Source organism: Pyrgilauda ruficollis, unplaced genomic scaffold (assembly GCF_017590135.1).
Source record: "Pyrgilauda ruficollis isolate IOZ18807 unplaced genomic scaffold, ASM1759013v1 scaffold159, whole genome shotgun sequence".
Classification (NCBI taxonomy): domain Eukaryota; kingdom Metazoa; phylum Chordata; class Aves; order Passeriformes; family Passeridae; genus Pyrgilauda; species Pyrgilauda ruficollis.
In genome coordinates this window covers 708922-851126 of record NW_024514654.1, presented here as the reverse complement: position 1 = coordinate 851126, position 142205 = coordinate 708922, and the positions used below count along the sequence as shown (strand labels likewise).

At 49.7% G+C, this 142205-nt stretch overlaps 4 protein-coding genes across 8 annotated transcripts in view; 1 reads left to right on the top strand and 3 right to left on the bottom strand.

Annotated features, from left to right (window-relative positions):
• GOSR2 (golgi SNAP receptor complex member 2) overlaps positions 1 to 7299 on the bottom strand; it is a 15323-nt gene extending 8024 nt beyond the window's left edge. For 2 of the 3 annotated variants that reach the window (XM_041461998.1, XM_041462000.1), the window contains exons 1-4: positions 7224 to 7299; positions 5419 to 5483; positions 3313 to 3421; positions 1851 to 1983 (exon numbers count right to left, since the gene is read on the bottom strand). In XM_041461998.1, coding sequence (XP_041317932.1) covers positions 1851 to 1983; positions 3313 to 3421; positions 5419 to 5483; positions 7224 to 7252 — 336 coding nt within the window. In that variant the 5' untranslated portion in view covers positions 7253 to 7299. Of the gene's footprint in view, positions 1 to 1850; positions 1984 to 3312; positions 3422 to 5418; positions 5484 to 7076; positions 7097 to 7223 lie in introns of those variants that run through there. The other variant, XM_041461999.1, reaches the window with a different exon arrangement.
• A 38511-nt stretch (positions 7300 to 45810) lies between these two features.
• Positions 45811 to 65555, bottom strand: WNT9B (Wnt family member 9B). Its single transcript, XM_041462010.1, has 4 exons — positions 65479 to 65555; positions 54159 to 54415; positions 46617 to 46882; positions 45811 to 46287 (listed from the first exon to the last, which is right to left on the bottom strand). Exons 1-4 carry the CDS (start codon positions 65553 to 65555, stop codon positions 45811 to 45813), a joined length of 1077 nt encoding a protein of 358 aa, XP_041317944.1.
• A 25351-nt stretch (positions 65556 to 90906) lies between these two features.
• On the top strand, positions 90907 to 137315 carry WNT3 (Wnt family member 3). Its single transcript, XM_041461983.1, has 4 exons — positions 90907 to 90987; positions 125627 to 125868; positions 134030 to 134295; positions 136836 to 137315. Exons 1-4 carry the CDS (start codon positions 90908 to 90910, stop codon positions 137313 to 137315), a joined length of 1068 nt encoding a protein of 355 aa, XP_041317917.1. The 5' UTR covers position 90907.
• A 4400-nt stretch (positions 137316 to 141715) lies between these two features.
• NSF (N-ethylmaleimide sensitive factor, vesicle fusing ATPase) overlaps positions 141716 to 142205 on the bottom strand; it is a 76205-nt gene continuing 75715 nt past the window's right edge. For all 3 annotated transcript variants that reach the window (XR_005954681.1, XM_041461982.1, XM_041461981.1), the window contains one exon: positions 141716 to 142205. This exon is cut by the window's right edge. The gene's annotated coding sequence lies outside the window, so the exon portion shown is untranslated.

Sequence of the window (142205 nt, the reverse complement as noted above, 5' to 3'; positions counted from 1 at the left end):
CTCTGCTCACTGTGGAGAAGGAAGAAGCAGGGACAGAGCTCTCAGGGGTCCTGGATGAAGGGGCTGTGGCAGAACACACAAACCTGGGCCCCTGTGAACACAGCACCAAGGCTCACACAAGTGTCTGAGCAGAAGTACTTAGATTTCCATGTGAATGGCTCTTATTCCAGATACTTAACAATCTTCAAACCAGCAGATTTCATTTCTGTACAAGGTTTTTTTTATCCACTATAAGGCAGCAATAAAAACAGAGAAGTAGATTTGTGACCCCCCACAAGGAGATGGAATGGCACCAGAGATGGGATGGCACCAGAGCTCTGTTTTGCTGCCTGTGATTTTATCCAGGTACAAGGAAAGGCTTTAAAGATAAAGACCATTTTTAACTTTTGAATTAAGCAAACTGTTCAGAACACTGCTACAGCTAGGTTCCAAAAGGTGTTCTGGATGGAACTGGTGTTCCAGTGACTTACTCACACACTCAGCTGACATCTCTGATAGAATAGGGGAGCATATGAATAGGAACTATGGAAAACTAGCTATGTTCCAAAAGGTGTTCTGGATGTTCCAGTGACTTACACACTCAGCTGACATCTCTGATAGAATAGGGGAGCATATGAATAGGAACTGTGGAAAACTGTACCCAAGAGAGGCTGATAACTGATAAATAAATCATCATTTTCCTATTAAAGGATCATTTAAAAGCCACATTTTTGCAGCAAGCTAAAAAGAAATACGAAGTAATTGTGTATTTTTTTTTTCATCTACCATACCTTTCATCATCTGAAGGAGAAAATAACCCATTTGCTCTGTATTTTGTATCCGTAGGCCTGTTACTGCTTTTAAAAACTGTTCCACTCACATATCTTTTGTTTCTGAACAGCAAATTTTCCTGTAGGAAAACTTCCCACTGTGGTGGGAAACACCACAGTGTTTAAAAACAACAGCTTGCAGTGTTTTCTTCAAGCCTTGTTTATAATTTTGAAATAGCCAACAAAACACCAGACATTATCTTTATGTCAGGCTTTGAGAAATGCATCGAACTGCCCAAATCTCAGTTAATTAGGATTGCTGACATGGTTTCTTTCTTGTCCTGACAATGACTGACAAAATGTTAGGTGAGATGCCTTTAACAAAGAAAAGAAATAAAGAGGAAAGTCAAACAAAAATGTAAAAATAGTATTAAAAAGCCAAAAACAAACCAAAACAAAAAGCAAACAAACAAAATTTTAAAAAAAACCACCCCATAAAACCCAAGACTAACTTTTCAGTTGCAGAAAGCTGAAATCTGAAAGCACGCCTACATTATTCAGAGCAAAACTCCCCCAGCAATTTGCACTGAGGGGACTTCCCAATGGAGGAACTAACAAGAACAACTGGACCACATTCATGTTATTACAAACTTTTGACTCATTTCTAGGCAAAAAGCAAGGGCTTTGACGCAGCTGTGTGATTTGTGTTTGGCTACGCTGAAGTTTGCTGACACCTGCTGCCAGCAGGGTGTGTAACAGGCAGGCTTTTCCCAGATCTCAGGATCTGGCAGACATCTGACACAAATCCAAGTGAAATGTAACTTTGGTACCGACCTCACTGACCCTTTTACAACTGCTATGTAAATCCAGGAGCATTGCACTGCATAAAACAGGAAGAGCAGATTCTGGAGCCTTTTCCTGCTGCCTTAAGAGCCCAGCTTTTCCTCACGAGAGCTGTACTTTCTCCCCACATATTTTGATTCCTCTCTACCTTCACTCAAACTCCCAGCAGCTTCCAACAATCCTGTTTTCAGGCTGCCTGCCTCCCCCCTGCTGGATTTGAGCTGCTGGAGCACAGAAAGCCCCAGCAGGGATATTTACGTTGGTGGTGAAGGTGCGGGCTAGCAGCTCCTCGCGCTGCCGCTCCTGCTGCTCCCGCAGGTACCGGCGGTGCTGGAAGTTCCTCAGGGCTGTCTGCAGGTGCTGCACGTCGTATTTCAGCTGGTCCACTCGCCTGCAAAAGAGCAGCAGCACAAAAACACTCTGCTTTTCTGAAGACTCTGCTTTTCTGGTGCTTTTTGTACCAGCAGAGGAGCATCATTAATTAACAGCAATGAATAACAAGGAACAATGGGTTCTGCTTCTCTACAAGACGCAGGACATCCAATGCTAGGCTGAAATTCCACACCTACATCCTCACTGTCTCATTTTTCTACTACACAGGTGATTATTTCATGGGTGATTATTCATTTTAATCAATTATTTAGACTCCAGGCTAATGACAGAATGTGAAGCAGAACTCCTGATCTGTCTTGGACATCCCATCCCATGGATTGTCTCTTCAGGTGTTACAGAACTGTATCCATTTCTAATTTAACACAGATTTGGAAGATGGTAGGATTTGTACAGGTTCTATTTTATGACCCTCCCCCTTCACAAAAAAGACGATGCTTTCCAGTTTCTTTAATTAGCATCACGTTCTGAAGTTTGAGGTTTTATTAAAAGGAGCTCAAAAGTCAGTGGGTATTACAGGAGACATCTCAGACATCTCCACTGGGCTGAAACAAATCATGTCCAGAACTCCGCTGGCCCTGATTAAATGATTGATAAAATTTAATGTTTGATCACCAGACTACCCTGGTCTAGTGGAAGGTGTTCTGCCCATGGCAGGGGTTGGAACTGATCTTTAAGGCCCCTTCCAACCCAAACCATTCCAGGATTCTACAAAGAAATCAATGATTATTTCAGATACTGGCCTCTTTCTTTAATACAGGTGACATGAAATCTACTCCTACTATGTACAAGGGCTTTTCTAGACGAAACATTAATAATTCACAGAATAAGTCACAATAATAAGTCACAGAATTAATTAAGAACAGCAAGTCCTGATGTCTGTGGTCCAACCTCCTGTTCAAACCATTGCTCACTTTAAAACCTCTTTATTTCAGTCACCAACAGCCTGGAAAATGGCCCAGAGAAAATGACACCAAACGAAGGAATTTTACTCTCTACCTCCAAAATGCCATTAAAAGCAAGTGACAGAGAGAGCATCCAAGTGCATGTTCTGCTCATCTGAGAACAGAGCCATGAATCCAGATGCATCACCAGTCTGGACTTGATGATCTTTGAGGGCTTTTCCAGCTTCAATGATTCTCATGATCCTGGGGTTAAATGCAGGAAAGTGATTTTGCCTCTGTGCCTCAATTTTTCTACTGTAGAGCACAGAGATCAGTTAAGCAAAGTATAAAGATTTCACACAAATCAAAAGCAAAGGGCTTCAGTAATTTAATTAAAATAATTACAAAGACTACCCTGCACAATCACAGCAAAGCAGTGAACTCACAGTTTGGCACTCTGCCTCTTGTTGGGAGGTTCTTTGCTGGCCAGGATTTCCAGACGTTCCAAGTTGCTGAATATATTGTCTATTCTTGCCTGAATCTCATTTTCTACCACTGCAAGGAAATAAAAACAGGATTTGACTTGAATTAGACAACTGCAATCTGATGAAGGCAAATGCTCAAAAGCATTCAAAGCAATATGCAAAACCTCACAGATACAAATCTTTATGGATAAAAATAATCAGATAACTGAGAACTATAAATATAATGAATGTCAGTTCTTGAGCTCAGTAATTTGACACTCTCACCTTTTCCTCCTCCTCTGAGGAGGCAGCTAGGAAAGCCCCTGCTCATTCCAGACATCTGAGCTTCTTTCCCCATCAGCTCCCTGAATTAGGATTTCAAGCCCACACATTCCCCCTGCAGCCCCTTCCTGCTCCCTCAGCAGGATTTGCTGTCACAAGAACACAGAGAAGCATCATCACCCACCTGCCAACTACTCCACACACCAGAAGTGTGCCCAGAAAACCACTCAGCAGTACCCAGAGAAGCAAAGAGCACACACAACCTCATCTTTGGCCCTGGATCTCACACAGCCAAGGGCTGACTGCCTCACATCCAGAGACAAATCAATGAAATTGTTCTAATCCAGCTCTCCATCATTTACTGCAGCTGAATTCTACACAGGAGAGCTGACAGACAGTTACAGCAACTTTTGTCAGACCAAACTACACCACTGCACAATTTTCTGAGCAGGAAGGGACTATTTGCTCAAAGTTGGAAAAGGCAAACTGCAAGTTTAATGTCCTGGCCCCTATTCCTGCTCTTCAACCATGGATAACCCTGTTTTCCCTAAATTCTGAAATACACACTAGTAACTTTATAGACAGAGAAACAGATATATATATTTATTAATTTATTAACTATGCAAACTGGTGAACTGACTGTAAACTATGTAAACTACATAATCCTACCTCTTGAAATGGTCTCAAGCAATAGAAGCAAAATGGCAAATTATACTAATTTTGAGGACTTCCAAAATCACCCCCAGTGAACAACAGCATGGGAAGTCTGGCATTGCAGAAGGAGAAGTAAAACCACAACAAAAACCAAATTGCTATTTTTTGATAGGAAATTTATCACAGCCTTTCCTAGAGCCCAGTCATGTTTCACAAACATGTTTAACGTAAGAGAAGTCAGTGAACATGTGCAGAAATGCATCCAGCCAATGCAGTGTCCTTTCACCTCAGAAGTTCCTGATGAAACCCATCATTAGTGACTCATGCAGGAATTAAGAGTTCAAACACAGGTCCAAAATACATGTGCCAATTCTGCACTGGGGTAAAAAGTCCTGCCACACATATCAGAGCATCTTATTATTACAGTCATTTATGAGCACAGGGTTATAGTCCAAATTTACTGAGGCTATTTCAGACCCAATGGTTCTATACACTTCCCATAAGCAGGTGGAATTACAGGTTCTGACTCTGATGTAGCAGGAATGTCAGGAGCATCCTTCTGAAGTTCCTGCACACAAAATCACAGCATTTTTCCCAAAACTGCACTGAGCATCCTTAGGGGAAAGCTGCCGGTTGGTGGATGCTGAGGGAATAACACTCAGCAGGGCAGGCTCAGTCACATCTCTCAGCTTTCTGACAAACCAGAGATGCTCTCAATCTGCACTTCTGTCCACACCAAGGTGTTCAAAAACCTCCATGAGTGCTTCTGTGTGGGGGTTTTGATCTATTTGTTCTGAAGGCTGCACAGACACCCTGACCATGAGCTCCAAAATCTAACAGCATCAAAAATCTGGCACTCTACCATGAGATTAAAGAAGCATCCACAGCAAGCACTCTCTGTCAGTTAAAGGATTATAACAGGAAGATGAAGCAAATTCTTGTCCTGTGTTTTCTGCTCTGTCCTCATACAAAACAGCACCTTACTGAAGTTAAACAGCAACACAATTTCAATGCATTCTGAATTGGTGACGTGTCTCAGCAGCTCATCACAATGGCTCAAGAGCTAAATTTGTTCAAATAATGACTGTAAATTTAATGAGAAGGCATACAAGGTTAAAGATGCAAACTAAATCAACCTCACTCATCACTTACAGTGCACTGACTCTTTGTCTGAAGTCTCCAGGTGCCCCATGTAAGACTGGACCTCATGGACCTGCCTGTCAGGACATAAAGAGAAAATGAAAGGAAAAGTCAGCTAACAGACACAAAATCATTTCTCAGCACCTCACTTTTCAGCTTCTTTTACTGAAATGCACTTTTTAGAGGAGCACAGGAATCAGCAACACAGTGTCAGAGCAGACAGCCCATCCCTGACCACCAACCCAGGTCCTCAGCAGGAAGCAAGCTGTGCTCTCACCTCATATGCATCTACAAAGTAATTTTATTTAAAAAGAGAAATCAAGGTGAAGGTTATGAAAAATGCAGATCAGCTTTTCTACAAGAAACAGCTGTTCAGCTTGGTCTGGAGATGACAATGGGAATGATTTTCATGGTCTCACATGTGAATTCACAGGCATCAACTGAAATTAAAAGCTTGTAATTATAAGAAAAAACTACTGTGGCTGGACAAGCAGTGGCATTGGAAAACAAACAAAAAAAAATTGATGGTTGTTAAATTCTTCTGGTACTAGATGGGCTTTAAGGTCCCTTCCAACCTGAACCATTCAATGATCACAAAATAAGGCAGGACAAAAACAGGAACAGGACAACATCAGTGCCCATACCCATAACAGCTGCTGTGACATTCCTGTGTTTCCAGATCTCCAGCAGGATGTCCTGCTCCTCCCTACTGGGTTGCTCTGTATCATTATTCAGCGACACAGAAATGATAATTCAATACCAGATTCAATTCAAGTCTTTTACCATCCCTCCTCCCTTAACAGAGCCCCACAAAATACAAATTACCAGGGAAATTTGGAATACTGGCTCAAATGTGCCCTTTGGCCCCCTTCCCGTGAGTTATTTCACATGGATTACCAACAGAACCGCGAGACTTTCTGTCTTATTTTGCAATTCCCACACCACTCCTCCCTCTCCAGACCGGCATTATCTGTGCAATGTGGGATTTATCCTCAAGCACCCACACGCCTCCAGAGGTGGTTTAAACTGCGGCAGCCGGACCCCTCAAACCCAGCTGTAAAACTCCTTATAAAGGGGCGTACATTAAATAAACCGACAGCAATGAGCGGCAATCACCGTTCCCGGTGCCCCGGGCCGGCCGAGCCCTCGGGGCTGACGTGGCACACGCGGTTCTGCCCCCTCCGGGATGGGGTTTCACGGGAAAACGCTTTTCAAGGGCGCCGAGATCCGTGGGGTGTCGGCCCCGGGATCCCGCACACCCCCGGGCTCACAGCCCCTGTTTGCGGGTCTGCCCTCGATCCTCCAGGCAAATGCTGGGTTGGCGGGACAGCCCGCACACACCCCGAGCCCTCACACCCCTCAGTCCCGCACACACCCCGAGCCCTCACACCCCTCAGTCCCTCACACACCCCGAGCCCTCACACCCCTCAGTCCCTCACACCCCTCAGTCCCGCACACACCCCGAGCCCTCACACCCCTCAATTCTTCACACCCCCCTCAACCCCTCACACTCCTCAATCCCTCACACCTCTCAACCCCTCACACACCCCTGAGTCCCTGACACTCCTCAATCCCTCACACACCTCTCAATCTCTCACACACCCCTCAGTCCCTCAGGCACTCGCTGGTTTGCCGGTACAGCCCCTCACACCCCTCAGTCCCTCACGCACTTGTTGGTTTGCTGGTACAGCCCCTCACACCCCTCAGTCCCTCACGCACTCGTTGGTTTGCCGGTACAGCCCCTCACACCCCTCAGTCCCTCACGCACTTGTTGGTTTGCCGGTACAGCCCCTCACACCCCTCAGTCCCTCACGCACTTGTTGGTTTGCTGGTACAGCCCCTCCATCCCGCACCGGCTCTACTCCGCACACGTCGCCTCCCGGCACTTCCGGCCCCGCCGCCTCTCGCTACTTCCGCTTCCGCCTCCCCCCGGGTCGCGGTCCCGCCTCTGCGCCCCGCGTGAGCGCCAGGGGGCGCTGCAGGACCGGCGTGGCGCGCGCGGGGCGGGGCCGTGAGGGGCCGTGAGGGGCCGGGAGCGGGCGGTCGTTCCCTCACGAAGCTTTGGTTGCTGTCTCCGTCGCCAGTGTCGGAAACAGCGGCTGCAGCCTCCCAGCACGGTCACATAAAAGGGTGTCAGCTGCGAGAGCCGCCTGGGGTAGCGGAACTGCAACTCCCGCGCGGAGCATGGAAGGGATTCAGTGCCACTGTCCCCTGCCATGGCAGGGACACCTTCCACTGTCCCAGGTGGCACCAAGCCCTGTCCAGCCTGGCCTTGGGCACTGCCAGGGATCCAGGGCAGCCACAGCTGCTCTGGGCACCCTGTGCCAGGGCCTGCCCACCCTCACACGGAACAATTTCTCCCCAGTGTCTCATCGCACCCTGCCCTCTGATGGAGGCTTTGAATTCCCCCGATGCTGAGCTGATTCTGCCCTTGTTTGGGTTTGTGCTGCCTGTCCCACCTGTGATGTGAAGGAAAACCTGCTTTATGAACAAGAATTATGTCTTAAACTGGGTCCATCCAGATAAAATGCTCAAATACTATTGAATAAAATTCACTGATTTAAATCCTAAACTTCCTTCAGCACCCTCAGCCCTGTCTTGCACTTGACTTAGGCAAAACCAAAATAACTGTATAGCAAAAATTCAGGCTACAAAGATGACAAACGTTGGAGGAAAAGTGAGAAAATATTTTCAGAGGTGGGGAAGCTGAAGGCAGACACCTCCTGATGTGAGACTGGGCAAATTGGGAAACCTGGGGGCTGGAACAGTCTCCAAAGTGTTGGGTTCTTTCTGTTGTTGCTCATTTGCAGTTCAGGGTGAGAACCTGAAGAATGCAGCCTTGTCACAGGAGAACACATCCCTGAGCACCACACAGATATAAAAGAGGGAAACAACAACACATCTTTAATTAATGAGAGATTCTGTCCCTGTGGGTCCGTCTCTTGTGTCTCAGATGATGCATCAAACTTAGTCTGCCCTGCCCTGCCACGCAGCCAGCCAGGCCTCTGGCAAGAGATTATCCCCTGGATGTCAAACAGCAACCCAAGCCCCAGAAATCACATCAGCCCAAGGATAAACAGCATATCAACAAAACCATTAACTGCAGCAGTAACAAACACATTTGCTCCTGTCCTTTGCTCCCCCTTCCCTGAGCCATTAGACCCCATTTTCAAACACTTCTGGAAATAGGTTGAATGGAAATAGACTCTGCGATTCCCTCCTGACCAAGGCTGTGAGAGGTATCACAGGAGCCCTGATGAAATGGCAAGCACTGAGACACAAGAACAGATTTCTGTTCTTTTGTGAAGAAATTGATTTTTGCCAGAAAGAACATGCTGCAACCCAGCGTCTGTACTTGTTAGACTTCAAGTCCTTCCAGGAGGAGTTCTTCAGCAAATTGGCTCATTTAGACACAACAGCCAGGAGCATGGAGAGGAAAAAAAAGCGTTTTGTTCAAGGAAAGCCTCTGTATTGTAAACAGGATAAAAGGGGATGGAGAGAGTCACTTATCACTGTCTCTCATGTCCCCAGGTCATTCCTGTGTAGAATCTACTGGAGAGAAAGGATTTCATATTCCCTGCTCTCCCAGAACCCCAACTGGGGGATTTTCTCTATCGCACAATCTGCAGACCCCGTGTGCATTCAGCAGCAGCTTTCAAACCCATTGCTGTTCCCATTGCTCTCCTCTGCCTGTGAAGCCTGGCAGCACCCAAGGGAGATCCTCACAGGGCCTCCTTTGCTCTTCCTGCTCCAGCCCATGTCCCCCTCACAGCCATGGCACTTGGGGTTCTCCCCAAAACCACTGATGCTCTGTTTAATATCAGACCCCAACAATGCATCTCTCCCTGTTTCTCTGAGCGCGATCCCATCAGGCACAGAAACTCTCTGCCCCCCTCCCTCTTTCTCTTCCCCCTCCCTCTCGTTTTGGGACACTCTTTGCATGCTTTGCTGATACAAATAACTGTGACTTTCAAAACAAAGGAGTGCCGAACCCCAGGGCATTCCGCCCGGGAGAGACGTTTGGATGAGTGCTTGATGGAGACTGCTGTGAGTCCAGCTGCAGGCCATGGGCTGCATGTCCCAGCTCTGACAGGCTCCCGGACACAAGGCAGACCTCACAGCACGCCTCTCAGCACTTCCAGCCTGGGGAAGGGGCAAAACGAGAAGGGGAGACATGACAAGAATGTTGGAGACTCATCTATCAAATTTCTCGGGCTCTTGGGTGATGTGGTGGACCCAGGCCTCCCTGGGCAAGGAGCTTTTTTAAAGACACATTGCACCTTCCTGCTCATCTTCCCAAATTAAGAACATTTCTGCACGACTGTCACAATCAGTTTTGAGACTGATCTGTGGACACGAGAGTCACAAATGCTCAGACCATCATTCCCTTCTGCATAAATATCCCAGGGAAAGGGATATGGAAATGTTGGGGAAGGCCAGGCCAAGGGAAGAAGGAGTCAAGGAGCATCTCTGCTATTTCACTCCCTCCCTCCCTTCTGTAATGAGGCAGGGAAATATGGCAGGAATAGGAATAAAAACAAAATATACCCAGTGGTGAGGAACGCTGCAGCATCCCCCAGCCTGAGGGATCTTTGAGACACAAATGGCTTGGAGGTTTGGGGAATATCCTGGGCAAGTGTATTTTCCTCATGCTTTCATCCTTCCCTGGTGGCAGCCACACAGGGCTGCTGAGGTGAAATACTGACCTTGATAGATTTTTGGTGCAGGCTCTGCATGGCTCTGTTAGTAGCCCCACACCTCCACTGCACTATAAATGTTATATTATCATAATAATGATTAAACACAACTCAGTTCTCCATGTAGGACTGAGTTCCTCGAGCCTTTTCCCTGCTGATCCTGCCTATTTGACCTTATCAAGGAAATTCAGGAAACAGGAGCAAAGAGCCTCCTCCAACAGAGTCAAGGAGGCAGAAGGGGCAAGTAATTACATTGCCTTCCCCAGACAGAGCACAAAAGAAATTCCAATAATCCTGCCACTACACCTTCCTTTTGCCCAGCATCAGGAACCTGCTAGGAGCCTCAGCTGCCTTCAATTGAAATGCATCCCCCCCTCAATTCCAAATCCCTCAGAAATCTCTGAGTTTTGGCCTTAAAATCTCTGGCTTTCAAAATCTTCTGAATTTATTTACTGGACAACCCTGTTTAATAATAATACATAATAAATTTATTATGGCAAATTCTGTCTGGGCACTCTTAACCCTGTACTGGATGCATAATGTAACACTTACATAGGAAAATCTTAAAATCTGTGAGCAATACCATGTGCCATTATCCTGATTTTTCCAGGGGTCAGTTCCCTGACAGTCAGTCTCTCTGAAGTGTGTCAGGTTAAGAATTCCATTGAAATTAGACAACATCATCAGCTGCTTTGAGAAATTTTTGGGGCAGATCTTTTATGTTCTCTTGCCCACTGAATAAGCAGCCATTTCCTGGGTCTAATTTTGGCAAACCAATCCGGATAACTGCAGTTCATTAGCTTAATAGGTTAATGCTAAACTGTTTCCCAAGTCAAATCTGGATGTCAATCTGCCTCATATTCAGATTTTGTCAATATAGGGGACCTTAAAATGGAAAAAAAAAAAAAGTGAAAATTGTTTTCATCTGTGTTTCATCCACGGGGTAATCCAGGCATGCGGAGCTGGCCGTGCCGGGTCCCTCTCCCCGTGTCTCCCGGCTGGCTGGGATGCTGCAGGGGCTGTGCTCTGTTTGTTGTTAAAGCAGCCTGACACAAAGAGGCCCCAGGAGCTTCATGCACCCACAGGATGGATGTCTGCTCCTGTCAATCCAGCCCGAGTCCCCCAAGAGGGAAAATGGGATTGTCTGCAGCAGTGAGGGGGAGAGTTCTCTCAAGCATGTCATAGAGGAATTTTCCTAAAACCTTCCCCAGTAATTTGAACAAAACCTTCCCAAGGCTCTTGTGTTAATGGAGACCAGGAGAAAGTGTGGGAATGGGATGGAGGCATAAAAGGTGGAATGCACCATTCAGTTGTGCCTGGCAGCTCCTGTGCCAGAGTCACAGAATCATGGAATCCCAGGAGGGTTTAGGTGGGAGGGAAACTCAAAGCCCATCCAGTGCCACCCCCTGCCATGTGCAGGGACACCTTCCACTGTCCCTTGTTGCTCCAAGCCCTGTCCAATCTGGCCTTGGACACTTCCAGGGATGGGGCAGCCACAGCCTCTCTGGATAGCCACTGTGGGTCCATAGTAGCCAGCCTGGTGTTGCTCAGTGTAACCACAGTGGGGTGGTGCTTTCCAGGCATTTCCCAAGGCCCAGGTAAGTCAGGTGCTCTGTGACAGGGGTCCCAGGAGTTTCTGATAGCCCAGGAAGCTCTGTACTGTGGTGACACTCAGGAATGCACAGCACAGTTGGAGGCAGGAATCCCTTTGGAGTGGATCTCTTTACCAAGCTTGCACACAGTGCCCAACACACGCCACTGAAGAGAAGATCCTACACTAGCACTGACTCTCCTGATGCTCTTACAAACCTTCTCCTCAGGAATTTAATTTTGCCATCTTTTCACAAGATGGTTTTGGTAACTGTGGCTGACATAAATCGTATTTCCTTGGAGCTGGAAAACACCTGCCAAGGGATGGAGAGGCAGATTGTGTCTCATGAGCTTTTATATTCCATAGGATTGAGGCTTCCATCAGAGGCTGAGGTTGGCAGTGGTTTGGCTCAGCTTCCTTGGCAGCAGGGCTGCATTAGGCACTGCTGCCACAGCTGGAGCTGCACATGTCCCTGGGACATGAGGTCACTCCTTGATGTGGTGGCATTTCCCCACCTGCAGGGACAGGGATGGTGCCACAGTGGGGGCTGGGAGTCTGCCTGTGTTGCAGATCTTATCTCCAGTGATTAGCTGGCCCTACCATACTGCTCCTGCTATCCTGAGCCATCTGTCAATTTGCTGCTTCTATTTCAAATTCAGAGAAGGGCTTGTTTTCCGTACAGCTTATCTGCTTTTTCTGACCAGACTAAATGGTCTAATCACAAAAAAATCTACCTCCAGCAGCCAGCCTTGCACCTCTTACCTCACATTTCAGACTCCTCCCAGGTCCAGTTGCATTTCCCACTCCAGTTACTGATTCCACTGGCAGCAGGGTTTTATCTGCCCCACTAAAAGACAGGTGAGTTTAACATCATATGAAATCTACCACTCTTCCCTGTTTTAATGAAATTAATTTCCTTTATAGCTCCTTCAAGTTTGCCAACACCATCCCACTGCCCCAAGCATGATGATGCAGCAACTGGGAACATGAGAGGTGGAACAAGATTTATTGGTCTTTCCAAGTATTATGGGTTATCCCATAATCACTTTAGTCCCTGGTAAACCAATGTGTCCTGAGCCTACTCTTGTCATCTGAATTTTCCGAGATAAAGTTTTAACCCTTGCTGGACAGTTTGATGAATTATAAAAAATATGTAATATTATAAAATTATATGCTATAATGGTATTCCTGTAGAATATTATAAATGTGTGTTGGTAACAGGCACTCACAGTTTACCCCTACCTGTCCAGTCACAGATTTTTCTGAATTACTTCCCTGCAGCCTGCAAACCAAGTAAGTTCTTTGTTCACAGCAAGTGGTGCAAAATCAGCCCATCTTCACTGATGGCAAAAGACTTGGGTGCACTTCCATCTGCCAATACCCTTTTCCCAGTGTCCGTATCACGAGCTGTTGGGAGAGCCACTCTTGTTTCCCCAGTCACTTTACTTTTCTGCTACAGCTATTTTAAAACACTGAAATTTTGAGTGTTTCAGATGCTACAGCCTTCATTTGCATGACTATGAGCTAAAATTAGAACTATCACATATATTTTTGGGGAATTTTTATACTCAAAATAAAAATATCATTTGCATTGCAGGTTAATTGCTCTTGCCTGTGTCAGGTGAGGTGATGCCTCAAGGTTGTGTGATAAATGCCATTATCTGAGTTGTCAGGCTGAACACAAACTCCCCACTTTGAATCTCCAACCCTCTGTGCAGGGAGACAGAGGAACAGCAGAAAGAGATGAGCCACTCTTATGTAATTACCAAGCACATCACCCTCAGCAAGGAGAGCTGGGTTTGCCAAGACCACAACAACGATTGCACTGGCCCCGGGTGCTCGAGCTCAGCCTTGTGTGGATTTGCAATGTAAATCCCTGTCCCTGCTCCTGCCAGCACTGCCTCCCTGGGATCCACAGCAGCAGCAGCAGCAGCAGCAGCAGCAGCAGCAGCAGCAGCAGCAGCAGCAGCAGCAGCAGCAGGGCCATTCCTGCATTCTGGCAGCTCTGCCTTCCCTGTGCCCCAGCTGACACTGCTCCTGCCCACACTGCAGGGCTGGGCACAGCAAGCTCTCTCTGCCTGGGCTCTGCCATGGGCATGCAGGACATGGCTGGGGGTGATTCAGGGTGGGGTCCCCCACTGCCCAGCATGGAGTGGAGCTCACCTTGGGGTCCCCCTGTGGGGCAGAGCTCCCCCTGGGGACCCCCACTGCGCACGGACAAGGCCCAGGGAGGCTCACCATGGCACCATGGCTGGCTTGGCACCAGGAGGTCACATCTGCCTGCAGGACCATCCATGCCTCAAACTGGTGATGAGGGTGGCCAGGGACAGCACACCTTCCCTTCTCCTTCCTGTCTTGGGAAGTGGGGATGCTCTTGTCACCATGCAGCCCCAGGGTTGCTAGAGTGCAGGGCTGGAGGTGGATCTGGTCAGCAGGGTCCTGACCTGGCTGACACAGTCACCTTCTCCCCAGTGTCAGCCCTGGGAGTGCCTCAGCATGTAAGAAAGAGGGACAAACAGAGCAAGCACAAGGGCAAGGCGAAGCCTTTGGGAGGGGAAGCTGGGAGCATTAGTTCCATGAGCAACTGGAGACCAGTGGTGGGCTTGGGGCTGAGAGGTTCATTGCAGGTTTCCAGCTCTTCTTCAGCTGTTGACACCTCCTGAATGTTCCCAGCGAAAGGCAGAATCACAGAGTCATAGAATCTCTGAATTGCTTGGGTTGGAAGGGACCTTTAGACTCATCTACTTCCAATCCCCTGCCATGGGCAGGGACACGTTCCAGAAGAAAAAATCCAGATTGCTCCAAACCCCATCTAACCTGGCCTTGAACAGATGCAGGGGGGCACCCACAACTCCTCTGGGCTTAGTTTTGGACTGCTGATTAAGGCCTGCCTGTACTGGGTGGGAAGAACTCAGCAAAGGGAGGGAGATGGGATTTCACAAGCTGCCCAGAGCACAGGAACATCTCTGCAGTGTTCCCTCTGCCCGTTCCTGCTGTGCTCCTGCCACCAGTGTCCATGAATGGTCCTGTACAACCACACCTCCCCTCTTCTCATCATTACCCTGCCCACAGCCATTCAAGTGCTCTCCCACAGATAGCAAAGTTCTATCTGTTTCTTTCTTGGAGGTTTTGAGGCAGAAGGATGAGATCCCAGTTGCCCAATAGTAGATTTGAGGAAAGACTTGAGCACAACTCTCCTGGCCCTGCTGCTTTGGTCACTGATCCCCACTGGTGTCTCCTCCTCTCATCACTGAGGTGCTGAGTGTTCCTGCAGCCCTGACTGAGATGTTTTGCCCAGTTGCAGACTGGGGAGAGCAGCACTGCAGCTCCTCCCAGGGAGCTCAAGGAGCGGCAGTGCCTCGGGGCACTCGGTAAATGAATAAAAAAACAGTCAGAACTGATTAGGGAGCTCAGGTTTTGGCTCGGACTCTCTAGAGCCTTCAAGGCATTGCAGAGGCTCAGAACCTCATTACTCCTATAAAGTGGATTCAGTAATTAGCTCAGGTCAAAAGTTTACAGCTTGGAGGCTGCTGCTAGGGAATGGTTCCTCCTGGACATTAGAAGCCAAACTGCAGAAAGCAGGAACTGGCATCAAGGCAAAACACTTCATCAAGGATCCTTGGGATGGGATTGTCTTGCTGTATAGGCTGACTGGACAGTGATGTGCACTGGAGAAGCAGACAGGACATGGCCACGAATCCTTGTGAAGCTGGGAATTGCCTCCCTGTGTGTGTCCTGGGTTAGCTGAGCCAAAATCCTGCCATGGCCAGAGCAAGGTTTTTCAAGCAGGCTGCAGAAAGCTGCTGCAGGCTCTGTCCTGCCCTGTTCCCTCCACACAGCCCAGTTGAAGAGACCTAAAGCAAGAACTCATCCCAGTGGGACAGGGCTGGCATCAGTTTAAGTAGCCAATCATTGCTTAAATGTTTCTATGTACCTGATTTCAAATATTGCCCAAAGCAGCAATTCCACATCCTTGATTCATCTGGCATACAAAAGCCTTCCAGTGACTGACAATTTTTTATTTTCCAATTTCATGTAATGTCCCCCACTAATATGTTATGAGACAGGAAAGCCCAGCACCATTTGCTGTTCAATCGTTTTGGTTCTGTTTTAAATGATTCACCTGACTCACAGACAATTCATTTTCCTTGTAATGATCAGACCTCTGGGTCTCATCCCAGTCTTAGTGGCTTCTACACCTCTGCTACATCCCATGGGATGCCAAGTCCAAATTGCCAGCAACCAGAGCTGGGCTCTGGCATGGAACTGGGGGATTTTCCATCCCACCCTTCCCCAGGACTCCCACATCCTGCCCACCTGGAGAAATCAGTTTCAGGCCCAAATCCACCAGCTCTGAGAGACTGAGGATCTGAATAAGAAAACCATTTCACATCAGGTAGTGGGAATGCACAGCACCCTGGTTTCTCCAGAGGCAGCCAGAATCTGAGCATTCCTAAGTGTCAGGAAAAAAAAAAAAAATCCCTTTTCTACCATGTAAACACTCCTAAGGATATATTATGCTTTATTTTCAGGAAAATGCTGGTTGGTTATGGCAACATTTCAAGCCAAAATCACAAATACAAGCTGTCTCCAAAGTAGGAGCCATGAAATCAGAGGTGACCAGGGCTGCCAGCAAAGTGAAGCTCACAGGGCATCTGCCAGGAACATCTCTCAGACATTGAGGTAGGACAGAAGTGATTAAAGGAGGGAGAACTGGAGAATAGGGTAGAAAGGAAAGGAAGGGCAAAATGTAAGAAATCCCTTTTGTGAAGCAAAAGGGAGTAGTGTGTGTTTACACATGGGATTTAAAAAACAAAGCAAGGCTGAGAGCATGAGAGAGTGAACCAGGGCTGCTGCTTCTGCACTGTAAACTTTGGGGTTGGAGAAAAGGAGGAGGAACCCAGCACTGACATCCAAGGGTCATCTGAGAGTGTAGATGGAACAAGCTGTGACACTGTCCTCAGAAACATCTCCCCAGGTTTTGAGAAGAACGTCTCATCATTGCAGTTAAAATGTTGGAACTGGATCCAACTGTGTTAAATTCTTAATTCTGACTGTCCACAAGGTTTCTTTGTTTTTACAGGTTAGAGATTAGCATGTATTTTAATTAAACTGTGTTTCTATTTAGAATTAAATACAACAATAATCACAATAACATTAATAGCAACAAATTGTTGTTATTATTTTTATTGCTATTATACCTCTATTCAGGCCTAAAGTGAAGCCTCTGCTTTGTTGCCATATCCAATCCCATACAGTAAAAGGCTTTAATGGAGCCATAAGGCTAATCTTAAACATTTAACTCTGATACTGAGTCAGATCTTGAGCTTCTTGTTCAGTCTTGAGTGTGGCAAAGCCCTCCCTGAGCTCTGTGCAGCTTTGTCAGATCCTTTAGGATCTTTCTGCTAAGCATTTTCCTTTTCTCTCCTTCTCACTGCCAGACATAAAGCACCATCCTGATGTGCTTACCATCCACCAAGTTAAATTTAAATGACAAATCTGATAGACTCCACTGAAAAATCAAACTGACACTCCATGATTTCTTCTTTGATCACAATATATGATGGGCAAAATTCCAAATCTTTGAAAACCTGCCCCACAAAGGAAAGAAAACCCATTAAAAAACATTTCCTACTAAGCCCTGATCTCAAATGCATTTTGCTGTTTATTTTTGGAGGGAGAAGACCAGCAAACTTGACAGTGCCCACAAGGAATGTCCAGCTGCCAGCAAGCTGTTCACAGCTCTCAGGATGCTGGCGGAGTGATGGGAGGCAGAGTTCCACTCCTGGAATGCTGCTCCCCTGGGTTGGACAGGAGAGATCCCCAGGGAGGCAGAGAGCCCTGTGCATGGCCTGCAGCTATGCAGAGACTCAAAGCTCAAACATCCCATGGAAAGGTTAGCTTTTAATGGATGGTAAATGTTTGGGGAGACCTTTGACCAGCACTAATACTGCAGCTGACCTGGCAGGAGTGGGGAGTGAATGACCTGCATTAGGCTGGGCTGCTCACTTTAGTGAACAATAACTGTCAAACCTCCTTAACCCCCCTCCCCGGGCCCTCCTGCCCTCAGGTGCTCCCTGGACAGGTATGGACGGGGTGAGAGCTGGCTTTGGGTCACCCTTGTTCTGTACAACCATCAGACCAGCCCAGAGCACCTTTCTGAGTTGGAGAAGGTGCACTATACCACATTTGCACAATAGGAATACTTTCAGATGCTTCCAGAAATTCTTTTTAATTGATTTTTCAAGCATCCGAATTTGTTTCAGCCCTGGACATTGTCATCTCTTCTGGCAAAGATAAGAAAGCAGTGAGTGTGGAGGACTTGGTTCCTGACTGGGTCTTTCTGAGGAAGGCAGCAATGGAGACATTTTGCTTCCTGTGTCTCAGCATACGCCACTGGGCTCAAATTCCTCTGAGAATCTCACACTTTAGGGTGTTCAGCATTCCCTGAAAATATTCACAGTGTTCTCTACAGATATTCCCACAAGCATTTTTTTGGCAAACTGGAAACTCCTGGAGCCCCTAGGTAAGACATCACTCACAGTAGCACTCTTATGGTGCTCTCTTCACTACTTTTACATGTCAGACATTTCAATTTTTTCCTCTTTAAAAATTTAAACTCTTCCAAGAGACTTTCAGCTTGGCAAAAATAATTCTGATCATCTGAGGCAAAGCCATTGATGTAAAATAAGTGTCCTTGTCCCCACTGCTGAGCACTATCCACAGGGCAAGGAGGGCTCCAGTTGTGATCCTGTGGCTCTGAGCACTGACAGGACAGCAGCTTCCCTGTTTTTCTGCCCTTTCACAGAAAGGGAGTTGTGAATGGCTCATTAGGAATGAGTGGGAAAGAAGGCACCATATTACATGATGATGCATCATGGAGGAAATGTGATTAAAATGAGTGTGAAACAGCAGAAACAAGGCTTCAGGCCTTGGGCCAGTTCCTCAAGAGCCCCTTGAAGTAAATCGTGGATTTGTCCTCTCTCTGTGGTTATAATCATTGTGTGGGTTCATGATTCTATTGCCACTTTTCCTTGATCCTGTTACCTTGGGAACAGGAGAGAGTGGCCCTTCTGAAGGGCCACTGTGTGGCAAAAAGAAGCAAAAAGAAGAGGTTGGATTAGGGTCAGGGAATTCACCAAAACTCCCAGCAACTACACAAACTGTTGTTGAGTGTCTCTGGTTTGAGAACAAGGAAGGAAAATCATCTTGACTGATTTACAGAGACCCCCTGATGAATGCTACCATAACCTGACATTTTGCATGGAGCGAACAGAAACAATAAACTTGCGATTTTGCTACATTTCTTATTGTCAGGTGGTATTTTCCCTTGCAGGCCCCTGTATCAACCCTGCAGGTTCTGCCAACTGAATCCTTGTGACTTTTAAAATCCCAGTCACAGAAATAATCTCAATTCTCATGGGAATTGAAGTATTTACTGTCATGGCAGTGCTAGAACCAAAGCTATGCCCAGAAGTTTACTGGAGGGGAGAAAACAGGCTGAAGGTCACTCTGCAAGAGTCACTGCAATGAATGAACAGAGCTTTGTGTTGTTTGACTTTGTTTTCTGAGCCCAAGCCACATCTGACAGTAGGATGCACATGAGGTACTGGGGAGAGAGAGGATGATGGTCCTATGGAAATATCCCATATCAGGCTGCATCACAGTTAGAGGCCAATCTGAGTCAGATTCAAAGAGCTCTGAAATGCTTCACCTTTTCCAGAAGGGCTATAGGTTCACCTTACCATGGACTCATCATCACAGGTAGCTTCTTCCTTACTCCAGAGGTTCTCCACACAGACTGTGCATCCACTCTGGGACAGTGCATCCCTATCCCCAGGAGTCCAGTCACAGATCTTTAGCAAGAGAATGAAAGTGCTCACCAGAATCTTTGTAGCTTGGGAAATGAATCTTTCCTCCAGGTAGTCAACAGCTCCCTCGTCATGAGCTCCTTTGCTCCATTTCCAGCTGGGGTGGTAGCAGGTCCTATTTGGATGTCCCTGACATGAGTAAACCTCAGGTATGGGAAGGTCTGTACCTGGCCTGGAGCTTGGACCTGTGCTTGCAGGGTGAGTTCTGGGATGGATCCCTGGTGGGACACAGATGTCTCTACACACCCTGATGCCTCTGCTGCTCAGGGAACCCCAGGGCTGGATGCCATGGCCCTGGTCCAAACTAACCATGGCATGGTGAAGAGATGACCAGGATAAGAATATGTCCTGTCCCAGGAATCCCGTGGGCATTGCTGCTGGACATTTCACAGCAGGTGTGGGGTTTTTTTCAGAGAAAAGAAGGATCCAGGGAGACCTTAGAGCCCCTTCCAGTGCCTAAAAGGGCTCCAAGAGAGCTGGAGGGGGACACTGGACAGGGACTGGATAAAGAGGAATGATTTCCCACTGCCAGAGGGCAGGGTTAGATGGCATATGAGGAAGGAATTCTTCCCTGTGAGGGTGGAAAGGCCCTGGTACAGGGTAACCAGAGGAGCTGTGTGGGAGTGCCCAAGGCCAGGTTGGACATTGAGGCTTGGAGCAACCTGGGATAGTGGAGGGTGTCCCTGCTATAGCAGGGGGGTGGAGTGAAATGAGCTTTAAGATCCCTTCCCACCCAAAGAATTCTGTGATGTGATATGTGCTGTGCCTGTGTGTGAGTGGCTGCAGATGTGCAGGTGTGTGGTGTGCATGTGTGTAAATATGTGTGCAGGCATGTGTGTGTGTGTGTGATGTTTTGGAAAAGAAATATGTGCTGTGCCTGTGTGCATGTGAGTGGCTGCAGATGTGCAGGTGTGTGGTGTGCATGTGTGTAAATATGTGTGCAGGCATGTGTGTGTGTGTGTGATGTTTTGGAAAAGAAAAGAGGAGTTTTTCTGGGTAAAGGATGACAAGTAAATCTCTCAGCAGAGCTCTCAGTGCTCTCAGTCTGGAATTGCTCACTGTGGTGGGAGGCAAGGGGATGTGGCACAGCCCTGACCAAAGCATGGACAGGAACAGGAGCCCAGTCCCCCAGTCTGGCACAGGCCCTGGGAGCAGCAAAGCACACAAAGATCTGGACAGTGCATGCAGAATGATGAAACAGGGCAACACATCTGGTTGGGAACAACTAAAGAGGCTTTTGCGTCATCATTCCCAACAGTGTCAGTAGCAGTCTGGGAAAATCTGGGAGGAAAAGCAGAAAACTCAGCTGAACCTGGAGCAGACTGGCTGAGATGCAATCCTGCTGCCAAAGGCTGGTGGTGATGGAGGAAGCCAGTGTGAAAATGAGCTGGCAGTCGCTCACTGCAAACAAGACAAGCTGCCTGCTGGAGTCTGTGGAGGAGAGCAGCTGAAAGCAGGAGGAAGTTCTTGTCAGTGCTCAGTGCCCCTGGAACACTGCGTTCAGTCGTGAGCTGCCAGTTCAGAAACAATGGGGAGAAACTGCAGAGGGACCAAGAAAGGCAACTGAGATGGTCAAAGCCTAGGGCATATGACCTGCCAGGAGAGGTAGAGGGAGAGGCTGGTGTGGCAGAGAGGTGGAGGGAAGGCATCACCTCTTCTGCAGGGTGAAAGGAGACTGAGCACGTCTTAGAGCAGCCTGTGACCTTTTGAAGTGCCAATACACAAGGATGACAGAGCCAAACTCTTGTCACTGATGCCAGACAGTACAGGAGGGGTAAGCAAACACAAACTGGATCTTAGGAAGGTCAGGTTAGGCATTAGGAAACATTCCCTGCCCAGGAGGGTGGTGCAGCCTTGGGCACATTGCCAAGGGAGTCTTTATCCCCAGTATTTACAGGGTTCAGTTGTACAAAGCCCTGATTATCCTGATCTGGTCCTGGGCTCATCCTGCTCCAGGGAAGGCTGGGATGGAGACTTCCAAGGGTCTCTTTCCACCGGCACTGTTTTGATTCCTATGGCTCAGTTTCTTTGAGAGTTGCTTTCCCATGGATGTGCACTCTTCCCCAGGCTGCCACTCTCTCATGGAAGGGAAGTTTTTTTTAACACTCTTGCAAGGCTTCCCACACACTCTCCATGCAAGATCTCCACCCTGTCACAAATTCCACCCAGGATCCTTGTTGCACAGACAGTAATGAGTGGCCACCAGTATCCTTCTCCTTTCTAAAGGCTTTTCCCATGGCTTTCACCTTGATCCTACACTTCTCCAATGTGGCTCCACAGCAGCACCCACACATGGCACTCTGCCTGGATGCCATCAGGGAGCAGAAGCCTGTCTGCAGGAGGGGAAAGAGGGATGTTTTGCTCACAGTGGGACTCACTGTGTCTGGGATTGGGAATCTGGCTTGGGGAGGTTGGTGTTGTTGTGACGGTGGGGGTGATGTGGGAGCACCGAGCCAGGCAAGGCCCACGGGAAGGTCCTTGACAAGGACAAGGAAGGTCCATGACAAGATGTCACATATGCAAGTGGAAAGAAGCACAGAAGGTTGTGATCTTCATCTGGGGGAGGTGATGATGTGTGGAGGCAGCAACTTGAATGTTCCATGGGTGGGAGGAGAGCACCAAAGGCTGATGGAAAGGCCCCCAGACAGGCTGGGCGAGGTCCAACAAAACTGCCTCTCTTTGCATGCTGATGGCACATCTGACATGAAACAGGCTGGCACAAAGTTAACCAATCAGCCCTATTTGAGCAAACCTGAGCTGGCACAAGAAGTTTATTCCAGCTCAGCTCCCTGAGTCAGGAGTCTGGATCACTGAGAGCCCTCAAGTCAGATTTAGCTATCACTGAACTGCAGTTGTAAATCACAATCTCCCATGTATGCCTTCCTTTCAGAAAAAACAAGCATCAAAGGATTCTCTTAGGAGCTTCCCCTCCTACTCCTTCTATCTCATTTTTCAATTTGAGGGAAATCATTGTATGGTAATTTCACCTCCCTCCTCTCAGTTCCTTCCATTAGGCTGATGCCTTTGGACACTGCTCCAGTGTCAGTGAATATGCAAATGCCACTTTGTTTGCCTTGCCTTGGGACAATGAAGGCTTTGAAATGTAGATGTGGGAGCTTCAATTTGTCTTGCTAAGAACCTACTTTCTCTTTAACTCTTATGTTTTTATACAATTCAATTGAAGGACTCTTTCACTCTCACTCCCAACTAAGCCATTCATCCTAATTTAGACACAGTGGAATATATTTCATCTGGTCACTGGTTTTGTTTGCTGAACTGAATCACAAATTAGATGTTTTTAAAAGCTATTTCATTAAATCCTGGGCAGCATGACAGCTGTCTGTTTTTTCCCAGAATCACACAAAGTGTGTACATTACACCTAAATATAGCTGAGAGATACACAGGGTGTACAGAGCCCTCCTAGTTTAGACATGAGGACATAAGATTGTCAAATCTCAATCAAGCCCAAGATCCTTTTAGCTCAGTGCTGTGTCCCTGGCTCTGCCCAGGTGAAATCCCTAAGGGAGGTGACAGGAGCAAGTTGGTAAGAGAATTAAGCCAGCCAAAGAAGTGCCAGGGCACTTATGCAGCAGGAGGTATTTGTGTTGTTCTTTAACCCCAGACAGCAAATAAACCCCCCAGAGCCTCTCAGTCACCCCACACATCCTCACAATGGGGAGAAGAATAGAAAAAATGAAAAACTCATGGGTTGAGATAACAGATAAATAATTGAAACAAAATAAATGTAATCAATAATAATGATAATAATAATAGTAATGGAAAGGGGACAAAGGAATAAAACCCAACAAAAACCAGTGGTGCACAACACAATTACTTATCACCCACTACCCACAGCAATCATCAGCTCCTGGGCAGTTCCCCCACTTTATATCCTGGAAATGACATTCAGTGGTGTGGAATATCCCTTTGGCCATTCAGGTCACCTGTCCCAGCTCTGCCCCTTCCCAGTTTCTTGAGCACCTGCTTGCTGGCAAAGCATGGGAAAGAGAAAAGACTTTGATTTGAGGTAAGCACTGCTCAGGAACAGCGAAAATATCATGTATATGTGTTTATCAACACAATGTGTGTAATCAACATTACTCTCACACTAAATCCCAAACACAGCACTAAGAGGAGTATCAAATCCATCCCAGCTGAAACCAGGAGGACCTGTGAGTTTGGTGCCTCCATAAACCAGGAGGACCTGTGAGTTTGGTGCCTCCATAAACCAGGAGGACCTGTGAGTTTGGTGCCTCCATAAACCAGGAGGACCTGTGAGTTTGGTGCCTCTATAAACCAGGAGGACCTGTGAATTTGGAGCCTCCATAAATGCAGTGAGTGTGTAACTGAGAACAGGGTCCCAGGTGTCAGTAGAGACCTGTCCCTGGTGGCAGGACCTCATCCCTCCAGAAACACCCACCCAGAAGAGCTGTCAATGCCCATGGTGTGAACCATGCCGACAGTGCCCTCAGCACAGCCCTGTCACCAGAGGAGTGGTTCCAGTCCTGTGTGAGTTAACAGTGAGAGCTGCATGGCTGCACTGAGACTGAAGTCCCTGTGATCATGAGTCTCTCCCCATTTTCATGTGGTTGTTTCCAGGGAGGACAGTCCCTCTGCTCCAGGACACTTCTGATGAGGCACCTCAGAGTGGTGAAGGTTCAGGATGAGGAGCTGCTCTGGCAGCTGCCACCTCAAGAATGAAGCTGGTCACCCCCCTGTCATGACTGCCCTGTTCAAGCCTCCAGTGTCACCCAAAGCCTGGCTGGTGACAGCCCCAGTGACCAGGGCTGACCTCCTGCCCTGCTTCTGCAAGCACAGAACAACCTGCTGCAAACCATCTCCACTTTGCCCTTCTCCACAGCCACCCTGACCACCACCAGTGAATAACTCAGTCCTTAACATCAACTTTCACCCCACCTGCCCACGGCTGATCGCTGTGATCTATTTTTATTCTTCAATTACAACATTTCTGTTACTCCAGAAATGTTTTCCTTCTTGAACTCCTCTACTGGAAGTTCTGGAGACTGGAAGATCAACCTGTGGAAGTCTCCTACCTGCTTGCCCTGCTCACATATTCATCCCTGAGATCTGTAGGTGTCCTTTCAGTCCAAGGTAACTGTTAGGTTTTTGTCTGCTTGACTCACAAAACTTATTCTGACAAGCACATATACAGGTTGTTTTTAGTCTTTGAGAGAAAAATATTTCTGTATCTCATCATCCCATGCAGAATCATTAGGTTAATTTGTCTTAGGTTAATTGGGTTAATTAAATAATCCCACAGATTGAATTCTTAACTGAGTTCTAGATGAATTTTTTTATAACTGCATTCCTCTATGTGGCAAACCAGGTTTTATTTCAAATGCATATTTTACCTGTAAGTTCAAATGTTCCAAAGCAAGCTTTTTTGCTTCTGCTTATGTGATGCAGTGTTTGAGGAGGCTGGGGGAACTCATACATGGTCCAAGGACTGCAAAAAATACATAGATTGAGATCCACAGCATTTATTATGGTTTGACTGCCAGAAATGAAGTTCACTCCCAAAATTTCCAATAGGCTGCTCTCCACCATGTTGATCCATCATAAAATCTTAGGTTAAAAAAGACCCTCTTACCTTTGATTCTTCCATGAAGATGTACCTAAATGGAATTGTTCAAACCTCCCATGGCCCACAACTGACTCCCCGACCCCGACCTCTGAGTGATCCAGCCTTGGAGGAATTTTTTTGATTGAACATGAAAAAAATTATACAAATGACAGTTGGTGATTGAGCAGGATGAGCCAGAGTCCAAAGTGGCAAGAGCTGGGTGCAGATGTGATAGAGGAATCTCTCCACATGAAGAATGATGTGGCCCTTCCACATCTTCATTCTGAGCCCTCTCAGTGTGTCCCAGCAGAGCCAGAGGAACTTCCAAGGGCTCAGGGTTGTCCTGAACACAACTCTGCCCTTTCTGCAGCTCCTTCTCCTCACTGGTCAATGGACACCCACTGCAGGGGCATTTCTGCTGCTAATTCACACTGATCTACTGGGAAATGCCAAGACAATTTGTGGTTTCACTCTTGGCTTTAAACCCCCTTCTCAATTCCCATCCCAACGTGGTTCATGGTTTCAGTGCTGGCCCCGTGGCTTGTGACCCCAGAGAGGCAGAATTCAGCCTCACTTCTTTGCCCTACCATTGCCTGTTGCCTGATCCATCACCCCACAATGCCCTGCTTTGTGGGCAACTCTTCAAAAATACTGGATTTGGGATTGTGAGTGACTGAAAAGCCCAAATCACTGACTGCACAGTTCAGTCACCACTGCTTGAGCCCCTCACAAATCTCACTAGAAGTTTACAAAAAGACCCACGAGCAGATTTCCAGCACAAGTCAGGACTGGAGGAAGCAAAGACTGCAACAGGAAGCAGAAAACAAAATCTGACAAGTAAAAATGGCTTTAAATTAACATACAATAGCAGATTCTTTCCAAAGATAATTTAGGGAAAATTTTCATTAGGTTGTTATCTTTTAATTTCTTGATACATTTGTTCACTGGTGCTCCAAGTTCTCCAGGATTTAAGGATGCTTGGAACACATTCCTTAAAAGAAAAGGAAATGCTCTGTATCTCACAGTGAAATTACAAAACCTCTTAAATATACTTTCAAGAATAGAAACAGCCTTGTTAAAAGAATGAACTGCCAGTGCACTGAAGGGTGAAATGCAATAGGAAACTGACTTGATAAAAGGATAATTCCAGTAAATGAATAACACTTCCCTTGTATCACACAAAATACATAATGCTCAGCTGGTAAAAATAGCAACGGCAGCGCATGTTCTGAGCAGCTTTTCTGGCAAACTCGGGTGGGAGCCTGTTGAGAGGAAGCTTTACAATCAGTCCAGATGAGGAGTAAGAAGTGTCATGATGCAAAGCAATCCTAGATGATCAGCAGAGCTAAAAATTATTTCAATTAATGTCATTCTTGCTGTTGAAAATATTCATTCATTAATGTCATTCTTGCCCTGTAGCAAGGGGAGGGTGCAGGTGAGTGTCCAGGGCCTGACACTGTGGATTCAGATCCTTTCTGGAGCTGGGAAGTCAAGGATCAGCCAGTGACCCTGGGCTCTGCTCATGCTCAGAGAAAGGAAAAGGCTCAGGGCAACTCACATGGCAATTCCCAGAGAGTGTTTGTCCTTCGTGGGCCTGATTCTGCCACCAGCCAGAAAGGGACCCCAGAGCTCAGGTGGAGCCACTGAATGAGCTGAGGAAGCTCTGACAAAGAGCCCTGACCATGTCATACAGCCACAGAACCACAGAACGTCCTGGGCTGGACAGGACCCACAGGGATCATCCAGTGCAGCTCCTGCCCTGCCCAGACATCCAACAATCCCACCCTGGGCATCCCTAGCAGCGCTGTCCAAACCCTCCTGGGGCTCTGGTCAAGGCCAGAACCATTCCCTGGGGAGCCTGGGCAGTGCCCAGAACCCTCTGGGGGAAGAACCTTTCCCTGAGATCCAACCTAAACCTTCCCTGGCACAACTTCATGTCAGGACCCCTTAGGAAGGATCCCTGACTAAATGGCAGGTCTTGAAATGGATTATCCTTGAAGTTCTTGCCAGAAGGAATGGGGAGTACCACCTTCACTTCATGGCTGTAACTCTGATCTAGCAATGTACTCCAGATTAATCTTGTCCTCTGCTCTTCCCTTTCCAGTTGCCCAAAAATGGCTGTGAACTTGAGGCTCAGTGGAAAGCTGTGGATCTGGGCAAGTGAAGGGCAGGATGTACAGCACACCACTCAGCCAGCAGTGCTTCCTCAGCCCACACAGCTCCAGACAGGGTCCAAAGTGCCAGACACACCCTTCCCCTGCTGCCCTCCCCTCAGGCTCTGAAGGCTCAGAGAGTGGTGACAATTTGTGGGCACCCAAAGCCAGCCATGAACGTGGTCCCATGGTCACAGGAGTCAGAGCAGACCCATTAATGCTGGACATTAGCACACAGCTCACTGATGGCCCTGCAGAGGATGAAAGTGTGGGAGCTGCCTGCCTGAATCACCATTGAGACTGACTCCAGTGTATTCAGAGCCATGGGATCAGCCTGTCCCACTAAGCATGTCCCAAATGGAAAGTGTTCTCCTAATCCTGTAAAATATTTATATTCCAGTGAGGAGCAATGTACTGATTTTAGAGACTGAAGACACTAGAAATGAGCATGGCAAGCAAGGGGAACATTCATTCCTCCCACCCTGGAAGAGGTGTCCAGGTCCTACAGTAAATCTACATGGCCTGGTGCTGGCAGGTGACAGGCACTCATGGGACAGTAGCCAACGCTCTGCCACACTGTGTGAGCACTTAGGCTGAAGTGAGGAAGATGAAGACTCTGTCCCGCCAGCCCTGAAGAAATGGACTTCTCTTTCAGCATGGCCAACCTCTGCAAAACTCTTCTTCGAGCTACTCCGTTGGTGGCAGAAGCAGCTGGAGCCCTTCTGAGGTCAGATAGTGGAATTTTAGCTAGAGGCATTTTTTGTCTCAACAGAGATGCCGCCAGTTTGTTCGGCTGAAAGATCTAAAGTGGAGGCCGCTGCAGCAGAAATCCACTTGCTTGGGCCAACCACTGCCCACCCACCCTGGAATGACTCCAACACACTCCCTAGACCCCCCAGCTCTTGTTTAATCTTTAATGCACCTCCAGTCGCCCTGGGCTGGACAGCACAGCGAGATAGCAGTGATGATTAGCTGCTGACCCCTGGGCTGTGCTGGGCACTGGGAAATGCTGCTGACCCTCCGTCGATCCCGCCGTGTCCTCCGGGCAGGAGGAATCATTAGTGCTCCCCATGGAGGGGCCTGCAGTGCCTCTCACTCTGCTGGCTGCAGGCACAGCAGACCCGTCCTACCTGTTCCTGCTGCCCTGGCTCTCACTTGGGCTGTTCTGAGGTGTCTGGTGGAGGAAGGGATGGGGGAGGGATGCAGCAGTGTGCCCTGTACACCCTGCGGTGCTGCCCTGCATCCTGCTCTCCCTGTGCCACCCATCCCATGCCGAAGGGAACCAGCACAGCTGTCCTGCCACAGCAGCCCCTGGCAGACACAACCCCTCAGAGATCCCTGCACTGCCCAGCCCCTGCCATCTGCACTCAGCTTTGGTGCTGGGATGGATATTCACACAGGGAGGGAAAAGGATCAGGAGAGCCATGGCCCCACCAAAGAGGAACTTCTCCAAAACTGGAGAAACCCAAGATGTAGGGCCAAGCATCATTATATATGACAAAAGGTGGGGTTGACAATGACAGTGAGGGAGCTCAGATCAGACAAGACAACAGAAAATAGCAAAAGGAATAGGTGTTATGGCCAACATGTGAAATAAAGGAAGTTTTTTCTTACTAGTGAGCAAAAGGAACATTTGGGAGAACAAGAGAAGGGGTTGAAAATTCAACTGTAGAAAAAGAAAGTAGAAAGAAAATTAAGAGATGAGGGAGCTTAAAGATAACTGTGATCATGTCCCATGGGCTGGACACCAACAGGACAAAGGCTTCTCCTTTTTTAAAATTCATCCCTAGATAATTGAAAAGAATAGTTTTATAATAATAAACAATTATTATTTACAATATTCAATGATTTCTATTTTAAAATTACATCCTAAATAAGTTAAAGACAAATTTCCCTTAGGGAAATGATTTCTCTAAGAGCAAGCAACAAGTTAAGCATTACTGTGAATGTGTTTTGTGCAGGTTCTATCCAGGATCCATCTGGGGGTGCTGCTCTGGGTGGGGATCACACCTCAGTTTTGATATAAGAACAGACTAACATGACAGGAAGAAATTCCCCAACTGAAAATATCATTCCAAACAGCAGTTCCTGGAGGAACAAGGACTTTGTTGTGAGAGATTTTCAGTCGTTGTGGCAGCACCAAGATCAATGATGCCCAAATCAGTTAATTGGCTACTGAAACAGAAATGAATACCTGGAAATGGTCCTGCCCACAGCAGCCTCAGGCAGACAGGCCTGGCATGGGCAGGGGGACGTTTCCAGCAAGTGTCAGACCCAGGAGAGGACACGTCCTACAAGGTGAGTGCCCATCCCAGGGCAATGACTGAGCCCCTGAGGATATGCAGGGCACAGCCTCTGATTTACTCAATAATCTTGGGGTTCTCCACACTCAGTCCTGGTCAGATCAATGCCTCACCTGCTCCTCCTCCATGTGAAAAGGGTGGCTGGTGGTGGCTGGGCCCTTATTTGTCATCCAGCAATACACAGAACAATTAACAAGGGTCAGCCATGCTGCATTGAAAATATTTATTAGCAGTGCATTCAGAAAACTTTCTTCAGGGTTATAGCTCTCTCCTTGTATCAGAGAACACAAGAAATTGCCCTCCTCAATCCCACCATATGAATGCTAAACTTAATAGCCAAAAGCCACCACCAGACTGAAGGGATCTGATGGTAATAAACCTTCTCCATTTGTGTGGTTCCTCTACTTTCTCCTCCTCTGCTCTTCCCATGAACATCTCCCTTCTGCATTTCTTGGCTGCAGCATGATCTCAGTAGCTGGGTGTACTCATAAGCTTTTCTTCTCTTTGATGCTTTGCAGAGACAGACTCCAAATTGGCAGTGCAATGGGCTTTTAGGAGTTTGTAGACATACATCATCCCATCCTTTACTCCTAAATTACAGCTCTTTGCTATTACACAGTGTCAGAGACATGGAGAGCCCCAGGATATCACTATTTCTTCTGTCTGGACAATGCCTCCCACCTTGGGGCTATTTATTCATTATGTAAAGATGCAGCTGATGTGGAATTTTCAAGAAGAGATGCCACCAAAACTGCTCAGCTCCAGGGTGAGGGTTCTGTTACCTCTCTTACCTGGTGACTGTGAGGGAAGAAAGTGGATTTACAGATCTTGTTCTCACTTGAGTGACTGAAGCAGGGTAGAAAAATATAGGTTACCTCTGATAAGGTATCACAAGGGAGTGATTATGAAGCTTCACTAAGAATCTTCATGCAATGTCCCTCATGTTCTGCTATTATGAGGATTTGAAAGAGTTAATCATTAGGATCCTCAAACAAAGAATTCCTTTCTGAACCTGTAAGTAATGGAAGCCAAGGGATCTTCTTCCTCCATGTTAGAAGACAAGTGGTCAAATTAATTTGGAATTAGTTTGGAATTCAGGGTTTTTAGAAAAACAGTTGCTTTATCTAACACTTTGATTGGTCTTGCACAACTGTCCTTCTACAAATCAGTTTTAGCCCAATCCCACTTCTTTGCTGACATATTCCATCAAAATCCTTTGCTTAAATGCCGAATCAAATATCCAAACCTCCAGCTACTCACACCATGTTTTCTCTCTCTGTTTTTCTCCAAAGGTACTGATCCTTTCAAGGCATGTGGGACACTTTGGTGTGATAAAACCACCCAGAGCCTGCCTGATGTAGGACAACCAGCACAGCTCCATAATTCCCTCCAGGATGTGGATAATAATGGAGTGAGGAGGAGCAAGGGCAGAGACTCAGCCTTAGCTGAGAGAAGATTGAAGGACTGATACCTTGATGTCCACATTGCCCACAGCCCCAGGCTGTTCCCCAGCACAGAAATTCTCTTTTTCTCCCCACCTTGTCCAGGTGATGCAGCTTGTCCATTATTTTATCCTCCTTTGTCTGACCATCTCTTCCAACTGTGCAGTTCACACAAGAATCTCCCAAATTTCTCTTCCACCTCTTCCATCTCTCGCTTGGTTTGACATTTGTCTGAGTCACCCTGGGCTTTAGCTCAAAAGGATTCCCTGCACTTTGGTTTATCTACTGAGAGGAAATTGTTTTCAATGAATGCACTCTGAGGGTGGAGCATCAAAAACCATTCTCACATCATCAAGTCTGATATTAGCTGTGGACCTTGATTTTATTGGCACAGTTTACCCATCTTCCCAGAAATAGGAATTCTATTCACGGCTGCCTCCATTTCTCTCTGGTAGGTCCTGCTTTGGAAGGAGAGTTTCAATCCATCCCAGCATTGCCAAAGACAATGATGGATATTTTTATGCCCCACTATTGTTTTTGTCAGCCTCAAATCCACATTTCATATTTCATCCTCAGTAGGTGTAGCACTTCTAAATTTTTTAAAACTTCTTTAAAGAATTACCAACTTGTCAAATTCCCAGTTAGAAATTAATCTCCAGTGCACAGAAACTGCAGCAGAATTATTGCAGAGATATCAACTTAAATCAGGAGTGGGTTTGCTCTGTAAAACACAGATGTTCAGTCTATTCCAGTATCAAAATCTGAGGCTGAGAAGTGGAACAATTGTTGTCTCAATTAGCAAAGCAAGCCCAAATGGAGTTACAGCAAATATCCCTCATTTACAGGGAACACAGATCCAGATGGAAAGACAACACTTCACATGAAAATATGTCTGAGACACTGGGAAATAATATTTTAAATAATCAGGAAATGAGTTTAAAAAAAGTAAATGCCACATCTATGTTGTCTCCCACAGGAAAGCCAGAAGGTGTAAATCCCATGAGATTAATGTGGCATGGGTGCTTCTCCAGATATGTGATTTACAATTGCTTCTGCTCTGAGCTGAGACAAGTTTGGGGTCCTATATCCTTCAGAAATCAGTTTCTGAGCTGCAGGAGTTGTAGTGGCAGCTGATATTGTGAAGTCAGGGCAGAAGCAAGTGTGTTCCTCCAGCAGAAGTCACTCAGGATTTCTGTGCCCATGTCCAATCACCCCATCACTGGAAATTTCTTCCTGTCACAAAGACAGTGAGAGGCAAGGGACTTGCATTTCCATAAAGCAACTTTAGCAGGACATTCAGTTCTGGTTTAGGTGTTGGGTGGGGGTTCTTTTCTCTAACTGGAATGACAGAAATTGCCTAGATAACTGTAGAAACTCTTTCACTGTTATCTCTGCTCAAGCCACAGGCTTGTCTTATCTCTCCCACAATACCACACTGTGAGCTCCCTGTTCCCCCTGTACTGTTCACTCCCTCCCTATATTTTTGCTTTTCAATATGTCCTGAGGAATCCAATAAAGGCTCCTGCAGGAATTTGCAGCAACACATTCCTTTTCCATCATCATCTGCACTTTGAGAAAATCTCTTCTCTTATATATCTCTCCTGACAGAATATGAAACCACAAGTATTTTAAGCTGAGACAAAGAAGGCAGAGGGCTGTAATCCAACCTGACAGCAACGTTATTAATTGGGGAAGAAGAGGTTGAGCAGAGCAGATTGCTCAGAGATCTAAGAAATGGCATCTTGTTGGGAGGGGGCTCACAGGTAGTTCTGGGCACTGTGGATGGGCTGCAGAGCCTCTCACCCGGAGGACACCCAGCAGTCCCCAAAGGCAGTGGTGGAACAGAGATAGGAGACCACACAGGGCTGAAGTGCACCCAGTCCCAGCATCTGCTTTCCCTCAGAGCCTGCTCTGAGCACTTTGATCCAGGGGAAAAGGGGGGCAGGCACTCTTTTCAGAATGCCTTAGTGGGATTTTGAGCAGCACAGGATCCTTTTCTGACAGTGCTCAGTGCTTTCTGGGGTGCAGGTTTAGGATCTGGGTGCAGGCTGTGCCATCATTGACAGGGTCAGGGTCAGTGTGGCTGAGCTGTGCTGAGCCCACAGCTGCAAGGGGGTGAACACTGCAGCCCTGCAGCTGGGCAGGGACTCACCCTCCACACTCCACATGCCCAGCACTTGGATAAAACCCACTCCTAAATACTTGTTACAGGTGATGAGAAATAAGGGAGTTGCATTCAAGACTGGGGACCTGGTGAAGAAGATATTGAAGGGTCTGCTGGCATGACATGGATGGTCCTCAACCATGATATTTAAATTATTTGGTTGTGATGTAATCCTTCTTTAAAACTAGCTTCTAGGTTTTAATTACACATTTAATTATACAAGATTATTTGGGTCTTCTGCAACTTTTGCTGATAATTTACACCAGTCCCATCACCCATAGGAACAAACCCTGCCATGAATGTTCCTATTAGAGAATAATTCCCTTGCAATTCCTTCATCAGTCTCATTTATATTGATTCATAATGGGAAATCTTTATTTTGGATTTTTTTAAACAGAATATATGTTGTCACTTCATCAAATGAATGACAGAAGGTATCCTTCATACCTAGAAAAAAGCAGCATATCCTTCTGAATTGATCAAAGAGGGAGATAAATGGCAGACCTGGAAGAAAGAGACTTCCAAGATCTGTTTATTCTAACAGGGAATGGACGATGTGAGGCAGCAGTTTGCAGCTGAGGCTACACAGATTTATATTCTATCTCCTGTCAGCTTTTCAATCATCTCCTGGGCATCAGTGAAACCAGCCCATGATTCCACAGGATCTTTTCCCCTCCTCCCCACTTCTCCAGTAACCCAAGGTTTGTTAAACATCATTGCTAATGACCCCAAGCTTCCCAGACATCTCCTTTTAACTTCACAGCAGCAGATTACTTGGCCCAGTGAGTACAAAAGCACAGGAGACCTTGTGTGGAACCCAAAGGGACAGGAAGGAGCTGGATGCTGCAGATGAAGGCAACTGCACCTTCACTTCACTGGTCTGCAGCTCTGACCTCAGAGAACGCTGTCAAGTTATTCTATTTCCATTTATTAGCAGAGAATTATTTCAACTGAGAAGTGAGTCACTCTACATTTACTTCTCTTCATATCAAAGAAGCAGAAAATAAGGTACAGGAGAATTAAGGAACTGCTTCCAGTCACTACAAACTTCTTTGGAATCTCTCTTTTTCTTTTCTTACACTTGACTGCTTTTTAAATGACCAAATTCATCCCTTGGGAAGAGCAATACAGTCAGAGTGGTAACCTGAGCAGTCTGTAGGTGACTGTGTGAGAGGTTGTACCTTCTCAGGACCATGAGGACATCGCATGGCGAGCACTGCAGCCAAGCCAGACCAGCCAGAGTTAAACTTCCAGAGGAGATGAGGTTGGAAAGTTGTGCCTCGTTCACAGGCTGAGGTGCTGGCCCAGAGCCAGTGCCAGCTGATGGGGGAGGCAATGAGGGTGGTCCTCTTTCCCTTCAGAATCCCTTCAGCCACTGTGGAAGTTGAGCTTTTTGCAGGTTTACATGAATTCTTACTGAAATCATGGCAATGGTGGACAACCCAGTGCTCCTGCAGTGTTCATTACTCTTCCCGAGCCCCAGGCTGCTTTTAGGCCAAACTGAATCCCACCTGCAGACTGGGACAACGTCACTCCTTCAGCTGGAATTCAGACTTACCCTCCCAAACTTCCACAGGAATGCACATGCCCTCACTTACTAGCGCTAAAGGCAATTGATGTCTGTGTTATGTGAGCATCTGGAGGCCTCCTATGAGCCAGGGCATCTTTGTGCTGTCCTGCCCCAAAGGGAGCAGGGCCTGGAGGAGCTGCCCACAGTCCCAAACACATCAGCAGCAGAGCTGAGGAGGTGACATTGGAGTTTTGCCTCAGAGGACACAAGGGTGGCCCACCCTGCTCATCCCCAAACCTCTGCTTGGGGGGTGTTGTGTTATCTCTGTAAAAGCAGCCCAGTGGGACATGTCACTGTCTGTCTCACAGAAATCTCATTTGACCTTGGGCTACGAGCCCCAGACTAAACCTCCTGTTCAAACCTGACCCAGCTCCCTCCAGAGCCGAAACGTGAGACCTGGCGCTGGCAGCTCTGGTTCCTGACGAGTGTCACCCCTCCTGCAGCCCCCCCATCCTTTCTGGGGCCGGGTGGGAGCAGAGCCCCCCGTGCTCCCAACACCTGCACGGGCTGAGGCTCCCAAAGCCCCTGGGCACTCGCGGGGAGCAGCTCGGCTCAGGGGCGGGAAATGCGCTTAAGGAGATTTTAAAAAAAAAACCTGAAATGTGCTGGTTTCAGGTGACCTCAGGGTGTTTTTAGATAGAGGGAGGGGATCCTTCTCCCCCTCTCCCAAGTCAGTAAAACAAAAGTCACAGCCTGGATCAGTACAGGCTACTGATCTTTATTTCCCTGTCTTCCTTGCTGCTGGGATTGTCCAGGGAAACAGGCAAGCCTGTCCTGGCCTGTCCTGGCAAACATGGTTGGGAAAGGGTTTCCCACCTCATCTGCACTTGTGTCCTGGCTCCTGCTCCCCCTGGGGATCTGTTGTCTCCTTAGCTGGGTGATGCTACAGCTCCTTAGCCAAGAGGAACTTGCTGTTCTTTTTCTTTTCTTGTGTTTCCTCCCCTCCATCTCTAGACCTGCAGAATTCAGGGAGTGGATTAAACAACAGGAGAACTGAAAGAGAGGAAAAGCAAAACAAGCTTGATTTTGGACAGCAGCTGAGGTACTCAAAAGGGGACAAGTACCTGTTTCCATCTCCCAGCTCGGGCACCAGGTGACTCTGATGGGCACAGGAGTGACTTTGTGAGTATTGACACCAACCCTGCTGACAGCTCTTCCCAGGACAAGCCCAACTCCCAAAACCTGGAGAGAATGACCTGGAGATGGGTGTGAGCCATAGCTGTGGCCACACCAGGAGCTGGGAGACCCCCAGCAGTCCTCTCTTTCCACACAAGGCCTTTCTCCAGCTGCCTGCGTGTGAGATCTGGCTGCAGCCCTGCCTGCCCTGCTCACCCCAGCCATGCCCCCGTGCTCCCAAGGTATTTTTGTGCTGGAGTTTGCCTGGGGCAGTGCAATGCCATGAATAACTTCCCTGCTAAAAGCAAGAGGGGATGGAGAAATGGAAGAGGCAGGTGGGTTTTGGCTCCCAAAACCTGGAGAGAAGGGCCTTGCAGATGGGTGTGAGCCATAGCTGTGGCCACACCAGGAGCTGGGAGACCCCCAGCAGTCCTCTCTTTCCACACAAGGCCTTTCTCCAGCTGCCTGCGTGTGAGATCTGGCTGCAGCCCTGCCTGCCCTGCTCACCCCAGCCATGCCCCCGTGCTCCCAAGGTATTTTTGTGCTGGAGTTTGCCTGGGGCAGTGCAATGCCATGAATAACTTCCCTGCTAAAAGCAAGAGGGGATGGAGAAATGGAAGAGGCAGGTGGGTTTTGGCAAGAGCAGCACAGAGGGAAAGATAAAGAATTTGGGTTGAGTTGAGGGTGGGGGAGGGAACAGAAACTGGATAAAAAACAAGAGGAGGTAAAGGACATTGGAGAAAAGCCAAATGAGACCAGGCTGCAGGCAAGGAGAAGGTGGAATTGAGGCAACACCAGGGCATGGATCTGTGTCTCTACAACAGGATCAGATCCATGGCAGGGCCAACAGGTGACTCAGTAACTGATTTAATGGGCAAGAGCTGAATCCAAGACCTTGTGGAAACATTTCAGCAGTGTAGGGCTGTCTTGCCCAAGTCTCCATCCTGCCCATCCATGGAGTTGTGTCTCCAGACCTACCAGGGTCAGATGGAGACCAGAAAAACTCTGCAGAGGAAACACCTGGAGCAGCTGGGGGGATGTGGGGTGGGATGGGGGAGACACAGCAGTTTTCCACAGCCATCTACAATTTCTCTGCATAAGCACAGGTCTGTCAAGGTGCAAAGCAGTGGAAATGTGAGAATCTCATTCCTCATCACATGACACTGCACCTGGTGCTGCAGCAAATGTCTTCTGGCTGGGCCTGGGATCCAACAGCCAAAATCCATTCCCAGCTGCTTGTAGGGCTGTAGGGAAGCAGTTGGCAGCAGATGGAGCAAAGGTGACAAAATTGAAGGGCTGTGTTGTGCATTCAGCTAAAAGCATCCATGTAGGTAGAATATCTGCAAGGGTTCTGCCAGGGCCAGCAGCTGAGCTCTTCTAGTGTGCCATTTGGGACCTTTCCCATGGAGTCTTGGGAGTTATTTCTGCATCCAAAATGTTTCATCAACAGATATTGGCAACACCATCAAGATCTGGTGGATCTGAGGCATGAGATTCTACAGATCTGATATCCACTAACCAAGACAAAAAGGAGAAGAATCTCCAAAATCCTCTGGAAAACATTCTTAACCCTGGGTTAAAAAAGAGCAGAGATATGTAATTTCAGTGGGAAAGTACATTACTAGGAAATTAAGACTGTCAGTAAGTGCAGAAGACTCGGGATGTGCCTCTATCCATGAACAAAAGGTATACAGAGATTTCAGCAATTTATATTTTGATGGGTAGTTTCTGTCTCATGTGGCTGCCAAGATGTCTTACCTATAGCCATTAATATTTCAAATTGCTGTGTCACAGGGGATGCTGACAGGAATGTGTTGTTTGTCTGGGAGCTGGCTGATCCCTCCAAACTCCCATCCCAGATTTCTATCAAAGGCTGGGAGCCAGAGCCAGGCCAGGCCCAGCAAAGCTGGCAGAAGGTTCCATGCATTTCAAAAGTGAGGCCTGGCAGAAACTTTTACGCAAAGCCTTTCAGACAAGTGCAGAAGAAAGGCATTAGCAAACACAGCACAGGTTGCAGAGGCCACTGTCCCAGGCACGGCTGTGGGATTTAAAACTTCTATAAGCTGGGAAAAAGTAGAATGGAGTTCATTTGTCCTAAACCTTTAATACACCTCCTGCCTGGGAGGTGCCTCCTTCTTTTCCTGGGCTCACTCAGATTTGCAGCTCGAGACACCCAAGGTTAGGCTGGAAGGCACAGAAATGCTCAGGTTTAGAAAAGTGGAGCCTGGAGCACACACAGCTATGGGGTCAGGGACCTGCCCTGGGGCCTGGCTTTGCCACAGCACAACCCAGGGCACAGAAAGGGTTCAGTACAGGGAGCACAGGGTGGGCACAGGGATCCCAGCCAGCCATCACCCCTACAGGTCAGAGCAAACAGCCCCAGCTGGTGTTTCAGCAGCCAGGTTGACAGTGGTGAGGCCATGTCATGGACACACAGCTCACACTTTGCTGCTGTCTCTGTAGGGAGTGTTGGATTCACGCAATAATTTAGTTCAGTTGTGGAGGAGAGGGGAAAATTGCTTGACTGGGAATTGCCAGAGCCCCCCAGTGATGACATGAAACAGGATTGTGATTTGTGCTATTTATTAAATGTTTCCATTGAGCTGCTTGCCCCCAAAGCAATGGTACTTTGGTCTTCCTTGATGCTGCTTAGAGAAGGAACCTGGCTGGGAAGACACTGGTGTGTCAAAAAAAAGACATTTCCAGCATTTCCTATATTTCATTTTCTGTGTCCAGGGTCCTTCTGCTCTGTTGTGATTTCAGAGAGCTCCCTGGAGTCCCCAGTGCCTGGGGAAGACGTGGCAGGAATGGCTGGGAGCTGCCACAGCGTGTCTGCCCCCGCCCAGCACATCTCCCAGACACAGGACCCAGCCCCAAAGGTCCTGATTTCCTGCACCCAGCGAGGCCAGGGATTTTCAGCACAAATGAGCAGGGATCCCTCTGGCCTGCTTTGCCAGGAGCTCTTTCCCATGACACTCTAATCCCACGGTGACAGTAACAAGCAGCACGAGGAGGTTTCACTGCACCCACCCAGAGCTCACACAAACCCTTCCACTCAACACCACATCGCCATTGTCCCAGGAACAGATGGTCTCAGGAAAACCACCCCCCTGCTAGGGCTGGGCTGGCCCCTGTGTGCCCAGGCTCTGTGCTGTGGCACTGCTGAGGAAGGGTGGCACACCTCCCATGTTCTGCCAGCCAGCTCCCCACCTTTCCCTCTAGGGCCTTTCCCTCTCACAGCAAGACCTGACATTTCTGTTCAGTCCTTGAACGTGAAGCCCTGCTGCTTGTTGGTGCCCTGGAAGAGCTGAGAGGCAAAAGAAGGTTGTGCTGAAGGTGACACTGGGACATTTGGGTTCCAGCAGAGAAGCAAAGCCTGTCCCACCTCAGCTCCTCTTCCCGATCCCTCTAAAGCCCAGCTCGTGCTGGCCTCGTGCTGTGCCCTGAGCACCCAGGAGAGCCTGGAGCCACTGCTGCTTCCCAGTGTGGGAAATGGATTTGTAGGGAATTCTCCAAGCCTGGCAGAAGGCTCACACAGTGGGCATCTGTGTGCAAACCTGGAGAGAAGAAATGCTGACTTAAAAATGCCATGGAATGGGACAGACATTGCTGAGAGAGAAATGGAACTAGAAACAAGTTGGAAGAATTTTCTACAAATCCATTTCCCACACCCAAAGCAGCTTGGCCAGGCTGAGTGGGATTCCTAATGCACCCTGGTACTGTCTGTCCCAAAAAATCACTCTAGCCAGCACCCTTCATCCACCCAGGAGGTTCTGTAGGTACCACATTGGAGGAGAATAATTAACTGGGATACAAAACAAGCCTGATGCTCATCCATGAAGCAGCTGAAAAGGCTGATATCTGGGATCTTTGTGGCTTCCCTGAACCTCCAGGGATGGTGGTGACCCCATTTCAGTGGTGCTGGTTTGGGGGAGAAGGGACATTCCAGGGGACCCCAGGCTGACCCAAGCCTGAGCTGTGCTGGTGCCTGTGACAGACACATAGTGTGAGGTGTGAGGTGTGAGGTCTGCTCCCCTTGGCCTCATCCAGTCCCCAAGAAAATGCCACTGACCCAGTTTAAGGAGTTCTGCTGCTGCTTTAGCTTTCCAGGGAAGCAGATTTTTCATGAGCTGCACCACTCTGAGGGACAAGCTGGGCATAATTTAGAAAACAACAGGGAAAGGTGGAGTAGAGCCTGAAGAATCAGTGTGGGAAGAGGGCTGGGAGAGCAGCTGTGAGTGTTTTTAAATATTGATCATCCCCAGTGCACTGGGGTGCTTTACCCAGGAGAACCCAACCCCTCTGGGGGTATTCCTGACACACTTTCACTCAGTGCAGGCCAAAGAGCTGGACAGCCCCGTGCTGACATGTGGGGCTGGCAACACCCTTCTGACAGTCCAAAAGCGAAATTCTGTGCAGAGGATTCAAGTGGTGGTGGGAAAAGAGGGACCAAGTAATGGGATCCCAACCAGAAGGGAAACCACAGTGACTGGGCTGGGAATGGCACTGGGCTGGCACTGGACTGGCACTGGAACTGGAGAGGCACTGGGCTGGCACTGTCACTGGAGAGGCACTGGGCTGGCACTGACTCTGGAGAGGCACTGGGCTGGCACTGGCACTGGAGAGGCACTGGGCTGGCACTGACTCTGGAAGGGCACTGGGCTGGCACTGACTCTGGAGAGGCACTGGGCTGGCACTGGCACTGGAAGGGCACTGGGCTGGCACTGACTCTGGAAGGGCACTGGGCTGGCACTGACTCTGGAGAGGCACTGGGCTGGCACTGACTCTGGAAGGGCACTGGGCTGGCACTGACTCTGGAAGGGCACTGGGCTGGCACTGGCACTGCAGCACGAGGCCAGTCCCTCATCCCTCCCTGCAAAGACTGAGCTGGGGTTGCACAGCTCCCCTGGGAGAACCTGCAGAGCACAGGGCACCTTGCAGTCGTGTCTTTGAGGCTCAACAACAGCTGCCCCACCTCCATCAGCCCAGTTCCCAAGCTGCACAAGCTGTCACACCCAAACATGTGGCACAGCCAAAGGACAGCAACCAGGCAAAGGAGCATTGTTTGTTTTGCTGCTCCAGGAAAGGTGCCGCTGACATGTCCTGGATGAGGTTTGGCTTACCAGAGTCACATTTCCTCAAGGCAAAAACACCTGATCTCAGCCCACCTGGGCAGCCCTTACAGCTGGGTGGGCAGGAATGGGCATTCCCAGTTGTTCCCTGCACAGGGTGTGTGAAAAGGAGAAGTACAGGAATAACATCACTGTGACTGTGGAGGAATGGGGTTAATCAAAGGTATTTCCCAGGGGTGCTCCCTGAAAGGCAGAAATGAACATTCTTAAAAAACAACTGGTATTTATTGGCTGACAAGAACACAGCAAAGCAGATACTTGTGCAACACTGGACAACATATTATAATAAAAATGAATATATAAAAATTAACACAAGGTACAAGCAGGACTGTAATGCAACTTAAATCCCATAGCACCACTTTCTTTCTAGAGGAAATACAAGAAATATAAATAACACCCATACTTCTTGTCACACAACTTGAACAGCTTGAGGTAGACAAAAGTTTTGTTTCCCTTAAGGCACAGACTTCTTTTTTCCAAGTGACATCTTTATTATTTGGCTGAAATGGCCTCCAGGTCTGAAGGAGGTGTAGAGTGACTCTTGCAGGAGTGGGGTTTGTTACTCCCCTCATTAGTGAGATTTGGTTTACAGGGCCCTTTTTGTTGATCTAACAAAGCCCCCCCAGCACTGCCCTGCCCTTCCATCAGAGCAACAGACCCCTGGATAAGCCTCCAGGAATTACTGGGGTATAACCATGAGATGGGGCAGCCTCCCGAGATGAGATTTCTTCCCAAGCATGTTCAGCTCCTCACTTGGGGATGGTGGGATCCATAAACATCAGAAATGGTTCAGTAGAACTTTTTATAGAATCCCAGAATGGTTTGGCTGAGAAGAGACCATAAAGCTCATCCCATTCCACCCCTGCCATGGGCAGGGACACCTTCCACTATCCCAGGGTGCTGCAAGCCCTGTCTAACCTGGCCTTGACACTCCCAGGGATGGGGCAGCCACAGCTGCTCTGGGCACCCTGTGTCAGGGCCTCTGCACCCTCACAAGGAGGAATTCCTTCCCAATATCCCATCCATCCCTGCCCTCTGGCAGTGGGAATACATTCACCCTTTCCTTGTCACTCCATGACCTTGTAAAAAGGGATGGATGATGGATGGATGGATGGATGGATGGATGGATGATGGATGGATGGATAGATGGATGGATAGATGGATGGATGGATGGATCATGGATGGATGGATGGATTTCTATCTCCCCCCTGCAACAGACTACCAAGCAATGCAACACACCAGGAGAGGTAATAAAAGCTGGACTAGGGAGTCCACAGAGGGACAGGAACAGGGACTCTGTGAGCAGTGTAGCCCCTGTGTGTGCAGTGAGGACCCTGGTTTGGAGCTATGGCTGTTCCCAGGTTATTTGGATTTTACGTGCAGAGGATTCAGTCCAAACCAAAACACTCCCAGCAAAGCCTGTGCAGCTCAGACTTTTACCATCAGTAGTCAATGAGGTACATTTGCACTTGGAAAAGGGTTTTTTATAGGCAGGGTATGAGGTTCAGCTTTGCTGCTGAGATTTCTTTGTCAAGACTTAATGCAATCCCCTTGTCATTCCAGTCATTTACACATATAACCAAATCCACAGGATTTGCAGTACATTGTGAGGTGTGTGGCGCAACTAAAAAGTCCAAATGGACTTCCAGATCCTCACAGCCCAGATCTCCAGGAGGTGGCAGAAGAGCTTTGCTCAAGATCGTGCTTGGTCTTGGGTCAGAGCAAAATACAATTCAAGCCTAAGAATATTGAGGGCCAAACAGACTCAGGTTTTGCTCCCTGCTCCCACTGCTGTCAGTTGAATTAAATCACATTTGGAGTATCAACCCAACAAAAAGCCCTGGACAACAGAATGAAATACAAGCCTCAAAGCCACCACAATATCTGTCCCAAGCACACTTTGTCCCTCCCTTACCCATGGCACCATCTCTAAAAAACTTGGTGCTGAAGGACACCAAAAGGATTGACATCAGTGTTGCCTCAAACTAAAACTATGCTCAAGTCTTTTTCCAACCATCAAATCGGGCATTTGAGATTATTTATCTCCCATCAGTGCTCATCATTTGGTTTCCAGCCCTTGAGGCTGGGCTGCCTGGCAGGGGGTGGACAGGAAGATTTGCAGCAGTGTCAGGAGGGGCTGAAGAGGGCTCTGAGTTAACCACAGCAAAGCTGCGGGACATCAGATGTCCTTGTCTAGTGAACAACACAAATTCACTCCAGCCCAATGCCAAACCTCCACACCCCACTGAGCCCAAACCCACCCAGGGGTACCAGACAATGAGCCATCTCTTCCTCAGATCTTCTCCAGCACCTCTAAGCCACACAGGACAGAGAATTTCCAAAAGTCCCCTTTGGTACATGAAGAAACCTAATTTTCCCTGAAATTTGGTTTTGTCCAGTTCTTATTCAACAATTCCTGTGCAGCTTTGATAAGAGCAAGAGGACAGAGTGGTGTCTCCTCCACTTGCTTCCCAAGGAATGGGATCCAGCTCTTTCCACCGAGCCACAATCCCTGTTTAAATGGGAATGATGCATGTAATGGCAGGGGATCCCAAAGGATCCTCCTGAGATGGGGTATTCCCTTCCTCTCTGGTGCTGGACAAGGCTGGAGGTCAGTGGGGCAGAGGGTTTGGGATCAATAGTTCAGCCAGAATGAGTTCCCTGCTCACTTCACCCACGATGCCAATTTTAGCTTATTTGGAAGCTCTTTCATTGAGTGATCAAAATTGAGACTCGTGGGAAGATTTCAACTCCAAAAGGATTAAAAGCAACATATAAATAATGGTCTGCTCTTGGGTATTTAGGAGGTAAAAAAAAAGTAAGGCTAATTAAGCCTATTTGCAGTATTATGTCTGTCATAAACCCTTTAATTCAGTTCAAGTCAACTTGAGCCAGAAAAGGGATAAAAAGGAATAAGCCCTTTAAAAGACCTGTAGCTGGTGAGAGGGAAGTGACCTCCAAACAGCCAGTTAATGGCTTGATCTGCTCTGAGACTGCTCTGCACCAACACTGGAGGGAGCAGGAGTCAAAAACAGTTGTAAAAACCAAAAGGGCAACAAAGTCAAGGTAAAGAGAGTGTGAGCACATGCTCCTCACTGGGGGGAATTGCTCAGAGCAGCTGTAAGGAGTGGCTGAGCTGCCCCACTCCAGCAGATCCACACTGCCGAGCTGAGCACACAGGCAGATCCCACACCTCTGAGGAGAGCTCCATCCTGTTGGAACTCAGCCCAATTCCACCTGTGGATGAGCCCATCTTACTGCCCAAACCAGCATCTTCACCGCCAGTTTCAGGATTCCAATATTCTTTGCAGCACCAGCCCACCTCCACTCTGTCTGCTTTGCACCCATTGCCAAGAATGAGAAAATACAGCAAGTTTGTTACGTCAGAGACAAGCCAGAGCTGCTGCAGGATCAACCAGGAAAACCCTGGAGCAGGAATATGCACTGTCAGAGAGCTGAACACCCAGAGAGGCTGTGCTGCACCTCCATTTACCTGGAGGCCAGGTCAGAGGGTGCCTTGCTGCCATTCCCAAAATTGCTCCCTAAATCACAGCTAAAGGAATTGAACAAGCTGGGTCTGGTGTGTTCAGCTAAAAGTCAAAGGGAAAAACAAGGTTCAAAGTCAGGGGCTCATGACTCTATAACAGCCTGTGCTCTTTTCCCTGGGTCACCTTCCCTCATGTCTGCAGGGGCTGGATGTACCCAACTTCTTGGGGCAGGGATTGTCACTCAAGACTTGCACATTTTTCAGACACCCCAGTTCCTGTGGTTCCTAATTCCCTTTCAGAGGCTTTACCTGTCATTGGCACAGGGCAGGACTGTGGGATGTGACACACCTCGGGCATCAGGCAGAGTGTGCTGCACATAGGACAAAAAGGTGATTGATTGATTGATTGATTGATTGACTGGGGAGGAGGAGGAAGAGAGATGCATCACTGGCACGATCATCCTGGATCACCACCAATAAATACCCCCTGGGAGGCCACATGCTGCAGAGGGGTGACTTCACAGCCCTCATCTGAGTTCCCATGGCTTAAACACTGTCACTGCAGCAATTCCAGGTGACCAGGAACAGCAAGGTTAAAATGCACCTAGAGTCCAATATCCAAACCACAGACCTGGGAAGTGATGGAGTTGAGCTCCCTTTGTTTGTAAGCTGGTATTTCTGAGGCACAATTCCTGAGCCAAATGAGATTATTCAGCAGTGTGTCGGTGAGTTGGCAGCAGAAAGGGTTCAGCCAGCTCCCAGGGAATGGCACTGACAATCCCCACTGCCAGAGTCCTTCTGCCTCGGTGCAGGAGCACGGCTGACCCTGCCACACCTGGGGCCAGTCTCTGGCTGTTGCCTTCTCAGTGCCTTAATCCTCTTCTCTGCAGGATCCAGGGCACGAGCCCTCAGTGTCCCAACATCACCACCCCAGTGCATCTCCAAGAGTGCACCTGAGGGGTGCAGAAGGAGGATCTTCCTGCACAGGTGAGTGCAAGTTTGAACTCGAGAGACATTTGTGGCTGCATCAGGGTTTCTGCTGTCCCCACATCACCCTGCCCTCTGTCCCTCCTTCCTGACCCCACACCCGACAAAACCTCTGGTTTCCCCACTCATGCAGGGGCTCTCCCCAGACTGGAGCACCTGAACACCGAGGTTGGAGCATCTCAACACCGAGGTTGGAGGAGCACAGCACGCATTTGGTGCTCGCCTTTGTCCTGACCCCGCAGCAGAGAGCCGTGTCCCTGTCCCCCTGCTGCTCCCCTGGACTCGCCTCGCCCCTCGGGGCTGTCCCTACTGCTTGCAGCTGTAGACCACCTCCTCCTGCATGCACTGCTGGCACTCCACGTAGCAGCACCACTGCACCTGGCAGTGGCACGAGAAGGTGACCAGGCGGCTCTGGGTGTTGTAGCCCCGGCCGCAGCACATGCTGTCGCAGTTGCCCTCGCGGGAGCAGGTCCTGCCCGCGGTGCCCAGGGAGTATTTGCTGGGCCGGCAGAAGCTGGGCGAGTCCTCCACGTACACCAGGTCCGTGGGGCGCGGCAGGGCGGGCTGCTTGCCCGAGTGGCCGTGTCTGTGCGGCCCTGCCAGCTCCGAGTGTCCCACGGCGTCGTTGCTGGTGCTGAAGACCTTGACGGCGTCGTCGTAGCGCAGCTTCAGGAGCCGGCCGATCTCGTGGAAAGGAGAGAGCTGCTTCCAGCACGTCCGCACCGCGCACGAGCCGGACACGCCGTGGCACTTGCAGGTGGTTTTGAGGCCGTTCTTCACCGCCTGGTGAGGAAGAAGAGTGGTGGTTATTAGCTGCCAGGACCTAGTTCTGGTAGAGGCAACATCTCAGATCACTGAGAGCTGCAAGGACTTCAGTTTTATTGGCATTATTTCTATTCTGTGGAGGAAAAAAATGTTAATAATAATTTTAAAAAAGCAAAACAAAAAGCCAAACAAAAAAAAAACCAAACAAAACAAAACCCCCAAAAAAGCAAAAAAAAAACCAAAAAACAAACCAAACCAGCCAAACCAAAACAAACAAAAAGAAAAAACAAACAAAAAAAAAAAACCAAACAAACAAAACCTCCCAAGCCCGCCAGCGCAGCTCCTACCTTGATGCCCACGTTGGTGTTGTGGATGTCCACCTTGGCCCGCAGGTCTTTGCCGATCCTCTTCTGCCCCAGGAACTTTTTCAGGAACTTGGTGCTGTACTTGAGGTTGTCCCCGCAGACGCCCCACTGCCAGGCCTTGCGGTTCTCCAGGCCCGGGGAGTCGTCGCAGGTGCAGCGCTCCATGCGCCCCGCGCTGCACGCCCGCGCCAGCGAGTGCGTCAGGGCGGCCGAGGACACGGCGTACAGGAAGGCTGTTTCCTTAAAACCTGCACGGGAGAAGGGTTGGGAGATGGGAGGAGCAGGAAAGGCACCTCCCCACCTCTCCTGCCTAAACCCAAGCACAGTATTTAGAAGTACCAAGAGACCAAACTCCTCCGGCCCTCCCACACCTTCCCCAGCACAGGAACAGTGTGGCCGCAGCTCTCTCCACAGAGAGCAGCAGGCACAACTTTCCCAAGGATTTCTCCTAGGGAAAGGCAGTGAGAAACCTCAGAGAAGAAGGGAAAACAATTCTTATCTCTACTTGCTGCTCCTTTTTTTTGCCACATGTGGAATGTGTTATTGTTTATTGTTTATCGAGAGTGATTTGTTAATTGGATTCTGGTGATGGTTGTTTGGATTGATTGGCCAGTTGGGTCAAAGCTGTGTCCTGACTGTCTCCAGACAGTCACGGGTTTTTCTTTAGTGTAGTTCTAATACAGTGTAGTGTGATATAGTATTAGTATAGTATCTCTTTAGTATCATTATAATATAATCATATAATGTAATATAATATAGCTTAATAAAGCATTTGTTCAGCCTCCTGAACCATGGAGTCAGAGCACATTATTCCCTGGATGGGGGCGCGCTGCATGGATAGAACAGAGGCTGAAGGCATCGGTGTAGTGACACCCCAGTCTCACCCATGACTGCTTCAGTGTGGACAAGGAAGGGTGGCAATGACAAACAGTGCTGGGAAAACACCCAGCTGCAAAAAGTGACAGCCACCAAGCTCTGTTTGTCCCTAGCACGGAGCTGATTGGTGCAATTACAGACCACCATTGAAAACACATTGTGTCATAAAATCAGGAAATCTGTAGTAGAGACTGAGAAAGTGTCCCAAAATCCAACCTGTTATTTAAAAATGTTTTAAATTGGGACTGTAGTGGTATCTTCTATGAAAAGACCACATGTAGTTGGAGTGGGAAGGGGTCCATGCTGAAGGACATCTTGGCAAGAAGAAAAACTCACACATGTGTGTGGATTTTCTGAATTCCCTGTAAATTATCTACGCCCAGTGACTGTGGAGGTGTGTTCTGAAGCTGTTCTCCTCCACAAAGCAGGATTCTCAGCTGGGCTACAATCCCTGAGGTCATGGTGGGACTATGACATTTTAACCGGGAAACAAAGTACAGCGGCTGAATGAAAATTCAGTGTGGAGCCATGAGATCAGACAGGAATGGGGATATCCCAAGAGCTTCACAGAAGTTTCAGAAACTCTGATTGACACGAATCTGACCCAAATACCAAAATATTTTTATTTATTTATATTTGCCTCTTCTCTTCTTCAGTCCTGGGGAAAATCTTAATATTTCTTCTAGAGTTTATTTGCAGAAAAAGAACTATTAATGTGAAATTGTTTAACAAGTCCAGAATTTAGGAATTAGTGCAAGGAAGAGAGACAGGTGACTGATCAATAGCTCTGAGTGCAGGAATGGATAAGATCAGCCAAAATAGAAAAAATTTGGATTATAGAAGATAGAGCACTTATACATTGCATGGAAGAAAACATAATGAAGCAAACAAATATTCCGCATGGGAAAATTCCAAATTTCCTTCCTCATCAGGAGGAAAATCTGTTTTCCCCAATAATGGAAGAGACAGAGAAAACCACAGAGACTTGATCTAGACTTGCACTGAGCCCTGCCTGGAGCGAAGGTTGGAAACCACTTCTAGAATTCACCAAGTCCAACCTCAAATCTCCCCATCTTTCTGTTCCCTCAGAGAATTCCCGTCCAGCTGTAATAGTGGATCAGAACACTGAGTGCTGAAATCTGAGTGATGTCCACCATAATCATGACCAAGACAGCAGGACAAAGAGTTCTCCTGGTGGGTGCCAACAAGAAGAATGAAAAATGTGGCTAATCATTAACATAATGGAGAGGCTTCATTAGCAACTTCTATAGACTTCATAGGAGCTCTTTGGCATTGCAGAATTTTAGATAAAGATCTACCAACAGCATGGACATGAGGGGAGAAGTAGGGAAATATGAAGGAGACAAGGAGATCAACCAACAATCTGCTTCCTGCCTCAACATTTTGGTTGCCGTAACCACTGGGGCAATAATTTGTAATTAATCTTTCTGGTTGATGATCCTCTACAAAATTTCTCAGGGTACTCTAAAGATAATGAAAGAATGTCACCAAAACCACCAAAAGTTCTGTAAAAGCTGGAATGGGACGTGGTCAGTGCTGGCTGTGGACAGCAGCGTAATGCTCACACATTTTCAAACAGTGTCTGACCCTCTCCAAAGGAGCTAAGAGAGGATAACTGATACTTGAGATCCTAAATCTGCTAAATCACTCCAACAGCCAATCTCCAAATGCTTACCAGATTCCCAACATCCTCTGTGACACGCTGATCCCAGAGGTGAGGAGAGCATTCCGGAGGCCCTTTCCCATGCCATGAGGAGCCAGCAGGCCCCGGCGGCTCCGCAGCCCCTGCTAAATCTGACTTTGTGGATCACCACACTGCTCCTGCTATTTCAGATGCTTTGGTTTCCCCATGTTTTCCTGGCCAGTTTTCAGCCCACTGGAAATCAGAGGCCATTGCTGTGGTCAGGCCACTGCAGACAGCAGCAACTGCAGATACCCAGCAGACTTTGAAACATCTCCTTCTCCTTCAAACAAAGCTTCAACATCACCAGGCTGCCAAATACTTGTCTGAAAAGTCTAAGATGGTTCCCTCCACTCTGTCATGAGGAATCAATCACCATTTAATTGTTAATTCACAAAACAAATGAGGGAAGTAAAAGCCCTTGTGGGAAGCGTGGCAGAGCAGCTGCTGGAGCTGGATTTTCAGGAGGACACACCACAACTGGCAGCAATCAGCTCCAAGGAGCACAATTTGGGATCTGAACAGAGGCTACTCCATGTGTCCTGCTGTGTCTCCCCCCACAGTGACCACAGAGCTCCTGTCACCAGAGGCCTGGAGCCAGTTCTGGGCTCTCAGGGCTGGGTGGGGACGGGTCACTCCCCTGACCCCACTCAGTGTCTCAGGGACAGAATGGAACCTGCAGCTCTCGGTGCAGGGGGAATGCAGGAATGTGCCCCCTAATGACAGAGTGGCAAAACTAACCTTTGTCCCCCAAAAAAGGAAAGAAGCCCAGAAGCTTCTCTCAACTATTAGGTGAAAAGCCACCTTGTAGGGCCTCAGGGACTTCACCAAACACTAGAGAACATCTAATTGGATAGAAGCCAAAAAGTCCCGCCTGATCAATCAAGTAGAAAAGAACAGAACAAAAGAGAAGAGGGGCTTTTGTGAAGTGTTTCTACCAGGGGCAGACCTCTGTACCTGGCTCGAGTTTTTCTGTTTGTTATTTTGCCTTTTATTAAACCTTTTTTGTTTCTAACACTGCAGCAGAAGCCATCCTGCTTATTTTATGCCCCCAAAGCAATAGCTGAGCTATCCTTGGGTGTATTAAGTGTTTTTCTAGGGCTTATAAGAACTGGCCTGGGAAAAACAACTTAATAGGGGAACACCAGGGTGCAGATGTCTCTGCTGGGCAGTTTGGCTGCAAACATCCAGCACACAGATGGATTTCAGGATTTGCAGATGGATTTGCAGCAAACCAGCTCCCTCTGGTAGGACCTTCCATGTGTCCAAGCCTTGCCCTGAGCTCTCCAGCAGGATTTCTTAGCTCTGCAGCCTATAAATACAGAAGGACTTTTGCTGCAATGGCACCACTGCTGTGTGCTGTGGTGTGCTCCAGACCACAGGGAAAATTGTAATGGGAGGAGTTTTGCTGTGGGGTGACTCTGCCAGAGGAAAGATGCTCAGGGTCAGAGTTTTCAATGCTGTAGTGAAGGAGTGTGAGCATTTCAGAGCAGGTAGAGGAGGCATCTCTCTGAAAACAGCAGCAAAACAAAGAAAAGCTCTAGAAGTATAGAAATATTTAGGATGGAAGGACTTTTGAGGTCTTCAGAACAACCTCCTGCTCAAAGCAGGGCTGGCTCCAATGCCAGCTGTTCAGGGCTTTTTTGCTCAGAAGAATTTTTTTCTCCAAATCTCCCATCATGGAAATTCTGTGTCTGTGAGTCACCACTCCTCTGCTGTACCATTCCTGGGTTCCTCATGACAACAGTGAAACCACTGCTGGAAGGTCAGAGTCCAACCAGCAGGAGGCAAAGGAATGGATTAAGGGATGGAAGATTGCAGAGCACTCATTTCCCAAGAAGGATTTTGTGAGTGGCTGGCTCTGACCTCTTTGCTAAAGGTACAGATTTCCCAGATCACTGGGTTGTTTGAGATTAAATCCTGCTTCACCTGACTTCCAGCAGCCCTTAATGGCACACCCAGGACACCAAAAGGGCATCACTGCTTTACATATTTTTATAAAGACACCAACTGCCCCTGTGTAACAAGGTGGCTTGAAATAACTTAATTCTTTCCATGGATCTTTAAAGAAGTGGAGAAGGAATACAGGATGATTTTTCATGGATCACTGAGGAGTAATAGCTGTCATAAGTGCCACAGAAAGGTTGCAGGTTATGCAAAAGGAGTTTCCCAGTTGTACCCAGAGAACTATCAAGAGCAACAAATGGTGCAGACTGGTAGAATAAATCTGGCATTTCAAGAGCCAGAAAGCCTTGGCTTATTTTTTGTTTGTTTGTTTTTTGGCATCTCTAGAAGCAGGAAAAGCACTGATGATACAGATCAGTCACAGAAGTTTGTCAGTTGGGATTGCAAATTGAATGTGGCTTTTCACCTGTTACAAAATCTCACTGGGAAGGACCTTTTTCACTCTCTTGCACTCTTAAGACCATTTAGGACTGCTAAAAATCTGTATCTTTCTTCATTTTTCTTCTCTAGGACCATGGAGATATCGAATGATTTAAGCATTTTTAAAATGCCTCGGCTCTACCTGGGTGACAGGGGAGAATTGCATGACCAACAATTTCCAATAAAGTTCCAACAAATGTCACAAACAGATAAAAAGTGGCAGCTGAAAGCCATGTTCTTGTTCTTTATGAAAGAAACAAACCCCTTTGCAAGCTAAAGGAAAACGAGAACTAATAATTGCTCCCAGCCAAGTGTCCTGTCACACAGGGGGTGCACACAGCATACCTGGCTGTATTAAATCATCATTTGATCCTTAAGATTGTGTAATAAAAGTTTTCAAACACTTATCCCCATCTGCCAAAACAGGTTTGAAATTACAGGTGATATTTTATTTTGTCAGTCAGGAGCCCATGGAAATGTTAAGGCATGCCACTGCCAGATAATTAAATGTTTTCCAGCTATTTGAAGATGAGGATTATTCAATTGTCATTTTCAAGTTCTTTGAGGTTGATGAAGGTGCAGATGTGAGAAAGACACTCAAAATGATCATGAACAGCTCCTTCCACCACCTGCTAAAAAATTCACAGTAGAGCCTTGCAATGAAAAAAATCTGATCTTGTATGTGCTGACTTAATAAAATATTAAGTTGATATTTAATGTAATAGAAATTTATATTTTTAAAAGGAAGCACTACAAATTTTCGATCCCAATGTTAATTAAAATTAGCATTGGTTTTCATCAAATGTAATATCGGCTTCTTCAGGTCCCTTTTTTAAAAGCATTAAGTTTCTGAACATTATCAAAGGACTGAAACTCAATAAATCTGAAGGCTGAAGCTTAGTAAGTGCTAATAGAAGTTATTGAAGAGCTGGAGCTCTGTACCAGTCAGGCTTCGGTTGGATCAGGACAGGTTTGGCAAACCCTATATGCATTCTCTGGGAATTTTTATTAAGAAATAATTTCAGTGTCCATCTTCATTGTATTTTTCTTAAGCATTGGAAGGATTTATTAGGTTCCCTTCTACCTCAAAGTAGAAGTTATTGAAGGGCTGGAGCTCTGTACCAGGTTTTGGTTGGATCAGGACAGGTCTGGCAAACCCTATATGCATTCTCTGGGAATTTTTATTAAGAAATAATTTCAGTGTCCATCTTCATTGTATTTTTCTTAAGCATTGGAAGGATTTATTAGGTTCCCTTCTACCTCAAATCCAGACCTTACAGGACAATTTCTTCATCTAAAGCATTTTGGGAAACAAAAGCCCAGTGAGTCTTCTGTCCACTCTGCCCAAATTCCTCCAAATTTATGTGAAAGAGTCTTAGGAGAGATTTGTCAACCTGCACTGAGATGTCTGCATGCAAATAATTAGCTTTAAACAGTAAATAGGTTTAATTTTTGTATTTGAAAATAACAGAGGTTTACATACATGAATATCCAAGGCACTAAAGGGATTTTTTTCTTTAACTGACCCTGTTTTCCTTTAACTGACTGTTTTCCCACAGCACCACCCCAGCTGAGGAGGGAGCTCAGAGCAAGGAGCTCTGCTTTCGGAGAAGCAGCCACCAGCCAAGGATGTGAACCTCCTCTCCCTTCCCAATCCCTGGCAAACCATGCTGGCAAGATGAGGACAAGGCTTATTTTGTGGCAGAGGAGCCCAAACTGCCCAGCTCCATCACTGGGTGAAACAGAGATCTCAGCACTCCTGTCACTTGGCTTCATGTGAGATTTCATTTGGGACACCCCAGGGGCTGCAGCCAGAGTTTCCCTGGACACCAACTGTGGAAGAGGTTTTACAGCAACTTCTGTGAGCCAGAGAGAAGGTTGAGAAGAGGATCCATGTTTACCCCTGAGAGAACTTTCTACCAAGGTCCTTGATATAGAAACCAAGAAAGAAAGAAGGATAAATAAGAGAAACTTCAACTGCCTATTCCAATAAGCACTTTGTTTGAGTAAAGAGTATAGTGTGAATTTATGAGTTGTGTAAGAATGTATAAAAAGCATGCATGCCATAATAAAAACAGTTTGAAGCCTTCAGGAAATGGAGTGTGTTGCTTTGTATTGTCTCTGTCTCTACCAGGACATTGTGTGAGATTTAATTTGGGACACCCTGGGGGCTGCAGCCAGAATTTCCCTGGACACCAACAGTGGAAGAGGTTTTACAGTGAATTTTGTGAGCCAGAGAGAAGGTTGAGACGAGGATCCATGTTTACCCCTGAAAGAATTTCCTACCAAGGTCATTGACAAAGAAAGAAAGAAGGATAAATAAAAGAAACTTGCAACTGCCTATTCCAATAAGCACTTTGTTTGAGTAAAGTGAGTAAACTTATGAGTTTTGTAAGAATGCATAAAAATAATAAAAATAATAAAAACAGTTTGAAGCCTTCTGGAAATGGAGTGTGTTGCTTTGTATTGTCTCTGTCTCTACCATGGCATCGTGTGAGATTTAATTTGGGACACCCCAGGGGCTGCAGCCAGCGTTTCCCGGCACACCAACTACCTTGTACCTCTCTTGAGCAGGCTGGGCCGGCCCTCCAGGCTGCAGTTCCAGCGCTCGCTGCGGAACTGGAACTGGCACTCCAGGATCCCCAGGCGGATGGCATCGCGCAGCGTCTCCGCCAGCCCCGGCTCCCTCCGGCACAGCCGCTTCTGCTTGCGGGACAGCTGGAGCAGCTCGCACTGCTTCACGTGCCCCTTGCCCGGGCCGGAGCCCCCCGGGGCGCCCAGCGAGGGGAAGTGGGTCAGGGCTTCCTTCCCGGTCAGGCTGGAAGGAAAGAAGCAGGAGAAGAGGTGAGGTAGGGAAGATATGCCTGGGACTGATGCCTTGAGAAGGCTGACCTGGAACAGAGATTAGAGGAGCTAAAGAATAAAGCAGGGATTCATTAGGAGGCCTCAATGGATCTGCCTTGGGCAGCTACATACCAGGTGAACCCAAAATGGTCACAAAATGCCCCACTGGTCACAGGATCTCTCACTTTTATAAGTTCTGATCCATTTGCATATTGGAGTTAATTGTCCAATTACAGCTTTAGGTTATCAAGTCCCATCCTGCTTGTTTTTCTCTCTTCAGCCCACGTTGTTTCTGCTCTTGGGCCTGAGATCTGGATCATTTGTCCTTGGTGCCCAGCTGGATCAGGAATTGTTTTGTCTCCCTACTCTGTGAACAGAGCTCACCATCCCCTCATGTGAAGCCCAGACCCACACCCTAAAGGAGCACAGAACCTGAAAAATACAAAAGCTAAACCTGAGGCATCAGGATCATTCAGGGTCAGGTTGGGCAGGAGCTCTGAGCCACCCTGAGGTGCCCCTGCCCATGGCACAGGACTGGACTGGGTGGTCTTTAAAGGTCCAACCCACACCAGTTTGGGATTCTGTGATGATTCTAAAATCACCATCATGGAAAAGGTGAAGAAGGGAAGGATATTCAGGAAGCTGCAGGTCAGAGCATTTTACCAGCTCAGAAGATTAATCAGTACAGATTGATTAGATCTGGTGTCCTATTCCCACCACACACCAGGGCAAAGTCCCAGACTGATGCCATGGGGAGGAGGAGAAAGCCATGTGTGCTGTCACCAGCAGCCCCAGGGAAAGTTCTCTTGGCTCCATGGAGAGACCATGAGAAGAGCCATTCCTGGGTCACAGCACAGGCAGTGTCACACACAGAGCCCTGGCTGCTGCTCACTGTGTCACAGCTCTGTGTGGCTCCTAAAGGCAGGAGCCAGATCATTCCCAGGGCCTGGTACCCCACAGTTTGGAAAGGCCACTGGGAGGATGTTACCAGTGACCACCTTCCTCCACAAGCATGAGTTTTGCTGAAAAACATATCCTTGCTGAAAAAAGATACAGGAAAGGTCAGATAAAAATGTCCTGCCAAATGCAACAGCAATGCATTTATGTGTTAATGCAATTCAGCTGAAAAATGTCACAAATATTGGAGACAAATGGTTTCACTTTCCATGGCAAGACAATATTTCTCTTGCAAAACTCATCTTACCTCCTATATTCAGGATGCTTGAAATCACAGAGAAATTATTTTACTTTGATGCAGGATTTGGGGGCTGCAAACTGGGAGCAGCACTGACCAGGAATGTCACCTGCTTCCCAAACCCAGACTCACAGAGTCTGCCCCAAGAAATGCCCAAACCAGAGAGATCAATGGAAATATTCAGGAACCTTTATCTTTGGACACTCCTCCTTCATGATGGAGGATGCAAGTCAAGCACTGCAGCTGTGATTTGAGTCCCCCCTGTACATTGTAGATGAGTAAAGGGTGTTCCTGAGCTCTTCCTGAGCTGTTTTCTAGATCTCCCTGTAGTCAGCCCAGCCTGTCCAGGCACAGGAGCTGGAGCACAGCTCTGCTGACCTAATCCCACCTTGTACCCATTCCCACAGGAGCCTCAATCCCCAGATGTGCTCACACATCTGTAATTCAGAGCAAAGGCAATTAACTAACACCTGGACGTACCCAGAGACCTGAAAACTACTCAAGAACCTTGGAACCCTTGTGGATCACACAAGGATTGAACCTCGGAACTGAGTGGGTCAGAAGAATCTCCCCCTCCCATTGTCACTGCTGAACTGGGGGACAGAAACAGAGATGTCCCAGTGACCCAAGACATAAAGAGGCAATGCTGGAAACAGAGACAGAGCTTTGGGGCCAGGTCCAGCCCAAGAAACTCAAATTAACACCTTGATGAGCCTCAGAGAGCAGCTCAGGCTGCACAGAGCCCTGCCTGGCCCCAAACCCTGCCCAGGGGCTGCTCAAGGCAGACCTGAGCTGCAGAAATGCCCCTGAGGGACACGAGATTGACCCAAGGCACTGAGACCAACCCATGGTGAACCAGCCTGAGGGCTTTGCCTGGCTCACCCTGGTGCTTGAAACCCAACACACACCGGTGACCCAACCTGTCCACGGGCTGGGATGTCCCTGGGAGCACAAGCACAAGCTCTGAAGCTCCAGGTCAAGATGTGCCAACATTTGCATGGGCAGGCTCAGAGATCAGCAAAAGTCTGATTTAGGGTTGTTCTGACAGCACCCAACTCAGTGGGACAATGCTGGGCTCAGCAGAGGTGCTGCTGTTATGCCAGAATAACAACCCTCACCAGAAGCTGGACTTTGCCTGCTGGTGGGATTCCAGCACTGACGTCCCAGAAAAGTGCACTTGTCACCAAGTGGAGTGGGAATGTGGCTCCTCTCCCTTTGCCATGCAGTGTCTGTGCTCCCAGGCACCAAAGTTTTTGCAAGTTCGTGGCACAGAGAGAGGAAATAAGGAATGGGAGGTGTCACTGAGGGGTTTGAGAGCCTGATATAACAACACAAATCATTCACTGCTTGAATGCACTGCAGCATTCCCAAATTCCAAGTACCAAACTCCTGACTGGCCACGTACCAACAGACCTGCCACCCATGCCAGGCATCCTACCTCCCCAAAATCCCCTCCAGAACAAAAAGATCTCCCCCCTTGCCAGTGTCCATCCTCATTTTAGTGTCCTAAACTCCAGCTAAAACACCTTTAATCCCTTGTCAGGTGTTTCAGACAGCAGCAGTGGCTTCAGTGACCAATCATTCCCTTCTGGAAAAGGCTGATCAGCCCTGAGCCCTTCCCTGCCCCAGGGGTTCAGAAGCAGCAGGAGCTCAGTGCAGAGGGTGGCTCTGACTCCAGAGGAGTCCCAGGGTCTGACCTCAACTGGGAAAAAAACAGAGAACTGCAAGATAACTTTTGTTCTGTTTGTTCTTGCCATTACACTTCCTTATCCCAAGGGCCCAGGATATTGGCCAAAAATCCATGAATCCCTTCTCCTGGGGACAGGGAGAGCAGGCAGAGCACAGCCAGAGCCATGGGGTGAATGTGAAGGCAGAAATTCAGCCCTTGAGCAGACAGTTTCACTAAAGGCTGCTGAGCCCCCCAGGTTTGTTGATGAATTTCAAGTGCAGCTGTAAAGCCAGGACTGTGAAGTTTTCTGTAGCCCAGTGTTACTGTGATATTTTCTGAAAAATCTCTTCACCAGGATTTCTTCTCTTGAGAAGCTGAGAAGTTTCAAAGAATGAAAATAATAATAATTTGATTGTTTTTCTTGTTTTTGCTGCTTTAGAATGTAGTTTAAAGATTGTTTACTAACTGGTTATTATTTAATTAGTTTCATGTGAATTATTTTTACTTAATGGCTAATCACCATCTAGTTGTGTTGGACTCTCTGAGGAGAGTCACAAGTTTTTATTATCATTCATTCTTTTTAAACTTTTTGTCTGTATTTTTTCTCTATTTTTCTTTATAGTTTAGTATAGTTTTAATATAGTATTCTTTAATATCATATCATAATATAATAAATTAGCCTTCTAAAAATATAGAGTTAAATTCAATCCTTCCTCCTTCGTCCTGGGGATCCCAGAAACTACCACAGCCCAGGGGTGTTGGATTCACATCCAGGAGAACACGGTGCAAAGGTATTGCTGAAACCTGTGTGAAAGGGAGAAAAGGTGGCAAAGGGATCTTCAAGATTTACAAGAGATCTGATGAATGACACAAAGCAGGGATGAGCTGTCCTGGACAAGCTCAGAGAAACTCTAAAACCAGAGTAGAACTGGTGGGCTGAGGTTAAGTACAGAACAGTGGAGAAGAGTCAGCACAGCCTCTGTGGAAGGTGGTGATGCCTCTTGAACCTGAAGGAGTCACTGCACATACAGAGCAAGGACAGATGATAGTGCCTGCTTGGACATTACAGGTGACAGATTTCCAAAAACTTGTGTAAGATAGGCTGGACACCTTCCACAATTCCCACCAGGAGAAGAAGGATAGCAGAACACAGGGCTGTGGAAGCAGGACTGGCCTGCAAGTGAGTAAAGATTATTTGGATCTCTAAAACAGAAGAATCAGGGGGAATTGTGATAATTTATTAATTTTTAGACTTAAAATAAATGAGGCTATAGTTAAACTTGCAGCCCTTCTCAATGCAGGGCACAAGGAATGCTGAAGTATCCATGTGTTCATACAAACCATGGAAGACAAAGTCCTAAAGGGACCAGTAAACACAAAGACACTTTGGCACAGGAAATTCTGGGTGTGCAGACTGCCAGAAGCTGGAAAAGATTCTGAGGGAGCATCTCAGTCTGCTGCCCTGCTTCTGTTCCTGCTTTTGTCTTCACATTTTTCTTCACATTGGTGAAGGCGGTGAAGCCACCTCAACTTTTGGCCTGAGTTTTACAGTCCTGGGCAGGGATTATCCCAAGGAGCTCCTTTGGCCCACCAGTGGGATTTGGGAGAAGGTGGCATTGCCATTTTCCAGGCTCTGAAGGATGTTGGGTGCTGATATTTGTAGAAGAAAGATATAAAAAAAAAAACCTTTGAAGAATTTGTTTCCATTTCCAGAGTAACTTCAATAATGCACAGCAAATACAGCCTGGGACCACATACAGAGATATACTGAGTCTAATTCATCATTTTCACCATCCAAAGCAAAAGCTTCATGGGAAAAACACTTCCTAAAAGTAGATCCAGCAACACTTTAAATTCTGAAAGGAGTAATGCAGCATCCTACACAGATAGTTGGTTGCACAGGCAAACCTACTTAATTTTTTTAAATTTTATTTTTATTTTTGTAGTAGTCGTAGTAGCAGTATTTCTTGCTGGTGGTGGTTTTATTATTGTTGTTGTTGTTGTTGAATTTCTGAAGCTGCAACACTTAGAGTAACTTGGTTTTCCTCTAAAAAAGGAGGTCAGAAATAACCAGATGGATAGAACACAGCTGATGAAATAAGCAGTAAATTGGTAAATCCAAGGGGCTAAAGCTACCCAGAACACACCTATCTGTGACAGCCTCCCTTGTGCAAACTCTCACACTTGTTCCCTGAGGTAGGGCAATGTCAGCAGGAAATAATTAAATAAATTACATCAATAATTCCATCGCTGTTTTGGAAGCTGCCAGGATCAGGAGTCTCACAGTCAGAGCACAGACACAGCTCCCAGAACTCATCTCTCACACAAATTTCAACCTAGACGAGCAGCAGAGGGATTGAAGGAGGTGCCCAAGGCCATGCAGGTGGCAGGGGCACAGCTGGGAGCAGAAGCCACTCTCAGAGCCAGGACAGCCCCAGAGATTGCCCTGCAGTGGAGGCTTTGCAGGCTCCCACCACAACTGTATTTCATCAGGGCAGAGCCAACACGGGATCTGATGGAGATCAGAGCATGCAAACATTTGTACAAGATTAAATATAAAATATGCAGATATTTGCAGTCAGGCAAACTGCATGGTTTTGGATGATTTAGAGTTTATTATCTACAGATCATACAGCAAAGAAAGTGAACTCTTTGAATTAATGCACACCTGCTTGCAATCTGAAAGAACAATAAGGATCTCCAACTTTATTTCTCTCTCCTTTTCTGTCTAAGCCCTTTGCTAAATTCATCTATTTCCTTTAATCTCCTTCCAGCCACATTCCAGCTTCTTAAGAGACTTTTAATGAGAGCCTGTTCCTGTGCAATGCCCAATGTCCTCTGGATCTGAAAGGTCTTAAAAACCAGTAAAAATATGCCTTTCCTACCTCTCCCAAGTCAGGAGAAAATCAAAGCAGCCCACAACAGGACTCCATATCTGATTTCAGGGGCCTTTCATGTTCCACAGGAATATCTGCACCCCACAGAGAGCTGCAAGAAGGCTTCAGGAAGGGCTGAGAGAATGTGGGACAGGACAGATGGAACCAAGGCCTGTACAGAGGTCCCCAGCTCTGCTCTGTCCCCAGCAGCTCTGTCACACAGAGTTTTCATCCTCTCAGAAACAGCACAATTTAATGCTCCCCATCTGTCCTGGAGAAAGGATGGCCTGTGAGTGTTGCACTGTTGTGACTAATCAGGATGGTTCCTCTGCTTTGTACCCCCACTGCCTGCAAAGGAGGTGGCAGAAATCCTCAGAGCATCCAAACAATAAATCTCAATAATCAATATTGAGATTTAACAGTTGATATCAAAGCTCTTTACTTTCCTCCCTCAGAGCTGTCATCTCAGCCCCTCAGGCAGGTGTCTCTATACCTGTTATCCTCCAGGTTTTCTATCAAGTTTCTGCTCTTCACAATGAGAAAAAGCTGGAATTAAAACCTCAGATGAGTTCACATGATGCTGTGAGTCAGAATCCTTCGAGATGGATTGTTTGCTGCAAGCCTTCCCTGGGAGCAGTAACAGATGATGTGTCCAGGTCCAGACTCATTTTTTAAAAATATTTCTCCTGAAGTTCCACAGAGAACAGGATATAAAATTCTTGCATCGGAAGAGCTGCCAGTTTGGGAGGAGAGCAGTAACCAGGGCAGGCTCCTGCTCAGGGCTCTCCACCCTCACCTGCTCTGGGTTCCCACGGTCTGGACACCCTTGGTTTGACTCCTTCCACCTCCCAGCTCAGCCACATGAAATATCTCCATGTGGATCCCAGTTCCAGGGCTGACCCCAGCCCAGGGCAGTGCAGGGCAGTCGTTACAGATTTTCAGTCTCACTCTGGACTGGCCACATAGCCCAGAGCACTCCTGGCATGAAACACTCAGCACCCAGTGAGATGGGTTTTTAGAGCCTGTGCTGCACTGAGATAGTGACTAAAGAGAGTCTGGGGGCTGAAGAGAATCAAAATTCATCTATGAAAACCCTTTCCCTCTGCAATGCACCTGCAGCCCCACAGCCCCTCTGCTGGTTCACCACAGACTCCATCCTCAGTCTCCCCAGATCTCAGCTGGAAGTTTCCTTCCCTCTCCATTTCTGCTCTTTCTCTCTCTTTTTTAAAACCCCAGTACTCTGTGTGACTGACAATGACAACAGTGATGCTGTAGCAAACCTTCCTGAAAGAGGATTTGTACTTTGAAGAACAATGATGCAACCTGTAAATAATATCAGCATTTAATTATCAGCTCAACAGGAAGAGAAATTTCCTCAGAAATCTTTCCAGGAGCACTCAGAACGGGACACCAGAATGTCCAGCTATTTGAGGTGTGTTTGGTCCATCAGATTTATCAGGGGAATGCTGCAATAAGACATTTACCAAGGAAAATTATGGGATGTGGTAACTGGGCTAATGGGATGGAACCCAAGGTTTGCTGGACACCTCTAGAAGGATACAGGAGATGTGAGAACAGCTTTTTTAGGGATGATCATATTTACTTTAAGGTATCATTTGACACATGATGTGTTTCCAAAGCTATGCAAGGCCCAGCTTCAATAGCCCTGCAAATCACATGCTGCTTTTGGCCTCTAACAGCCCCAAAAATGCTTCCAGCAGCAAAATGAGCAAAAATTGTGCCACTGCCTTTGACGGGTAGGGCTGAACCAAGAGGAGCTGTGAGGCCAGCTAGCACATCCTGTGAGATCTCCGGCACCTCTGCAGCCACCACAGGTATTTCAGGGTGAGTTGTAAAGAAATCTGCCCATGGAGCAGGGGCCAGCCTGGCCCATGGGTGAGACATGTCCCAGCCTGCTCCACAGAGGCCTCCCCAGGAGAAGGCTTTGATCAGCTTTGGTACTTCCACCTTCCCACCAACCTCCTACCTGGGGTGGGTCTGCTCTGGATTCTGCCCTGGGAGAAGCTCTTTGCCCTCCAGCACATCCTAAATGCCTTTTCACCTTGTGAAACGTGAACAAGGAGACAACAGGAGGCTTAGAGCTTTTAATGAGGTCTGGAGACATTCCCACCACCTGAGGAGCTGAAGAGGAAAAGCATGAAAAGGAGGGAATGCTTTACAGGAGGCTGCAGGGTGGGGGAGGATTGAAGCAACGGTGGAAGCAAAACCAGCTCAAAGGGAGTCAGGAGGTGAGGACAGTGCACACTCCTGGATTCCTGCATCCTGAGAGCCAAGCCCAACACAACCCCAGCAACAGCCAGACCACCTTTCACACAGAGCTTTTCTCTCCCTCTCCTAAAAGCAGGGTTTCATTTCCCCCCTGTGACCCAGCATCTGCTCAAGCCAGTGCACAGACCCCAGTGAGCCACATCTCCAGGTACTGGGAATGGGCTCAGAGCTCTGCCCACAGCTGCTGTCATTTAAAAGACATCCCCCTTTGTCCTAAAATCATAACACAAAAAAATTTTTGGGGAAATTTTTTGCTTCCCACTGCCAGAGGGCAGGAATAGATGGGATATTGGGAAGGAATTCTTCCCTGTGATGGTGGGGGTGCCCTGGCACAGGGTGCCCAGAGCAGCTGTGGCTTCCCCTGGATCCCTGGCAGTGCCCAAGGCCAGGCTGGACACAGCCTGGGACAGTGGAAGATGTCTCTGCTCATGGCAGGGGTGGCGCTGGGTGACCTTTAAAGGTCCCTTCTAAACCAACCCATTCTGGGTTTCTCTGCATTTCTCCATTGTAATGCTGTGTTCACTCTGGCAAAACTTTGTTTTCTGTATTTAAAGGTGAGCTCCATCTTTGCCAGGCCCTTGGACCATTTTTGCTGCACTATCCCATACACTTCATGCTTTACCTTTGCCCTGATGGATCAAACTTGCATTTCCTTCACCCTTTGAACCAGCAGTATTTCACCTTTGCCAGAGCAGAAAGGGCTCAGGTCCTGTCTCTGCACCCAAAAGCCTCCTTCATTTGTTCTTACATCTTTGCAAGTTTTCTCCATTAAGTGTTTGGAAAGCCAATATTTCACATGCCTAGGTCTCTCCTCTTTGTCTAAACTTAGAAGCAGACCAGTGACCCAGGGTCCCCTCCAGTTCAGTAATAATTTAGGTGTGAGATTGCTTTTCTCCCAAACCAAGCCACATCAAACATTTCCTTCTAAAATATTCAAGTTCCTCTCGAGTCTATCAAATCAATTTTCTATCTGAAAGCACCCATATATCACACTGCTCATCACCACCAAACCCATTGAGTTCTTAGACTTGGGTTTCTTCTTTTGATTTTCAGAAGAGGTGGGAATACACAGGACACACCTGTGCCAGACCCCTCAAGGGAAAAAACCCACACTGAAAATTGAAACTACAGCCTCAGATCCTGAGTTGTGCACGGTCAAGAGGCAGCACACACAGATTTCATGTGCTTGTACCAAATAAATTTTTAAAAGCACATTTAAAACCAAATAAAGCACACAATTCTGTGTGCCTGTACACACAGAAAGCTGCTTGTACCAAATAAATCATTGACACAGAGCAAAGGATCACTCAGGCTGCTTTAATAGAGTCCAGCTTGAGCAGTGGTCAGTGACAGCTCTGTGCTGTTATCTGCACAAATTCATTCCCTTCCCTGGCACAGCCACATGCACATCCCTGTGCCTGGAAAGCCAAACTCTCCCTGTATCCCAACTGTGAGCTTCTGATTGTGACAGCATGAATTATAACATCTGTATTGTCTCACATGGCCTTCACATGAGACTGAAAATGGAATAAAAGTTGTCCCATCTCTGGGTCAGAAAAGAGATTAATCCAACACCCAACCCCTTCAGGGAGTGAGTGAGTGCTGACACTGAGTGACTGAGAAAGGGGAGGCCCCCCAGCAGATGCTTCCATGTGAATTAGACTGAATGATACAATTAATAAATTTAAAATCCAGATTACTTTATGCAGCAGGAATGAAATACCAGTCGTGTCCTAGGTGAGAAGTGCCAAGCCAGCAGACACTTCCCAGCATGTGCTGGGAGGATCAGTGGAGAGGGAACAGGACCCTCCCCATGTGCAAGGCAGCACAGACCAGTCCCGAGTGCTGCAATCACTGAATTACAAATGCTCCTGTCTGTTCTGCCCTCACTGATGTGTGCACCAACAGCTCTGCTTGCCATGAGAGTCTGGAAATCCTGCCTGAGGAGCAGCTCACACAGAAAAGAAGACAAAAACCCCAGAACACTCTGCATGGGAAATTCTGCATTGACCCAACCTGTTACAAACCCATCTCTGCCTTTATCCCAAGCTAACTAAACCGTGCGGGGAAGACACAAACCCCGGGACAGCTGTGCCCGAGTGATTCTGACCCTGCAGCGTCCCGCGCTGGAGCAGCAGCTCTGCCCCGTTCCTGGGCTGCCTTGAAGCACCTTCATGTCCCCGTCCCTGCCCGCTGAGCCCTGGCTCCCTGTGCCAGCCCCATCCTCCCACCTTGTCCCCCAGGGAGGCAGCCTGCAGGGAGGGATCAGCGCCAGGGGCTGATTCGCACCCTGAGCAGACCGGGAGCGCACTTCAGGGCTGAAATCCAGTTTTCCTCCAGCCAACAGAATTTCCACATCCCGCTCTTGCACGGTAAATCCTGCTTTGGTCCCCTCTGTCCGGGCTCGTCGGGAGCTCGGGGAGGCTCCTGCGACCCCAGCACCCCGTGTCCCCCGTGTCCCCTTCTCTCCCGCCCTGCCCCTCACCGCCCCTCCGGGAGGGTCCCGGCGGTGCCAGCGCTGCCCGGGGCACTGCGGGGGATGCTCCGGGCGCTGCAGGTGCGCGGCTCGCCCGGGACCCCCTCGCAGAGACGGGGACGTGCCCGGGCACCGGGGCAGCCCCGCGGAGCCCCTGCTCGCCCTCCGCAGAGCATCCGCGGGGAACCGCGCTGCCACGGCCCCGAGCTGCCCCGGGACACCCCGAGCTGCTCCTGAACACCCCGAGCTGCCCCGGGACACCCCGAGCTGCTCCTGAACATCCCTGCTCCTGAACCCCCCGAGCTGCCCCGGGACCCCCCGAGCTGCTCCTGAACACCCCGAGCTGTCCCTGAACACCCCGAGCTGCCCATGGACACCCCGAGCTGCCCATGGACACCCCGAGCTGCTCCTGAACACCCCGAGCTGTCCCTGAACACCCCGAGCTGCCCAGGACACCCCGTCCCCCGCCCCGGGTCCCGGTGCCTCCCCTCGGAGCCCCGCGCTGCCCCCGGTCCCCGCGGGCGGTGCTGACCCGAAGTAGGCGGCGGCGGGCGGAGGCGGCAGGAGGAGGAGGAGGAGGAGGATGCGGCAGGGCTTGGCGGAGCGCATGGTGCGGGCGGTGCCGGTCCCAGCTCCTGCGGGCCGCCCGGCGCCGCGGCTCTTTAAGCGGGAGGCGGGGCGGCCCCGGCCCGTCCCGGCCCGGCCCGTCCCGTCCCACCGCCGCCGGGAACCCCCGGGGCTCCCTGGGGACCCGCCGCACCCCCAGCCCTCGGGGACGCCGCGCCGGGTCCCTCCATCCCCGCCGGGTCCCTCCATCCCCGCACAGTTCCTCAGCCCCGGCAGGATCCCTTTATCCTCGCTAGGTCTCTCCGTCCCCCCGGGATCCCTCCATCCCCATGGGATTCATCCATTCCCCCGGAATCCCTCCCTCCGCGGGGATCCCTCCATCCTCGCCAGGCGCCTCCATCCCCGTGGGATCCCTCCATCCCCCAAGGATCTATCCATTCCCCCGGGATCCCTCCATCCCCGTGGGATCCCTCAATTCTCCCAGGATCTATCCCTTCTCCCAGGATCCCTCCCTCCCCATGGGATCCCTCCATCCCCGTGGGATCCCTCCATCCCCCCAGGATCTATCCATTCTCCCAGGATCCCTCCCTCCACATGGGATCCCTCCATCCCCGCCGGGTGCCTCCATCCCTGCGGGATCTCTCCATCCCCGTGGGATCCCTCCATCCCCCAGGATCCCTCCATCCCCTCGGGATCCCTCCATCCCCCGGGACTCGGTGGGGCTCGGTGCCAGGCTCCAGGATGCCCACAGTGCCCCATGGAAGGACAGCTGTGGGTGCGGCAGGGGAACTTCCCCTTTCCGAGGCTCAGCGCTGCCTTCGGGCACTGGTTAGGGCAGGGAAGGGGCAGGGAAGAAGTGAAGAGGCACCTGCCGTGCCCGGGCACCCAGCAGCCCGCAGCACATCCCTCCCTGTGCTCCAGCTCGCTGCTCTGCTGTTCATGGAGGTAGATCCCAACACGTCCCAGCTCCCACAGCACGTGTAACCAAACCTGCATTGCACAGGTGACATCTCCTGGAAATGCTGGGGGCAAGGAGACCCTTTGGAGGGCTCCAGACAAACCTCCCATGCCAAGACAGGCAGCTGTCTAATCTAGACAAGGATGGCTGTGGCTTTGTCCAGGACTTGGCTGGACAAAGCCACAGATCCAAGACCCCCAAGGATCCCCACATCTCTCAGGGCACTCATCCTACAGATGCACAACCCGCCAGGGGAAGGGGGTTTAACACCCAGCCTGATCCGATCCCTCCAGGAGAAGGGGGTTTAACATCCAGTCAATCCCTCCAGGGGAAGGGTTTAACACCCAGCCTGATTCCCCCAAGGGAAGGGTTTAACACCCAGCCTGATCCCTCCTCCAGGGGAAGGGTTTAAGACCCAGCCCAATCCCCCCTGGGGAAGGGGGTTTAACACCCAGCCTGATCCACCCAAGTGCAATGACACAAACCTTCACAGAAGAGCTCAGAAGCAAATTTCCAGACCCCAAGAGTGGCCATTGGGTTAGAGGTGCAATGTCTACCCTTGAAAACACTCCCACAAAACTCCAGGACTGTGGAGCTGCAGGTGTGGAAGGATCTGGACAGGCACTTGAAACCAGCCAGGCAATGGGTGAGTGTAGGAAATGGATTTGTAGAGAATGGGTTTATATTGTAATTAGGAAATAGCTGGCTTTTAATTGTGATGGCGTGAATTCTAACATCTGTATTGTCTCACCTTTCCCATGAGACTGAAAATGGTGCAAAAGTTTTTTAAATGCCTCTCAGTTACCCCATCTCTAGATCAGCAAAAGGCTTAATCCAACAGATGAGGAGGGCTCTGTGTTGAGCTGGAGGTGCCCTGCTGCCTGTCCCACCCTCCTCCTGACCCCGGGTACCTGGGAGGTGCCTGGCACCAGACTCTGAGAGGCTGACAAACCAGCACATTCTAGAGCAGAGAATCCCAGCAGGATGCCTGGGTGCCCTTTGAAACAACAGTTCAAAAGTACTGCATCCTTCAGTGAAACTGAAAGTGATGTGCTGGGAGAGAGACTTAATTGAAGACACTGCAAGATTTGATCAGTCTCGTCCAGCATTTATGAGTACTCTTAAAATATTAGATCTGAGCAGACATCACCTGTCTGAATAAGTTTGTTTAAAGGTTGTTTATTAAATATTATTTATCCACTGTTAAACTTCAGAGGGAGAAACATTAAACGTGTCTGGAGTTCACAGGCACCAAAACTGGCTGAGCATCCCTGAGCCCTGTCCCTGGCTGGCTGGCAGAGATAAGCTGTCAGGACTGGTGATTTTAGGAGATGGGTTGAGGTAAGCAGGGACAACATCAGCAGTCACCATCTCACACCAGTCCTGCTGCAGGAGGAAGAGGAAGCTCTGCTCTTCTCTCCTGCTCTGTCCTGAGCAGGGCTGTGTCCCTGGCCCTGGTGGCACAGGGGGCTGAGCAGGGCTGTGTCCCTGGCCCTGGTGGCACAGGGGGCTGAGCAGGGCTGTGCCCCTGGCCCTGGTGGCACAGGGGGTTGAGCTGGGCTGTGGTTTGGGAGGGGAAGCAGAGGAAGGTGCATGGCTGACTGTCACAAAAGTCTGTGGCTTCACACAGGGGGTGAGGTGGGAGTAGCAGATACCATGAAAAATGGGGTGAAAAAGGGCAGTGTAACTGTTTCAGCCCTTTCAGAGTTTCCCAACACCCAGCACTGTCCCAGGACCCTCCTGACTGCCCATGAACTGCTCAGCTGCAGCCTCATCTCAACCTTGTTGCCCAAATATTGAAGGAGCAGCAAAGTTCCATTTCTGTGTCCCTCTGAAAAGCTTTTCTCATTCTCTGCTCTTGGCAGGGCTCATCAGGTGAGACACAGAGATTTGCTGATTTTGTCCCCCCTGTTCAGGGATGTTTGCATGAAAAACAATTTTGATGTTATTTTTCCAAGAATCAAGAATGGTTTGGGTTGGAAGGAACCTTAGAGCCCACCTCACTCACACCTCTGCCATGGCCAGGGACACCTTCCACTAGCCCAGGTTGCTCCAAGCTCTATCCAGCTTGGCCTTGGACATTTCCAGGGATGAAACATCCACAATGAATTCTAACATCTGTATTGTCTTACCCTTCCCGTGAGACTGAAAATGGTGTAAAAGTTTTTTAAATGCCTCTCAGTTACCCCATCTCTAGATCAGCAAAAGGCTTAATCCAACAGATGAGGAGGGCTCTGTGTTGAGCTGGAGGTGCCCTGCTGCCTGTCCCACCCTCCTCCTGACCCCGGGTACCTGGGAGGTGCCTGGCACCAGACTCTGAGAGGCTGACAAACCAGCACATACATCCACATTTTCCAGCAAATTGTATAGGAATGACTGGGAGAGGGGGTTGCTTTTGATAACGCTCTCATTTTTGACTCCTTGCTACCCCAACCTTATGCAGAGGATACAAGCCTGGGCATCAGGGAATTATGGACATCAGCATTTCCTGAGAGCCCCCCCGGGAATGCATTTGTACATCTGTGAATATTTTCAGCCACAGTGCCAAGATGTCCCCAGCCACATCCCAAGAGCAGCCCCTGAGGTGGAACCACGTAGAGAGCAGCACACTGTGGTCCCCAGTGTCACCTCCAGGCCTTGGTGTCTTTGGCCAGGAAGGTCACGGGGCAGCCCCTGCAGTTCTGCTGGGACTTGCTGCCCAGATCCGTGTGCTCTGGAGCACCACACTCCCACTTCTTTGGGTTCCAGAGCAGCCCAGGGCCCTTTTTTCAGACTCTGGGAGAAGCTGGGATGTGGCATTCACATTTTCTGGAAAAATCCCTTCGCCCAGGATTTTTCTCCTGAGAAAGTGAGAAGTCTCAGAGAAAAAGAAAAACAATTATTATCTCATTTGCTTCTCCTGTGTTTTGCTCCTTTGGAATGTGTTTGGAGATTGTTTACCAACAGGTAGTTGTTTTATTGGTTTCTGCTGTGAGTTGTTTTCACTCTTTGGCCAAGCAGGGCCAAGCTGTGTCAAGACTCTGGAAAAAGTCACGAGTTTTCATTATTATCTTTTTAGCATTCTGTAAGTATCCTTTCTGTATTCTTTAGTATAGTATAGTTTAGTATTCTTTAATATAATATAGTATCATAAAATTGTGACTCTCTCCAGAGCCCTAGCACAGCTTGACCCTGATTGGCCAAAAAGTGAAAACAATTCACATGAAACCAATGAAACAATCACCTGTTGGATAAACAATCTCCAACCACATTCCAGAGAAGCAAATGAGATGAAAATTGCTTTCCTTTTTCCCAGGAGAAAAATCCTGGGCAAACGGATTTTTCAGAGAATGTGAATGCCACACTGGGCAGCTGCTGTAGCAGGGCCTGTCCCCATAATTCCTGCCTGGCCTGAGCTGTGAGAGAGCCCAGCGTGGGAGGGGAGGTGTCCAAGCAAGGAGAGAGGAGCACAGTCCTGGAGCTGCTCGTGGGGAAATTCAGTGAACCTCAGGAGCCTGGCTGGCCAGTGAAGAGCTGGGTCAGAGGAGGAGGAGATGAGTTGGTGGCTGAAGAAAAGAAGATGTCAGGAGAGACACCAGACAGAGCTGGAGGAGGACAAGGCATGAAGCAGGTCCAAGAGCAGGAATGTGAGTGGCTCTGTGCTGCCTCAGGGCTGTGTTCCAACAGCAGGAAGAGAATAAAAAGGCTTTTCCAGAGGCAGGGCTCAGGCTCAGGTGTGCTGGGGACTCTGGAGAACAAGGCTGTAACTCATCAGGGGAGAGGAACATCAGTGAAAACAGGAGGGCAGCAAGAATACCTGAGAGGGTCTCCCCAAATGGGTGAGGCTGCTCTCACTGTTCCAGGGCTCAGGCTTTGCCATGGGGCTCCCAGGCCAGAAAAACCAATGTGAGCCTGGAGAAAGAACAGCTGTCTTCTGTCCTGGCAGGTTCCTATGTCCCAGTTCCTGGGGTCATGCTCCAGGGCTTGTCATTGGAGATGCCTCTCCAGCTCAGTTATTTTATTTCAGAGCTGATTTGACCTCTGCTGGTTTGACAGCAGGTTTAGGGGCATTTCCCAAGGCACAATGGCCATGTTTTTTCCAAAGCAGATAATTTCTGAGCCAGCTGCTTGTTGCTGTGTTCACTGTGCCGTGGCCATCTGGGCAGGGACCTGTATCAGCAGTGATTTCACACCTACATAGGGGTTTTATCTAAGCTGTTTCCAAGGACTTTTTAATCCAATTTCAGTTGCCACCTGGCTTCACTTGATTCACCACAAATATTGTGAGATTTTGGAGAAAAGGCATTTTGAGGAATTCATGCAAATGCAAAAAATTTCCAACTCAATGTTTATTTTATGCTGGATTTGACTTCATGGGAATTTCTGATAATCAGGTGTTGATTAAATGTATACTCACATTTTCCCAGCCAGGGCTTTGCAAATGCCACCCTTCTCACGTGAGCTGTAAATTGGTCCATACAGCCCTGTCCTGCTCAGAGAGCCTGGCAGCAGGTCCCACACTCCAGAGAGGGTGTCCAGGACCCCATGGAATCACCAGGGTTTGTACAGCCCACAAAACAAAAGCCCCTTCCCTTCCCAGGAGAAGAAAAGGCTGTCCAGTAAGACCCCAGAGAGGAGGAGGTGACAGGGAAGTGACACCACCCCTCTAATTCAGACACAGTTTCCTTTTGGCTTCTGTGCAGCACAGAGTTGGCAGCTCCCTTCTCCAAGAGCTAAGCAATATTTCACATTTCTGTCACGCTCACAGAAGTTGTCCATCCCAAGGGACAGGTCAGATCTTCTGCAGTAATTCATCATCTCCTTCCCACCACTGCAGCTCCTGCCAGCAGCACTGCCCAGGCACCACACAGGACCTTTACAGCAATAAAATCCAAAATTCAGGAGCAAGGCCCGAGGAACTCCCTGATATCCCAACTCCCTCAGAGTCTGGGGTGTCCCATGGCACTGTCTCCCCCAAATGTGAGGAAACAGGGAAAAAAAACTACAACCCTCCCGTGGAGGGAGAACCCCTCAGGCAACAACCTCTCTGTTAAGGTGAGAAAAAAGCTGCTCCCAGCATACCGTGCTACTTCATGCAGATTTCATGTATCCTATTGGTCCTTCCCCTTTGCTCCACCCCCCTGCCCTCACCCCATTGGCCCTGGTGTTCTGACCCACCCCTTGAGATCTCTATATAAACCCTGCTTTGGCAGACTGCCTTTTTGTCCCTGGACTCTTTCAAGAAAGGAGCTCAATAAAGGCTCTCCTCAGAACCCCACACAAAGACCCCAGATCCCACAGGAGCTGAAATCACCTGGATTGAGCACAGATGTGTGTGTGCCCCCCAGGTGTCTTTTTCCAGGAGCTTCTTCGGGAAGGTCATGGTGCTCTGACACCCAGAGACTCCTTTGGCCAGGACACGGTCCTCTTGCTTCTGCTGAGCTCAGTCCCTCTCCCAGCAGTGTGAGACACACCTGGACTGCCCCAGCCTGTGACTCCAGGCCATGGGGTGCCCTGAGAGTGCCTGGACTGCCCAGGCTGGCAAAAATCCTTCCTGTGGCTGCCAGGAATTACAACCAGCCCGAGTAAGAACTGCATTCATCCTTTTGAGAGGCCCCAGCCCCTCTTCATCCATCCCATCACTCAGGACCTTTGGTTCCCTTCGTCACAGCTCCCAGCGCCTGCCCTGGGTCTTCACTGGCAATGAGGAGAACACAATGGCAGATATTGTCTCTGTTTTTCTGTTTTGGTCTCCTGATGTCCCATTCTCCTTGATGACCACCCTGGAGGTTTGAGATTATATGTTAATAGAAGGCTGTGCTTAATTAAGCCCTTGTTGTATATTGGGAACTCATTGTCCATCAGGAGGTGATGAATTAGCTCAGATCCAACATTCCCATCCCAGACATGAGACAGATCCCTCCTCCCTGCCCCACTGTGCTGCATTATCCTGTGGCAATGGTGCTTGTTCCACCAGCTGGAGGCTGAGGAGAGAATCAACCCTCAGCTCACTGCAGGGAATGTTCTGGAGCTCTGCAGCTTCACCAGCACTCAATGGCCCTGTAACCTGGATGGTCTGGGGCTTTCCTTTGCTCATCCCAGGGGAATGGCAAGGAGCAGCAGCTGTTGCCTATGAGCAGCCTGATTTCATGGTGCTTTAATGGAAATGCAGGCACAGATGAGGTCCCCTTCCAACTCCCACCTCAGCAAGGCATGCTGTGGAACAGGGAAAAGTGTGGAGAGTCACAGCAGCAGGATCAGAGCCAGAGATCTGGAGAAGGAGCTCCAGGGTTGGGATCCCTCAGTTTGGGTGAGAGACAATGGACAGCAGAGCTTGTCCAGACCTCTCACTCTGATAGAGAGGGGATAGGAACTTACAATTATTGTGACATCACATTAAGCCATTAAATGGCATTTTAAATAATTCCCCCCCACTGGATGCTGTGCCTCACGTAGCCAGGACATTGTCACCAGGAGCTCTGGGACTGCAGGTGACACCAAGTCACAGAAGCCAAATGTTCAATATGCAGTTTAAGGAGAAACCGTGTAGATTTATGGAAGGAAAAACCCCTGCTGTTACTAAAGCCATCAACACTACCTTGGGCTGGGGAAGTCCCTAAGCTGCAAATTCTTGCTGTCTGGGAAATTTTTCAGGAGAAGTCTCATTACGTGCACATTCTGTTCCTGTGATTTTCCCAAGGAATCTGCTTTTGCACAGTGTTGCTGCTGGGCAGGAGCCAAATTTCAAAATCTAAACAGAAAATTGGGGAAATTGTGAAACAGATCAAAAGAAAAATCAAATTACAAAGGTGGCAAAAATGAAAGCGGGGGACATGTCATGGATCAGACACATGCAACCCTGGGGAAGATGAAAGGCAGAAGGGAACATGATGAGACTCCTGGGGAAAAGCCCAGTGCTCCCTGACAGCATGCAAGTACCTGGTGGGGATTTCCTGGTGTAGCTTTGTCTGGAGCAGGTCAGGGTTGGAGCCACAGTCCCCTGTGGGGTGGGGAGTGCCCCGTGTTCCCCTTTGTGCCACAGAGAGCAGCTCAGCCAGGGCAGGGCACACTGCTGAGGAGTGCCAGGGCCCTCGGGTGAGGTGGACAGAGATGAAAGGAGAAGCATCAGGAGTGTCCAGAGGATCTGAAGTCCAAGACTCAGAGTCCACACGTGTTCCCCAGGGTCTGGCTGTCACCACCAGCAGAAGATGAGTGAGGGGGGCAATGAGCTGCACCATGAACACACCCACCTGCACCACACCACAGCAGGGTCCAACCTGCACTCAGTCAGACGTGGAAATCCTGGATTTCCAACTTCCTTTGGCAGTGAAAGGTCCCAGAATATTTTGGTCTCAGGATATTTTGTGGTGAACCATGGTGGTGTCACTTGTCCTGATGGAAAGGACAGTGGCCTGTCCAGGGCCACCCAGGAGGGTTGGTGAGGCTGCAGCCTGACAGTGAGGCATGAGCAGGTCCCTGCCCACAGCATGGGGCTGGAACTTGATCGTCTTCAAGGCCCCCTTCAACCCAAACCATTCTCTGATCCTGTGATGAAGACCCAAGATGAGGAGGAAGCAGAGCTGCATCTCTCAGTAGGGTCTGTTGTGATCAGACAAGGGGTGATGGGTTTAAACTAAAAGAGGGTACATTCAGAGTAGATATAAAGAAAAAAATTAGGGTGGAGAGGCCGTGGCACAGGCTGCCCACAGAAGCTGTGTCTGTCCCATCTCTGGAAATGTCCAAGGCCAGGTCAGACAAGGGTTGGAGCAGCCTGGTTTTGTTGGAGATGACTCTGCTCATTGCAGGAGGTTGAAAATAGATGGTCTTTAAAGGTTCCTCCCTACCCAAAGCACCCTGAGATTGCTAAGGACAGGACTGAGAAGCAGGGCCAGGATAGTCCTTGCACCCTGGAGAAAACAGGAGAACAGAGAGGAGCTCCTCCATCCTGCTCAGTCTTTCTGAGGTCCTAGGAAAAGGCCAACAGCCCAGAGAGGCATTGGTGAAGGTCTCCTGGCTGGGTGGAGAAGGATTGTTGATCCCAATTAATAATCAGTCCATGAGGAGCTGCAGGGCTGCAGGAAGGGAATCAATGACAAATGAGCCAGCCTAAGAGCCCAGTGCTGCCTAAAGAGGAATCACTCTCCCTGTCCTTTCTTCATCCCCTCTGCTCCCAGCTGCAGTCCTGACCCCTGTTTGACACCATATTCTGCCTAATTCTGCATCATCAGTGATCTGAACCAGTCCATGGAGAGCTCTGTGGGCCCCGGCTGGTTCCAGGGGGATTTTGGATGGACCCAGCCCTTGGCACAGGAGATGTGGGGAGCAGCTCCTGCTCTGTCAGTGCTGGGCTGCCACCACCCCAGGAGCTTCCCCTGAGGCCATCCTGTCCCACACGTGTCCTGGTGGCCAAGCCAGGAGCCAGAGCAGGGGCAGGAGAACCCCTCAGCCTGAGCCCTGCACTGCCAGCCAGGCCCTGGGCTGGGCTGAGCTGGGCTGGGCTGGGCTGAGCTGGTCTGGGCTGGGCTGGGCTGAGCTGGGCTGGGCTGGGCTGGGCTGAGCTGAGCTGGGCTGGGCTGAGGTGGGCTGGGCTGAGCTGAGCTGGGCTGGGCTGATGTGGGCTGGGCTGGGCTGGGCTGAGCTGGTCTGGGCTGAGCTGAGCTGGGCTTACCCAAAGTGTCTCCAGCTCCAGCCCAGGGTCTCCAGCTGGGTCCTTTCCCCCATGAGCCCAGCTGGGCCCGCAGCTCCAGGTGCTGCCCTGGGACGAGCTGGTGGCTTTGCAGAGAAGAACAAATTGTAATTCCCAAAGCACTGAACACACACCTCATCCATCAGGTGCATTTTGGTGGATGAGTCAGGCTGAGGAGAACAAAACCCAGGGAGTGCAGCCAAGCAGGGCCTGCCTTGCCCCTTACCCATCCTCAACCAGCGCGGCCACATTCCAGGAGTGGGACCAAGTCCTGGATCATTTTTGAGCCCATGTCACTTAACAAATGCTTTTGGGAGCTGTGTTTTGAATCCTCTGGGTTTGCTGCCAACCACAGTTTCCTGGCCACAGCATGTGGGCCAGTGGCTACGTGCTCTGGCCCTGCACCCTCCAGCCACTGCCCTGTGGAACGGCCACGGAGGGGACAAACAGGAGCAGGGAAGTGATTAACAGGAAACAAAGTGGATGTGGATGCCAGACTGGAGGGTTCTGAGAGCAGGAATGAACTACAAACAGCCTCAAATCGATCATCTGCTATTGCTTCAGCAAATAAATGGGACTGGGGTAGAGCCTGGGAGGCTCAGAGGCAAAGCACGGTGCTGGGAGGAATAGAAAAGGACAAAACAGGAATAAATTGGGGCTGAGAGGGAAGGCAGGACATGCGGATGTAATGCACACCTAGTAAAGAAGAGGTTAAGGGCTGAAGAAATTAATATTTAAGCCACAAATTAGTAAGAAACTGAGGGAAAAATTATTATATTGTTAAATTATTATATTTATTATACATATAGTATATTTATTCGTTATATATTATTTATTCATATATTATTTATTCATATATAATTTATTATATATTTTATTTATTTTGTTTATTATTATTATCATCATTATTATTATTCCTCCTCCTCCACACGAATTTGGCAAAGTGGGCTCTGCCTGGGGATTTTCTTTCCTTCCTTCTGCAGGTGGAAAAATATCACAGCCCGAATTTACCACTCCAAAACCTCCCTCTCGCAGGGATGCGTCGAATTTGAAGTCTGAATTTGCAACCGAAACGTGTTAAATTGGACCGAACTGACAGAAAACGTGAGTCCAGCTCTGATTCCAGGTAAAGCCGAGCTTGCTGCCCCTCTCCCGTGCCCGGCTCCGCTGCTCTGCGCTGCCAGCAGATGGTACTGCGCCCCCGAGGATGCTCCTGCTCCGCCAAAATCCTCCCGACGCTGGCCAGAGGAGTTTGCTGCTCTTCCTGCCGGGGTACCGATTCCCCGCTTCTGGGGCTCAGGCTGGGTCCCCCCAGGGTTCCCCTGTCGGGGGAGACCCTCCTAGGGCGGTTTTGTGTCAGGAAAGAGAGACGCACTGGATTTTTTTGGTCTTCAGGTTCTTGTTTATTGTTGTCTTATCTAGAGTTTTGCACGCTGTCCACACCAGGCTCGGCACGCTGGAAAAGCACCGGAAAAATGGCCAACAATCTTTTGTTACAAGGTCTTTTAAAGCTAAATTATCCAGTTAAGGACTGACACCTGGATTATTTCCCCTTTTAACCCAGTAACTGATCCCACAGAGCCTGCAATGTGGACTTTTCCACCCAATTACAAAATGCCACCCAAACCCATGAAGAAGGAGGAGGAAGAAGCATGAAGAAGAAACCCAGGACACCCTGTGCCCTCCATCTTGCTTCCATCCACAACACACTAAAAATCCCAAAACCTAAATTTCCCACCAAGTGATACACCTACACTACTCTCTATAATCTATTTCACACTTTAGTAGATTCCAGTCTATTTTGAAGTTTAGGAAACTTTCTCCATGAATGAGGGTCAAAGTCAGTGTTCCCCTGGGGGTCAGGGCACCCCAGAGCAGACAGAGAAATGTTGCTGGTGCCCTGGGTTTCCACACTTCCCTGCCCTCCCAACTCACCCCACTGCCCCTTTCTGAGCCCCCGAGTATTGGATTCACAGGGAACCCCCGACGAGGGGAGAGGAATGATGCATCTGACTCCATCTTATCAGAAGGCTAATTAATTACTTTATTATACTATATCATTCTGTACTATATTACATTTCATCTAAGCTGGATCTGCCAAGCACTCATCTCTGCTCACACTGCACAGAATCTCGTGCCTGTCACACACCCCTGGCCCTGACAGGCCAAGGAAACAAAACACCATCACTTTGGGTGAACAATCTCCATATTGCATTCTACTTTGGCACAAACACAGGAACAGCAAATGATAAGAATTGTTTTCCCTTTCTCTGCGGTTCAGAGAATGTGAAACCCAGAAATATTCTTGAGAAGAATTGTGCCTTGCTTTTCCCTGTGGAGAGAAATGTGGCTGCACCCCAGGGGAGAGGGGTCTGCTCTTGGGGACCCCGCAGTGACACCATGCTCACACCTGGCAGGTGGCTCGGGTTTTGCCTGCCCCCATCACCTGGGATACAGAGCTGGGGGAGGAGGGGGGCAGTGAGTTTGTGTCACTGGAGAGAGGGACACACCACACACACACACCTGTGCAGTGACAACAATGGCTTCTTCCTTATTACAAGGTGCTTTTTAAGGTTTATGCCCCTAACAAAGCATGATCATAAGTCATTAGTTACATCAAAACAGCTGATTACATTCACTGGGCAAAGCAATAGTTTATTGTATTTTATTGGTACAAAGCAATTAATGTCAATAATTAATTGGTATGAGTTTACAACAAATTATTAAGGCACATATGCTGCTCACTAAGTGATCCTCTAACTGCAAATATCCCTTATGTGTCTATTTTATTGGTTTCCATGCTAACAGCCTTGCTTTCTTCCTTGCTATGGATAAATTCATATTTTATCAATTTCTTCTTCTGCTAACTCAGTTGTTTGGCCTGCAGACCAGCTGCTAAGCCCATGCACAGGCTTGTCCTTCAGCTGTGGCTCTTCCAGACTGATTATCCTCCTGCATCCTCAGAGCTGGGACAGCCCAGTGATGGGCACTGCCAGGAGCCCCCATCCTTGGGGAAGGTGTTTTTGGGATAGACCCTGTACCTGTGCTCTGCTGGACAAGGCTTGTCTGTGCTGGGGCCAGGGGAGAATCAGTGACCCAGGGCTCCAACCCACACCACAAATGGACACAGAGCAGCTGTGGCTGCCCCTGGATCCCTGGAATGTCCAAGGCCAGGTTGGACAGGGCCACCTGGGATCATGGGAGGTGTCCCTTGGCATGGGATGCTCTGTAGGGTCCCTTCCCACCCAAAGCCCTGTGACTCTGTGGTGTCCTGGCAGCTGTCACAGCCCACTGGGTGGCACTTGTGTCCCACTGTCCCCAGCTCTCCTGGAAAAGGTCCCCATCCAGCCAAGCTCTTTCCCCAGGACAGGGAGCTCATCTGCTCTGCAGCTCAGCAGGAGGGACTGCATCACCCTCACTGCATTTTAGGAGAGCCTTCCTGTCAAATTAAGGTGGTCTTGGAGAAACTCAAGTGGTTGAGGGTCAGCCACTGGTTGCAAAAGGGGGAGCAGGACACAAGATGTGCTATTTCTGAATCCCAAACTCACACTGTGATTACAGAGAGAGGGATCCTGCTCCAACACACAGAAACTCTCCCTCCTGAACAGAGTTTCCACCAAAAATGTGATAATAAAAAAAAAAAAAATGGACCAGTAGATAAAGGTGGTACTGAGGTAAATAGAGATTTCCCTCTAATAAAGGTTATTTTTACAGCTGGGATTCACCACTTAGCCCCACAAACAGGACACCAGAGTAGCTGAGGGGGTAGCCCTGGGCAGGAACATGTGGCTGTGGTGACACAGGGACAGAAAAGCCAGAGCAGTGACCAAGGAAAGCCTGGGGAGCCCTCACCTGAGGAACCCTCACCTGAAGAGCCCTCACCTGAAGAGCCCCCCCCCCCCCCCCCCACTCCCTCTGCATTGGGAAAGTTGTGGGATGGGCACAGAGAGGACCACACTGATGGGGGATGCTCCTGCTGGCCTTTTTGCCTTATTATAGAACAGAAGTGGATTTACAGGGATCAAAAGTGAAGCTCTGGTATCTTTTTAGCTCCACGAAGTTCCAGCTTCCCCTGCAGCAAGACCTCCAAGGGTGGCACACTTGTCAAGCTCCGTGATGGGAAGGATGATGCTCAGACACTGAGGGGTGGAAGTTCCTTTTATTTTTGTCTGAAGACAGCAGGCAAAGCCCTGCAGAAGTGCCAAGCACAAAGCCTGAAAATTATTAGCTGCTCTGCAAAGCAGGACCATGGCAGGAGCTGGGGGAGAAGGGGCTGGGAGCAGGGTGGGATGCAGGGTGGTGTGTCCAGGGAGCACAGTGGGAGCAGGAGATCCAGCTGCCCAGGACACAGAAATCTGTCAAAGGCAGCACAACCCTGCCTGCAAACATTTGTCCAGCTGTCAGTAGATGCAGCTGCTCTTCATTTAAAGATATTAACCTGCCTTCATTAAAGGTCAGTTCTTCCTGAGCAGGAAGGTTCTCCACTGGGGGTGGGGTGGCTGACAGGGGCCTACGGTTGAAAGGTGTAGCTGGGTGTGAATTCCATCCCCATCTGTCAGAGGTGGGGCAGGTATCTGCTGTTCACTGGGGAGCATCATTCAGCTCCTGCAGAGCTGGCAGGGTCCTTGTCTGAATTCCTGCTGGGATCCCAGGGCTGTGCCCACTCTCAGCACAGCTTTTCAGAGGGTGTAATTCTGCCTGCCCCATGCACAGTGTCACTGCCTTCCCTGCTGCAGGAGGAAGGAGCAGGGTCAGTCCTGGCTTTGTAGCCATCGCTGGGAGGATCCCTGGGAAGGTGCTCTGGACTGTTTCACTGTTTTGTGTTATTATCACGCACAAAAACTGGACTAAATCAATATTTATAAAGCAATACAGCATCTTTTTCTCATAGGAGTGCTGGTGGGAAGGAGCTTTGGGGGTCCCTAATGCTGGAAGTTTCCCATGGTTTTGTCTGCCCGAGTCTCCAGAACCTCCCAGGATGGAGATCCCAGACTCTCAATAAGATAATAATATTATAATAAGATAATAATAAGATCCCTTAAAACATAGTTCTGGGTTTAAAAAAAAAAAAAAAACAAACTCAAGAAATGGATGGGAACAAACTGAGATCTGCAGAGTCATACCCTACCTCGGCACATGGACCCTCCAGCCCCACTCAGTGCCTGGCTCTGCTCTCAGCAGCAGGAAGGCTGAGCAGGGCCCTGGCCTGGCCTCTCTGTCCCTCTGCCACATTCAGGTCACAGCATCCAACACCTCAGCTCAGCCCCAGAGAGGGGAGGGGGCTCTGGAGCAAAGTCCTGAGGAGGGGGAGCAGGTCCCAGCCTTGGTCACCACCCCTGTCCCAGCTGTGCTCCCTCAGAGCTCAGCACAACCCCCCAGGCACCAAAGGTCTAGGAAGAGGTGAATACCCCCAACAATCCATGAAAAAGCAGAACTGGGCTCTGCTGACCCAGCAAGCTGTGCCCTGCAGTGCTCCACTGCTGTCCTATTGTATTTGCAGGACACCCTGACGAAGGAAGGAATGATGCATCTGACTCCATGTTCTCAGAAGGCTAATTTATTATTTTATGATACTATATTATATTAAAGAATACTATACTATACTATACTAAAGAATACAGAAAGGATACTTACAGAATGCTAAAAAGATAATAATGAAAACTCATGACTTTCTCCAGTCCCGACACAGCTTGGCCCCGATTGGCCAAAGAGTGAAAACAACTCACAGCAGAATCCAATGAAACAGTCACCTGTGGGTAAACAATCTCCAAACACATTCCAAAGGAGCAAAACACAGGAGAAGCAAATCAGATCATTACTGTTTTCCTTTTTCTCTGAGCTTCCCAGGAGAAAAATCCTGGGCAAAGGGGTTTTTCAGAGGATGTGAATGCTGCGCTGCCCTACCCTTGCAGGAGACTCATGTTCCTTGCTGGCACCTTGTCCTTCCCCCTGCCTGTTTGTCCCTCATGTGTGACACCCCCAGGGCCTGAGCAGGACTTTGTGCAGCACATCCCCTGTGGGCTGGGAGTGCAAGCAAAGCTCAGCTCTAAGCCCAAGGTGAGGAATATGGGAAATGGATTTGTAGAAAATTTTTCAAGTTTGAGAGAAGGTTCACATAGTAGGTATTTATATGTAAACTTTGAGATAAGAAATGGTGATTTAGAAATGTTATAGAATAAGATAGACATAGTTGAGGGAGAAATAGAATTAGAAATAAGTTTCAAAGGCTGGTTTTGTAAATAAGGTTAGATACTTTAAAGAAATAGAACTATGAAAGATGCATGCTTAATCCAACAAGGAAGACCCAAGAGCACAATCTGAGCTCTACAACACAACTTTGGGGCTTGAGTTATGCAGCTGTCTCTGGAGAAATCATGGGTAGCAGTACAGAGCTGAATTTATCCCTTTAACTCCAATTCCTGGCACTTGGTCGGCCAAATCCCTCTCAGAAACCCAAGGGCTGTGACAAGCAAGAAAACCCTGTCCAGCTTCCCTGGAAGAGGCCTTCAGTCTCCACTGGATTTCCCAGATGAACAGCTGCCTCTTCCACTGCACCTTCAGAGGAAGACTTCGCCTTTCTACAGGATGCCTGCTCCAGCAGAACCACACCTGATGCTCCAGGAGGGACTGCTATCCACACCCTGACCCACAGGGTGTCAGGCTGTGTTCTGACTCTGTCACTGTTGGTTGGTTTACTGCATTGTTTATTTTATATTTTTTTATTTTTTTCCCTAATAAAGAACTGTTACTTCCTGCTCCCATATTTTTTTGCCTAAGAGCCCCTTAATTTAAAATTTGTAGCAATTCTGAGGTGGGGGGGTTTTACATTTTCCATTTCAAGGGAGGCTCCTGCCTTCCTTAGCACACACCTGGCTTTCCAAACCAAGACAGATTTTGGCTGTGAGACAACAGTGAGAGACAGTGTGAGCTGTTGGTCAGCCCTGAGCACAGAAACATTCCCCAAGTGCAGAGCAGGCAGGGGAGGAGGGCTGTGCTGGGGGAATAATGGGCTGGAAGAGGCAGCGATCTGCCCTGTGGGGATGGGTCCCCAAGGCAAAGGATGCACAGCTTGTCCTAGATTTCACCCCCCCACACACACTTCATTTCTTTCTGAGATCTGAATGTATAATTGCAGGAGGGTTTTTTTTTTACAATTACAAGAGAGAAAATGAGCTGAAGGCTCGTAACTGCAGAGGCCGGTCCCTGTGAGCAAAGGGCCACATGTCCCCTTTTATGGCCAGCCATAATTCCCTCCTTGGCTCAAAGGCGGCTGTGAAAAGAGCAGGACTGGTTCAAACTTCCTTGGGGTCTCCGTGGCAACCAGCCCTGCAGGAGCCTTTTCTTCCTTTTCCCTCTTTCCTCTTTTGTTGTTGTTGTTGTTGTGTCATTAAAACTTCCCGGATTGAATCCCCACCAGGCTGCTGGGCAGGCAGCGCTCCAGAGCTCCTGCTGCCTCCAGCCAGCCTCTCCTCTGCCCTGCACCGGCACAGCTCAGCAAAGCCCAGCCCAAACTCAGCCCCAGCCCAGCAAAGCCCAGCCCAAACTCAGCGCCAGCTCAGTACAGCCCAGCCCAAACTCAGCCCCAGCTCAGTACAGCCCAGTCCGAATTCAGCCCCAGCCCAGCAAAGCCCAGTCTGAGCTCAGCCCCAGCCCAGCAAAGCCCAGTAAGAACTCAGCCCCAGCTCAATAAAGCCCAGTCCAAACTCAGCCCCAGCTCAGTAAAGCCCAGTCCAAACTCAGCCCAGTCCAAACTCAGCCCCAGCCCAGCAAAGCCCAGTCTGAGCTCAGCCCCAGCCCAGCAAAGTCCAGTCCAAACCCAGCCCCAGCTCAGTAAAGCACAGCCCAAGCTCAGCCCCAGCTCAGTAAAGCCCAGCCCAACTTCACATCAGGATATTTTTCCTGTCCCACTTTGTTCCTGCCTGATATTTTGGCTTCTTACAGTTGAGCCCATCCCCAGAGTGCTCAGACAGAAATGGGAACTCTGCTCCCTCCAGGCTGGGCTTTGTCTCAGGAGGGGCGTGGGGCAGCCCAGCCCTGGCACCCCCGTTCTGCAGAGCCCCTCTTGCACCAGGTGCTGGGGCTGAAGGGGCTGTTGGGGACCTGCAGAGTCCTTCCCTGGCACAGCCAGTCCTGGCCAAGCACAGCCCTGCCAGACCCAGCACCACCACACCTCTGTGAGAGCAGGGGCAGCCCAGCATGCAGGATCTGTGACCTGTGTCACCCATCCCTCCCTGGCAGCACCCATGGCACAGGAGTGCAGGGGCTTGGAGCCAGGGAAAAGCCAACCCCGTGGATTAGAGCTTCTCCTGTGCCCTGCTGCCCGTGCTGGGCTGTGCCACCTCCCCAGTGCCATGGCCAGGGCTGGGGTGGGAGCAGATCTGGGCTCTGGGGAGTGAGGCTCCATCTCTGCTCCCTGTGACAGAGACAGGAGCCAGGGAATGGCTGGAGCTGTCAGGGGAGTTGGGATGGAAATCAGGGAAAGGTTCTTCCCCAGAGGTGCTGGCATTGCCCAGGGAATGGTCCCAGCCCTGAGGCTGCCAGAGCTCGAGGAGGGGTTGGACAGCGCTGCCAGGGATGCCCAGGGTGGGATTGTTGGGTGTCTGGGCAGGGCAGGAGCTGCTCTGGATGGTCCTTGGGTCCCTTCCAGCTCAGGACATTCTTTGAGTCTCATCCCATGATTCCAGGTGGGAACATTTTCTGTGGGCACAGCAGCTCAGCGAGGAGGAGCTCTCCAATCCTCGCAGTGCTCCAGGGCACTCACCACCAGCCACAGCCCAGGGGAAGCACAGCATGGATGGAAATCCATGAATCTCCTTTTCCTCCACTCACCCACATCACAGGGCTCCACAATTTCCAGCTGCAACATCGTGGAAAATCACAGCCTGCAGCAAAAAATAGCTGGTCTCATTCTTTTACCCATCTCCAGGATACTGCTGGGCTGGAGTCCTGAGGAAGGAGAGAAGGAAGGGCAGGAATGACTCTGCTCCTGTGCTCCCCATCCCTCCCCCATCCCTGGGATGCATTCCTGCAGATGTCAAGGTAGACAGAGCTGCCTTCAACAAGCCCAGGACCTGGGGCGTAGTTCCTTCATGTGCTCAGCTTGTTCAATTAGTCAGATTTACTGCAGCCCTGAGAGGCAGCTCAGCCTCTCCCGTGGATCCAGGCTGCCCCAAACACGAGGTGAAATCTTCTCTTCACTTCCAGCTTCAGAGGGACACCACGAGCTGGCCCTTACAGTGCTTTTTGTGCAGCGGAGCTGCTCCAGGAGGCCCCTGAGGCTGCTCCCACACCAGCCAGAGCTGTCACACCCCTGGCACATCCTCACCCCCTCACCCAGCCCTGCTCACCCCCAGACCCCTCACACACACCTTGGCAGCTGGGGCTCTGCACAGAGTCCCCCATCCCACTCATGCCTCCCCTGGATCCCCAGCTACTGCTTCAAACTGGTGCAAAAATCACATTATTGTGCGGGAAAACCTTCTGAGGCCTTTCCCTTCTGAGGCCTTTTTGTTTTGTTTTCTTTCCCTTCTGAGACCATTCCTTAGACTGCCCTAAGTGGCTCAGGTGAAGACTGAACAGAGCCCTAAATGGCATCTGGAAATCCTTTTCTCACTAAGAGCCGATGGCTGCTGGTGGGAAAAGTGTCCCAGAGGACCAGACTTGGATTTCCCTTTACTCCAGAAGAGAGTGGGGATGGCTCGGGGCAGGGATGGCATGGACAGAAGAGCAGAAGGTGAACAGAGAACACTTTAAAGTGCAACCCAAGCTCTGTCAGCCCAGAGCAGTGACTCCACATGATGCCAACACTATTTCAGGCAAATCCATGCCAGTCAAACATAATAAAGTCCTTGTGTTTACTGAAGTTTGAGATGGGTCTCACTGCTCACTCTCTGTGCTCCACGTTGCCATAGCCACTAAACCCCATGTGTTAGGCCTTCATTAGGGCTGGGTTTTTTGTTGTTTTGTTTTGTTTTGTTTTGTTTTTTGAACATCTCCTTGGCAAAATAGAGCAAAGATCTGAAAATCTAACAGAGTTTGAAGGAATTAAAGTGGATGACACGAAAAAAAGGTGTTTTTATTGACAGTCTGTAGCTGCTCCAGCTCATGGGCACCCAGGCTCTGAGGTGAAGCATCCTGGAGGAGCCAGCACTCAGCACTTCCACTTCAGTCATTTCCTGTGATCCCCCGGCCACAGAGGATATTTGTGACTAGAAAGAACAACTGAACCTTGGGCAGCACCATTTCTGCTTTTTCTGCCCTTCAGTTATGAAGTCTGGGGTTCCAGTCCTGCTCCTCTGCTCAGTATTTATCCAGCTGAGATTCACAGCTGTCCCTAGGTGTTCCAGCTCAGGCTGCACAGAGGGGGAGGCAGCTCCTTCCTGCTAATGGGATCCACACAGGAAATGTGATTTTCCCAGGTTTGCAAGAAATCCAGGGATAGATAAAGAACCTGGGCCAGTAAAATCGTATGAGGAGCTCTTGGGAAAGCTGAGAACACAGCACGAGTTTCTTGATTTGGATCTGAGAACAGGTACTACAGCAGGTTACATTGCTGATGTTTTAAAATGCAAGCTTTCCCTTGTAATAAAAATGTATGTTTTTGTTTTTTTTAAAAAATCAAATTTTTAACAAAAATATATCCTTTGTTTTTCCTTTTTAAAGGGGGGAAAAAAACAAAACAAGACAAAAAAGACACATAAAGCAAAAAAACCCCCAAAACAACAAAAATTTAAAACAAACAAACAAACAAACACAAAAAACCAACCAAACAAACAAACAAAAAAAAACAGAAATCCCAGGGCCTGGGCCACAAGAGTGGGATACTGCAGGAAACTGGCTGAAAAGAGTTTCTATCATCAGTAGTAGACAAAAAATATCCCAAGTGGAGGAATTCTACTTAGAATAGTTTGTAAATAAATTGAGTGAGGTAAAGGATATTTGTAGGGAAAAAAAAAAAAAAGAGCCATAAAGTTATTGCTAAACCAGTAAAAGCAGTGGCAAAGGGTTTTGTTAATCTCAGAGGTGTTCTCACAGGATGGCTCTGTCCAGGTGAGACCGGCCCAGGTAACACCATCTCACAGCATCCCCACCACAGGTGATGAGCCTGAAGAGCCAGAGGGAACACAAGGATCCAGGAGAGAGGTTTGGCCAAGAAAAATGAGCACAGGGAAGTTTAGAGGGAATGTTATTGTTACCTGTCACGGGTTAGCAGCAAACAGAGCCCTCAGGATTTCAGTAGTTTCAGATGGAAGGAGTCAGACAGTTCATCAGGCTTTGAGGAAGGATTTCCTCAGCTCTTCACAGATTTTCTGTAATTATTAACTTTAGAACTGATGATTCATCAGAGTACCAATGTCCTATTTCACCTCCACTGTAGACTCTTAACAACAAAATTTAGGTCTTCGAACCATCAAACCCAGCTGGTTTTAGGACTTGCTAACCCTTAAAAGACCATTGTCCAAGAGATCCACCTCCAGTTCTGCTGCTGGCCGTGCCCAGACCTGAAATTCAGCCTTGGCACTCACCTATGCCACCCTTCACTGTGAGCTGGGGTGGACCTGCAGGTCAAGCCCTCTGACCCCTCTCGCTGCTTAGGGCTGCACCACAGGCCTTGTGCATCCCCTGCCATCCCCAAAACTCTGAGCCAGGGCTCTAAACCCCCTCTGTGAGGTGTGGGTTGTCCTCTCCACATCATCCTGACCCTGGGGTGACTCCACCAGGAGGGCTCTGAGCTCCTGGAGCTCCTCAGGGGTTCCACACATTGAAATCCGCGCTGAGCATAAATCCAGGAGACTCCGTGGTCCCATCACCTTCCCCAGGCACTTGGTCTCTTCCTGCTGGTAGGTTGGATGGAGAAAGGAGGAAAAGCTAAAAGAAGGCAAAGTTGCACAGTTAGAGCCCCAGGGGAAGGAGAGGCACATTTCCAATGGGATCACAATGCTCCTTTGCTGGAGTGCTGCTGGAATAAACCAAAGATCCCCTCCAGCAGCAGAGTTTGCAGTGCCACAATGTCCCACAACACACAAGGACCTCTGTAGTGACATTGTAAAGGCAGCAGGACTTTTCTTGAGCAGCCAAACCTCTGACTTCCTCAATTCCTTTCATTTCTGGGCATATTGAAACTGGCCTATGAGAGTCAATATTGCCAAACTAGACAGAGTGATGTGATTGAAAGACCCTCAGTTAATAAAACTGTCACTCAGCAGCACAAGGAGGTATCTATGAGGGAAATTTTGAAATTGTACTCTTTTGGGTAACTGTCATTTGCTCTTAGAAATTACATTTAAAATTAATGTTTGCTGTAGAACTTATAAATATTTGTTCAGGCTAGCATGAAGTATGCCCAGGATAATTTTAGCATGTACGCATCAGATTTTCATTTCACATCAGAGGAGACTCAAAGTGAGTCTGTTCCCTTCACAGCCAATGGAGTCTTCATCCCTGGGAGACAGGTCCTCCTCCCTGGGGAGCCCTGCTTGCTGCCTTGAGGCTTGGGGGATCAAGGCTGACACAGCCAAAGACACAGCTGAGAACTGCCATTGTTTTTCTGCTCGTTTTTCTGCTCATTTCACTGGGAGAAACTGGGAACCAAGAGTCTCCTGTAGCTGGATCAGGGACAGGCAGGACATTCTGCTCCCAGGATCTCCAACCCAAAGCAACTACAGACACACTCCAAACACAATCTCCTCACCAAAGATGGGACAACACAGATTCCTTATGGTGCTGGGACAAGCAGATGTTCAGAGAGCAGTGGAATGGAGAAGTGAAAGGATTTGGGGGGATGAGCATCTCCAGAGACTTCCTCAGGCACCGGTCAGAGCCATGGAGAGCATTGCCATGAATTCTGTGTGCCTGGGATCAGCCCTTCACTGTGCATCTGTGAGGACCTGCCCGTGGCCACATCAGTGTGTGGGAGCTTTGTATCTCTGCTCTGCTGTAGCACAGCCTGTCCTGAGGCACACTGAGATCCCTGCCCTAACATAACAGAAAATAAACCTCTGATTTTGGGTCTGGGGTCACTTTCCCTCCTGGTTCCTGCAGAGGAAGCACTTTGTAGCTCATTATTGGCTTGGTTTATAAATACCAGCACCCAGAAATGGATAATGAGCATTTTGTGTTCCCCAATGTCTGATGGACAGGAACGTCTCAACCACCACAGAATCACTGAGGTTGGAAAAACCTTAAAGATCATCAAATTCAACCATTAACCCAGCACTGCCAGGTCCACCCAGACCTTGATGATGGTCTCCAACCAACAACACCTCAATTCTGATTTCCCCAACTGGATTTCTACAGTGTCTGAGGTTTTCCTCCTCTCCCATGGGCTCAGCCACCTGTAGTATCACCTGAGACATCTCACTTCAGTCTCTCCAGCTGCTGCCTCTCTAGCAGTGACACTTCAATGACAAAAATTCTGTCCCTTGGTACTTTCAATCCTTATTCTGTTTGTGCAGCTCCAAAACATCAACCAACACAAACCTGGGCAGCACTTCCAGTTCTGCTTTTGCCAGAGCAGCTCACAGCATTTCACACAGACCAGGGCTTTGTTTAGGCAGTGCCTGGGACCATTCCCTGGCCCTGGGATGAGGCAGACAGGGGCACCTTCATCCATCCTGAGAAACTCCTTAAGCTCCAGAACAGGTGGGTCAAATCTTACGGGTCTGTTTGGAACAGTTCCTGTCCCACACTAACCCCAAACTGTGACTAAAATCTGCTTAGGGTTGGGTCAGCTGGCTGGGCCAGCTCCACACCAGGGCCCATCTTCATGGTTAAAAACATGGGCAGTAAATTTCAAGACCTGAGGAAGATTTCCAGCTAGTGTTAAATTTACTGGAGCAGCTTAAATCCACGTGTCCCCAAATGTCATTGGACAAGTGCTGCTTTCTTAGACCCAGTTCAATAAAACCCATCTGGGTTCCAGGAAGATTTGCCAGGACAGACTACACCCAACATCCCGTTTGGGAATGAAACCCCCACAAAAGAACAAGAATATTTAATAACTATGGTGGGTCACAGTCAGCTGGAAAACCCATCGGAGTAAGCCTGGGGAAATTTGGCCTCACAGTGCCTGCAGCAGGTGCAGGGAGTGATGGACAGGGGACGTGTGAGCAGCTGCTGTGTCCTTCCTTGGGTGTGCCATGGCCAGGACAGCACCCAGCCCTTCTGAGAGCAGCACTGCCCCAACTCAGCATCCAAACACCAAAATCAGGCAGAACTGGCAATCCAGACTGGCAGAAGCAAGAGGCAGGTGCATCACAGGATCATGGAATGGTTTGGGTTGGAAGGAACCTTAAAGATCATCTCATTCCACCCCTGCCATGGCAGAGACACATTCCACTGGCCCAGGTGGCTCCAAGCCCTGTCCAGCCTGGCCCTGGGCACTGCCAGGGATCCAGGGGCAGCCACAGCTTCCCTGTGCCAGTGTGTGATTAAACACAATGAGGAATTTGTTTGTGCCCAGAGCCTTAAGATCCAGAGGAGGTCTAGAGTTTTCAAAATCATGAGATGCCTTGAGCTGCCCAAGACAGGACCTTAAATCTCCATTACTGCCATGGCTCTGAAATAAACTGATTTGTTGGCTGCTCCTAAAGCACCTGATCTCAAGGTGGTTCCACCCTGAGCAGCCCCAGGGCAGCAACAGAGCTGTGGTTGCTGAGATGCTTTAGGAGAAAAAGCAACTTGTTTGTCTTCTCCCATTTCTTTGTCCCATTCTGTCGAGTCATCTCCTCTGACTGCACAATAGCTCCTGTTAAAACAGGCTCTCTACTCAATAACAAGGATTTTAAAGTAAAATCTTTGTTGGGTCTATTTGGAAATCATGAAACTGATTTGGGTTGGTTTGGTTTTTTTCATTTTTAGGGTTACTTGTGTGGGGTTTTGATAATATTTTCATCTTCCTGCACCCAGAGATGCACTTCACAAGCAATCCATCTGTGGGACACGTCCCCTTCTGCCTGCTCCCCTCCACCATGACATGGTATTTTTTTCTCAATAGAAAGCCAGGCTGCCCCTGCTCCCCCTCCATCCATCACCCCCACACACTGAAAACCTGGGTTGTGAAGGTTTCATTTCAACTTTATAACCAGTTTTGCCCACACCACCACAGGCAGAGGGTTTTCTACCCCTCCGTGCCCCCATCCCTGTCCATCTGAAGAACAAGTTCTGCCTCACTCCCACTGCGAGATTAAGCTCGACCACAGCCACCCCTCACCACAGCCACCCTTCATCCTTACCTTGCTGAGTCCTGGCATTCAGGGGCAGCACATCCTGGGCTTCAAGTAAAAAAAAAATTAAAAAAAATTAAAAAATTGAAAAAAAATTAAAAATTGAAAATCCTCGCCCCAAATCGCAGTGCCCCGGTGGAGTGTGGTGCACAGAGGGTTTGTCCGTGGCAGCGAGGGCTCGGAACAAAGTTGTGGGGTGGAGGGGGAGGAGAGGGTGATTGACAGCCCTGGGCTGAGCCTCATCCCTCACCTTGGGCCATGCGGTCTGATTGGCCGCCTGCTGACATCCCCGAGCCCTGCACTTTTTAATAGACGCTTTTGGATGATCTACGGGGGAAAGGCTTGGAGAGGTGTGTTTCTGACAAGCCAGAAAGTCACCCGAGCCACGAGGGACTTGGCTTCACTCTTTTTACCCCCCCTCCCCCTTTTTTTTTCCTTTTTTTTTTTTTTTTTTTTTTTTCCTGGGAGGAGGGGGATTCTTCATTTTGGCACTTCATGTTTTTCTGAAAACTTCGCGGCGATTTTCCCCTTGCACCAGCCTGGACTAATGGATTACCACCTGCTTGGACTAATTCTGTCTTTTCTCTTCAATGGCACAAAGGTCCTAGCCGGTTACCCAATTTGGTGGTAAGATTCCTTCCTCCCCTCGCCCTTCCTCTCCCTATGATTGATTAATGAATTCATTAATTATTAGCCATGGGAGCTCTGTGTTCCTTCCTTTTCACCCCTCGCCCTGCGGAGCTGCCCACGGCTGCATGCTGGAGTTGAAGCGTGATTTCTTCAGATTTGACCTGTAATTAATGAAATCAGTGAAAAGTTTGGGGGTTATTTTGAAAGGGCCATGCCTGGGTTTCCCTTTGCGCAAATGGAGGCTTCCCTACCACTCTTAATTTCTCCATTTTCGGCACTGTAGCGGTGGGCTCTTGGTTCAGATGTGAAAGGATGCGGTTTTATTTCCTTGTGCAATGGGAATTTTGTCTCTCTGCCACAGGGATTTTCTTCCTTTCCATGAAACTGCAATTGATGCTTTAAAAAAATTTTTAATTCTATTTTCTGTTTGGTTGCTGCGTTTTTTGGACTTCTTTCCCTTCTTTTGTTGTATTCTGTCATGTGAATTTAGTCCGGCAAATAACGCAAATGGCACCTGAAAAAACATTCATTAGTAAAATTGCTCAAAGGTGGATTTTGTTCATTTTAATTATGGAAATGTCACTAATTTCCTTGCACCAATGAGAAAAATAGATTTTAAAATATTTGGTTGTATCTTATAATGAGACTGGTAAGTAACCTGAGTTACTTATTTTAAAAATAAATCTAACTCTATATAAATGAATACCATAACAAAATGCAATTGGAAGCCCTTTAGAACAAGAAATATAGAATTAAATATTCCAGGTCATTTAAATCCAGCAGCCAGCGAGTTGCATAACAAAATATTTCAGTTTATTTCTGTCTTTATGCAGGATTTCTTGCTGGAATATCTCTTGTTAAGTTTCTGTATGTGCCAGGTAGGGGCTGTGAGCCTGATGATCCGTAGGGAAAAGAAGGAGATGGTGGAATTTGGTGCTACTGAGATTCTTGGGTTATTTTCGCTTTTCCAGAAAAGTCTCTCTTCTTTATTACTGAATTAGATCCTTTCAGTGCCAACATGGAGATGGCAAGAAGTAGGTGGGAGTGAACTTGGGAATGGACTGCCATGTCTGGGAATATTTAGAATTCAGGAGGGAAAAGATGAATTTTTTTAATTATTTTTTTTTTAATAATCCATTTATTACCGTGGACTTTGGGATGAGAATGTGGCGTTCCAGAGGAGAAAGACTGAGAGCACAATGAGAAGTCCCCGCTCAGGAAGCGTTTCAAAGCTCCGCAGGTTCATGAAATGGCTAAATCACAGCAGGTTTTCCTGGAGAATTAAATGATTTCCTCGCCCTGAGTGTGGCTGCCGAACTTCAGGCCCTCAGCCCAGGGCAGGGGAGGCTCCTGAAATACAGAGAGCAGCACTTTGATTCCTTCCATCCCTTTGCTCCCCACCTGGGCACCGCTGTGCGGGCACGGGGCACGCGGAGGAACAGGTCAGGATGCCAGGGCAGGAGCTGCCTGGGGCAGGGACAGCTCGCCATGGCATCAGCTCATCCCACCAGCCCCTGAGCTGCCCCAGGCTTTGATATAAATCAGGATTTAATGCCCAAATCAAAATCAAGGAGGGTTTCAAGTCTCAGAGCGAGGAAGCGAAACCTTCTCGATGAAAAGGTCTCGTTTTGCCCTGTGAAGCAAAAATGTCCCTGTGAGCAAAATGTCTCCTGTGCCTGTTTTCAGGAGCAAATGCTGCAGACAGGTGTCTGCCCCATCCCCTTCTCCCAAAGCCCTCTGAGCTCACCCCAAAGGAACAATACAGAGGATGTAGGGCACAGACACCAGGGGCATGGCAAGCAGCATCCCTGGAAAGGAGGGAGTCGAACACACTCGCCACAGAATTTCATGCACAGATCCAGGTTTTGTGTATTTTTATAGATTCTGGCAACACTAAACTGCCAGAGAGAGTCTCTGCTGCTCTGGAGGGACGCGAGGAGGTGCCCTGTGTAGGACTGAGGTTGCAAATGCTGTGGGGTTTTAGAGGTTTCTTGAAGGCTGAGGGAGCAGGCGGGCAGAAATACCTGGGCCAGGGCTCCCTGGTGCTCAGGCACAGACAGTGCTCCCAGAGCACACAAATTCAAGGCCTCCTTTGGTCCCATGGAAGGCTTTCAATATCTGCTCTGTGGAAATGAGGTTTATGTGGTGGACTCTGGCACGGCATTATCTGTGCTCTTAAAAAACCATCATTTTCCAATTGTCTTCCTGCTCCTCTGCTCTTCAGGCAGGCACAAAGGAGGCTTTGGGGGATGAGCCCCACTTGCAGGGTTCAGCACACCCCAGAACAGGGCAAGGAGAGCAAAGGTGGGGCTCAGCATCAGCCTGGGCCCCTGTGCTGCTGTCCTGCAGCCCTCCAGGCCAGGCTGGACTGGGGCTCCCCTGGGCTTCCTTACCCCCAGCTAAGCCCATCTCTGATAAACTTGAGACTTTCAGGGGGGCTGTTCATGTGGAAGAGCCCCAAGGATGCTGACAGGCAGTGCCCTGTCCTGCTGGCACCACCTTCCTGGGGATTTTCCTGCTGGATAGGGAATGTTTTGGCAGCAACATCGAAACAGATCCTTTCTGCTGTGGGACAGAAAGGAGAAAAAGGTTTATTCCTGTGGTGGAGAGGAAGTGTCTGTGTGTGCCCTAGGAAAAGGAGAGTGATGAGAATGGGGTCTGATCTCCTTGTAAATGGGTTTGGGGGTGGCTGGAATAATCCTGCTGCTCCACTGTGAGCCAGACAATGCCAGGAGCCCGGCACAGTGACACTGCAGGGGATAAAGGCAAAGGGATGGAGCTGCTGAGGGTTTGTGGGGTGTGTTTTACTGAGGGGCCAGGGAAGGACGTGGTCCTTGACATTGTCCAGAGAGAGGGGAGCCCAAGTGCAGCCCTGGAGCTCTGCAGGGGGGTCCTGCCCCAGCTCAAAGGGAAGGTCCCTGTGCTGCAAACCCAGAGCTCGGGGTCCAGCCCCGCTGGTGGCAGCAGGATGGAGAAGCCAAGAGGGGGTTTCAGCCCAGCTGGGTTGTTGGAAACTCCCTGACATCTCCCTGTCCCCAGCCAGGCAGCTCTGAGTGAGCTCCAGGGGTGGCTCAGGCTGTGGATGTAACCTCCAGGGAGGTATTTTGACACAGGTCCAACCCTTCTTCACATGCTGCCATCCCATCCCAGCCGTGAGAGGGAACAAACAGGGCACAGATGGGAAAAGGTCACTGAAATGCTGCCTGTGAGTGCTGACAGGAGGAGCTGAGGCCAACAAAGCTCCCTCAGAGACGTGTCCAACACTTTGGCTGTCTGGTTAGTGCTGCTAAAAGAGAAGGAGGAGATGGGGAGCTGTGGTGGGGCCATGCAGACCAGGCTGCTGCTCCTCCTGACCCCCCAGGAGTGGCGTGGGTGGGGGCAGAGTGGGCAGCAGGGCTGTGGGCAGTGAGGGCACAGCTGGGCTGACCTGGGGCTGCCCATGGAAGCAGCCCTGAGTGCCTGACTGGCCACAAGTGGTCAGGAGCTTGTGGCTCTAAAGGGTTTTGTGGGCTTCAAGGTTTTCTCCAGTGTTTTTCCCAGCCAGGCTTAGCCAGTGGGAACTCCCTGCTGAGTGGGATGGTCACTCCATGCCATGAAAAGCAGAGTTCTGGAGCTGGGATTGGGGTGGATCCTGAGTCCTGAGCAGCAGGACAGCCCCAGCCAGTGCCAGAGCAGATCTGCAAGGATGCACAGCTTCACGAGCCTCAGGACTTGGCAGAGTGTTCCAGGTGGCATCTCTTGCTGGTTCTGTCCCTCCCCAGTGCAGAATCCCAGCGTGGTTTGGGTTGGAAGCCGCCCTGGAGGTCGTTGTGTTCCAGCCCTGGCAGTGGAGTCCTGAGCTCAGCAAAGCTCCAAAATGCTCCCAGAGCATGGCAGTACGGAGCAGTTGTCACATTGTCACATTGCTGACCTTCAGGAGGTCTCATTCCCTCAGAATGAACCCCTCGTGTCTCCTGGAGTGCCCCAGGACAAGGGCAGGGCCAAGACAAGCCTGGAGCCACAGGAGCCCAAGGAGAAGGGCTCTGACTCACTCAAGAGCCTTAAGACACAAATCTCTGTTACCAGTCGTAACTGAAGTCAGAAGTAAATTTAAGTGGCCACAAAGAGCTCTGAAGAGGCTGCTGAATTTCAACCAGCTGTATCTTATTTGACTCCTTCACTGAAAGCAGCGTTTGCCAAAGTGAAGCCCTTGCTAAAGGCGCCCCAAGGAAGAGCACTGGGAATTCAGGGGGGTTTTGGCCACCCCACCCTCTCAGCTGGAGGTGCTGGGGTGGGGGAGGCCACAACCCAGTGATTTCCCATGCCTGCTGAGCCACTGCCCCAGCTGTCACCCTGATGGGGTCAGGCAGGAGCTCACACCCTGTGACAGGGGCAGGGGGATGCCTTGAGGAGGCTGAGCTAGAACAGAGACTGGACAGAGCTAAAGAATAAAGTGGGGATTCATTAGGAGGCCTCAGACATCTCCCTGTCCCCAGCCAGGCAGCTCTGAGTGAGCTCCAGGGGTGGCTCAGGCTGTGGATGTAACCTCCAGGGAGGTATTTTGACACAGGTCCAACCCTTCTTCACATGCTGCCATCCCATCCCAGCCGTGAGAGGGAACAAACAGGGCACAGATGGGAAAAGGTCACTGAAATGCTGCCTGTGAGTGCTGACAGGAGGAGCTGAGGCCAACAAAGCTCCCTCAGAGACGTGTCCAACACTTTGGCTGTCTGGTTAGTGCTGCTAAAAGAGAAGGAGGAGATGGGGAGCTGTGGTGGGGCCATGCAGACCAGGCTGCTGCTCCTCCTGACCCCCCAGGAGTGGCGTGGGTGGGGGCAGAGTGGGCAGCAGGGCTGTGGGCAGTGAGGGCACAGCTGGGCTGACCTGGGGCTGCCCATGGAAGCAGCCCTGAGTGCCTGACTGGCCACAAGTGGTCAGGAGCTTGTGGCTCTAAAGGGTTTTGTGGGCTTCAAGGTTTTCTCCAGTGTTTTTCCCAGCCAGGCTTAGCCAGTGGGAACTCCCTGCTGAGTGGGATGGTCACTCCATGCCATGAAAAGCAGAGTTCTGGAGCTGGGATTGGGGTGGATCCTGAGTCCTGAGCAGCAGGACAGCCCCAGCCAGTGCCAGAGCAGATCTGCAAGGATGCACAGCCTCACGAGCCTCAGGACTTGGCAGAGTGTTCCAGGTGGCATCTCTTGCTGGTTCTGTCCCTCCCCAGTGCAGAATCCCAGCGTGGTTTGGGTTGGAAGCCGCCCTGGAGGTCGTTGTGTTCCAGCCCTGCCAGTGGAGTCCTGAGCTCAGCAAAGCTCCAAAATGCTCCCAGAGCATGGCAGTACAGTCACATTGTCACATTGCTGACCTTCAGGAGGTCTCATTCCCTCAGAATGAACCCCTCGTGTCTCCTGGAGTGCCCCAGGACAAGGGCAGGGCCAAGACAAGCCTGGAGCCACAGGAGCCCAAGGAGAAGGGCTCTGACTCACTCAAGAGCCTTAAGACACAAATCTCTGTTACCAGTCGTAACTGAAGTCAGAAGTAAATTTAAGTGGCCACAAAGAGCTCTGAAGAGGCTGCTGAATTTCAACCAGCTGTATCTTATTTGACTCCTTCACTGAAAGCAGTGTTTGCCAAAGGGAAGCCCTTGCTAAAGGCGCCCCAAGGAAGAGCACTGGGAATTCAGGGGGGTTTTGGCCACCCCACCCTCTCAGCTGGAGGTGCTGGGGTGGGGGAGGCCACAACCCAGTGATTTCCCATGCCTGCTGAGCCACTGCCCCAGCTGTCACCCTGATGGGGTCAGGCAGGAGCTCACACCCTGTGACAGGGGCAGGGGGATGCCTTGAGGAGGCTGAGCTAGAACAGAGACTGGACAGAGCTAAAGAATAAAGTGGGGATTCATTAGGAGGCCTCAGTGGATCCACCTTGGGCAGCACAAGAGCCCAGCCAGGGCTGCACCCCAGGTGAACCAAAATGGTCACAAAATGCCCCAGTGGTCACAGGGTCTCTCACTTCTATAAGCTCTGATCCATTTGCATACTGGAGTTAATTGTCCAATTACAGCTTTAGGTTATCAAGTCCCATCCTGCTTGTTTTTCTCTCTCCAGCCCACGTTGTTTGTGCTCTTGGGCCTGAGATCTGGATCATTTGTCCCTGGTCCCCAGCTGGAGCAGGAATTGTTTTGTCTCCCTGCTCTGTGCAGAGAGCTCACCATCCCCTCAGGTGAAGCCCAGACCCACACCCTAAAGCAGCTCAGAACCTGAAAAATAGAAAAACTGAAACCTGAGGCATCAAGGGCACGTTGACAGGATGGCAGGAACAGACCTCACAGCTGGGTTCACCTCAAACCCAGTGAGCTGAGGGGCACCTGGGGCTCCTGTGCTGCTGTGGGCAGCTCAGGCACAGCTCATGAGGGATGCAGAGGAACTGGAGTGTGGCCAGTGGGGCTGGAAAGGTGGAAAGGGAGGTCCTGGACTCGTACAGGGTGACCAGGCAGGGTGAGAGCGGCTCAGGGGCGCTCTCACAAACAGCACAGGGCTGGTCTCTCCTCTCCAGTGCTGAACAATTAACAAAGGGCAATTGTCATCATTGAGTCAGAGATGACACAGAGTCACATCAGAAGGCAAAATGGCAAAAAGGCCTCGTTTATTTCATCCTCTTTTCTTTTATAGCTTAGTTCACTGCAGGTGGACCTGACTGGTCATTTAATCAATACATTTCACATGACTGGCTAATTAACAAGACACCCATTTGTAAACAACCTTATGAGAAAAAAAGCAAAACAGATTTTTAGAAAAACACCACCTGCAGGTTGTTTTAATACTTGGCTATTATTGTTTATCCCCAGCTCCCTAAAGCTTCCCAGGCTGATTCTGGGAGAGCTTACCTGAGCAGACTGTCACATCCACAGGGCAATTGCCAAAAAAAGGGTCACTCCTGAGGGGACTCTCCTTGCTGCAGGGAGGTGAGGAAGCACTGTCCTGGGGCATTTGTAGGATCAGACTGCACCACCCTGGCTGGTCCTACTCTGACCTCCAGAGATCCCCCCAAGCTCCCCTCCTGTGGCTCTGGCTCCCTTTGCTGAGGCCAGTGCCACCAAAGGTGGTGTTTGAGGTTCCTCCTGACACACAGCTCCAGGCCACTCCATTCCCAGGGCACATTTGATGGGGTTCTGCCTTCCAGACTCTAGATCAGGAGGCTAAAAGCAGCCAGTTTATTGGAACCCTTTCTTTTATACCCTGCTCTGATACAGGTGGACCTGACTGGTCATTTAATAATTTCACATGTTTGGTTATTTAAGAAGACACCCTTTGGGATAAACATCTTTGAGGAAAACAACTTGTAAACACCACCTGCAGATAGTTTACAGTTATTTCTCTCTGCCTCCCTAAAAGTTCCCAGACCAATTCATGGGAAAGCTTATCTAGCATTCTCTCTCTCTGACCAGACTGCCAATCCACACTCCTGCCCCCTGCTCTACACTTCTGGACACTTCTGGGCCCAGGCACGGCCACCCCAGCTGGGGCAGGACAGGATTTTAGCTCATGTTCTCACTCATCCCTCTCAGAGGGGTGTGGGTGCCCCTCCCTGAGGGCAGCCTGAGCCCAGGGACAGGGCTCTGAGTCACTAAATCATCCTGACTTTTGAGTTTCATCCTCTAGCTGACACTCAGGGGGTGTTTGATTTCTGCTGCTGTCCTGGAGGACAAGTGGACATTCCCTGCATGGGTGCCAGGGCTGTGAGCAGCAGGATAAGGTTCTCTTCCCTCTGACACTGGTGATTTGAGTCTCAGTGATGCTCATCAGACCCTTCCATTGCTGGGTCAAACAGCTCAGCATGGCTGGATTTCATGTGGAAAGGCAGGAAAATGTTCAAGCATCCAGTTTTAGAGAAAAAAACCCAAGTATTACCAAGGAAGTAATAAAGACTAAAGAATTGAGCTGTCTATTGAAACATGCAGGTGTGATGCACAGCATTTCCATTATCTCTGGCATGTTTTAACTGAGTAATGTTTTCATCTGACCTGTGCTTCTCATCCCAGTGTCCAAGGCTCAGCCTCAGCCCTCTGGGAATCCCCTGGAGTGCTGCTCAGGCCCAGGGCTGCTGGGAACAGACCCTTGGTGTGACAGCAGCTCAGCACCCCCAGCACATCTGGCAGGGCCAGTGCTGACCCTCCCTGCCCTGTCAGCCTTGCCTTGAGCCCAGGTTGTGTCTGTGGCTGCCTGGCCCAGCCTGAGCCTGCCCTCTGATCCGTGCCAGGCCTGAGAGAAGCACCCTTGGCTGGTCCAGCAGGAGTTTTCAGCAGCTGCCTGAACTGGCTGCTCTCACTCACTGGTATCTGATGGTTCAATGTGTGACACCATGTGTATCAAATACAGAACATTTTTGAGCATTAAGATAGAAAGAACTCTGGATTCAGAGTCCAACCATTCACTAAGTGTGGACACATCACAGTCCTTGATGAAAGTCAAGGCTCATTCCATAAATACTGAGTAGCCATAATAATTTTTACATTATGAAGCTCTTACCAAAGGCCTCTTGAAGGTGGATTAATGGATTGTCTTTTCACATGGTTGTGATCTTGTCCAGTAGCTAGACTGGAACCTGCAAACCTAAACCCCTGCTGTGTTTAAGGCCACTCCTTCTCTCAGTTTCCCAAAGGCAGCAGCTCCAAATGGAGCTAGGGATGGAATTGTGCTCAAGCTGGGCCAGCTCTGAAGAGCTCTGAGCTGCACCTGGAGATGCTGATCTGCAGCCAGGGGATTGTGATGGGATGTCTGAGCCAGGGCTCTGCTCTGGGAAGTCACCAGGGCACCCTCTGCTGCTGCTGCCCTTCTGTGAGGTCCAGAAGTTCTGTCTCAGCCCTGATCTTGAGGGGTGGGAGCCTTGTCTTAGTTTGGAAAGCCAGGTGTCTGCTAAGGAAGGCAGGAACCTCCCCTGAAATGGAAAATGTAAACCCTTCCCTTCATATTGTTATAAATTTGAAATTAAGGGGCTCTCAGGCAAAGATATGGGAGCAGGAGTAACAGTTCTTTACTAGGGAAGAAAATGAAAAGATAAAATAAACAATGCAGTAAACCAAACCAGCACTGACAGAGTCAGAACACAGCCTGACACCCTGTGGGTCAGGGTGCTGGTAGCATCCAATTGGAATTGTGGCTGCAGTCCTCCTGGAGTGTCAGGAGTGGTTCTGCTGGAGCAGAGATCCTGGAGAAAGGTGGAATTTTCCTCTGAAGGTCCAGGGGAAGAGGCAGCTGCTGTTCCTCTAGGAAATCCAGTGGAGAAAGCCATGCTGGTGTTCCAGAACTCAAGATTCTATCCAGGCAGGAATACCTACCTGGATAGAACCTTGGCTCCTCCCCTGGGCTCACATCTCCCATGGATGCTGCAGTTCTTATCAGCCATGAGTGACATTCCATGGCCTGTTATCAGCACATGTCCCCCCCAGGAAGGATTGGGTGTGGAAGAGAGAAGGAAATCTGCCCACTGAACAGCAGACAGCTGCCATCCAGATGGCAAATGGAACTCAGCCTGCTTGGCAATGCAGGACAGCCTCCTGGGCTCAGCTCTGCGGGGCACAGAGCAGCCCCGTGGCACCAGGCTCGACACCTGCACTTCACTGCTCTTGCTGGAACGAGACAAATTTGGTGTTCACCTGCTCCTGCTCATGCCCACAGCCTCATCCAGCTGCCAGCACCTCTCAGAGGATCTCTCAGGGATTTTCCCAGAGGACCTGAAGTGGGGAGGACTTGTCAGGAGCTCAGCTATAAAATTTACACATCACATAAAGAGCTTATGTCCCCTCAGCTCACTCACCTCAGCTGAATTTTAGCCTTCTGTTGGCATTGCAATCTAATTCTTGCTGAACTAATCTTTCATTTTTGTGTGTATAAATGGCAGTGGCTCAGTGATATTGATGTTTGTAGTGAAGTCACAGCAGTGCTGGATGTGGTGAGAGGTTTTCAGCACCAGGCTGTGTTATTTAAGGTTGTTTGGGTGAAGTTTTCAGGATAAAGGCATTGTCTGGATTGGACACAGGGTGAGATTTCTGTGTTTGTTGTGCTGTGATTAACACTTGGAGCCCTTTAACACCACCTGTGCCCTGATTTGTTGCAAATCAACATGTATTATTAACACAAAATGTATTAAAAATCTAAACAGCCTATACTTAAAAACAATTTTGCTGAAGGAAATATAAATGAGGTTTGATCTATGGATAATAATAATTTTCTGGATCTGATTATAATCTGAGCCATCCTAGGCTCTTTTTTTTGCTGTGGCAGAAACAGCAACATTGAGAGGTTTTTTGCTCTGAGGCCCCACTCAGAGAGAGGTCTCAGCCTGCTCCAGTCCAGGAGAGCCCTTTGGGATTCAGCTGTTAGAAATCCCAGAGAAGTAATGTCACAGTTCCCTCTTAACAAATCAGAAAGCAAAGAAACTTCATCATTTATAAGCCCCAAAACAGGTCTAGGCATTTGTGGTCTGTCATGTCTGATATGTTCTATGGAAGTATTAATTCCTGGGAATTAATATTATTCCAGCTTTAAAAAATCTTAATTTTTAAAATATCAATATTTAATATTAATTACAGGAGATTAATATTGTTTTGGTTTTTAATATTAATATTTAATAGTAATTACTGGGAATTAATAGTATTCCAGCTTTTAAAAATTTTTTTAAATTAACATTTAATATTACTACCCAGGAATTAATAGTATTCCAGCTTTTAAAAATATTGTTTTTAAAATAGCAGTATTTAATATTAATTCCTGGGAATTCATATTATTCCAGCTTTTTTTAATGTTAATTCCAGCTTTTCATGGCATAAGCTTTCCCTTGGGACAGAGGGATCTTGAGGCCCTCAGCTCTCCCACTCCAGGAGCCCTCTCTTTCTGGGACCATACCCAGGACTCGCCAGAAATCCCAAATTAACCCCAAAACCAGGGGCTTGTTTGCAAACCACGGGGTCTTTTACTAACACTGCTCATTGCCCTGGCTGAGCTCCCTCTCTCCAGTCCCACATCCAGCAGACACCAGGGCTGCTGCTGAGGCAACAAAACACCCACAGCAGGGACTGGGAGCCTTGGCTTGAAGGGATTCCAGGCCTGGAAATGCCTGTTGGTCACCAGGGCTGTCAGTGCTGTGTTATTTGTTCTCAGGATGGAAATAAAAAAGTAAGTTTTGGGGATTTTTTGGGTTTTAACATGTGTTTTTTACAGAGGTGTGTTTAATTTTTAAGTGGCAGTTTTGTAATTTTTAAATGTTTTTTAATGTAAAATTATTACATTTTATTTTTGGATTCTGTGAAATATATATGTTGCCAATTATTACTAAAATTATATTTTATATATAATTTTATGTAGAATAGTAAAATGCCACCCCTGGAACATGAAAGAACCACACTCTGAAAAGCAAATTTGCCCTGATAAAGGAGCCAAAGTCTCTAATTCCTTTTTTGAAGATAGGTTTCCTGATTTGCTAATTTGTTAATTTGTCTTTTTCACAAGTCACTGAACCTGTCTGCTTTTAATTAATCTTACAAATCTAATCAAGTCTAACTGGCACCTTTCCCAGTGCTCACACTTCTGAATGAGAAATTCTTTCCCTGCTGCCCTCCAGCCGCACCCTGGCTCAGGCTCCAGATCTTCTGCTCCCTTTTCAACCAAAGACCCTCCCTGGGGCAGGAAGGGTTGGTGTTGGGTGATAAAATCTTCAGGGTTTTTTATTCTCATCCCATTTCTATGTCACAGACTCCCCCAAGTTTCCTGCAGTTACTTTCTAGAAATTGTGGAGGTTTATAATTAAGAAATTTGCAGTGGTCCTTGAAAAATGTCACAGGAGCTTCTTGCAGCCAGGGGCACATTTGCCAGGCAGATTTTACCTGCAGAGGTCTCTTAGATGTTTTAGGGGGGGTTTCTTGATGTTTTTGTTTGTTTGTTTGTTTTATTGTTGCAAAATATTTCTATTGTTTTTTTAAGTTCTGATTATTGCTCAGGCCTCATTAGGTTTGGTGACAACCAGCTCTCCTTTATTAATTTTTTAATTAAATTCACCTGTTGTCTGTCTCACAGGGGGTTTATGCAGAACAACGAGCCATGGCTGTCTCCATATTTTTACTTTTCTATTTGCTGATTATTTCCCCCTACAAATCTAAAAATAAGATCTCCAGACACCAAGTCCTTGTCTGTGGGTTTGCTGGGGCTCAGACTGCTGCTCTGCTGGTGAAGTGAGAATGTAAAAAGAGCTGGGAGTGGATATAAAAGAGATCCTTTGCCTCAAGCAGTGGTGCAGTGCTCAGGATCACAGTTTTGGAGGAGAAAACCCCCAAAGGAGACCCTTCCCTGGTGTGCTGGGGCTGTGATTTTCACATCCTTTTGGGAGCAGTGGCACCTTTGTGATGTCCCTCACCCTAATGCCAGGAGGGTTGGGAAGAGCCAGACAAGAGGGGACAGCACTGCCAAGGACATGCCCAGAGGCTCTGGAGGCTGTTGAAAATCAGCCTTTGGTGCCCAGAGGACACAGATGAGCTGCTCAGAAGTGCTGTGAGCCCGTGGAGTGCAGGTGTTTCCTCCCAGCACAGCCCTGCTCTGCAGGAGCTGCCTCTGTCCAGCCCAGAGCAGCAATGCTGGCTCAAGGGGCTGTAGTTTCAGTCCCAACACTGTCCATGGCCCTTGTGTATTGTATTTGCAGGAAGGAATGATGAATCTGACTCCATGTTCTCAGAAGGCTAATTTATTATTTTATGATACTGTATTATATTAAAGAATACTAAACTATACTATACTAAAGAATACAGAAGGGATGCTTACAGAAGGCTAAAAAGATAATAATGAAAACTCATGACCCTTCCCAGAGTCTCAACACAGCTTGGCCCCAGTTGGCCAATGAGTCAAAACAACTCACACCAGGATCCAATGAAACAATCACCTGTGGGTAAACAATTTCCAAACACATTCCAAAGGAGCAAAACACAGGAGAAGCAAATCAGATAATTATTGTTTTCCTTTTTCTCTGAGGCTTCTCAGCTTCCCAGGAGAAGAATCCTGGGCAAAGGGATTTTTCCAGAAAATGTGAATGCCACACTTGTGGGACAGGAGTCTTGGTCTGTGGTGTAAATCCAGGCTGAGCTTTAGGTGTTCATCTCTCTAGAGCCCCTTAGGCCAGCACCCAGCTCCTGAGGCTGCTCCAGGGACCAGGGTTTGGAGCAGGAGACACTCGGGTTCCTCCTCAGGACTTGAGACCTCGGCTCAGGGTGTGCCTTGGCTTCTCTGCTTGGCTGGAAACCACACACAAAGTGGAAACTCACATTTCTGAAGGCTGTGAATCCAAAGCTGGCTGGTAGGTAACACCAGGGGAAATGAACAGCTGGGGGTAAAATCTCCCCTGAGTGCTGGAATGAATTACATTAGGAAAGTGTTCTGTGGGAAGAGATGCTCAAAGAACATTGGCCTTGAGGTTGGGCTTTCAGGTTCTTGAGTCAGATCAGGCTCCAGTAACTCCCCAGTTTCCTGGCCTTACACAAAATTACACCTAAGAGAGGGTCCCCTTCCCTCACAGTCCTTGAGCACAACAATCCAGAGCCACCGTCCAGCCCAGGCCACCCTGATGCCTTGTGAAGGCTGAGCTAGAACAGAGACTGGACACAGCTAAAGAATAAAGCAGGGATTTATTAAAAGGCCTCAGTGGATCCACCTTGGGCAGCACAAGAGCCCAGCCAGGGCTGCACCAATGTTCCACTGGTCACAGGGTCTCTCACTTTTATAAGCTATGCTCCATTTGCATATTGGAGTTAATTGTCCAGTTACACCCCCAACCCATGCAGTCCCATCCTTCTTGTTTTTCTCTCTCCAGCCCACGTTGTTTGTGCTCTTGGGCTGAGATCTGGATAATTTGTCCTTGGTCCCCAGCTGGAGCAGGAATTGTTTTGTCTCCCTGCTCTGTGCAGAGCTCACCATCCCCTCAGGTGAAGCCCAGACCCACACCCTAAAGCAGCTCAGAACCTGAAAAATATAAAAACTAAAACCTGAGGCATCAATCGCACATCCCATCCCTGCTGGGACCTGCATGGACTGGGCTGAGCCAAATTTTACCCTTGCCTTGTTCCTCGTGGTGCTTCCCAACAGAGCTGAGGTTCCTGGGAAGGAGGCAGCAGCACCCACACAGAGCTTTGGGGCAGAGCCAGTGTGGCACATGGTTCAGTCCTTCCTGCAATATTCATGGCAGTTTGTGTCTCACACCTTTCCAGAGCCCACAGCCTTCCCCCTCTGCTGGCACACCACTCGGGCCAGCCCGTGTGGATGCCCAGACAAAGCACTGGCAGCAGATGCCAAATCACCCTCAAGCCCGTGACAGAGCCCTGAGCCAGCCCAGTGCAGCAGCTCGCCCACGGAAGTGCTGCTGCTGCAGCAGTGCTAACCCACAGCGGGAGGAGAGGGATGCTGCAGGGATGCGGCACTGCCCCGCTCCCCTGCAGGCAGCTGTGCCCTGCCACGGGCCTCTCTTGTGGGGCAAAGGGATTCCCTGGAATTTGGGGCGGGTCTGACATCATTCCAGTTGGTTTTTCCATTCTGGATCTGGCACAAGACACTTTAAGATCCAGTTCCTCCAGCTGAGACAGAGCCAGTGCCTCAGTCTCAGCCACAGTGCCCAGGATGGACAGCCCAGCTGACCACTGCCCCCACTGACCACTGCTCCCACTGACCACTGCCCCCTCTGACCACTGCCCCCTCTGACCACTCTGCCCCCTCTGGCCCCTCCATGCCAGTGTGGCACATGGTTCAGTCCTTCCTGCAATATTCATGGCAGTTTGTGTCTCACACCTTTCCAGAGCCCACAGCCTTCCACTCCAACTGCTTTGCTCTCCATGGAAAGAGAATAGCAGGACTCAGTAGTAAAGCAGCCTCATTTTTCACCACAAGAAACCACCAGGACTGGTTCTAGACCTGGTTTCCACAAGATTCAATTTGTTTTTCAGTTCTGGATCTGTCACAAGACACTTTAAGATCCAGTTCCTCCAGTTGAGACAGAACCAGTGCCTCAGTCTCTGCCACAGTGCCCAGGATGGACAGCCCAGCTGACCACTGCACTGACCACTGCCCCCAGTGACCACTGCCCCACTGACCACTGCCCCAGTGACCCCTCCATGCCAGGCTCCTCCTTCCTGAGGTAACCCCAGGCTGTTCATGGGAGCAGAACCAGCCTGGAGACTCCAGTCCTGGTCTCAGGGCTCAGGGAAGGACTCTCCAAAGAGAGGGAGCCCAGGCATCCCCTTAGATCCCACCCCAGGCTGTGGCACAGCTGAGTGCATGTGGCAATTCCCACCCACGGGGTGTTTTCCATGATGTTTGAGTGTTGGGAAGCTGCTTCCCAATGCCAAACTGTGATTCACCCTGGCTGATTTCGGCACAGTTGGCACCAACCACTTCTTGAGGCCACCACCACCACAAAGGCACTCCCCAAACTGGAGTTTGCCTCCACAAAGGGACTCCCCAAACTGGAGGCATGGCTGGAGGGCTTGGCTGACCAGTGGGAGATGACCAGCACCCTCACAGGCCTGAGTGGAGAGCTGTTCCTTCCTTCCCTGGGTTTCTGATGCTCGTTCTGGTCCCAGTGTCCCCCGTCCCTGGCAGGACACATTTCCCTCCCCAGTGCCAGATTCGGGAAGGAGGCAGGAAGGGAAGGGGAATGGCTGGCAGGCAGGGCTGGCAGTGGCAGTGAGGGGACAGCAGCCCTGGGAGGTGGCATGGCCACACTCACAGCCCTGCCAGGTCCCAGACAAACCCCAGCGTCTCTTTTTGGAGGAAAGGTTTTACAGCGCTGGAAATCTCACTGTGTTTATTGCGCTCACAGCCTGGAAGCCTACATTTGCATATGCAAATCGTATGCATTTATGTAAATTCCAGGTCGAATAATATTATCACAGTCCCTGCAGAATAGATCCTCTGCCATGGCAAATCAGTTGATTGTGTTTTCCAAGGCGAGAGTGGCGCTGCTTTGAGCAGGCATTGCTGAGCAGAACATTTCTATCTGGTGGGGGAACAATGCAGGACCTGCTTCTGGGCACACCAGTCCCTTGTCAGCAACTTCATTCAGGTTCCTGCGAGGAGAAGCAGCTCCAGCCCCATCCCCATCCATCTTCATCCCCATCCCCATCCCTGGACCTGGTTTCCACAAGATTCCATTTGAATTTTCACCACAAGAAACCACCTAATCCAGGACTAATTCTAGATCTGGTTTCCACAAGATTCAGTTTGGTTTTTCACCAGAATAAACCACCTAATCCAGGACTAATTCCTCCATGCCAGGAGGGGACAGAGGGGATTCCCTGTCAGAACTTGGGGTGGGTCTGACTGACCCCAAACTCTGCCACAAGCCGAGCAGGATGGGGATTTGACAGAGCCCCTGTTGCTGTCTGCGCCAACTCCTGACTTCTCCACGAGGCCACTCGAGGCCTCAAAATCTCAGCGGGGCTGTTCTTCACACCCAGTCTGATCTGAGGAGCTTTTTGGCCCCAATTCCTCCCCAACAATGTCTCTGTCACCCGCAGGCTCCAATGCCATTGTCACTGCATCAGAGACCCTCTCTGTGCCCCCTCCCACTCCAGGGAACCACAGAATGTCCTGGGCTGGAAGGGACCCCAAGGATCATCCAGTCCCACCCTGGCCCTGCACAGACACCCAACAATCCCACCCAGGGCATCCCTGGCAGTGCTGTCCAAACCCTCCTGGAGCTCTGGCAGGCTGGCTGGTAACAGAAAAGCAGAGGGGGTGACAGAAGGAGGGAGGCTGAGATTGCAGAATGAGCCAAGAGGGTTAAAATGAGCAACAGAACAAAGTGCAGCAGAAAATCCAGGGGTGGGAGATTTATGGAGAAAGAAATTTGTGTCTGAGGAAATAGGTGATATTTTGGGGATGAGACCTCCTCCCATCAGAAAGATAATGGCTTTTAGGGTGGGATTTTTCACAAGTGATGCTGGGTGTTAGAACCCAAACTGAAAATGAGAGGCTTTCAGGTCAGGTGCTAAAAAAGCAGGAGGCTGGGAAGGTTGACATTTGGGATCATTCCCATCTTAGTACTGACCAAGGAGGACACAGGAGGGAAATGGGAGAAAGGAGAGGTGGGGAGGGGAGGAAGAGGAGCTGCCCAGGTGTGGGAAATGGATTTGTAAAGAATTTTTTAAACTTGATAGAAAGTTTATATAGTCTTGTATATTTGTATGTAAACACTGAGATAAAGTGTGCTGACTTAGGAAGGTCATGAAATAGAGATGGCATTATGGAGACTGAACTAGAAACAAGTTTCAACAAGTTTCAAAATGTGGCCTTACAAAAAGACCAGATATTTTAGAGAATTAAACTGTGAAAGATACTTTGTAAAAAGACCACATGAAGAAAGAATATAAATGATTAGTGTTAAAGGCAATAGCAGCATTGTGTAGCAAAAGCTAAGAGGATGAAAAACATTTATAAGGTATTGTAACCAAGAAATAGGTTAGCTTCTAATAGAATAGCATTGAGTTTTACGTCTCTTGTGTCTCACTATTCATAGAGACTGATAATGATGTAAAATCTTTTTAAATGCCTCTCAGTTGTTCCATCTCTGTAAAAGCTAAGGAAGCAGTGGCACTGGCCCTGGTCAGAGTCATGGCAATTCCAGCTCTCAGCTGGAAAGCTCAACCAGGCAGGCAAGTTGGAGTGTTTTCAACAATCCTTGTCTTTGTGACAGTGACACTGAACTCACCTAGGACATCCTTCTTCTCTTCCCACTCTTCCCCACCACCCCCTGCCACGTGTCTCCCTGCCCTGCCCTGATGGATCCCAGAATGGTTTCAGGCAGATCTGTCCTAAAAGCCCCACAGAAATGCTTTGGGTCCTTCAGCACCAAATCCATGGCGTGTTGCCAAAGAAGTGAATTTTAATCACAGAATCAAGGGACAGGCAGGGTTGGAAGTGACCTCTGGAGATCACAGAGCTCAAGCCTGCTCAAAGCAGGGCCAGGCAGAGCAGGGTGCCCCGGGCTGTGTTTCCAGGGATGAAACCTCCTCAGGCTGTCTAGGTCACCTGTTCTGCCACACTCACAGTGAACCAGAGTTTTCCCATGCTCAGAGAGAATTCCATGGTTTTCAGTCTGTTCCCATTGTCCCTTGTCCCGTCAGAAGGGTTTGGCTGCAGCTTCTCCACCCTCTCCACCAGTTATTTCCATACATTGACAAGGTATCTCCTTGGGTTTTTCTCCTGGCTGCACAGTCCCAGCTCTCCCAGCCTCTTGCACATCAGATGCAGAGGTTTCACAGCTCCCAGGCCATTGCAGAGATAATTTCCATGCTCTTTAGTCCTTTTACCTGCCCCCACAGCACCCAGGACTGCCAGGCAGGGCTAAATGCTCTCCTGATGCTCTGCTCCAACTCCACTTTTCCCAGCCTCATCCTCTGGGTCTGCTCCTATCCAGGCAGAAGGGCCAACCCCACCTGATTTACCAGCACAGCTCCCCTGCACAGGTGTTTGAGGGTGCAGGGGGTGCGGAGGGTGGTACCACCAACAGCGAGACCCAGCCCAGCCCTGGGGACCCCTCCCTGAGCATCCTCATTTCTGCTGGAGCCACACCCCACCTGAGCACAGGCCATGACAGCCAAGGCTGCCAAAACGGCTCCTCTGGAATGTTCTGGGAATGCCAGGCTGCTTCCAGGCTCTCACAGGCTCTGCTGTGGGTTATGATGCCTCAGGTTTTAGCTTTTCTGTTTTTCATGTTCTGAGCTGCTTTAGTGGGTGGCTCTGGGCTTCACATGAGGGGATGGTGAGCTCTCTGCACAGGCTGTGTTCCTGTACCAGCTTGTGGGAGAAACATCCCCATGGCTTTTCCAACAGCCTGGTGGCTTTCTGCTTACCTGTTTGTCTCAGTTTGAAAAGCCAGGTGTCTGCTAAGGAAGGCAGGAGCCACCCCTGAAATGGAAAATGCAAACCCAACCAAATCCAACCCAAACCATTTGGTTCCATGATCCTCACTCTGCCCCCAAAGCCAGCTGCTGGCAGGGAGGGGAAGGGATTATCTCCTAATTATGCTGTGATCGAAATTCCTGTGCTCTACTCATTTAACAACCAGCCAATATCTTGATCTTCCTTCTGTGCTCCACACAAGCCTCTGAATTTCATTATTTCTTTAACTGTCAGGACTTTGAGACCCAACTCAGTTTTCCATCCACAACCAGAGCACCTCTTGTGCTTCTTGGTGCCAGGTCCCTGCAAGAACAAGAACCAGCCCATTTTTGGAGAGCTGATGTTGGCCACTGCATCACACCGTGTGACCAGAGAGAGAGTTTTATTTGTGCAACAAGGAACATTCCTGGGAATCAGGCATTTATTTTCTTTTAGTTAAGACCCTCCTCACTCCAAAATTAAAAAAAGAAAGTCACAGGGATTTAGGATTTAGCACAGGTTACCTCTGTTCTCTGGATGTTTCTGGGGTTTGTAGACTCTGGATGTTTCTGCAACACGAGCTGCAGACAGAGCACCTGGGAAAGGTTTAAAGCTGATTTCTTTACAAAGCTTCCTTGGGTCACAAAGGAATAAAGCAGTAAGGGAAAAAATCAGCAGGGGACAGAGGAATTTTCCTCAGTGCCTGTGGGTTCAAGGAACCCTGCAGCAGCATGAGCCATTGCACTGGAGGGGTCAGCACAGCCCATCTGGGGAACTGTGGCATTCACGTTCTCTGAACAGAGAGAAACATAATTCTCTCTCACAAGTTTTTTCCTAGAGAAGCACAAAAAGAAGAAGAGGAAACAGTTCTTATCTCTACTTACTGCTCCTGTTATTTTTACACATGTAAAATGTGTTAAGAAAATGATTTCCCTAAAATAATTTAGTTAATTGAACCCCAGTAAAAGTTATATTATTTCCTTAACCAGTTAAATCAAAGTTATATCCTAACTATCTCAAACAATTAGAATTTTTTCTTTAATGCATATCTATAATATAATATAATGTATTGTAATATAATGTAATAATATAAAGAAATAATAGAATAGATTAGAATAGAATATAATATATATAATATATCATTTAAATAAAACAATTCTTCAACATTCTAAATCAATAAAATCAAATACCAATAATTCAAAAACTCCCTAAATACAATAGGGAACCTCTGTCCTTCCTCCACCACGAGGGAGCCTGGGATCCCTGTGTGCTCTGCAATTACCACAGTGTTATTTGAAATTACTGAGTTGCCTTGGACTCCTGGTGTGCAGAGCTCCTGTGCCTGCCCATGCCCTGCAGAGCTCAGGTGTTTTACCAAAGGCTGCTGGAGGACTTTAGCTTTAGTCAGAGAATATTGATATACTCAGGAATGTTGATAATATTGATCCCCCACTACACAACAGCTCCTGTGCCATCCTCCTGTGCTAGCACAACACCCTCTGAGGGGGCTCTCCCTCCTCATGGGCACAGGGTGCAGGAAAAATCCTCCTTGCAAAGGCAGGCAGGGCTGTGTGACCCCTGAGTGTGATCACCTCACCCTGAGGGTGAGAAATCCACTTTTCCTGGCTCCAGCAGCTTTTTTCAGACAGGCACGGGCTGGATTTGAGGGCACTCAGTGTAAGAGAATCTGCAACAAGTGTTGGGCACTGCTCTTTTGCTGTGAGATTTGTGCCTTTGTACCCCCCTGGTCTGAATTCCCACTCACCAGCTATTGTCCTGCCCTCTTCTGCTGGACACAAAGTCTTAATCTTCCCCTTCTTCCCACTGTAACTAAATAATCTCTCAGAAGTCTTTCCAATAGACTGATCAAACTGTCAGCATAAGCCACTGCCTCAGCTCACTGCTGTTGCTCCTTTGTCCCCTGCCCGTGTTTAACATCCCATTTACAACAGGGAGGAGGCTTAAACCAGCCCAGCTCCTGCAGCAGTGCCTGGGTGAGACAGCACAGCCCCAGCCACAGCCCCAGGGGCAAACAGAAGGACAGAACCACCCTGAACACGTCCAGGAGGGAAGCTGTAGGCAAATCCAGAGCTGAGGAATCCAATTCCATCAAAACCACCCTGTTCTCCTGGCCCTGGATGTGTCATTTACCTCTGCTGCATCCCCCTGGAGATGCACTGAGGCTCAGCCTGCAGCAGCTCCAGGGCTGTGACACGTCCTGCCTGCTCCCAGAGAGGTGACATTTGTGCCCAGGCTGTGGCTCACACCCCCAGACACCTCACCAGGCTCCTCTGCCAGCATCTCCTGGGCTTTGCTCAGTGCCAGGGGGTCACAATGGCTTTTTCTGGCTGGCAGCTCAACCTGGAGCTGGCCACTCCTTCCCCAGCTCATCCTGCCTGGTGCTGGGGGAGAAGAGAGGTCCTTGCTCCCCCCAGGGAGAGCATTCCTGAAGGACCTGATCCTCTGGAATCCCCCATTCCTCTTGTCCTTTCCACAGGAATTTCTGAGCTCCCCATGTCCCAGACACAATTCCAGTACAAGAGATGGACTCTGCAGCTCAGGTGTCCTCTGGGGGTTGGTTTTACATTTCTCCAGCCAAACTCAGCTGGTTTCCACCCAGAAGGGCTTTGATGCAGCAAGGTCAGGGTAACAATTCCCCCTGTCAGAAGGGCTCAGACCTGCAGCTCCATCTCTGCTCCCTTTGGTCCTCCCTGGAAGCGTTCCCCACACATTCCGTGGAGTCAGGAATGGCAGCTGGATGCTGCATCCCTGGGAGTGCTCAAGGGCAGGCTGGACGGGGCCCTGGGTGACCAGGTCTAGTGGGTGACATCCTTCCCCATGCCAGGGGGTTGGAACAAGGTGATCTTTAAGGTGCCTTCCAAGCCAAACCATCCTGTGGTTCTGTGATCTCCTTGGATCAAAGCAAAAATCCCTTTGACTTCCCAAACCATCAGAACTCTGACTCAGCAGCCCCAAACCCAGGGTCAGTGGCAGGGGAACACCTGGGTCTTGTGAGACACCCTCTTTTATTTCCATTTATTGCAGCCCAGCTGCCACCTGCAGCTACCTGATTCTGTAAAACTACAAAACAATGGCAGCAGAGACCTGGCAGCACACACGGGAGAGCAGCTCATGCCATGTCTACAGGGCAGAGGAGGAAAGGGAAAAAATTAATAAAACAAGATTTATTTCTGTTTCTGGTGCAAAAATCTCACCACAGCCCTTCTGGGGGTCAGTCCTTGGTCATCCTTCACCCAGCTAAGGCCCACGTGCTCTGCACTGTCCAGGACTCAGGGGCAGGCTCAGCTGACCTCACCTAAGTCCTTCCCTGAGTCTCTGTGGGGTCAGGGGAGCTTTTCTGGGCTGTGACACCTCCTCTCTACCATAACTCTCCATGTACCAGAGTGCCTGAGCCCCCTCAGTGCCTCCTTCTGTCCCCCAGTTCCTCAGGAAGTTTCTGTGGCTTACAGCCCCTGGAGTCTGAAGGGGAGCACTGAACCCTGCCTGGGGACAGGGGGACAGGAGATCCCTTCAGCTCAGTGTCAGCTTAGGAGGAAAGCTGCAGAAATCTGTGTTCTCTGAAACACCGATGCACCCAACACCCCCTGGCAGTCATTTCACCCCCCAACAAACCTTCCCCTCGCTGAGATTCTTCTACCCTTGGTCTGCACCTGTTTGCACTGCCAATATCTGCATTTCTCTAAAATCTTCTACATTAAAGAACTTAAACTTCTCTGGAGGCTCTGATCCCTGCCAGGGCCCAGAGCCCTCACTGTCCCTGCCAGGCAGAGCAGCCCTCCAGTGGAATTCACTGCTCCCAGGGGAACTGAGCCATTTGGCCATTTCAGAGCTGGCTGTGGATTTTCTGTGCTCCTGTCTGAAGGAAGATGCTTCTCCCCGTTGACAGGAGCCAACTGAGCCCCTCAGAGCACCCAGGATGTGAAACAGGCCAGAGTGAGAATGCTCCAACAGCAGCAGCCCCTGAGTGTGGGGCTGTTTTCTCCCTGCTGAAATGCAGTTTGCTCCTTTGCCTTGTGTCTTGGTTTGAAAAGCCAGGTGTCTGCTAAGGAAGGCAGGAGCCTCCCTTGAAAGGGAAAATGTAAACCTCTTCCATCCGAGTTATGACAATTTTGAAATTAAGAGGCTCTCAGGCAAAGATAAGGGAGTAGAAACAACAGTTCTTTACTAGGAAAATTAAAAATACAAATGCAGTAGTACAAAAAAAGAAAACAAACCACGGGCAGAGTCAGAACATGCCCTGACCCCCTGTGTGTCAGGGTGGTGTCACAGTCCCATCCCATGGGGGCTCAGCCCTCCTGCAGTGCCAGCTGTGCTTCTGCTGGAGCAGGGATCCTGCACAAGGCTGGAGTTTTCCTCTGGAGCTCCAGGGCTGCTGGAGATGGGCCTGCTCTTCCTCTGGGAATGCAGGGCAGGAGAAAGCTGCTCCTCTGGGAATGCAGTGGGCAAAGGCTGCTGTGCTGTTCCAGGCTCAGATTGTATCCAGGTAGGAATGCTTGGCTCCTGCCCTGGGCAGAGCATCTCCCCATGGGATGATGGAATTTGATCAGCCATGCAGGGACACTCACTGGCCATGAACAGATGATAATTAATAATTAATGGCCCAGGAAGAGAAGAGATCTCCTGGAGGGAGGATTGGCTGTGGGAGAGATAAAGAAAACTGCCCAATGAACACCAGATATCTGCCCCACCTCTGACAGATGGGGATGGAATTCCCACCCAGCTACACCTTTCAGCCTGAGCCAGGTCTGTAGTCCAACCTGCCCTGGGGCAGAGACATCCCCAGCACCACGCCAGGGCAGCAGGGGCTGTGCCCAACACAAACCCCCTTGGATGAGATCCCCTCTCTTTGCTGGGCACCTGCAAAGGGAATTTGCCCATCCTAATTTCCAGCTACATTTCCAGTTGTTCCCATCATCTGGCAGCCCTGGGATGAGTTTGGCTCTGTCACATCTGGAACTGCCCCACAAGTGGTTGTGGGCTGTTGTTGGATCCCTTCAGCCTCTTTTCCTGCCCACTGACCCTGCCCAGCCCTTCCTCCTCTCCTGCGACCCCTCAGCCACCCAACCCCGAGCACATGGTCACATCTCCTGGACAATGTCCCTTTCCAGTGTCCCTCTGGATGCAGCACTCCCAGTCTGCTGCCACCAGTGATGCCCCTGGATGTGCTGAGCCCACCCTGGCCCAGCCCAGTGAGTTGATGAGGAGAGGGTTCAAACTGGTTTTGGTTCAAACTGGGCACGTTCAGCCCAGCAACTCTGAGTGAAGATGGTGAGAGGAGACAAATGACCCAAAAAAGTTCACATAACTTAATCAAAGGTTTGAAAACCCATCGCTGGGGCAGGGCTGGGCCGTGTGGGGCAGGGAAGGTCTGGCTGGGGCTCGCTGGGGAAGCTGCAGGGGAATTGCTCAGCACAGCCAGCTGGAGGACTGGCATGGGGAGCTGGTGAATTTGGATTTGTGGGGATCAGGAATGGCTGTGGGACCAGAAACAGCAGCAAACATGAGGGGAGTCAACCGTGGGAGAGAGGAATTGCTTTCACCATGGGGATGAACAACCCCTTGCAGCTCCACACCTTCACCTCCTTTTCTGCTTTTGCTCCTTCTAAACCCCAAAACCCCCCAAGGCTTTGAGGGAGAGCTCAGCTCCCTCTGCTCAGGTGGATTTTAGGCACTGCCAGCCCCAGGAGCCGGCAGAGGGGGATCCCAGGGTGCTGAGCTGTGGGAATTCTGGGATCTCCTTCCTGCCTCTTCCAGAGCACAGGGATTCCCACAGCAGCCTTTGCTCTGCCCAGAGCCCAGGAATGTTTCCCCAAACCCAGGAGCCACCCAGCCAGTGCTTGCCAAGGTCCAGCCCAGATTTGGGGGTGATCTCCATGGAGATTTGGGAGTTTTATAATCTGAATCTCATGAGTTCACTCCTCACACAGGACACCATTAAATGTTGGGGTTTGGGGTTTTTTTTTCCATTTTTTCTTGGTTTTGTTTTTGGTTTTTTTGTTGAAGTTGGGATTGAAGTTTTTCAGATGATATTTTGTGTTTAGGTTTAGATGTTTATTTTTTTTAAAATCCATGTTATAGTTTCATAGGTAGTGAGCTTTGTAGTGTTTTATTAACAAGGTACAAAATGGTTAACTATTTTTTGTTATAAGGTTTTTTGAGGTTAAACTATCTAATTAAGAAATGACAAATTATTTTTATTTTTAACTTAATAACTAATTACTCGAAGTCCGCAATGCAGACTTTTTTGTCTGATTATAAAATACTACTTAAATTCATGAAAAAGAAGGAAGAAGAAGGCAAAGAACAAGGATTAGCTATTGTTTTAAAACTTCTATTTCGTTTCATATCTATATTACTATATTTTAAAACCTCAAACTCTAGGTTTTTTACTTTGTGATATTACACACTTTTAAATTAACTACCCACTTGTAATTTTAGTGTTATCAATTAATTTTGGAAGCCTTTTCCACGGCTTTAGGTTAAATGTAGTGTTTTCTTGGGTTAGATTAGTTAGTATAGAAAGTGTAAATATTTTATTATCTAGAACTCTAACAGAGCAGTAAATCAGTTCTTACAAAAGATGGGTCCTGAACCCAAGAGACGGAACAAGAGTGTGAGTAGGAAACCACAGGCAGAGCAGACCAACCTTCAGAGGGGAAAACCCCTGGTTCCAACCCCTCTGTGCTTGGCAGCAGCTTCAGGAGACAGCCCTGCCCCACCCCAGGACACCTCCCTGCTTTGCATGTCCCTGGCACAGTGGGATTCCTCTCTCACCTGCCCTGTGCTCATCCCCACCCCGAAGTGCTCAGGGCAGGAGGCTCCTGGGGCTGCTCAGCGTGGGAAACTCAGCCCAGCTGATGGATTTTGGGGTTTTTGAGCACCCTCCTGCCACGTGAGCAGCAGTGATTGTCAGCAACACTCAGGACTTGGAGATGGCAAAAGTGCCACCAATTACTGGGTAGGTCACTGGGAGATTGGAGAAAACACATTTGGGGTTTAGACACTAAAATCTGCCCCAAACAAGCACATGTGGCTCTGACTTTCAATAAAGAAACCACCTGGTGATGCAAGCCCTGAACAAATGCTTGGGGCTTGAGTGAGGTTCTCCCCTCTTTGCCCCTAAGTTTCATTAAGTCTGAAGAATCTGGGTGCATTTTTAAAGGGGAATAGTGAAACCCCATCCCACAGTGGCTTTTTTTAGAGTACAAGAAGAAGATAAAGCACAACCAAATGCTCCTCTTTGGGAGGATGATCTGTCATTAGTGGGTGTCATTTGGCAATTTTTTTAATGATTGATAGGGCACAATGAGAAATACATAAAATGCTGGCTATTATTCCTTGAGTGCAAACACTCCCACTGAGCAGGGCAGCCTCCTCCCAACACTCCTCTTGATGCTTCACCCTGGATTTTCCCTGTTCTGGCTTTCCCTTTCTGCTGCATCACTGCACCCCTGAACCTCCTTCAGTCTCCCTGGGATTAGACACTCAAAGTGAAAATAATCCATCTTCTGCCAGCCTGTCCACAGGGAGAGCCTCTTCCTGCCATCCCTCCATCCCTCCATCCATCCATCCATCATCCATCCAACCATCATCCATCCATCCATCATCCATCCAACCATCATCCATCCATCATCCATCCATCCATCCATCCATCATCCATCCATTATCCATCCATTATCCATCCATCATCCATCCATCATCCATCCCTCATCCATCCATCATCCATCCATCCATCCATCATCCATCCATTATCCATCCATCATCCATCCCTCATCCATCCATCATCCATCCATCCATCCATCATCCATCCATTATCCATCCATCATCCATCCATCATCCATCCCTCATCCATCCATCCATCCATCCATCCATCCATTATCCATCCATTATCCATCCCTCCTCCATCCATTATCCATCCATTATTCATCCATCATCCATCCATAATCCATCCATCCATCCCTCATCCATCCCTCATCCATCCCTCATCCATCCCTCATCCATCCCTCATCCATCCCTCATCCATCCCTCATCCATCCCTCATCCATCCCTCATCCATCCCTCATCCATCCCTCATCCATCCCTCATCCATCCCTCATCCATCCCTCATCCATCCCTCATCCATCCCTCATCCATCCCTCATCCATCCCTCATCCATCCCTCATCCATCCCTCATCCATCCCTCATCCATCCCTCATCCATCCCTCATCCATCCCTCATCCATCCCTCATCCATCCCTCATCCATCCCTCATCCATCCCTCATCCATCCCTCATCCATCCCTCATCCATCCCTCATCCATCCCTCATCCATCCCTCATCCATCCATCCATCCATCCCTCCATCCCTCCCTCTCTCCATGCCCTCGTTGTCCCCTCAGCTCCCTGTGGCAGCTCTCTGCACGACTCCCCCCTGTGCCAGTGCTCTGACAGAAATAACTGGACAGGGCTGGTGGATCCCCCAGGGGACATCAGGGGGGTTGGTTATTGCAGGAAATAACCTGCAAATGGAGCAGGTTGCCTGTTGGACTCAGCCCTTTTCTGACCCAGAGATGAGGCAACTGAGAGCTGTTTTAAAAACTTTTATTCCATTTTCAGTCTCATCGGAAGGGTGTGACAATACAGATGTTGTAATTCATGCCATCACAATCAGAAGGCAAGTATTTCCTAATTGCAATACACTATAAGTGATGATTTCTAATGGACTTTTGCCTTTTAAAAGGATTATGGCCCTTAGTGACTACATTAAGGGGGAAGTTTAATGGGACAGAATCTGGCCTTGTGGGTGCTGAATGTTGTTCAGATCATACAGTTCATACACAGTCTCTAACAAGGTTATTTTCCAGCACACCAAGTGGAAAAAGAGCTCTCTGCTTCAAGGGCTCACACTGGGCTGTGAAATCTGTGGGCAGTTTCCAGGAGAGTTAAACATTCAAACCCCACATCCCATTCCTGCCCTGTCCTCACTCTTGGCTTAGCCATCAGCCTCTAAAGCTCAGGCAGCTCCTTTTAAAAAAATGAATTTTTAGTCTGTTTTGCTGACCACCAAGGACTTCAGAGCTGGGTGGGGAGTCTGGTGACACAGGTGCCCCCTCTATGGAAAAGCTCCAACCTCCAGACACGCTCAGAGGGGGATTCCTGAGTGAAAAGCTGCTATCCAGTCCCTCTCCTCATTGGAATTCTGTCAGGTTTTGTCTGTTCTCCACATTCAGTCAAGATCTGACATTTCCCCTCTCAGATGTGAACATCATGGCATGCTTTGACTTGCAAAACTTTCCCTGCTGCTGCTCTTGATCTTCAGGCAATCCCAAGAATTTGTGTGTTCCCCTGCCCACAAAGGGCTGCAGTCAGCACAGCACCAGAATTAAAACAATGAATATTACACCAGGTAAAAGTGAGACAGAAAAGGAGCCAGGATGGAAACTGCTGCTCCCAGCACTGTGTCCCCAGGCCAGCACTGCCAGGAGGCACCAGTGCCTCTGCTCAGAGCAGAAACATTGACCAGACCTGGAAAACACCAAATACATCTCAAAACCGTGCAAGAAAACCCCCTCGAGGCAGAGACAGATTTTCCCAAAGGCAGCAGGTGGCAAACAGGATCCCAGCTGTGAGCTTTTTTCCCTTCTGGCTCCCAGCTTCCCCAGTGCTGTGAGAGAACTCCAGGGATCAGTCTGAGGCATTGATTGGTGTCAGGGAGCCAAGCAGGACAATGTTTGTAACCAACAGCTCCTGCCCAGAGCAGCTGTGGCTGCCCTGGATCCCTGGCAGTGCCCAAGGCCAGGCTGGACAGGGCTGGGAGCAGCCTGGGACAGTGGGAGGTGTCCCTGCCATGGCAGGGGTGGAGCTGGATGGGCTTTAAGGTCCCTTCCCAACCCAATTCATCCTGGGATTCTGCAGCTGTGGTTTCAGAGAGCTTTACTGGAGTTGCTGGGAGCTCCCAGGGAGTGCTGCTGGCCGTGGCTCTGGAGGAGTTCAGGAAGAGCAGCAGCCACCACGACCAGCAGCACTCCTGGGTCTCCTCCTGCATCTCCTGCTGTGCTGGAGGCTCCAGTGAGGAAAATGCAGAGTCTTTCTAACAATTTTGTCAGGCTGAATTGTTAGAAAGGTGGGTTTAGACACTGGATTAGACTGAAATTAGAAACTCAGAGTGAAAATAATCCATCGTCTACCAGTCTCTCCACAGGGAGAGCCTCTTCCTGCCTCCCTCCATCCCTCCGTGTGCCTTGTCAGGGCAAGGGGCACAGAGGGGCCCAGGATCCCTGCAGCTTGTCCCCATTTATCTGGGACATCCCTCAGGAGGGCAAGGGAGAGCTGCAATGCAGGGAGTGCTCCAGGGGACAAGCTGTGCCCTTGGTGACAGCCCAGAGATCTCCTGCCACAGGGCTGGAGCTGTCCTGCTGTGGGGAGGGGAAAAAAGAGTTCTTCAAATTCATCTGCTTCCAGCTGCTGGGTTCAGAGCCAGAAAACACTCCCAGAGCAGTGATGGAACCCTGGAAACTGAGATTTCAGACTTTCTGTGCTGACAGGCACTGACCCCCAGGAGAACACTGCATTGACCTGAGGCCATGGAGAAAGCTTCCAAAATGGAATGAAAGAGCTGGGATTGTGGGTGTGGAGTTTGAATAGAGGTGTGTGATATCACAGGGTGGGAAACTTAGAGTTGAAGGGTTTAGAATATAGGAATATATATAGAGCAAGATGGAGGTTTTGGGGTGGAGGCTGGTCCTTCTTCACCTTCTTCATCTTCTTCTCCATGGGTTTGGGTGGTTTTGTGTAATTGGATAAAAAAGTGCACATTGCAGGCCAAGGGTGGTTGGTTATTGAGTTAAAAGTAAAAATAATTAGGTGTCATTTCTTAATAGGACAGTTTATCCTTAAAAGGCCTTATAGAGAGAGATGGGGCTCCATTTTAGTTTGTTAGAGTGAAGTGCTGCAGAACTCAGGGTTTGTGAGATGTAACACAGATAAGAACTAACAAACATCTGAGTCCCAGCAAGAAATACCACCTCACACATTTCATCCCTGGCAAAAAGGGAGCAAAGATTGCTCCTAGAGCAGCACATCCCAGAGACGTTTTCCCTGCATTTCCAGTAAAAAGTTGCAGCACTGAGCTCAGCAGCCCCAGGGGCTGGGCTCCCACAGCCTGGAGCACACTCCTCACACAAATGCCAACTTTACCCAGGGATGAGCAAATTCCTGCCCATCTCCAGGACCCCAGGAGCTCCCAGGGCTCATCACAGACAGCACCAGCTTATGGGACTGCAGAAGAAGGAGAAAGGGGTGACCCAGCAGATTGTCCCCAGCACACAGGGTCCCCTCCTGGCCCTTTGCTTATCTCTTACCAGGAACCTGTAAAAGCCCCCATGAGCACACCCCAAGGGCCAGCCCAGACCCTGCCCTCCTCACACAGCCCAGGACAGACAAACACCTTCCCAAGGAGCTGCTTTCCTGGAGGGCAGCACCCCCAGGGGGTTTGGAGCCAGTCCCAGGGCATCCCATGGGATGAGAGAGAACTGGAAGCTCAGAGCAGCTCTGAGAGCCAGTCCCAGGGCATCCCATGGGATGAGAGAGAACTGGAAGCTCAGAGCAGCTCTGAGAGCCAGTCCCAGGGCTCTGCTGCTGCCTGTCAGCCACATCTGCTTCTCCCCACGTGTCCATCCAAGAGTGGAGATGTGAGCCCAAAGATTGCTGAAGCCTCAGGCAGCTGCCCCAGGGGCAGAGAGGGGCAGGAGGAGCAGGGAGCAGGAGGACAGCACTGGGGCAGGGGTGGCAGTCAGGTCCTCTCCAGCAGACACATTTCTCCTGAGCAGGTTCCCTGGGATTCCCTTTCCATCCCTAAAATCATTCATGTGTAATTAAATCAACTGATGCCAGCTCAGCCTCCAGCCTGGAAGAGCAGCTCTGGGTGACACAGTCACCCACGTGTCCCATGGCATCTCTGTCCTTGGAGGAGCTCAAACTGGGGAAGGACAAGGCCCTGAGAAACCAAATGTGACCTGGAATGGCTCTGCTCTGAGCCCTCCTGGGGGCTCTCCCAGCTGGCTGAACCAAGGACTAAAATGATTGTTTTATTCCAGTCTCCAGGAGCTTGAGGAAGGAACACAAACGCAGGGGGGAAGTGGTTGGTACCACAGGTGGTTGGAATGTGACAGGAATGGGATGAACTCCAACCAAGGGACCTGGGATAAAACAACCTGGGGAAAAAACAGCCCTGTGCACCTGCAAAGGCTGGGGCAGCCAGCAGAGAGTGCAGGGCAAGACCTGGGCCAAAAGCTGAGTGTGGAGCAGCCCAGAGAGTCACCAGGGCTGGCCCAGGGTCAGCAGGGACAGGGAGCAGCTCCTGCCCTGCTGCTCAGCTCTGCTGGGGCCTCACCTCAGCTCCTGCCATGGACTCCCAGCCCAAGAGAAACAGAACCAAGGGGTCAGAGAACCTCCTGAGCTGGAAGAGACCCAACAAGGACCTCCAGGCCAACTCCCAGCCCTGCTCAGGACACCCCAACAATCCCACCACGGGCTGGGAACATTCTGAGCCAAAACTCCCTTTATTTGCCCACGGTGGTGCCTGCACAGGGAGCTCTCTGCTCTGGGCTCGTGGTGGTCACTGTGGCACAGAGCTGCTGCTCACACACCTCTGAACCCTCAGGCTGTCCCTTCAGTGGCAATTTCTGGCCAGTTTGACCCACTGTTCCCACAGTTTGATGCTGGGCCACTGGCAGCCCTCAGGGATCAATTTTCAAAAGAGCGTGCAGGAAGTGTGAGCACAAATCTTATTTGTTAATGGGCTTTGTGAACATACCTCCTGTGATTTTTCAAAATTTAGAATGACAAAACAGCCACTTCATAGGAGAAGCAGGTTTAAATATATAGCATATGATGTCTTTTTCTTGGGGGCATTGGGCAGATGACATACATTAAGGCCACAGAGTGTTTTTGTGGTCATTATGCTTTAATTCCTCAAGCCTTCAAACAGAACAAAATAATAAAATAATCTCTGCAGGCCTGTTGATTAAATCAATCCCACAGTTCTTACCTAACTCTTCTTTCCTTGAAGGAGGAAAAGCAACAAAAGACTAGTCCCTAATCTGGTGAGGAAAAAAAATAAAACAAACATTATTAAACACTTAATGGCAAAGATTATGCAAGAATTAAATAGCAAGAGAGTATATGGAAAGACTCCATAGTAATATTGGATCTAATTCTCCTTTTAAACTGCTGAGAAATGGTTCCTTTTAATAGCACAGGAAAATGCAATAAATCCATGTTATTTTTTCATAAATGTCAAACAGAAGGGAAAAAGTGTGATTCATGAAGTATGTGAATATGGAATCGATTATTATCATTTATAGCTCCCTGGAGCAGTGGAAAGGATCCTCTCAAACCTGTCTTGCACCTTCCCCAGCTCCCAGCAGCTCGCTGAGCCCGGTGTCCATCCGGGTGGAGCAGAGGTGGTTCAGTCTCTGCCAGGGCCACAGGTGCCCAGCCAGCCTGGAGCAGCAGCACTGACACCTCCGAGCCCAGAGCAGCCCTGTGCAGGATTGCTGATCCCTGAGCTGCTCAGCTTGGCCTTGGGCAGGGCACCTTCCACCCTGCACAGCTGAGAAGCTCTCACGCTGTTCTCCTGGCAGCCGAGAGAGCCCAGGGTGCTCCCCAGGAGCTGCTGCCCTGGCTGCAGCCCCCGGCAGGTCCTGTCAGGTCCTCCAGCCCCCTGGGGGTTCTCAGGGGCTCTGGAGCACCCAGGATGGCTCCGTGCAGAGCTGGGTCCCCCTGTGCCCCCCAAGGACAGGGGTGTCCCCACCTTCCCACACCAGCGCTGTCAGCAGAGCTCTGTTCCCTCAGGAATCCCTCAGGAATCCCTCAGGAATCCCTCAGGAATCCCTGGGGTTCAGAACTTTGTCCCCTTGAGCTCTTAGCTCACCAAACTACCCCTGTGTTGGACTCAGCCCTTTTCTGACCCAGACTAGGGGCAGCTGAGAGGTGTTTTAAAAACTTTTATATCATTTTCAGTCTCATGGGAAGGGTAGGACAATACAGATGTTATAATTCACACCATCACAATCAGAAACCAACTATTTCCTAATTACAATACACTGTAAGTGTTTCTTGGCCTATCAGCTTTTGTCACACCATGCTGTAAATGCCTTAAAGCCAATCATCTAAAATTACCCCCTGTGGTCCTACTACAATGCATCTTTCACAGTTCTATTTCTCCAAAGTATCTAGTGTTATTTGCAAGGCCATCCTTTGAAATTTATTTTGATGCCTCAGGTTTTGGCTTTTCTATTTTTCAGGTTCTGAGCTGCTTTAGTGTGTGGGTCTGGGCTTCACCTGAGGGGATGGTGAGCTCTCTGCACAGAGCAGGGAGACAAAACAATTCCTGCTCTAGCTGGGGACCAAGGACAAATGATCCAGATCTCAGGCCCAAGAGCACAAAGAATGTGGGCTGAAGAGAGAAAAACAAGCAGGATGGGACTTGATAACCTAAAGCTGTAATTGGACAATTAACTCCAGTATGCAAATGGATCAGAGCTTATAAAAGTGAGAGACCCTGTGAGCAGTGGGACATTTTGTGACCATTTTGGTTCACCTGGGGTGCAGCCCTGGCTGGGCTCTTGTGCTGCCCAAGGTGGATCCATTGGGGCCTCCTAATAAATCCCTGCTTTATGCTTTATGCTTTAGCTCCTCTAGTCTCTCTTCTAGGCCAACCGTCTCAAGGCATCAGTTTCTAGTTCCATTTCTCTCTCAGCAATGTCTGTCCTGTTCCATGGCATTTCTAAGTCAGCATTTCTTCTCTCCAGGTTTGCACACAGATGCACACTGTGTGAGCCTTCTGCCAGGCTTGGAGAATTCCCTACAAATCCATTTCCCACACCCTGGGGACAGTGGGGGCAGGGTTGGGGTGATAAGTGGCACCAGTGGGGCATCCCCAGCCCTGACACTGTCCCCTGTTGATGTAGGGTGACTCTAATGTAGGGAATAATGTGCTCTGACTCCATGATTTAGAAGGTTGAACAATTGCTTTATGAAGCTATACTGTATTACACTAATACTATACTGAATTACATACTAAAGAGATGCTATACTAAGGAATACTAAAGAAAAACCTGTGACTGTCTGAGGCAGTCAGGACACTGCTTTTGACTCAGCCAACCAAGGAATCAAAACAACTTCCACTAGTGTCTAATTAACAAATCACTTTGTGTAGCCATGATATTATGAAAAATCCTTTGCTGGGATTTTTCCTCTCCTGAGAAGCTGAGGAGCCTCAGGAGAGAAATGTAAACAATTACTATCTGCTGCTGTGGAATGCAACAGGTGCATCCATGATTGGTCCATGTGGATTGTTTTCCATTGATGACCAATCACAGCCACCTGTGCCAAGGCTGTGAGCAGTACAGGATTTTGTTATTCTATTCTGTTCTATTCTTGTTGTAGCCTTCTGATCTCTCTGTTCTTTAGTATAGTCTTAATGTAGCATTTTAATATAATATTTAACATAATAAATCAGCCTTCTGAAATGGAGTCAAGCCTCGTGTCACCACACACGGAGAGTTCGCCTCAACAACTTTGGGTAAACAATCTCCATAACACCTTCCACATGTGCCAAACAACAGGAGCAGAAAACAGAAATAAGAATTGTTTTCTTTTCTTCTCTGAGTTTCTGTTTTTCCCTGAGAGAAACCCTTGGGCAGTTGTGCCTGCTGCTCTCAGAGAAGAGCCGCAGCCCCGTCGTGTCCCCGCAGGTCGCTGGCCCTGGGCCAGCAGTACAGCTCGCTGGGCTCCCAGCCCATCCTCTGCGGCTCCATCCCCGGCCTGGTCCCCAAGCAGCTCCGCTTCTGCCGCAACTACATCGAGATCATGCCCAGCGTGGCCGAGGGGGTGAAGCTGGGCATCCAGGAGTGCCAGCACCAGTTCCGGGGCCGCCGCTGGAACTGCACCACCATCGACGACAGCCTGGCCATCTTCGGGCCCGTCCTGGACAAAGGTACCCGGGGGCAGCGGGGCTGGGGCAGGGCTGGCACAGCTCCCTGGGCTTGGGGGGACACCAGGACTGTGCACTGAGCTTCTCTGGGCTGTGGGGTGCACCAGGACTGTGCACTGAGCTCCCTGGGCTTGGGGTGCACCAGGACTGTGCACTGAGCTCCCTGGGCTTTGGGGGGTCACCAGAACTGTGCACTGAGCTCCCCTGAGCTTTGGGGGGCACCAGGACTGTGCACTGAGCTCCCTGGGCTTTGGGGGGTCACCAGAACTGTGCACTGAGCTCCCTGGGCTTGGGGTGCACCAGGACTGTGCACTGAGCTCCCCTGAGCTTTAGGGTGCACCAGGACTGTGCACTGAGCTCCCCTGAGCTTTGGGGTGCACCAGGACTGTGCACTGAGCTCCCCTGGGCTTTGGGGTGCACCAGGACTGTGCACTGAGCTTCTCTGGGCTTTGGGGTGCACCAGGACTGTGCACTGAGCTTCTCTGGGCTTTGGGATGCACCAGGATTGTGTATTGAGCTCCTCTGGGCTTTGGGGTGCATCAGCATTGTGCACTGAGCTCGCTGGGCTTTGGGGTGCACCAGGATTGTCCTGCTGGACAGGGAGAGGGTCTGATGTGTCGTGGCAGGCTCCAAGTCAGGTAATAATTAGTATTGACTCTATGATTGCAGAAGGTTGATTAATTGTTTTATTACACTACATTATTAAGAAGCTTGTAATTCTTACAGAGAGGCTGATACAGCTTTGACTTAATTGGTCAATCTCTTCAAACACCATTTAGTGTCCAATTAAGAAACTATCTTTTGGCAAACAATTTTCATAACACATTCTACATGTGCACAACAGGTGCAGCAAGTGGAGATAGGAATTGTTTCTTATTCTTTTCTCTGTGAGTTTTCTCTGAGCTTTCTCACAGCTTCCCAGGAAAATCCTGGCAGAGAGCTGTCTCTCTCTGTTCAGAGGACATGTGGTTACCACACTCAAGTGCCAGCTTTCAACCCTGATTTCTCCAGTTTCTTTCTCTTCCAAGTTTTTGGCGTGTTCCCATCACAAGGAGGGAAAGGTTCCCATCCCAGGAGCTCAGAAGGGCCGGAGAGGATACAAAGGAAGGGAAGGTTTAGCCCCAAGCACTCTCATGTCTTCTGGGATCAGGGGCTCCCTGTCCTGGGCATGCAGCATTTCCAAAGTGGGTCCAGCAGAGCCGTGGGAAGAGCCAAGGAGAGGGGCTGTGGCTGAGCTCTTTGGGATCAAGGCAGAGCCACTGAAGCACAAACTGCCCACCCCAGGAGAGCCCTGGGCTCAGGTTTCCCCTCCAGTGAGCAACCGTGGTTGAAATCCGTGGTCCTGATCAGGCTTAGTTCAATAAATCTTTTTTTCAATGGGATTTCAATGAATCTTTTCACAAATGAGCCCAAAAAGCAGGAAACAAGGAGAGGTTATAAATTCATTTTCCCTCTCCTCTCTCTAAACTCCTCATTGTGCCCTACTCCCAAAATGCCACCTTCTAAACTGGCACAGGTCAGGCACACTGGGGCACTGATGAGGCACCAGAAAATTGGGGTTCCCAGTGACATCATGGGGCATTATGCTGGAAAAAGTGAGAAAGGGCCCCAAAACAGCCTGGAAGGAGGTGCTGGAGGGACAGATCATAGAATCACCACATTCCCTGAGTTTGAAGGGATCATCCAGTGCAGCTCCTGCCCTGCCCAGACCCCCCAAAATCCCACCCTGGGCATCCCTGGCAGCGCTGTCCAAACCCTCCTGGAGCTCTGGCATTCCCTGGGGAGCCTGGGCAGTGCCAGCCCCTCTGGGGGCAGAACCTTTCCCTGAGATCCATCCTGACCCCCGAAGAGAGAGGGGATGTGGTTGAGCTCACAAGGCTGGTGGCAGAGCTGAGAGGTGCTGGCAGCTCTGAGGAGGGTGGCACCAGCCCTGCTCGTCCCTGACAAGGGCTGTGGACACTCCTGGGACTTCAGAGATCATGGAACAGGCTGAGCTGGAAGGGACCTTTCCAAGAGCATCTGGTCCCACTCAGCCTCTTCCTTGGATGGAACAGGAGTCACAGACTGGGTTGGGTGGGACAAAGCCCTGTCCCACATCTCAGATGTCCCAGAGCCCAGATCAAAAGGCACTCCCACCAAACTGATCCAAGCAGAGAATTAAGAGCTCCCAGTGGATAAAAATCTCCATTTTCTCCCGTGGATTCTGTTCACTCTGTGCCACATTCAGCACAAGGGACATCCACAGGTGATATTTTGGTTTCTTTTGGGCCCATTATCTGGATCCTGTGGCCACCATTGCCATGTTCCCTTTTCCTGATTTCCAGCACACCCAGGGGTGCAGCCCCACAAACCAAACCCAAACCCAAACCAAGGCAATCCCTGTCCCAGCTCACACTCTGCATTTGGCCACAATTGTTGGGGTTTCACCTCACAAACACCTGGGTGAAATCCCCTGTCAGCATTAACTTGGATCATCTCAGCTGCTGCTCCCTCAGGTGGATTGAGGCTATTTTGGAAAAGCTTCAAAGGTGCAGTTCTCACTACAACAGCATCAAAAATCTTTTCTAATAGAGCCTGAAAAGAAACTGAGGGTAATTTCATTTTAAAGGAGCTTCAGACATGTTAACCATGGTCACTTGCAGTGAAGGAGGGCTCGGCCTGCAGAGCAGCACAGTGTGGGAGGGCTCAGCTGAGCAGACGTCATGTCCAAGTGTGTGTCCAAGCCTTCCTGGGCTGCTCCTCCCTGGGGCATCCTCCAGGCTGTGAGCTCTGCTGCCAGTGTGGGGGCACAGGGCTGCCCTCCCTGAACACCCAAGGGATTCCTGCCTCCAGGGCCTCCCCAGTGTCACCCACAGCCCCAAGCTCTCCTCCTGCAGCCCCTGGCAGGGCACAGAACACAAAGGCAGCTCAGAGAAACCCCAGGGGCTGAACCCATTTGGGAGCTGCTGAACAACTCCCCTGGCGAGGCTCTGCCCTCACCCACCCGGGCTCTCCACGTTTCCCACCCCAGAGTCAGACCCACAAGGTTTTGGCTGCTGTGGGTGCCCAGGCTTTGGTTTCCTAAGGCCACTGATGATCCTCTGCAAGGCAGAACAGGCTGGGAGAGCTGGGGGTGCTCACCTGGAGAGGAGAAGCTCCAGGGAGAGCTCAGAGCCCCTGCCAGGGCCTGAAGGGGCTCCAGGAGAGCAGGTGATATCTTGGTTTCACAGCTTCATAAACACAACCAAAACCATTTCCCCCTCCTCTTCCTGGCTGCTGACACCAGTGGGTCCCTGCAACCCAAAATCTCTTTATTGGACAGAAATTATTGTTTGCAGTGGTGCTTTGGAAATGGGCATTTTATGGTACTGGCTTCAAAGAACTGGAGAAATTGGGGTGAGAGCAGGACTTTGGGCTCTTTCCCAACAGCCCCCTGGAGAATGCAGGAGTCCTGGTGAATCTTTCTTTCAAAGCCCCAATATTCTGCAAAGAAACAGTTCATGAAATCCTTTTTTTCAAGTTTCAGCCTCCCAGTGAGGGTAGGTATCATTTCAGATCCCCAAAATGTCAGTTGAGAATTTCAGTGAAAATCATTCCTTTGTGTTAATGTGGGATTCTTTGCAGGAACCAGGATTGTCAAGCCTTATTAGAGCACTAATAGGCACCATGAGATTCATTTCCCCTCTGTTGTGCCAGGGTGTATTTTGGGGTAACTGTTGTATTTACTACCAAATAACTTGTCAGCAGGGCTCAACACACTCTGATTTGCTGCCTAATAAAAGCCTGTCCTAAATTTCAGCACTTAAAATATCAGAAAGTTTTAATTTTCTTTAAAAAATGGTCACTAAAAAACTGTCATAAAAAATTCTAAACAAGTTATGAAAGAACTGCTCAAGCACTGAGACACTGAAAATCTCTCAGCACCTTTTCTGTCAGCGGGAAAGCACTTAAAGATCAGATTTGAACCATCCTCCCTGTAATGAGCAAACTGAACTTTGAATTTATGGAGAATATTTTAAGATGCTTTCGGCTGCAGGGACTCGAGCAAAGCCTCGTGTGTGGACTTGCCTCAGCATCTCCACACAGCCCGAGCTGACAAGGTAAAATATCACCCAGAGCCCTGAAACTCTTCTGACAGATGGAGAAAAATGAGTGAGCACGTTGGATATTCAGCTTTCCCAGTCCCCCTGTGACATCTCCAGACAGCCCAGCATGTATTTATCCTGGTGTCTCACTAACCTGTAAGTGGAGCAGTTAAAAATAAACAGCATCATCTGCAAAGGAGGACACATCAAAGCCCAGCCCATCTGATGGTGGGGATTATTCACATTTTTGAACTGTGCTCGTGTCTTTTCCCTGCTGCCTTCAAAATTAATGAGCAGATTGAGGATGGGACTGGAGTCACTGTGTGGCAGCGAGGAACACAGGATCCTTTGAGATTCCCAGAGTCTGCTCAGGAGAGCTGGAGAGGGACTGGGGACAAGAATCTATCAATGAAAGGACACAGGGAATGGCTCCCACTGCCAGAGGGCAGGGCTGGATGGGAGATTGGGAATGAGGAATTGTTCCCTGGCAGGGTGGGCAGGCCCTGGCACAGGGTGCCCAGAGCAGCTGTGGCTGCCCCTGGATCCCTGGCAGTGCCCAAGGCCAGGCTGGATGGGGCTTGGAGCAGCCTGGGACAGTGGGAGGTGTCCCTGCCATGGCAGGGGGTGGGATGGGATGGGCTGCAAGGTCCCTCCTAACCCAAACTGTTCTGTAGTTCTGTGATTCTATGTTTTCTTTTTTCCATGTCTTATTTTTTAGCCCAGGCCATAAAAAAAAAAAAAAAAAAAAAAAAAAAAAAAAAAAAAAAAAGTGGGGTAAGATCATGTTTTTACAAGCAGATTCCCCAAGATGATTTATACTGCAGGTGTGCAGTCTGGGATAAGGAGTGAAGAAAAACCTGCTTTCCCCTTCCCTCCTTTCCCTTTTCTTTGTAAAATAAGGTCAGCTCTTATCTCAAGCCAATGGCTCTTCCAGCCAAGTCCTGCCCACACCAGGGCTGAGCCAGCAGCCACACATTGCTCTGGGGGGGGAGCAATCACAATTCCTGATGAAGTCCAGGATTTTGGTTAAAGCTGGCACACACACAGGCTGGCTGCGAGGGCAGCTGGACAGCAATTCCTGGGCTGGGCAGGAGGAGCAGGGCAGCAGGGCTGGACTGCAGAGGTCAGCTTTGCAGGCTCACACCTTTCCCCACTCCCTGAGCTCCTGTCCTGGCTGCCCTGGCTCCTCTCCTGCCCTGGATTTTGCGTGGCCAAGCTTTGGTAGTGAGGAGCTCTGTGAGAAGCTGCTGGAAGCTTTCTCCATGTCCAGCAGAGCCAGTGTCAGCTGGCTCCAAGACGGGTGGGCACTGGCCAGGGCTGGGCCAGAAGCAGAGGCAATGCTTCTGAGAGAACAGATTTAAGAAGGAAAAATGAGTTACTGTGCAGTTGTAACTGTGACCGGAGAAGAGCAGGTGAGGAACAGCTCTGCAGACACCAGGGGCAGAGGAGGAGGAGGAGGAGGAGGAGGAGGAGGAGGTGCCCCAGGCACCAGATCTGAGGTTCCCCTGCAGCCCGTGGTGCAGCCCATGGTGAAGAAGGATGCTGCCCTGCATGCTTCCATCCACCCCTGGAGGACCGTGGTGGTCCCCAGTCCCTGTGCTCCTGTCCCCTCAGCCCGGGCTGCCCTGGCTCCTCTCCTGCTCGGGACATTCCCGGGAAGATGCTGCGGGGCCGGGGCAGGTGCAGGGGAGGCAGCTGGGCCCGGGCTGCCGTCGGGGGTCCCGGTGAGCTCGGCTAAGCCCCTGACACGAGCTGTGAAAAGGCAGACCCGCACCACGATAACCCAGGGCTTTTCTCAGCCATGACACTCGCAGTCATTTGCATCTAAACAGGGGTGTGTGGGATCAGGGGCCGGCTTGATATAAACTCAGCAGCTTAAAGGGAGGGGGAGGGAAAGGAGAGAAGGAGAGAGAAAAATAAGCTTATACCGATGAGAAAGAGCTAAGCTTCCTCCCCTACTGTGAGGCAGGGCGAGCGATACCATCGCAGCGCCGCAGTCGTTTCAAATCGCTGCCGCATTCACACGCCCTTTAGCCATTCTGGGGGGCTGGGGAGCGCCATCAATAGGGATTTCCCAGCCGGGCTGGCGGGATTGGAGGGTGACGGCAGGACAGGGGAACATTGCCCCGTTGCTACGAGGTGCTCCTGGGGAATGCCAGTGCTCTGTGCCGTGGGTACGCTGGCCGGCGGAAACATTCCGCATTATGCTGGTAATACAGTGTGACACCGCGGGAACAATGGCAAATTGAGTGTCCCAGCAGGTAACGGGCCTGGCTGGGAGACAGTCGCAGTGGTGCACTGTCAAGGCGGCTCTAATCCTCCCTCGCCAGCCCCTCCCCTGGTTCTGGGAACGCTGCTCCCGCATTTCATCTCTGGGAAATTCTCCCAGCTCCTCGCCCAGAGCCGGGCGAGAATTTCAAGGCGAGCGGTTTGAGCGCAGCTCGCTCCCCCCCGCGCCGGCACCGTGCGGGGAACACGGGGACACGGGGGGCACAGGGGGTACGGGGGGTACAGGGGAAGCTGCAGGAGCCATGTCCATCGCAGCCTTGCCCGGCGGGCACTGCCAGCCCGGCTCGGTCCTGCCCAGCCCGGCTCGGTCCAGCCCGGCTCAGCCCAGCCCGGCCCAGCCCCCTGGCAGTGACCCTGCTCCCGTGCCCATCCACACCTCCCAGGGACAGCGGAGCCACCTCGGTCCCGAGAGCGACTCGTGTCCTCCCCCTGTCCCCGGGCTGTCCTGGGCTGGGGCCAGGAGGGCTCGCTGGCTCCTTGATGCGATCTGCAGTGGATCAGGGGCCACCCAAAGAGCCTTTGTCAGGCTGAGACACCTCACTGGCAGCAGGGACCTTCCACCGGTGCCCACAGCCCCCAGCGGTGCCAGTAGGAGCAGCTGGTGAAAGATCCCCTAGGAAAACCTGGCTGGTGATCCCTGCTGGCACATCGGAGATGGGAAGGGCAAGGAGGGAAGAGTTTGAGCTGAAAGGAGATGAAAACCTCAGCAGGGTGCTGCCAGCACAGCCAGGACTGAGCAGCCCTGCTTGGAGATCCCATTTGGAGCTCCCCGGGCAGGGCTGCACATTCCCACAGCTGGCAGCCACCCACAGCCACCTCCCCTGAGAGCCTGCTCGGGCTGGCATCAGCTCAGCTCGGCAAACCTGGCTTTTGGGAGCCAGGGCCACCTCTGCAGAGAGACTGAGGCTGGGGAGAGGGGCCTGCTGTCCCCAGGCATGAGGGCAGGGATGCAGGGGACAGCTGAGAGACGGCTCCTTCATGGCTCCTGCTCTGGAAGGAGGGGACTGGCTCCAAGGTGATTTTCTCAGCAGAAATTTCTGATTCATCCCGCATCTGCTGATGACTGTCCCCATGATCTGATCACACCAGACCCACGAGGCAGTCAGAGCCCTCCAGCCCAGGCTCCACAGCCCCTGAACTTTGGCCTCCAGCCCCTCCTGCACACTGGCACAAGGTTGGATTGACCCCAACATCTGCTCTGGATTTAGAGACCTGAAGTCTCCATCCTCATAGATGGGCTGAAGCAGCCTGGTGTCACTGCCCAGGGAGCTGCACCTCTGCAGAACTCTGAGCCAAAAGGTGTCCCAGGGAAAAAGCTGCCTCTGAGATACCAACTGTGCTTGGGAGAGCCTGGGTCAGTGCAGCCACTGAGGCCAAGGTCAAACCCCTGTTCTCCCACCGTGTGTCCTGGATCATCCAAAACCTTTCCCCAGGTCAATGAGCTGCTCCATCTCTAACCCCTGGCATGGAGCCCTTCTCTGGGTTCCCAGGCCAGGAATTACTCCAGTAGCTCTCTCCTGAGGCCCCTCAAGCTGCTACTGACACCTTGTTCACCCCTGAGCTGGATGAAATCCTGGACCCTGTGTTTGGGAGATGCTGCAGCTGTGACCCCCAGAGCTGGAGTCACAGCCCTGCCCCACCTCCTGCTGCCCAAGGGCAAGGCTGGCCGCTCCCGCTCCAGGAAACCTCCATTAACAAATTAACAGAATAACTTCTGGCTTTCCAGTGAGGTTGAGGTGCTGCTGGGGGAGGCTGGGAAGGAGAACACCAGTGTGGCACTGACCAGTGACCCCCGGGCTCTGTCTCTGCAGCCACTCGAGAATCTGCCTTCGTGCACGCCATCGCCTCGGCCGGGGTGGCCTTCGCTGTCACCCGCTCCTGCGCCGAGGGCACCTCCACCATCTGTGGCTGCGACTCCCACCACAAGGGACCCCCGGGCGACGGCTGGAAGTGGGGGGGGTGCAGCGAGGACGCCGACTTCGGCGTGCTGGTGTCCCGGGAGTTCGCGGACGCGCGGGAGAACCGGCCGGATGCGCGCTCCGCCATGAACAGGCACAACAACGAGGCCGGCCGGACGGTGAGTGCCCAGCGGGCAGGCTGGGTGTGGTGTTTGAGAGGGGCTCCAGGGCGAGGGAAGAGATGAATCACAGAATAATGAGGTTGGAAGAGACCTCTAAGATCATCAGGTCCAACCTATGCCCTAGCACCTCAACTAGACTGTAGCACCAAGTGCCATGTCCAGTCTTTTTTTAAACAATCTGACTCCATGATCTCAAAAGGCTGATATATTATATTATATTATATTATATTATATTATATTATATTATATTATATTATATTATATTATATTATATTATATTATATTATATTATACTAAAACTATAGAGAAAGGATACATCAGAAGGCTTAACAAGAATGAATAATAAGAACTCGTGACTGCTGCCAGAGTCCCGACACAGATGGACCCTGATTGGTCATTAAGTTAAAACAATTCACATGAAACCAATCAAACATGCACCTGTTGGTAAACCATCTCCAGACCACATTCCAAAGAAGCAAAACACAGGAGCAGCAGTCAGATAATTATTGTTTTCATTCTTCTCTGAGGCTTCTCAGCTTCTCAGGAGAAGAAATCCTGGCGAAGGGGTTTTTCAGAAAATATCATGGTGACAGCTGAGGTCCAGTGGGGACAGGCTGAGTGGCCAGTCCTGCATGGATGGCCCAGTGCAGCTCCTCCTGATGGAGTGGGACCACAGGAATTCCCAGGCAGCGACTTTCTAGGATTATTTTCCAGGGCACAGCATTTCCTCTCCCTCCAAACAGACATGTGGGGTTAAGAGCTAAAATATTCCTTGATTCCAGTGCAAACAGAATTCCAGAATTCTGTTTGGGTTGACGGGACCTTAAAGCCCAGCTTGTTCCACACCCCTGGCATGGGCAGGGACACTTTCCACTATCCCAGGCTGCTCCAAGCCCTGTCCAACCTGGCCTTGGACACTTCCACAGGTGGGGCAGTCACAGCTTCCCCAGGCATCCTGAGCACCTTCCAAAGCCATAGAAACCCAACCCCAGGTCAGCAGTGGCTGAAGAGGATTTTCCTCTCAGTGCCTCCTTCCTGCATGTTCCCTATTATAACATTATCCCACCCAGTGATTCCTTGGAGTAGATGATAGCCACAGCCCCATCCAACTGGAATATTCCATTCCATTCCATTCCATTCCATTCCATTCCATTCCATTCCATTCCATTCCATTCCTGCAGCCAGCAAGTACCTGGGCCTCTGCCTGCCCTGGGTCATTTGCAAACCCAGTGGGACCTTTCCAACAGTGCTTGAAGCTAACACTGATATGAGTTTTCCATACCACAGCAAGTAGAGGTGGAAGGAGAGAAGCCTGACAGCTTCCAGCACCAAAATCCCCCACCAAACTCCAGTAATTTTATTCAAAATCAGTGATTATTTTGCTCCACACAAAGGAGATTTTGGTGAAGAGTCCTGTCTGTAGATTCCAAATTTCACACACTTTTTAGTACAAACTGTTGGACTTGAGACATAAATGAAGGGTCATTAGCAAGGAGAGAACAGGGATCAGTCTCCATCCACAGGGCTCAGAAACATCTCCAGCCCTCAGCTTTTCTGGGCTCCGACTGTCCACACACATAGCACAGAAAGGACCCCCACAAAAGGATCAGACATTGGGACTAGGTTAGACTGGATTAAGATAGACTGGATTGGATTGGATTGGATTGGATTGGATTGGATTGGATTGGATTGGATTGGATTGGATTGGATTGGATTGGATTGGATTGGATTGGATTGGATTGGATTGGATTGGATTGGGTTGGATTGGATTGGGTTGGGTTGGGTTGCGATGGGATGGGTTGGGTTGGGTTGGATGGGGTTGGGTTAGGTTGTGTTGGATGGGGCAGATGATCAGAGCAGCTGCCCACCTCAGCTGTACTTTTGGAGTGTGACATCTCTGGGGCATCTCCAACCAGCCCATGCTCACAGAATCACAGAACCAGAGAATATCCTGGGCTGGAAGGGACCTACAGGGATCATTGATCCATCTCCTGCCCTGCCCAGACACCCCAAAATCCCACCCTGGGCATCCCTGGGAGCACTGTCCAAACCCTCCTGGAGCTCTGGCAGCCTCGGGGCCGGGACCATTCCCTGGGGAGCCTGGGCAGTGCCAGCACCTCTGAGGAAGAACCTTTCCCTGAGATCCAACCTAATCCTCCCTGGCTCAGCTCCAGCCATTGCCTTGGGTCTGGTCACTGGTCACAAGAGTGAAGAGATTGATGCCATCCACTGCTCCTCTTGAGGGTGTGAGGACCTCACTGAGGTCTAACCTGTCTCCTCTCCTCCAGCTGAACAAACCAAGGGCCCTCATACGGCCCCTCCAGACCCTTCCCCATCCTTGTGGCCTCCTTTGGACGCTCTCTAGTGGCTTAATGCCTTTTTTTATGTTGTGGTGCCCAAAACTGCCCCCAAAACTCAAGGTGAGGCTTCCCAGACCAAGCTTAGATCAGACATTTAAGCCCAGGTGGCACAGGCAGGTGATGGAGAGCAAACCCCATGTTCCACCCACTGCTCTGACCGTGCTTTGCCCCGCACAGACCATCCTGGACCACATGCACCTCAAGTGCAAGTGCCACGGGCTCTCGGGGAGCTGCGAGGTCAAGACCTGCTGGTGGGCCCAGCCCGATTTCCGGGCCATCGGGGACTACCTGAAGGATAAATACGACAGCGCCTCGGAGATGGTGGTGGAGAAGCACCGCGAGTCCCGGGGCTGGGTGGAAACTCTCAGGGCCAAGTACGCGCTTTTCAAGCCGCCCACGGAGCGGGACCTGGTCTACTATGAGAACTCCCCCAATTTCTGTGAGCCCAACCCGGAGACGGGCTCCTTTGGGACGAGGGACAGAACGTGCAACGTCACCTCCCACGGCATCGACGGCTGCGACCTCCTGTGCTGCGGGCGGGGCCACAACACCCGGACTGAGAAGCGCAAGGAGAAGTGTCACTGCATCTTCCACTGGTGCTGCTACGTCAGCTGCCAGGAGTGCACGCGGGTCTACGACGTCCACACCTGCAAGTAAGCACAGGTGGGTCTGCACTGGTGGAGGTGGCTCCAGAGCAGGGCTGAGGGGTCCATCAGCCCCGTGGTCAGCCCCACACGTGGCCTCACGCTGCAGAGGATGGCACAAAACTCCTGGTGGCCCCAGCCAGGGCACAAACCCAGGGCACTGAGAAGGCTCTGGGCACCTCACCCAGGCGAGGTGTGACTGCTGGTCCCTTGGGCAAGACAGACTGCCTGGGGAGGGCAGGACAGGACAGGGAGGGCAGGACAGGACAGGGAGGGCAGGGACAGGACAGGGAGGGCAGGGACAGGTCAAGATGCCCTGGAGAGCAGGGACAGGACAAGAGCAGGGACAGCACAGGGAGAGCCTGGAGAGGACAGGGAAGGCAGGGACAGGACAGGCAGCAGAGACCAGGAACAGCTGGGTCCCAGTGAGGCACAGCCCCACAAGGCAGAGCTGCTGCCACAGCAGCCCCCGAGCTCCCAGCTCTGTCCTGCTCCACAGGTCCAGCCCCTGCAGGCACCAACACGGGGACTCAGGTGGAAATGGGTTGTTCACAGTGAAAGCTCCCCCAGCTGCTGCTGTCCTGGTCTCAGCAGATGCAGTGGGCAGAGGAAGGAGCCCCCAGCCCAGCCCAGCCCAGCTCCCTCCTCCCTGCTCCAAGGTGATGCTGGAGAGCCGAACCTGTCTGAGCACACCAACAGAGCCCACCGGTGGTCCCTCCTTCCCCCTCCCCTCTTCCCTCTCTGTTCCCCCTGCCCCACATCTCCCATGGAGCCCTTCAGGCAGGCAGAGCTCAGAGCTGACCCCCTGGCACCTGGCCCAGGACAGGAGCAGGGCACAGGGCACTGCTGCCACCTCCTACAGGGCACAGCATCGTCCCAGCCCCTCCTCACCGTGCAGCTGCGCAGGAGAGGATTTTGGGGATCAGGGCAGTACCTACTGACTCTGCATTCCCTAACATGACTTTACATCCCAGAGGGAGCTCAGGGATCTCTCTGGGGACAGGTTACCTGCCCGGTGAGCTGCTGCACCAGCTCTGAACATGAGAGACTCCAGGGAGAGAGGAAATCTCTGTCCCAGCCTCCTTGTCTGCCTTCCCTCCAGCCAGTTGTGGTCCCACAGCACAATGCCAGGCAGAGCCTTCCCCTGCCAGGGGATTTACTGAGCTGTCAGCAATCACCCAGGAAGCTCCTGTGCCATGAGCAGGGATTTGGGCCACATCCCACAGCCCACAGCCCATCCCATGCAGCAGAACCAGTGTTGGTCTCCCGCCCTGCTCCCCAGGCCATCCCATGTCCCTGAGCACATCCCCTCTCCCTGGGTTTACCTCCTCCAGGAGGACTGACCTGTGAAATTAATAAATAAATACTCCCTCTGTCCTGGTGGGCTGCAGGACCTCCAGCCACGCTCAAACACACCCCAGACAGTGAACTCCAGGGAGCGGGGCCACTCGGGCTGGGGCTGCTGCTCCGCTCTCTCTCCTCCTGGGAATGAGCACCCCTGGGGCTGCACAGAGCAATAAAGGGGAGAGACCCCTGGCAGGGAGCAGGGGGGCCCTCAGGCAGAGCAGAACCCCAGGTCCCTCCCTGCAGAGTTCCAGACCCCCTTCAGAGCAGCCTTTGCTCCCGAAAATTCAAATCCCAGAGAGCTCCAAAAACCTCTCCCAGCCAGAGCCACGCCGTCCTCTGATATGCATCTATTTAAAGTATATATTAAATCCATGTCTGGAAAGGCTCCCAGTACCTGACTTTAAACGAAATCCCTTCTTTGTTTGTTTGTTTTTTAATCAAGAAAAGGTATTTAATATTAAATAGAACATTTATTGCCTTGTAATTATTTTACTGTAGCCAGGTATTCTAGCACTGAATGGAAGATCTTTTTCCATCAATCTGCTGTATCCAAAGTTTTGTATAAAGTTGTAGAGGTCGATTTTTTTTTTATTTTATATTCAGAAAATTTCTCTTTTTATAAGCATTATTTATTATACAATGTATATACTTGAGTTAACTAAGATTATATATTATATAAATATATATATTTGGAGAAAAATATATTTCAACTTCCATTTTTTGTGGTACATCATTAAAGAAAAGGTAAAAATTCAAAAATATGCACTTGCCAGCTTGTGTGGTTTGGCTCTGAGGGTCCTGCTGAACAGCTACAGAGCAGTGGGTCATGACCCAGCTGCTCATGGACAGGGACAGCCACGGAATCATGGAATCCCAGAGTGGTGTGGGTGGGAAGGGACCTTAAGGGTCACATAGTTCCACCTCCCTGGCATGGACAGGGGTACCTGTTAAAGGAATCAAGACAATGATGGCAAAAAGAAGAGATTTTACAGCTGAATTCTGAGATTTTTGTTCAGGCAGTGCCAGGGCACAGTGTGCACAACTGAGATTCAGCAGTCATGGAACCCTTGGGGCTGGAAAAGCCCTCTAAGATCATTGAATCCAACCACTGCCAGCACTGCCAAGGCCACCACTGAGCCCGGTCCCCAAGTGCCACACCTACACAATCCCTCCAGGGATGGGGACTCCACCCCTGCCCTGGGCAGCTGTGCCAGGGCTGGACAACTTTCCATGGATAAATCTCCCTGAAATCCCATCTAAACCTGCCCTGGCCCAGCCTGAGGCCGTTCCCTCTCCTCCTGTCCCTGTTCCCTGAAGCAGAGCCCGACCGCCCCTCACGGCCCCTCCTGGCAGGAGCTGTGCAGAGCCAGAAGATCAAATTAAGCAATGGATCAAGATGAAATTAAGCAATGGATCAAGATGAAATTAAGCAATGGATCAAGATGAAATTAAGCAATGGATCAAACCATGCTCCAGACTTTAAGGGTCACATAGTTCCACCTCCCTGGCATGGACAGGGGTACCTGTTAAAGGAATCAAGACAATGATGGCAAAAAGAAGAGATTTTACAGCTGAATTCTGAGATTTTTGTTCAGGCAGTGCCAGGGCACAGTGTGCACAACTGAGATTCAGCAGTCATGGAACCCTTGGGGCTGGAAAAGCCCTCTAAGATCATTGAATCCAACCACTGCCAGCACTGCCAAGGCCACCACTGAGCCCGGTCCCCAAGTGCCACACCTACACAATCCCTCCAGGGATGGGGACTCCACCCCTGCCCTGGGCAGCTGTGCCAGGGCTGGACAACTTTCCATGGATAAATCTCCCTGAAATCCCCTCTAAACCTGCCCTGGCCCAGCCTGAGGCCGTTCCCTCTCCTCCTGTCCCTGTTCCCTGAAGCAGAGCCCGACCGCCCCTCACGGCCCCTCCTGGCAGGAGCTGTGCAGAGCCAGAAGATCAAATTAAGCAATGGATCAAGATGAAATTAAGCAATGGATCAAGATGAAATTAAGCAATGGATCAAACCACGCTCCAGACTTTGCACACTCCCCACATGTCACAGGCTGTCTCTGAATCACCTTCCAACACTTTGGACAGACCAAGGTCCACATTTTTCATATAAAAACTCATTCTCCTGTCCATGAATAATTCTGTGGGTGTTTCTGCAGCATCCCCTTGCATTAGCAATGCTTTTAAGTGCACACAATTTTCCACTGCACTGCCCTCAAATATACCTGTCTGACAGGCAAAATAAATACAGAATCACTCATATTTTTGCCCTGATCCCCAAATTACTCACAAAGCCACCCCACGGATCCACATGCAAGGCCAGGGTGTCTCTGCTGGTGCCACCACCCCTGACATGTCCTCACCAGAGCACCTGGCCCCTGGAGGGTTCTGGACTTCACAGCTCTGGGGGTGAAGCTCTCCCTGTCTGCCCCAAACCTTCCTCCACCCCACACTGTGCCCCCAAAACCCATCCCAGCACCTTCAAATCTGCCTCTGGTCAACAACTCCATTTCAGGAACACATTTCTAGAAAGTTCAAGATGAAACAGGGTAAAGAAGGGGGTGAAGAATTCAGCCCTTACATTGAAAGCAATATTGTGTATTTGTCATACATTTAAAGCCCCTCTGCCAGGAGGAGCCATGGAGAACACACAGGTGGTGGGAAGGTGCTGCCCTTCCCTTGTGCCACCTGCAGGGAACATCTCAGATGGAGACCTTGGAACAGAGGTTGCAGTGGGTCAGGTGTCACACCCAGCAGCCCAGCCTGGCTTTCCAGCCTTCCCCAGGGCTGGGATACTTTCCATGGATAATGGAAATGAATAATTTCCATGGATACCCCCACCCCACACACACAGACACACACAGGGCCTCCTCAGCCCTGCAGAGCCCACACAGCTCCAGAATGGGCTGGACCAGACTCCTCTCACTAACCTCTACTCAGGCTGGGCTAAATTCAGTCCATCCACACTCAGGCACACTCTGAGCACTCCTCTGGCAGCAGCCCAGGAGCAGCTCTGCTCCTCACACACACCAAGAGCAGACACAGATGGCACCCAGGTCATCACAAGGAGTTGTGCTTTTTATTGAATCCATTGAATGTGCAATTAAACCAGATATTTATTCATCAATATAGTTCTGGACACAGACACGATAAGGTTTACATCATTTACTCTGAAATATAAGTTACTGTGTGCTGCTGTCACTCAGACTGGCAAAGGGAAGGGAGGAACAAATAAATTCACAAGATCCTACACAAAATGAGAGGGAACCACCACTGGGACTCACAACAGCATCACAACACAACAGCACTGCCAGAGGAGCAGAGTGGAGTGCCTGAACCACTCCAACTGCTGTGAGCACACTGAGGACAACAGGACCTCCACCTGGGCCTGGAAGGACGTGGGGCACCCTCCTTCCCTGGAACACCCCTCTGCATGCCACTGCTAGCCCTTACAGTGGGTCTGGTCGAGTTTAGGAAGCTACACTGACTAACATCTGCTAAATGGCTTTGAGTTCATGCCCCACCACACTGAGGTATGTTTCAGGAACCT

Excerpts from the sequence above, each read along its gene's own strand:
- WNT9B (XM_041462010.1), bottom strand. The coding sequence starts at position 65,555 with ATGCGCTCCGCCAAGCCCTGCCGCATCCTCCTCCTCCTCCTCCTCCTG. Across the intron at positions 54,416-65,478 it reads CCCGCCGCCGCCTACTTCGG|CCTGACCGGGAAGGAAGCCC; the intron begins GTCAGCACCGCC and ends CTTTCCTTCCAG. Across the intron at positions 46,288-46,616 it reads ACACCAACGTGGGCATCAAG|GCGGTGAAGAACGGCCTCAA; the intron begins GTAGGAGCTGCG and ends CTTCCTCACCAG.
- WNT3 (XM_041461983.1), top strand. The coding sequence starts at position 90,908 with ATGGATTACCACCTGCTTGGACTAATTCTGTCTTTTCTCTTCAATGGC. Across the intron at positions 125,869-134,029 it reads CGGGCCCGTCCTGGACAAAG|CCACTCGAGAATCTGCCTTC; the intron begins GTACCCGGGGGC and ends CTGTCTCTGCAG. Across the intron at positions 134,296-136,835 it reads ACAACGAGGCCGGCCGGACG|ACCATCCTGGACCACATGCA; the intron begins GTGAGTGCCCAG and ends TGCCCCGCACAG.